We start from the raw sequence: 144,179 nt of genomic DNA, 5'->3' as shown, positions 1-144,179 counted from the left end.
TGTAATGTGAATATGATTTGGACTTAATTGATTATCAGCACATGTTATTTTAAAGGAAAAAATATTTAATATAGACCAAATACACTAACTGTTTCCTAAACAGTGGTTTACAAAATAAGCAGATATTTCCAAGTTCAAATATGCTGTTTTTCTCCAAACTGATTTTGTTGCAGATACAACCTCAATTCCAAGCATAATTGTTCCTATAATTCTAAAAGTAGCAATGAATAAAAATTAGAAGAAGTAATGAACAACGAGTAGTTTGCTATTATTAAATAGACCTGTTTCTATGGAAGATTTGGCGACCTGTTTATGTATCATCCAGGGGAGAAACCATCCTAAGCTCTTTTACCCACTGCAGCCTTTTTTTTTTCGGTACGCAGGCCTCTCCCTGTTGTGGCCTCTCCCGTTGTGGAGCACAGGCTCCGGACGCGCAGGCTCAGCGGCCATGGATCACGGGCCCAGCCGCTCCGCGTCATGTGGGATCTTCGCGGACCGGGGCACGAACCCGTGTCCCCTGCATCGGCAGGCGGACTCTCAACCACTGCGCCACCAGGGAAGCCCCACTGCAGCCTTTTTTAAAGAAATGCTAATACCTGAATAATGTCAGGAAATACAAATGATACACTTCCCTTTTTCATGATTTTAAAACTCTTACTTTTAACCAGTCATGATTCTAGCAGTTAAAAATCAGGACCAGCTAATATTCCGTTTTTATGTTGTGTTTCCTAGGTTATCTGTGATGCTCAATCCTTGACTCAGATACTGGTTTAGCTGTTGATGGGCTCCTCAGGTTCCCAGGGAATACAAGCAGAAAATGTGCACCAGGCAGATGCACAATCTTTATATTCACCTGGGTTTCAGCTCAGAGTCCCTGGCTGGGCCCCTACCCGGCTGAGCTGCATTATTCCATTATTTTGTGGGTGCAGTACAATGGTCCATTTGGCTAAGAGCAGACATGAGAAGCCTAGCTCCTGCCTTCATTTTTCTGAATTCTTCCCTGGTCCCACTCACTTTCTTTTTATTTATTTATTTATTTATATAGAATATAGTTGTTGTGTTAGTTTCAGGTGTAGAGCAAAGTGATTCAGTTATACATACATATCTATCGTTTCAGATTCTTTTCTCTTATAGGTTATTACAAAATATTGAGTATTCCTGTGCTATACAGTAGGTCCTTGTTGATTATCTATTTTGTATATAATAGTGTGCATATGTTAATCCCAAACACCTAATTTCTCCCTCTCCCCACCTTTCCCCTTTGATAACCACAAATTTGTTTTCTACACTCCATTTTTGAAAAGCAGAGAAGACTCTTACGATACCAGCCACGTAGGAGAGAAGGAGAGCAGAGAGCTATGTGAAGGAAGCAGATTTTAAAGGAGTACAGTCCTGTACTCTTTGTAATTCATTTCCCCTCTAAAAGCTACACCCCTTAGTGTGGTAGTTTAATTATGTGTCCTTGGCATACATTCTTCTCTTGGAGTGAGAGGAGTCCTTGATTTATCCTAAGAGATGAAAGATTGTGACCAACTCAAACCTACGTAGAATTGGTGTCAGAAGGGATTTTTTTTAAATTTTTTTTTTTTTCGGTACGCAGGCCTCTCACTGCTGCGGCCTCTCCCGTTGTGGAGCACAGGCTCCAGACGCGTAGGCTCAGCGGCCATGGCTCACGGGCCCAGCCGCCCCGCGGCATGTGGGATCCTCCCGGACCGGGGCACGAACCCGTGTCCCCTGCATCGGCAGGCGGACTCCCAACCACTGCGCCACCAGGGAAGCCCAGAAGGGATTTTTGAGATGGCCCAGACCAGTGGTTCCCAGCCTTGACTTTGCCCCAATGTCCCTGAAGAAAACAACATATCCCATCAGTAACATTGAGTGTGGTGACTAGTGAAGGGATTCTTCAAAAGAGAGCACAGAAGGGACCCTACTGGACTTTGGCAGGGTAATATGGCACTTGTATCATTTTAAACACCACCCTGCCACCAGTGCCAGCCAGGACATTCTGATACATTGCTTGGCACAGAACTGGCTGGTGCAGGGGAGGGGGGACATTAGTTTTAAACAATCTTCTCTATTTAGAGAGGAGAACACAGAGGCTCAGAAAAGTTAAGAGATTTGTTCTCATCCCACAGCTAGTTAGTGACTGACTCAGATACAGAAACTATAAATCTTACCTCCTTAAATGATTCTGTTGCACTCTACTGTGTCCTGTCGTCATTAAATCCGGATTTTGTATAGCACTTTTCTGTGCCTAAGAAAAAGAAAGAAGGATGAAGGAAGAAAGCAAAGAAGGAAGGAAGGAAAGAAGGGAGGGAGCAAACAACAATAAAATACAAGGGAACAAACACAGAGGGCGTGACCCAGAGTAGCCTGGTAGCAGAATTCAAGTCAAATAGTGTATGTGGGGGCTGTCATATGGTGATTGGACTCTGGAAATGGGGACTGGAGGGGATGGTAGATCAACAATTCAGAAAGACTTGGGAAGAACTTAATCTCATACTGACTTCGTGGGCAAGAAGAATGGCTTGTATTTGAGCAGGCTCTTGCTTGTTTCAATGTTTTTTCCCTGGGAAGACCCCAGTCTCCAAGATGGGGACAACCCAATGGAACATCAACAAGACTCTTCAGCTGTTAAATCCTGTCCACTCAGGAGAGTTGTTGGAATTCTATGGTCAGGGTTTTCTTCTTTTTCCTTAAGATTCTTATTTCTGTTCAAATGTAAACAGTCCAGAGGAAGCATCCAAGAGAGGTTTTGATAAGGGTTGGACAATGAGCATAGGAAGATACTGACTATGTGGGTAAAATTATTAGAGTTCCCTCTGACAGTGGAGCGATTCCAGAAGGATTTTGTGCAGCTCATGTGCTGAAGATGAGCAAGACATGGAGTATATTTCTGTCTAACTTTGACCCTGCGCAGAAGGAAGTCCTTGCCTCTCATTTCCAGTTAAGTCAGAAGAAAATGATTGTTTTTTCCAGAATCATAGAGAAACTGAAAAATGAATTAAGGTTGGAAATGTTTAAAAGACTATTTGGGGCAGCACAAAAAAATACACTCTCTAGATTAAATGCATTTTTGAGTTTGTTTAGTTTATTCTAGGCCTCCTAAGAATCCAGAATATGTCCAAATATATCATTAGGATTAATGTTTATGAAGTACTAATTATGCTCTTGTCACTGTGCAGGTAGTTTACTTATATTTTTGATGGGGAGCAGGGTCCAGCCAATATTTCCATCCCTCTGCTAGAGAAAGCTTTCTCCTTTCATTGGAGGAGCAGCCCTGCTTCCTTCCACATGAGCTGGTGGGCATGCCACTCTGGTATACTTCACATCCCTGTCATTTCTCTCTCCGCTCTCTTCCCCATTCCCGCTCCCACTCTTCACCCCCCAAGCTTACCACAGGGACATACTCACATCCCAAGTGAGGGCTATGGGTTCTCTCTCAATAATGTGAATTTGAACAAGAATACCGAAGGGCACAGGAAACTGAAGTTGAATATTCTCATGCTAGGAGTCTACAGGGTGGTCTCTGGTCCCTCCTGCTGAGATCGTCAAAGCTACCCCCAGTACCCAACTTCTCCAAGTCCTGACTGTTCCTTCTTTAGACTGGAGCCCCTGTAGGTTACAATATCCCCTTCCCCCTTTTGACTGAAATTAATCAGTTTTTACTCTATTTAAACAGAAGAACCATTTTGCATATACGTTTGCAGGAATAGAGAGGTTAAAAAAAATCACGCAACCTAAGATTTTTATGGAAAACTACATTTTCAAGAGACAGTTCTATTGTTTGTTGATGTGTTGGCTTATTTTTTTTTTCAAGTCATCTTATTCTTTTATTCCTTTACTTAAACCAACTCCAGTGCCAGAAATGAAAGGATTGCCTGTGGCCACCTTGACAAAACACTCTAATAGTCATTTTAAGTGTATAAATTGAAACCCACTATAAAATTATGATTACCCTTTCTGGTGAACTCTGGAGTGGCAGATATATCTGTAAACTGTGATTGTTTGCACTTGAAAGGATTTTGCTCCATTTCTTTGGTGTCCTCAAAACACAAATTCTTCTTTACCACTCTGCATTAAAAACTCAAGGCTAACTTTTTCATTCCCCAAAGTTTTTCTGAATAATATACTTTGTTTGAGATAGGCTCTTAGAGTAGGACAATGGTTGACTATAGATACTGGAAAGTGTTGGCCAATTCTTCCATTTTTGTTCTTGTGAATCAGCAAATGTATTTCTGCTTATGACGCTTGAATCAAAAGTGAACGCTGGAGAAATTAAACACCATTAATAATTCAGCAAGTAGGATGCATAATTTTATCCTTCTTTACAAGATAACATGCTGACATTGCTGTATTCAGTAAGGCTGATTTAAATAGGTATGATTACAGAGAGTCTGCATTTAAGGAAACATTAATACTTCTCTTCACCTTCACAAAAGATACACTGAATTCATTTTCTCCCCCTAACAAAGAATAATATTTCTGATAATGGAAACACCCAAAGATTCTGATAGACATGAAAATTTAACATGTAACTTTGGAGTCATTTATTGCATTGCATGCTCCTTACCCTGTTCTTAGAACACTAAGGATGTGGAGCCATCGATGTACCTTTGTGACACATCACTGCTGAATGCCAAGCATAGTTGAAAAGAAATTCAAAGAAAATGTGCTGGATAACCATTCTAATTCCTCTCATTTGTCTAGAGAATTTTTGGTAAAGGGAATTGCTAACTGAATAAATAAAACATGATTGCTCAATACCTCCTGTCCAATTTTTCTTTCACTAGGTTCAGTTATTTTCATTCATTCCCCTAAGTCTCTACTATTAAAAAGATGGGTAAACTGAAGATTGAAGCTTGTTAGAGGCATCTAAGCACAAAGAAAAGGAATCATTTCACATTTCTGAGAACTATTGTATTGTCTCTAGAGTGCATTTTACTTTAACATAAATATCATTTCGATTCAATGGAAGTTAGGTAAAATCAAATGACATTATTGTGTTTAGAAATCTAGAGGCAAATAAAACATCCAAAATACAATACTTAGATGCAATTCTCTCCCTTTCGATGGTAGATAATCTTAGTAGTAGTTTTCATTATATCCACTCCGAAATATTATTTTCCTTTCATCCCTTTCTATTACAAAATAAAAGGATTTCAAGATACTTTTAAAAGGAAATTTATTATTTTTTAATTTTTATTAATTTCTGCTTTATAACAAAGTGAATCAGTTATACATATACATCTGTTCCCATATCCCTTCCCTCTTGCGTCTCCCTCCCTCCCACCCTCCCTATCCCACCCCTCCAGGCGGTCACAAAGCACTGATCTGATCTCCCTGTGCTATGCGGCTGCTTCCCACTAGCTATCTACCTTACATTTGGTAGTGTATATATGTCCATGCCTCTCTCTCGCTTTGTCAGCTTACCCTTCCCCCTCCCCATATCCTCAAGTCCATTCTCAAGTAGGTCTGTGTCATTATTCCTGTTTTACCCCTAGGTTCTTCATGACATTTTTTTTTTCTTAAATTCCATATATATGTGTTAGCATACGGTATTTGTCTTTCTCTTTCTGACTTACTTCACTCTGTATGACAGAAAAAGGAAATTTATTATAAAATAAAATTTGTAATATTTGGAAAGTTTCAATTATCTGTGACCCCTATAATTCAAATGTTGTGTTTAATGTTGTCCCAGAGGTCTTTGAGACTGTCCTCAATTCTTTTCATTCTTTTTTCTTTATTCTGCTCTGCAGTAGTTATTTCCACTATTTTATCTTCCAGGTCACTTATCCGTTCTTCTGCCTCAGTTATTCTGCTATTGATTCCTTCTACAGAATTTTTAATTTCATTCATTGTGTTGTTCATCATTGTTTGTTTGCTCTTTAGTTCTTCTAGGTCCTTGTTAAACGCTTCTTGTATTTTCTCCATTCTTTTTCCAAGATTTTGGATCATCTTTACTATCATTACTCTGAATTCTTTTTCAGGTAGACTGCCTATTTCCTCTTCATTTGTTTGGTCTGGTGGGTTTTTACCTTGCCCCTTCATTTGCTGTGTATTTCTCTGTCTTCTCATTTTGCTTAACTTACTGTGTTTGGGGTCCCCTTTTCAAGCCTGCAGGTTCGTAGTTCCTGCTGTTTTTGGTGTCTGCCCCTAGTTGCTAAGGTTGGTTCAGTGGGGTTGTGCAGGCTTCCTTGTGGAGGGGACTAGTGCCTGTGTTCTGGTGGATGAGGCTGGAACTTGTCTTTCTGGTGGGCAGGACCACATCCGGTGGTTTGTTTTGGGGTGTCTGTGACCTTATTATGATTTTAGGCAGCCTCTCTGCTAATGGGTGGGGTTGTGTTCCTGTCTTGCTAGTTGTTTGGCATAGGGTGTCCAGCACTGTAGCTTGCTGGTATTTGCGTGGAGCTGGGTCTTAGCGTTGAGATGGAGATCTCTGGGAGAGCTTTCACTGTTTGATATTACGTGGAGCTGGGAGGTCTCTGGTGGACCAATGTCCTGAACTCGGCTCTGCCACCTCAGAGGCACAGGCCTGAGACCCAGCCAGAGCTCCCAGCCCCGCCCACCCTGGCGGGTGAGCAGACAAGCCTCTCGGGTTGGTGAGTGCCGGTTGGCACCGATCCTCTGTGCAGGAATCTCTCCGCTTTGCCCTCCGCACCCCTGTTGCTGCGCTCTCCTCCACGGCTCCGAAGCTTCCCCCTCCACCACCCGCAGTCTCCGCCCACGAAGGGGCTTCCTAGTGTGTGGAAACCTTTCCTCCTTCAGGGCTCCCTCCCAAAGGTGCAGGTCCCGTCCCTATTCTTTTGTCTCTGTTTTTTCTTTTGCCCTACCCAGGTACGTGGGGAGTTTCCTGCCTTTTGGGAGGTCTGAGGTCTTCTGCCAGCGTTCAGTAGGTGTTCTGTAGGAGTTGTTCCACATGTAGATGTATTTCTGATGTGTTTGTGGGGAGGAGGGTGATCTCCATGTCTTACTCTTCCGCCATCTTGAAGGTCTCCTGGACATATTTTTAGGGACCAATTTATTATTTTGAGTGAAATAATAAATTATTATTATTTATTATTTAATAATGATAATTGAGTGAGTGAATCTTGGATCAACTAAATTTTTTTGTGAGGTTACTTGCTGGACTTTCAGAAATTGTGTGCTGAATCTAAGAAATAGCCTACAAAGTTTAAGGACTGAGCTGTAAGCCTAAGAACTCTTTACAGACAGTGCATTCATAGAGTCATCACTCCTCTTCCTAAGTGAAAAGGGGACATTTCTTCGGCTAAACATTTTCAGGACAATAATATGGTGTTTGGTTTGGTAAATGATCACATTCACTTCTTTGGACTAAACAGAAAGCACACGAGAGTTAAGTGGGGATACAGTGAATTCTTTATTAGCCTGGGGTGGTTAATTTGATAACAGCCACTGGTTGCCAAGGACCTAGATGGTAGTCTCCTCGCTTTATCTCATTTAACCTTTTCAACATCTTGATGAGGAATATTGATTTATGAGCAATCTAAAATGTAAAGCAAAGAATAAAGTTTTATGCCTGATAAGTGGCAGGGCTGTATTTTAATCTGACTCAAGAATCTCTTCTCTTAACCACTATGCCATAGGCTAGTTTTGTGTTTAGCAGTCTGTGCTTCATTTTCTCCCGTTTTTCCTCCACCCTTGATAATTCTACTCTTCATTTCACAGATCCAGAGTATAGTAATAGATGGTCCAAAATAGTATCAGCTGATACTTAACTGAGTCTTTATGGTACTTCCAGCATTGGAAGATAATTACTTCCTTATCTTTATTTTAAAGACAGAGAACAGAGCATTTATGTAATATAGTTAAGGAGGAAGACTAAGAAGGAAGTTGTGATGTACTGAGTTGTGGCCCCTCAAAATCTGTATGTAAAAGTCCTAACCACCAGTACTGTGGAATGTGATTTTATTTGGAGATAGGGCCTTTATAGGAGTAATTAAGGTAGGCTCTAATCCCATATGATTGGTGTCTTTATATGAAGAAATTTAGACACAGACAAGTACGGAAGGAAGACCACGTGAAAACACAGGTAAAGATGCAGCATCTACAAGCCAAAGATCAAGGCTTCAGAGAAACTAACCTTGCCAATAGCTTGAGCTCAGACACCTAGCCTCCAGAATTATGAGAAAATAAATTTCTGTTGTTATGGCAGTCCTAGTAAACTAATACAGAAGCCTAGGATAAGGGTTTAGGGTAACATGGGGAATAAATTTAGTCCACAATCCCTATGACTAACATTGACAGGAGATGTTATCTAAATAAGCAGAATTATTACTATCCAGGTGTATCAAGTCAACTGCTTTCCAATCTCTTGCAACTTAGGCAGGAGAAACAGGTAAACAATAAAATCTAGGACATTTCTTAAATCTGTTGACCGGTAAAGACTGCCAAGTGTTTGGTGCTTAGATCAAAAATGAAAATGGCTATCAGATAAAAATTAATAGATTGATAACAATTGATTACCAAGTAAAATGGCAGAAAACATGTAAACATTGAATAACCAATGAGAATCAATGCCAAAAAGGAAGAATTTAACAAATGAGAAATGCTTAATGAAAAGACATGAGACAAAAACTGTTGTTATTATTTGTTTCAAGAAAGGTCATTGTGGGCCTCCCTGGTGGCGCAAGTGGTTGAGAGTCCGCCTGCCGATGCAGGGGATACGGGTTCGTGCCCCGGTCTGGGAGGATCCCATATGCCGCGGAGCGGCTGGGCCCGTGAGCCATGGCCGCTGAGCCTGCGCGTCTGGAGCCTGCGCGTCCGGAGCCTGTGCTCCGCAACGGGGGAGGCCACAACAGTGAGAGGCCCGCATACCGCAAAAAAAAAAAAAAAAAAAGAAAGGTCATTGCATTTATAGATAGGATTAAACTCTGAGGAAATACTCTCCCTTTCTTTGCCCTGTTCATTATTATAATACATGGCCACTAGCATTCATCAGAGCTGGATTTTGAAAGGGACTTTCCAGCATTACTTGAAAATTTTGCTTCATGGTTGTTTATGTTTTTGATGGTAAGATAATTAACTTTGCCTTTTACCTGTGCAGTTTTTAAAAGAGCAGAGAATATTTCACCTGTGACATTTTCCACTTAGCCATCATCAACTCAGAGTAGTGAATTCCAAAGAGTGTCACCAAACACTAGGTTCAGACTGTTAATAAAAATGGTATCTATTTACTTAGAACTCCCTTTTGAGAAATTTGCGCTGTGTAACTCACTTGCATGGCCATACCAATAAAAGTTCATTTTTTTCTTTTAACATCTAAAATGACAAAATCAAGAGTTTTAGTAACTTCATAAAATTATTTTAAAATTATTGTTTAGTCTATATTAAGATGAAAAGTCAACTGACTGGAAGGATCTGAGAGATAAATCAATTAACTCAATTAACTATAAAGTTACAAGGATCTGAACTGACAGATTTAATTTGTAGCCAGCAAATAATAAGGATGTTGATAAGGATGATGATATGAATACATGAGCATCTGTTGAGTATTTACTAGGTTTTAGGCCATGACCTAAAACTTCTTAGAGGCTTTATGTGCTAATGGACATTGTGGAGCTCCAATTATAGAATGTAGTATGAACCCTTTCTTAAAATTATTTCACCACGGAGATCCCTCTTTTCATAAACACGTAGTAAGACTAATGCTTGGAAGAGAACAATTTGGGAAAGATTATCTTAAGCTCACATTTGCCCTTATAATTAACATCAGCTTTATGTTGACTAACTGCTTATTAATAATTACGGAATTAACTCTTTCTGGAGACTGGAGAGGGTGCTGAATAAGCATCTTTTATCCTCTCAACAACATTTAGAAATACTCATAACAAGTATATGAGTTAGCTGTCTTTGCATAACAAGCCTACCAAACTTCAGTGGCTTAAAAGAGTAACAACCATTTATTTAGCTCATGGGTCTGCAGGTTAATGACTGAGACTGGACTCAACTGGGTGGTTTTTCTGATCTTTGCTGGGCTCACTCCCATGGCTACAGGCAAATGTGTCTGCATAATGGGGTGGCTCTCTCACACGCCTTGGGTCCCGGCAAGGGCAATTGGACTCTCCTCCATGAGGTCTCTCATCTTTCAGGAGGCTAACCCAGGGCTGTTCACATGGTGATTGCAGAGTTCCAAAAGACAACATGGAAGCAGGCAAGGACTCCTGAGGCCTAGGATCAAAACTGGCACACTGTCACATTTTACAAGTCACAAATGCAGCCCAGCTCATGCAGAATAATTTTAGGTTGGTCTTTTAACTTTGTTTATAGTAAATTTTTTCCATGCATAAATATTTAAATAGTAAAGTTTATCAGTTATTAATTTTTGGATTCTGGGTTTGGTGTCATACTTAGACTTGTTTATTTGATAGATTTCCCTTAAAAATTAAAAAAATAATAAAATTTATATATTAAAAAACTTGAAGAAAATATGGGGAAATTTAAAAACTGACCTCAATATGAGAGAGGACTCCTAAACTGAAAAGCAATGGAAGAAATCACCAAAAAACACACAGAAAACAAACAAAAAAACAGCTCAACAGATTTGCCCTTATAAAAAAATAAAGCATGTGTCACTCTCAGCTGATGAAATTGCCTTCTGTTTTACTAGGAAAATGAAAGCCAATCCGTAGGAAACGTTCAAGTTTCCACCACTACGTCTACCCATATACCAGCATCTATGTCCATATCTTTCCCCTCCTCATGTCACTATGAATAAACGATCCATATTTTTATCTAAAGTCAAGTCTTCCATTAATCTAGTAGATCCTGAGGTTTCTTTCCAACTCAATATGTTGCTCCACTAAATCTTCTCTTTTCTGAATCTTTTCCCCAATTATCTTTCTCATCAACATAGAAACCAGTCATATTACTCTCATTTCAAATAAATCTCTCTCTCATCTAGCTTCCTCTCTAGCTACTGCTGCTCCTCTTTGCAGCAAAACTAAACCCAAGTGTTGTATTTACTTGCTGTTTCCAACTCCTTTCCCCCTATTTTTCTCTTAAACCGATTCCAAGAGGTTTTCACTCAAACTCTTCCTGTCAAGGTAATGGACAACTTCCATGTCATTATATTCATGGCACGTCTGAATCTGTTACTGTTCTATCCAGTCAATCAACAGAATTTGCCCCACTGGCTATTCTCTCCTCTTCAAACTATCTCTTTCCCTATATTTCAGGAATCTTCTATCTTTCCTCCTCCTAAATGGCCCTTTCTCAGACTCTTCTGCTCATTGTCATTCCCTGGAGCTCAGACTTTGCTCCTCTTCTTTTTTATACCTACAATCACTCTCTGAGTGACCTCATCTCATCTCATGGACTTTTTTCTTTCACTTGACTATCTTAAGGACCATTCCATCCTTCCAGTTGCCCAGGCCAAAAATCTTACAGTCATCACTGTCTTGTTTTCATCTTCTAAAACCTTGCCTTGAGTAAATCCTGTCAACTCTTTCCTAATGTATATCTAGGGTCTGACCATTCTAAATCAGTATCACCTTATTCTGTCTTTTGTTTGGACTATTGCAGTATCCTCCTAACCGTGGTACCTGCTTCCACATATTTCCAATATGGCACCCGGAATGAGCCTATAAGTCCAATCATGGCACTTATGTATGTAAAATTTTGCAATGATCCATTTTTCATTCAAAGTGCATGCCAAGGTCTAACAGTGGTGCACTAGGTTTTTCACTATCTGGGTCCCTATAACCTCTCTAATGGCATCTCAACATCAACTGATTCTAGCCACACCAGTATTTTTTGTACTTTTCCTTAAACATAACTGGCATATCTCACCTGTTGACTTTGCACTTGCTATTTCTTCTGCCTGGCTAGCCCCACCCCTCCCTTCAAGTTTTTGCTCAAACGTCATCCCCCCTGACCACCCTACTAAAAGTTGCAGTCGTCATCACTAGCATCTTTTATCTCCTCTGTATCACTTTTATTCATAACATTGCCATCTTCTAACATAATATCAGTTAATTTTCTATCTGTTTGTTGTCTTTCTCCCTCAACTAGAATACAAACTTCATGAAGTCCAGGATTTTTGACTGTTTTGTTTTAGCTTCACAAAGGCCAGATTTTTTACTGTTTTGTTCATTTCTGTGTCACAGGGCTCAAAACAGTGTGCAACCCATAGCAAGATTTCAATGATTATTTCATGAATGAATGTCAAAAGGCACTCTGAACAATATTAAAATAGAAATAAAAATTGGGGAAATATTTTAAAATTTATAACTTATTACTATATTTGAGATTTGTTTAGAGATGAATAAAAATACTAAAATCCCTATTAAAAAATAAGCAATCATATATGAAATGAAAATTTACAAAAATAAAGTATATGTACAAGACCATGTAACCTCAGTATATAAAAAAACACAGATTACAATAATAAAATTTTATATTTTCTCATGAATTTGGCAGAGATAAAATTGTTAATATTCAATTATATTAAGTTTGTGAAGAAATGGATCCTTTGATATATTTCTTATGAGAATCAGAAGTCCTGTAAACAATTTTGTAATCCATGTAAAATAGCCTTTACGTGTATTTAAAGGTTTTGACCCATAAAAGTCTACTTTTAGAGATTTATCTTAATAATTAGAGACACCTAGCAATGTATAAGAGAAAAACAAACAAACATATAAACCATCTAACTATCTACAATGGGGAATGGTTTAAAACATAACTATATAATTAAGTACTATATGGTTATTAAAAATATGTCATAAGATATTTACTGCAATAAGATAAAGTTTTCATAGCAATGAGTTTGACCTTGAATCTATCCATAAACTCAATCTTAAATTTAACCCTTATTCACAATCTGAATATATAATATAATCATAATCACAATTTTGCAAGAAAAATTTAAATATCTATATGCATACATAAAATTGGAAGGAAATGCAATAGCATTTTAACAGTGGTTGGTAGTACTGTTATAGCTCTAGGAGTCAATATTATTTCCTATACATTTCCTAATTCTCTGAATATGAAAATGAGCACATATTTTTGATAATCATTTGAAACCAACACAATTTAAATAGTCTCAATAAAAATAATTATAGTTCTGTGTCTGTTTTCCTAGTCAGCCGTAGACCGTCTTCTGTCTTCCTGCAGAGTATCTGCTTACAACACACTTCTGTATTGATGTACTGATTGTACTAAGTGGAATTTAAATTTCCCTCAGTGGGTAGGACAGGTATCTTGTGAAACCAAAGCTGCCAGTATCTACATCTAATTTTTAATTAAGTACAGTAATTCCTAGCCAGTACCATGTTTCTTCAATTCTGTGCCTTGATAAATAGCTCAAGGAATGTTATATAAAAAACATAACATGCAAAAATCTTCTCACTTTTAAAATAAGCTTTGGAAATAAAACTTCTTTGAATTCCCACTTTCTTGAAAAGCTGTGACTGGATGCTTGTTGAGAATAACCAACACACACACACACACATACCACACACACACACACACATACACCACACACCACACACACCTGGAACATTTTTTTCTTCCATAACACATTTTAATATCAGATTAAATACTTTTCAAATATAAATGAAAACTCTTGGGGAAAGTACAATTATTATTACCCCCATTTTATTTCAAAAGAAACATCTCTCAGTAGAGTGACTCATTCTTGGACTTTTAGATACTTCATTTAGTTCATGCCTGATTTGCTGGCTTGGACTCCTGCTGCTATTTGCTTCTAATCTGAAGTTGCCAATCTCATTCCTCTTATTTTAAGGTCTCTTGTTTTCTGAAGGTTATGTAGTGACTCAGGACTGGAGATTGGCAACTAAGATGTTCCAATCTGGGCTGTACATTTCTCATAACCATAAGTGGACCCGAGCACAACTGAGAGATATCGATCCTCCACTACAATTGCATGCTACAATTCTTTTTGAAGGATATTCAAGTAAGCTGAGGAGGGTGAAAAAAAGTGATCGTAAAATTTTGCTCTAAAGTTGCTATAAAACATAAATAGATGGATAGATAAATTTAGTCCATTCAACCAAAATTTACTGAGCACTTAGAGATATTTTTTAAACTCTTCCCATCATGGAAACAAAGGCATTCAGTCTATTTGTAAAACCTGAATACATTTAAGTTAGAATATATAAACAGAATATATAAAAAATTTTGGATTTTATGACTACAAATTTTGGAAGTTGTCTTCAGTGCTATAGGGGTGTTGTAGAGCTTTGTGAGACAGAGGGTCCTCAAGAACAGGGGTTGTGTTTATTTCACCCATGTGTCCTAGCCATGCAGTATATGGGACAAACACTTTGTCCAAAGGATGCTCGGAAGATAAGAAGCAAAGAGGCTACTTTTGGTTTTTAGACCAATTCCCTCTTATAGCTGAAATATAGTAACTTGAGATGTTTACATTTAACCCCTTCCCATCTTTGGCTTGTTGGTCAGATATATAGGGATATTTCTGTTGCTCACTAAAGTTTTTCTGAAGGCCTACCATACATACAGTAAGTCTCCTAAATATGAACCCTCAAGTTGCAAACTTTCAAAGATGCGAACATGCATTCTATCAACGTCAGGCGTGAATTAATTGCAGCTTGCCTCCGTCTCCTACTGCTGACGATCCTTCAGCTCTACCATCTCCCACCTCCTCTCCCTCCTCCAGTCAGTAACTTGTCTCACCTGTTCACTCGATGCCAGCCCGTATGCCAGCTGTTGTACTGTACTACTGTATTTTAAAGGTACTGTAATATAAGATTAAAAATGTTTTCTTTATTTTTTGTGTTTGTTTTTTATGTATTATTTGTGTGAAAAATATTATAAACCTATTACAGTACAGTACTATGTAGTCGATTGTGTTAGTTGGGTACCTAGGCTAACTTTGTTGGACTTACAAATTGGACTTATGAATGTGCTCTCAGAACGGAACTTGTTCATATGTAGGGGACTTACTGTATATCAAGCATTTTATCTTAGCAAATAACATCAATATCTGTCACTTAAAGTAACATCAGGGCAATCCCTAAAATCTGTGTTAGGTAAATAACAAGAACACCATTTTGGCTTTTAGGGGAAAAAACTCAAGAAAGTAAAGAAGCAGAGATAAAATATAATCTATTCTTGGCTTTCATTCATTCATTTATTTAGTGCCCACTTTGTAAGCCGAACTCTGCTGAATGCTGACAATATACTAAGAAAATCTGGGGGACTTCCTTAGTGGTCCAGTGGTTAAGAATCTGCCTTCCAATGCAGGGGTCACAGGTTCGATCCCTGGTCAGGGAACTAAGATCCCACATGCCACGAGGCAACTAAGCCTGCACCACAACTAGTGAGCCCATGCGCCTCAACTAGAGAGAAGCCTGCATGCCACAACTAAGACCTGAGGCAGCCAAAAATAATAAATAAATAAATAAAATAAGTAAATAAATATATATATTTTTTAAAAAAGAAAATCTAATGTAGTCTCTGCTCTAAAAGCTTAAAAGATAGTGGAGAATAAGACATTAATCAAATAAGTACAGAAATACATAAACTGGTGATAAGCATCAGGAAAAAGTTGAGGATGCTGAGTGTGTGCAGTGGTGAATCTGGCCTGTGCTGGAGGGTCAGGAAAGGCTTCCTTGAACTGAGATCCGAATGGTAAGTAGAGTTCACTCAGTGAGGGGTCGTGGAATGTTCAGGCAAAGTATGAGCAGCAGGAGAAAAAGCTGTGATTTGGGGTGGGCTGGGGGAGGTGGGGAGGGGAACGTCATGATAGCTGGGGAAAATGGAAGAAGGCCAATGGGAATGAAGCACCAAGGACAGTGAAAGGATGGTATGAGATGAGCTGAAGGGGTAGGTGGGGCAAGATCAGGGAAGCACTGGGAGGCCATATTAATAGGAGGAAACGAAACTGGGGTGTTTTAAAAGGCAAGGTGTAGGGAAAAGCAGAGGATAGAGGATGAGGCTGTGGTGATTGCAATATAATTCAAATTGTGTTTCGAAAATATCACTCTGACTCCAAAGTGAGGACAGATTGAAGTAAGAAGTAGTTTATGTGAGATGATCCATTAGGAGGCTGTCTGAGATTCAGGGTGGGATGTGATGGTGGCTGGAGTTGGGTGGTGGTAGAGGTAAAATGAATCCTTTGAGGTCTCTTGGGGATTTCGAAATGAGATCTTCAAAATAAAAATTTCAAAATTTAGATAAGCAGTGAAATTCTGGGAGAGAAAATGTCATGTTGATGTGACCAATTGTAGCAGTTTACTTCTACTATGGGGTAATTCTTGTCATCCTTTGGAAAGATTGATTATTAGGAAAGAAACTCAACTACCTATAAAATGTGACAAATTCAATAAGACAATGGAGCCAGATGGGCTTTCAGCTTAATTTTGACAAAGTTATGCCTGATGTGTATAGTTTTTTTTTTTTTCTTATAGTTTTTAATGATACTTTGCAATCTGGGAAGTTACCAGAGTCAATAAGAAAGGCCATAGTGAAGCTTCCCAAGAAGCTAAGCCAAACTGAGTTTTAAATCGTGTGTGTTGCTTGAGTTATTTTATTTCAGTTTAACTACCACAGATAGCATTCTAACATGAAATTATTACTGAAATCATGGGTACTAGGAAAGGCAATTTTCCTTAAAGAACAACACTCCTTATTATATATGCTGTTTTGGTTACACTGCTGAATTTTGGTGACAATCAGGAAGATTTTGACTGAATGAATTGTTTGTTAAAGGTTAGACTGTGGCTTTGTGAGAGAAACATATTAGTATTATCAACTTTCAAATACTGTATAACCATATAATAAAAAAGTAATGGAAAAAGAAAAAAATATCTGTAATCACAATTTTCTAATACCCAAACTATTTTCATTTACTCATGTTTTATTTAATAGTTTTGCATTGATATAGTCACAGTAAAGAGATAATTTATGTTACGTAACATTGTATGATAAATGTATTTCCATATTGCTATATTATGTTACAGAAATATTTTAACAGCATAGTATCCTGTTAAGTCAGTGGTCTAAAATGGATTTAACTATTCTCTTATTGGACATATAAGGTTTTATTTTCCAATTTAATATTAAATCATAACTTGCACTGAATATCATGCTGTACGTTGGTATCATCCTTTCTTTTGTAATTTTTTTTAAATGATACATTCCAACAGCTTGAAAATCTTGGCAAAAATGATAGAAACATTATCAAAAATGTTGAGATATATTCTCTACTTTCTAACTTCAACTGCTACTAGCGAGACATAAGTATATAACAGGGTTGGATATGATTGTTTTTAGGTTCTAATAATTTAATAGAGAGTTAGTGATACACCACTTTAATTGTCATATCTTTGATGAGATGAGATTACTATTCTTCAAATTTTGCCTACAATCTATATCTTCTCTGTGGGATGACCGTAGCCATAGCCTTCTTCACTTTATCTGTTGGTAATGTTATTAATTTGTATGAACTCAGCTTGTAGGATAAGTACTGAGAAGAAAAACAGGAAATAATAAACTTTTTTTTTCTTTAATATTTTTCCCTTTAAAACTTCTCCCATACCCCTCTCAGTTCTGTGGTAAACCAGTGGAAATTACTCCATTCCTATTCCAGCCTGCACTATCCTCTGATCAATGTGACCCCCTTTCAGTCATTCCTGCCCACTAACTTTTCTCAGGGTCCCATAATGAATCTGAAGAAGAGTAAACAAATGTTATTAATACAAAATGAGGGAGGAATAGTTTCGTGCAAATTTGAAAGCAAAAGAAGATGAAGAGTGTATGGAATATAAATGGAGCTTGTGAAGCACCTGGTGTTTTACTCCCAGGAAAGGGTGATACATGCAGGGAATGGAGACCTCTCCCCAAGCAGAGTTGTTCTGCCATCTGCTCTCTGCAGGTGCACCTGGGAACATCTTTCCTGCCAAGATTATGTTAAGAGAATCACAAAATAAATTTTTGACCACCCCAAAGAATGGTTGTGTCAATTATAATGTATATTAAAAATACCAAAAAATCTAGACTCTTCTTGGTAGAGAAAAATAATAAATAAAATGATCATTTGGAAACATTCTGAATTTCTGTTTGAATGTTATAGAGATTGGCCCTGACTAGATCTCTTTAAGAACACTGAATTGCTAATTTTTCTAAGGAATGTACACACACAGTTTTTTTTATGTCTGATTTTGATACACCCATCAATAATTAGCGAGTGAACATAGATATGTTTTCATTGTAAATATGTGTGAATTTAAAAGCCTCTAATATCTAGAGGTTCTTATCACATTAAAAATCATTTGCTGATTAATGCAAAATCACAAATTGTATTTGCATTTTTGAGTTTTCCCCCCCGAAATCACAATCCTTTTTTGGGCATTCAAACCTTCCCTACTGAGGATCACAGACTTCAAGGATCATACTCTGTCAAGAATGTTGTAAAAGACCATTTTGGCTATAGGTGTAATAGTTTTCAAGGGTCAAGAGAATAGTACAACATATTTGGCCTATGAATTTATATGGTTGGAATCACTATTTATGGCCGCTATAGGCTCATGAAATGTATTTCTTAAATAATAAGATTTGAGAGTCAAAATGACTCCTTGATCCATAGGCTACAGAATGGGTGTTGTGTTAGCAGGCATGAAAACAACATGAATCTCATTGTACATCTCGATCAGAGCTCTTGGGTGACCAGGTGCATTGTCAGTGAGCAGTAATATCTTGAAAGAAGTCTTTTCTCTGAGCAGTTGGCCTCAACTGTGGGCTTAAAATATTCAGTAAACCATGTTGTTAACAGCTGTGCTGTCATCCAGGCTTTGTTGTTCCATTTATAGGGCACAGGCAGAGTAGACTGAGCACAATTCTTCAGGGCCCTAGGATTTTCAGAATGGTAAATGGGCACTGGCTTCAACTTCAAGTCACCAGCTGCATTACCTCCTGACAAGAGAGTGGGCCTGTCCTTTGAATCTTTGAAGCCAGGCATTGACTTCTCCTCTCTACCTATGAAAGTCCTAGATGGCATCTTCCTCCAATATAAGACTTTTATTTACATTGAAAATCTGTTGTTTAGTGTAGCCACCTACATTCATTATCTTAGCTAGATCTTCTGGACCACTTGCAGCTTCTACATCAGTACTTGCTGCTTCACCTTGTACTTTGATATTATGGGGATGGCTTCCTTCCTTAAACCTCATGAAGCAACCTCTGCTAGCTTCAAGCTTTTCTTCTGCAGCTTCCTCACCTCTCTCAGCTTTCATAGAATTGAGGAGAATTAGGGCCTTGCTCTGGATTAGGCTTCAACTGAAGGGAATATTATGGCCGGTTTGATCTTCTAGCCAGACCACTCATACTTTCTCCTTATCAGCAATAAGGCCATTTTGCTTTCTTATCATTTGTGTGTTCACTGGAGTAGCACTTTGAATTTCCTTCAAGAACTTTTCCTTTGCGTTCACAACTTAGCTAACTGAATGATGCAAGAGGCCTAACTTTTGCATGCCTTCCACACTCAGCTTAATAATTTCTAGCTTTTAATTTAAAATGAGAGACATGTAACCCTTCTTATCACATGAAGACTTAGAGGCCACTGTAGGATTATTAATTGCCTTAATTTCAATATTATTTTGTCTCAGGGGATAGGGAGGCCTGAGGAGAGGGAGAGAGATGGGGGAATGGCTAGTTGGTGGAACAGTTAGAACACACACAACATTTAGTAATTAATTTCACTATCTTATACGGGCATGGTTAGTGGTACCCCAAAATAATTACTATAGTAACATCAAAGATTACTGATCACAGATTACCATAACAAACATAATACTAGTGTAAAAGTAAGAATTACCAAAATGTAACATAGAGACACAAAGTGAACAAATGCTGTTGGAAAAATGGTGCTGATAGACTTGCTCCACACAGCGTTGCCACAAACCTTCAATTTGTAAAAGAACACAGTATCTGCAAAGTGCAAAAGGATTAGATGACCACTAATGCCTTTTTTAAGTATAAAATTCAATGCTTCGATCATGTATTTATTAAATTATGAAATAACGTGATTGCTTCATAAACAAAAGTGACAATCAGGTAGGACTTTTCTTTTTTACCCTGATTATTTTATTCTTTCAGTTTTTGAGGAATACCTGGAGCTTCCTGGAGCTTTAGGTGAGCTAAATTAAAAATAGATTTACCTGCATTCAGAGATGATGTCATAAATGACTAGATTATATATTGATGCATCACTTATTTTCTTTCTTTATTTTTATTTTTGGCTGCATTGGGTCTTTGTTGCTGCGCGTGGGCTTTCTCTAGTTGCAGCGAGCGGGGGCTTCTCTTGTTGCAGAGCACAGGCTCTAGGCACGTGGGCTTCAGTAGTTGTGGCATGGGGACTCAGTACTTGTGGCTCACAGGCTCTAGAGCACAGGCTCAGTAGTTGTGACACACAGTTGCTCTTCAGCATGTGGGATCTTCCCAGACCGGGGCTCAAATCCATGTCCCCTGCATTGGCAGGCAGATTCTTAACCACTGTGCCATCAGGGAAGCCCCTCAATTATTTTCTTTACACTTTTAACCCACTCATTTTCAGCATTCATAGGCTTTAACACTAAGCATACTAAGTGTGAATCCATATACCCTTTTAAAGAAGATCCTACATGCAGTTTTTACATAGCTATAAATCTTATCTCTGGAAGGGAACATAATACAATAATCTCCTTTCCTAAACGTTAGCTACAGGATTTACTTATTAATCTGTTGGGCTCTACTCTAAAGCTACAATATTTGTAGATTCGAAAGTTACTCCCTGGGCTTCCCTGGTGGCGCAGTGGTTGAGAGTCCGCCTGCCGATGCAGGGGACACGGGTTCGTGCCCTGGTCCAGGAGGATCCCACATGCCGCGGAGCGGCTGGGCCCGTGAGCCATGGCTGCTGAGCCTGCGCGTCCGGAGCATGTGCTCCTCAAAGGGAGAGGCCACAACAGTGAGAGGCCGGCGTACCGCAAAAAAAAAAAAAAAAAAAAAGTTACTCCCTAATTTGTCAAGAACCCAAATTGTTTCTTTCTAACATACTTTCAAGACGTGGTTCTGTAACAGCCATCTTCAGACCAGCAGTCACTGAAGACACTTAGAGGAATTTTCTCTGGTCAGGAACAGTGCCCTTCCTTCAGCTGTGTGCAGAGAAGGGCACTGGGCCCTTGTGCTCATAGAGAAACCAATCAGAGAATTCATGTTCAGAATGCCTCTAGGACCCACGGCTGTAATGAAATGTCTTGGTACTTCATTTCTCATTCAAAAATCAAGTGAATATCAATTCTTTCTGGGTCACTGTAACTTTTCTATCAGAATAGTAAGAACTATTTCCCAACATTAAGGAAAAGTGAACATTCAAAATACACCCAGGTGCTTTGTGACCCCCTGGAGGGGTGGGATGGGGAGGGTGGGAGGGAGGGAGATGCATGAGGGAAGGGATGTGGGAACAGATGTATATGTATGACTGATTCACTTTGTTATAAAGCAGAAACTAATAAAAAAATAAATTAAAAAAAAATACACCCAGATTGTTTATGTCTTTTCCCTACCTAGGTCTTCTTTGAGGTAGACTCTGAACAGAATAAAGATATGTTGATGATTTTGAGTCTGGCTCAGCCTGTATAAAGAAGCCTTAATTGTCTTTTTGAGGAACTTGGGTATACTATCAAATTCCATTTAAAGATATGTTCTTTTAATAATACCAAAAACCTCTCTTAAAATAACATGCTTCAGCACTTCTAGGACAGATACATTTTGAAAGGAGATGAACCAAAGGTCAATTTTAAGTTAATTCCTCCCCAGTGCCTCTATTCAGCTAGGAAAGCATCTCAACCCCTCCCCATCTGACCACACCAACTATTAAAACATCTAGAGTGTATACTCCAATAAAGATGTTAAAAATAAATGAGAATAGCCATTATTAAAACAAACAAACACCTAGAGTGTATATGTATGTTTTAGATACATAATACTTTGCACACACTCAGGTAATAAGTGAAAGTTACAGAAGCTTCTACTGCACTCAGGCTCAGAGTAGAGCAATTAGTTGCACAATGTAAAGCTTAACACCACCACCAGACAGTGTTGGATCACCCACTACTGTGTGCTTTACAAGCCTGCTCTGGTTTCTGGAGCTCAAGAAAAAATGCACACACAATAAAAACATCTAGGAACACGATTCAAGGTTAGTAAAAAAAAAAATGAATTAAATAAAATAAAGTCTCTGGTCTTTTAGAGCAGCAGTGACAGGTTCTGACCTGGGGTATAGGGTTGCAGAGGAAGGCCAGGGCTGCCAGATGTTTAACAGCTGTTCCTGGGACTTCCCTGCTGGTCCAGCAGTTAAGACTCTGTGCTTCCACTGTTAGGGGCACAGGTTCGATCCCTGGTTGGGGAACTAAGATCCTGCATGCCATGTGGTGCAGACAAACAAACACCAAAAAACTGTTCCTGTGCCACCCAAAGGAACAGCTGGGACACAGGCTGGTGAGTGAATCTGCTGGCTACTTTATATGTCTCTAAAGAGAGCGGCAGAAAGCAAAGGCATGACCTGGATAACTTCATGATTACAAGTAATTAATTAATAGAATTTGGTCTCACCCACTCCTCATTTTTGGCTTCCAAAAACAATTGTGAGTTTGTTTTTCTGAATTATTAAGAAAAAAACCCATACAATTTTGGACTTGAGTGGGAATTTAGAGATTTTTACCAATCCAACTGTCATGGGTTGAAATCCATCCCTCCAAATTTTATATATTGAAGTCTTAATCCCCTAGGACTTCAGAATGTGATCTTACTAGAAAATAGGGTCATTACAGATGTAATTAGTTAAGATGAGGTCATTAGGGTGGGCCTTAATCCAATGTGACTTGTGTCCTTATAAAAAGAGAAAATGTGGACACTGAGACAGACATGCATAGAGGGAAGATGATGTGAAGACACAGTGAGAAGACAGCCATTCACAAGCCAAGGAGAGAGTTCTGGAACAGACCCTTCCCTCACAGCCTTCAGAAGGAACCAGCTCTGCTGATATCTTGACTTCAGACTTCTGACTTCCAGAATGAGAGACAATACATTTGTGTTAAGTCCCCCAGTTTGTGGTACTTTGTTATAGCAACCCTAGCAACTCAATATATATTTTTTATACAGTAAGTCCCCTACATATGAACCTTCAACTTGCAAATTTTCAAAGATGTGAATGTGCGATCACACGTCCAACCACGTAAGTTATTTCACGTGTCTGGTGTACATTGTCAAGTGCGTGCATCCTCTACAAGTGGTTGTACTGTACTGTAAGATTAAAAACGTTTTATTTTTTGTTTGTTTTTTATGTACCATTTGTGTGAAAAATATTATAAACCTATTACAGTACAGTACGATATAACTGATTGTGTTAGTGAGGTACCTAGGCTAACTTTGTTGGACTTATGAGCAAATTGGACTTATGAACATGCTCTCTGAATGGAACTCGTTCATATGTAGGGGACTTACTGTAGCTAAAGAAATTCTTACAGAAGTAGAGGCCCTTGCTGAAAGTGGCACGGATAGCTTTGAGGGGAGCTGGTAGTGGTTTGTATCTAGAGATTTAGATCAGGTCCTTCCCACATCACCTTTCCTCACAGACAATCCCCTTCATTTGCTACTTAAGCCTTGTCCAAACATGCTTCTAACAAAATTCCTTAGTAGAATACAGCAACAGAAATGGTCTCCTCTGATGCATTGAATTTCGGAGGATTATTTGAGGGCAATTTACGTCACCATTTGTGTCTTTCTATCTCCTTTTCAAAAACAGATGTTCCTTATAGACCATTATTTAGTATTCACATTTTTCTGGGGCTTTGTAGAGACACTCTTTACTCTGGTTGAGCAATAAAAAACTGTGTTGGGGCCTCCCTGGTGGCGCAAGTGGTTGAGAGTCCGCCTGCCGATGCAGGGGATACGGGTTCGTGCCCCGGTCTGGGAGGATCCCATATGCCGCGGAGCGGCTGGGCCCGTGAGCCATGGCCGCTGAGCCTGCGCGTCCGGAGCCTGCGCGTCCGGAGCCTGTGCTCCGCAACGGGGGAGGCCACAACAGTGAGAGGCCCGCATACCGCAAAAAAAAAAAAAAAAAAAAACAAAAAAAAACAAAAAAAAAACTGTGTTCATCATGCACTTAGCTATATAGCAAAGTTTAAATTTGAATCTAGAGAAATTATAATCATCTGCGCTTGTTACCTAGTTGAAGGAACCAAACTGTACTCGACTCCTGTGGAGATAAGAATAGCTATTCCCTTTGCCTACAGGACACAAACCTTAAGAAATCGGACCGAAGGTAGGAGCAGTAATTGAAAGAACAGTGGTAGGCTGGCAGAAATGGAAACTCGCTTCGATCCCTGACCCACTCAGAGATATCTCACGTTAGTGCATCTTGGTGTTTATAGAAAACCCAGAGGCTATTCATTTTAAAGGTCTTGATGAAAACCAGACGCACCAGAGTGATAACACTGATGAGCACCAGTGTCCTTTCAGTTGAAACTTTGCTGATAAAGATTAACCTTCTCTCATAAGAGAAATATCAAGAAAAACAGCTCACGGAAGAAGGCTAAGTGATCACTTTATCTGGGAAAGCCTCAGTGAGCCTTGTAAGCCTTATAATTACTTAATTAGGAATTACCTGGAGGGAAAGGTATAATTTCTGTAACTGAACCAACATGGCTGGCTTTTGGACCTGTGTATTTTTTTTATATTAAAAATAATCACCGATCTGATAACTGTTTGCTATCAGCATAAGATAAGCCCTAATGGATGATACCAAGAGGTGCCTTTGTAAAAGGAGGAGGGAGTCATTACAGGAAAGGGATGGGCGTGCCTCGCTGAGCAAATTACATTTCCCAGCCAATGCTGGGGCCTATCAAATATCCCCGTGTGAAAGAACAGGCACTTCATGCGACCTGGCCATCCTGGCAAAGAGCAGAATGTTCCCTCCAGGATTTATTTATGGCTAAATCAACTGTACCTTAAGGGGATAGTTTTTCAAACAGTTTTGCTCTTGCAGGAGGGTTCATGCAACAGTGGCCATCCTGAAATCCGAGAAGCAAGGTGTTTTAAGTTCCCTCAAATCCAGGTCATGGATAATGTTATTCTCCTTTCTCCCATTTCCCAACGCTGTGCATTTTATATGGCTTGGGATTTCTAGTCATTGAGGATCCAGTCTGGATCGGGAAGCCGTGGAAATTATTGCTGCTTCAGGTGACAAAGGTCATCTGTTTCTGATCTTTTATTATGTGCCTCGGGGGGATTAATACAATTAATACACTGCTGTTTCCTTTGTTGTTGTTTTAAGAATTTTATTGAGTCAAGGGAGATAACTTGGGAGACAGAAATTGTGTCTTCCAGAAAGGTGCTTGTAAAACAAAACTCACGTTTCTACCTGTGCCTGTTTAACTCACCCTTAGAGGGATAAAAAAGCAAGAAAGCAAAAGAGTTGGGGCTGCTCCTTGATTTTTAGTGAATTGCAGCAAAGCAGCGGCAAGCAGGAAAGATGGATGAACACTGGGCCGGCGCAGGGGAGTCGTGGCCGGCTGAAAGCCACAGTAGCTGCTGGGGCAGCCAGGCAGGCTGTGATCAGAAAGGACATGGCCTCTCGAGAGTGAAAATTCTGGGCTGCCCAGGAATTCCTCAGTCAGAGCCAGACTCTGGAAATAGCAGCTACAGCTGCAGATCAAAGGAGTTTTCCAAGTGCACAGCACAAAAGGCGGCGCTGGTTAGATGCTGGGGGTTTTTGCTGTCATGTCATCATCTTCTGTCAAGGGAGCATATACAAAGAAAAAGGCAAGATGTGTTTTCTTGTTTTTGTTTAGTTTTGTTTGTGTGAAAGTGAAACGGGATGATGATTGCTTCTAGTACCTATTTGGGAATTACAGGAAGTTGTTCGGTCCGTAGGGTTAAGAAGAAAAAAGAAGTTAGCATCACCTAAATAGCTCTACACTGGGGGAGTTTTCCTGAGCCCCACAGACAATGATATTAGCCGGACACACACACACACGTACTTATGCTTGCCTGCTAGCACCCCCCTACCCACAAGCATACCCTATAAAGCCAACAGCAGCAGGAAGACTCCTATGGAGGGGCTGAGAAGGTGGAGTGAGCTTACCCCCAGGGGAAACAACCATATTAGCTTTGTGCCTAACTAGAGGAAAGGAATCGGGCTTCTCAAGCAGAAGCACAGGACAGAAGTGACTGGAGACACCTCTTAATACACTTGTGGTTCAGCCTCCATCTCTCTCCTTGTCAGGAAATGTCCGTGATGGGAATGGCCTCCCTAGACGTCACAGAATACAACCACAGTGTCCTTACATGGTGGGCCTGAAAATGGTCCTCATGAGTCTCTCAGCCATGATTCAGGATAGACATTTTATGGAAGAAGTGTCTTAAGATGAATGTAGAGCCAGGGAAAGAAATGAATAATTCTTTCTTGCATGCTGCTGGTGTACTGTTATCATCTATAAGGTTATTTTCTTTCTTCCCCACTAGAGAGTGATATACTCTTGTACCCATTTATTCTTTTTTATCTCCCTAGACCCAGTGCCAGAGCATAAATCCACTGAATGAAAGAATTCCATGAATCACGGTAGAAAAAAATCAGGTTAAATTAAGTTACTTTGAATGGATACCATGTGCTCTTCCTGACAAAAATGTATTGCTGTGTCTCCCACCTGCCTCTGCCATAACCAGTAAAACACTAAAGCTTTGGTCAGTCTTTCAAGAGAACCTTAAGACGTTAGAAATCACAGAGTTATCACTAAGAGGAAATACCCTCTTCTTAAGTGACCACTTTAGAGGATTCTTAAGTGGGTTCCAGTAATAGAAGACAGTGTTCACAGTTAAATACAAGTCTCCAAAATTGACAGGTTGTTTCCAGGTATATTTGTTTGCCTGGAAGCAGTTTCACTGTAGTGGTTTGCATTTCGAATTTTTTAATGGGGATTGTATCCTTTAGGTCCAAAGAAAAAACTAGAAAATATCCATGTTGTGTTGTTGGGCTTGGTAAATGCATAATTAGGATGTAAATAAATCAACATTTTAGATCTGACGGCAGGTTTTTCTAGACAGGCATGATTAGAAGGCATGAGGAATTTGGAATGCTTCCTTTTAGACAATACAACTATTTTTCTCTGGTTTACCCTGCTGACCTGACCACATCCAAACCTATAACTTCATATATGCAATAAGTAATGACTATTTATAGTACCTGTTTTGTGAAGAGTTTCATAGTAAGCCCTAGGTGCTGTGCTGGTTTTACCTAAGAGACAGTGTCTCTGAATATCACTGTGCTTTATGTATTCCTAAGGGCACTTTTGTGGCTTTTGTGTTTCCTTTAGAAGCTAATCTCATCATAAAATTATACTCCTCTGTAAGAGAGTTTTATCTTAGGGCTGTATTAAGATCCGTGAATGGAGATGTCTAGTAGACTATTGCACATTTGGGTCTGATTCTCAGCGGAAAGTTTGGGAATAAAAGGATGGGTAGAGACCTATTGTATGTTGTTTTTACCGCTGTTCTCTTTTTCAACAAATATATGTTTAGTATTCACTAAATACATGTAAGTACAAGTATTATAAGTACTGAACAAAAATAGTCATGATCTTTGCACTCATAGAGTTCACAATATGGCAGGGAAGGGGGACATCACACAAATAATGTCAAGTGTGAGCAGTGTTACCACAGGGTAAGAATAAAATCCCATAAGCAAGTTACAAGGGAACCTAATTTAGCATTCTGAAGAGAGAGTGTCACAGGAGACCTGGTATGTCTGGGGATAGTAACAATTTAGCAAAGACCTCAATGGGCTTCCAGGGTGAGAAAAACATTATTCTCCACTCGACAACATACATTTTTAAGGGAATTCCACCTCTTTGCTCAGATGGTGGATGGGGATATTTTGAAATCAGGGAAGATAAGGCTGTGCAGGCTTAGTGTAAGTCAGCCACGACCCACGCACTCTGGGTCACATCACCATTTTCCTGAAGCCAGGGATATAGTGAGAATGTTCTGATTGATAAGATAGAAAGGGAAATCTGCCGTGGGGCTAATAAAGAGGAGCGGAAGTGTTGACCTCTGCTTGTCCTTCTTGATTGGGACACTGGTGTCAGGTCTTGTGACTGGACCTGTTCCACGGCCAGTGGCTGGGGGAAGGCCACCACTGGCCTGCTGGGTCATTTAGCTCCAGATTCCAGTCAGGTGAGCTAATTGAATCTATCTATTGTTGAAACCATTGTTGTTATGAATGCCTGAAAGCATTCATAAACCAGGTAAAGGAGAGCTTAGGAAACTAAATAGACATTAACGAAGGCCCAAAGGTGAAAGAGCATGTGGTCTAATGATAGAGATAAATTCAATATAATGCAGGGTTCCTGCAAAGTTTTTGGTACTACAGTGAAAATGGAAAATTCTGTCTGCTACAAAATAACTGGTGCTGGATGATTATATCTCCTCCTCCTTCTCTTGGTCTTCTTCCTTCTTTTTCTCCTTCTTTCTTCCCCTTCCTTCTTCCTACTCCTCTCCTTTATCTCTGTCCCTCATTCTCCTTCTCCTCTCATGTCTCCCCTTCCTCCTCCTCTCTCCCTCTGCCTCTCACTTCTTCCTCTCCTCTTTCCCTTCCACTAAAACTGAGCTCAGGAGAAATTCAGAGAAATTCCAGGACAAAAACTGAATGAGCTATAGACCAGAGTGATGAGCACAATGCTACAGCTGCCCTGAACATATCTGTCTGCATGAGGAACTTAAGGCTATTGGCATTGCCAGCTGATAAGGTTTATCTCCTGGCTGATGAAGCCAGGAGATAAGGTTCTGGATCTTTGCGAGGTAGGGAGTTAGAAGTGAGATCTGGCACAAAGCTAAGACCCTCATAGGGCCACATCCTCAGTGAGGGGTTGGTTAGAAAAAAATTTGCCTCCTGAAAGAAATGACAGAGATACTTGTCTGAACCAAAGGATCTACAATCAGGCATGAGCTCCTCACACAAGTTTGGAGATTAAATAGCCCTCTTTGGGTGTTATGAAAAATCTCAAGACAAGAAAATCATTCCAAGTGGACTTCAATTGTCCTGCCTTAGGGCACTTGGTGGAACCCAAATTCACCCTGGAAGAACAATCTATCAACCCAGTGTCCTCCAAATCCACAGATTCACATCACTCAAATATAAACTCACAGTCCAAAGTCATTGAAAAACACAAGGAAAAGAGCCATGGTGGCACCTGAGGACTTTAGACACTAGAATAATTACACAGAAAATACAGACTTTTAAAAATGGTTTTTAAACTAAAAAGGGAGTGAAAAACAGGACAAAGGAAAATGAGACTATAAATAGGGTCAGGAAAGTTTGAAAAAGAACCAACAGAAGTCTATAAACTAAATAATAAAGTCATTAAAATGATAATATTCATAAATGAGTTAAGCAGCAGGTTAGACACACCTGAAGAAAGAGAATCAGTGAATCAGAGCCATGCTTCTCAACGTTTGATGTACATGGCAGTCTCTCAGGAGGCTTGTTAAAATGAAGATTCTGATTCTGTAGGTCTGGGGTGGGACCCAAAAGATTGCATTTCTAATAAGTGCTCAGGTGAGGCCCATACTTTGAGGAGCAAGTAAATAGAAGATGCATTTGAGAACTGTGGCCCAGTGAGACAAAGATACAGAAAATATCTCTTTGAACAGCAAGAATAAGAACAGAAAGAATAGGGGTAAAGCAATATTTTAAAAGATAATAGCAGAGAATTTTCCAGATCTAATGAAAGACATGAACCTGTAGATTAAGGAAACCATACCCAAGGTAGGAAAGAAGGAGGAAAGGAAGGGAGGAAAGGAGAGAGAGAGAGAGAGAGAGAGAGAGAGAGAGAGAAAAGAAACCCTTACCTTGGAAAATTGCCAATTATCAAAGAAAAGGAAGATCTTAAAATCAGCCAAAGAGGAGAAAAAAGTTTGCCCAGGAAGAAACAACAATTAGTTAGACTTCTCAACAGTACCAACAGATATGGAATAATATTTTGCAGAGCTCAGAGAGAGAGAAAAAAATCCTAACAACCCAGATTTGTGTATTCATCTCAATGATCCTTCAAGAGAAAGGACAAATTAAGTCATTTTTCAGACAAGCAAATACAGGGATTACAACTGACCAACTCCCACTCAAAATCTAGTGATTCTCAAAGTGGTCACCAGCAGCATCAGCATCACCTTGCGAATATATGAGAAATGCAAACATTCGGGCCCCACCGCAAACTTAGGAATCAGAAACTCCATGGCAGGATGTAAGCTGTGTTGTATCAAGCTTTCTAGGTGCTTTGATGTCCTCCAATGGGAGAACCACTGCTCTAGAGGCAGTTCATGAGGCAGAAGAAAGAAGGTCTCTGAGGGAAGGTCTGAGACATAAAATGGAATCTTCATCAAATCATTTGGTGAACCTTAGGTTAACCTAAACCAATATTGACTGAGTCAAACAAATAATATCAAATTTGGGGATAAAAATAAGATAGAACTGAAATATTGAACAACACAGAAAGTAAGATAGGATCGGGATAACTGTAGTTAAAATGTTCCTTTCTTTCAACAGAACAGAAATTGGATATAATTTTTCTGTTACATTATGACAATAATAATTATTCAACGATGTGCTCTAGATATCAGTAGTGTTAATGATATCTGTATGTTTTGTTTAAAAATAGTATAGGGCTTCCCTCGTGGTGCAGTGGTTAAGAATCTGCCTGCCAATGCAGGGGACACAGGTTTGAGCCCTGGTCTGGGAAGATCCCACATGCCACGGAGAACTAAGCCCATGCGCCACAACTACCGAACCTGTGCTTTAGAGTCCACGAGCCAAACTACTGAGCCCATGTGCCACAACTACTGGAGGCTGCACGCCTAGAGCCCGTGCTCTGCAACAAGAGAAGCCACCACAATGAGAAGCCCGCGCGCCACAGTGAAGAGTAGCCCTTGCCTGCCGCAACTAGAGAAAGACCACGCACAGCAACGAAGACCCAATGCAGCTAAAAATAAATAAATAAATTTATAAATAAATAAATTTTAAAAATAAAAATATTATAATTTCCCCTTTCCTAATGCTTTTATTATCACATTATTTTTATTTAAGCTTTATAACAACACTATTAAATTATTAGATCAAGTACATTCTCATTTAAACTGATGAGGAAACTAAGGGACATTATAGCTTGATGAAAATCATATGTTTTGGTGGACGGGGGTTGGTCAGAGAGATGGAATCCAAGGGGACTGGTCAGAGAGATGGAATCCAAGTATTTTGATTCCACGTCTTCATCTGGCTTTTCCTATTATTAACCCACTGTCTTTTATCATTAATAAAAATTTGATGCAAGCATGCTTTTTGTAGAAAAACATATTCTTTGAAAAAAATTTCAAAAACAACTTTTTTTGTATCTTCTTTTATATAATACAGAAGAGAAGCTAATTTTTAAAACTTTTTTTTAATCTTCAGTGTAACAAAGCTATATTCTCGTTTGTACATACGCTTGAATGATTTATGGCTTTATTCTTTCCAGAGAATTAGGCTCAGAAGGAGAGGATAGAATGACAGCATTTTTTCTCCCGATGTGAAGTCTAAGAAGACTTGGAAAACTTTCTCATAACAATCATCTTTTAGAGATAAGATTTGTTTCCATCAGTCAAATAGAGTGGAGAATATAAATGACAGAGTTAATCAAGGCATCTGCTTTGGAGTGTTTTTTGCAGTGTCTTTCATGGATTCTGTAGGATGGCTGGTGATGATTATGCTCTGATGTAAGCACTGGTCCCTTTGTCTGCAAACCATGGCAAAGAATAAGCACGTGATCCCCCTTTCACAGCCATTAGAGATAATATATGTCTGTGTTTAAGGCTGGCCATTACCAGAACCCTTGGCCTTATACAGTGCTGCAGAATTTTCTATAACCTTTATCTATAATTAGATTTACATTTTAAAGCTAAAAGATCTTTTGATTTTAAAATTTACAAAGGGTCAAAACCTGGTGAGTCATTTGTGGAATTTTTTTCCTATAATAATTGAAGGAATTTTCCAATTGAAACAAATGCCAGGATGAATTTCTTGGCCTTCTGGAACACCTTTCATGTAAAGGTCTTCATGTACGTTGCAGACACAAGCTCATTCACTGCCTGACAGCCTTGGGAGACAGGTAAGTGTTATCAAATGTGGAAACTGAGGTTTGCAGAGAGTAAAACGCAGCGAATGCTGGTCCATCTTGGATTCGAATCAGAAGCCCAGGATCTTTCTTTGGAACACAGATTTTTATTTCTACAGAACTTTATGTAATTACATGTTTTAGATTACTCATTATAGTTTGAAGTGACTCCAATATGGACATATTCATTATATCCTTTGGGAGGTAATTTTGATCTTGTGGAAGGCTTTTTCTAACTGGTTATATATATTTTTGAATCAGTAAATTTCATTCCATCTAACAGAGTTATTTTTCCCCTATGGGGAGGGACTTGTTTTTCTTTTTAGTCTCTCTCTTTTAGCTTATTAAGTTTTGAACTATATTTAGTTGTTTCAATAAATATTACAGAACACCTACTACATATTCACTCTTATGGTGCATCTGGGTATACAAAGATGAGTAAGATACAGTCTTTTCTGCATTGGAAAGAGGCGTGAGGTTAAATCTGTAGATGGCCTAGGAATTAAGGGATTGGAAGGGAAGTAACTCTGGCTTGAAGTAGGCTATAGAAGGACTTTTCTCCAGGAAAGCGGGACTGGTAGGGTGAATTTCTTTATGCTTTTGCCACACGGAAAGGGGAAAGCTATCTCCCTGCTCTGGACCTTGCAAATGTTGTTTAGAGTAACAAAAACAAAAAATGTCTCCAAGGCTGTGGCAGAACGGAATGTAGACAAGAACTCAAGACTTGAGTTCTAGCCTTTTATTGCTGGTTAAAGAAAGGAAAAACCAGAGAAACCTTAGAAAGAAGAGGTAGATGAATCTCCTTGCGTCTCAATCCTGGCTGCTGGCATACTGTTTATCTAAGTCTACAAGATGTGTGTACAGCAGAGCTAGTGGAGCCAAACACTTGTTTTTTCATTAAATAGTTATTGTGGACCAGCTCTCTCTCGTGAAGCTTATATTTTCCTAAGGGGGTATAGGAAATAAATACTAAAGACACAAGATAAATTCAGGTAGTGATAATTGCTGCTATGGATTGATTATTTGTTCCCCTCAAAATTTATATGCTGCAATATCATGCCCAGTGTGGTGGTATTAGGAGGCGGAGCCTTTGGGAGGTGCCTAGGTCATGCAGGTGGAGCCCTCATGAATGGGATCAGTGGTCTTATAAAAGAGACCCTAGAGAGCCCTCCTGCCCTCTTCCACTATGTGAGATTACAGTGACAAAACAGCTGTCAATGAGGAAACAGGTCTTATCAGACATGGAATCTGCTAGCACCAGGATCCTGGACTTCTCAGGATCCAGAACTGTAAGACATAAATGTTTGTTGTTTGTAAGCCACTCAGTGTCTGGTATTTTGTTATAGCAACCTGAACAGAGACAATCGATATAAAGAAAATAAAATATGATGTGATAGTGATTGAGGCGGGGGTTGTTTTAAATAGGGTAGGAGGTGGGTTCTTTTGTTGCTGTTGTTTTGTTTTGTTTTTAATCTTAGGCCTAAATAACAAGGAGTTAGCTATATAAGGTCCAGGGAAGCAGTATTCCAGAAAAGACAACAGTCCCTGGAAAGACCTAAAATGGGAGCAAACTTAGTATGTTTAAAGAATAAGAAGAAGTTGCACTATGGCTGGGATGGAGTGAGGGAGGGAATAGTATGATATAGTGGGCTATATAGCCCCAGACAATATAGGGGCTGTCATAAAATGCTTGGATAATATTCTAAGTCTGGTGAAAAGCCACTGAACTAGTTTAGGTAAGGGCATGATATGAGTTTTAAGTAATCTGATTTGAAAAAAAATCATTCCAAATGTTGTGTATAGAGAAAATGATTGTAAAGAGGCAAGCGTGGAAACAGAGACAGCGATTTAGTCAAGGGCTGATGGCATCTGGATCAAAGTTGCAGCAGATGTGACGGAGAGAAGTGAATCTATTTGGGTGGCACTTCTTTATCCCATGTCTTTGTGTGTATTAGAAAAAGGCACCGTTTGCTCAAGTAAAAACAAAATTTAAGTTAGAATATTATTATACAAACAGAACCACTTCTGGGGCTGGGGTCCAGGCTAAATTTTTAATTCTCCAGGTGGGCATCAGCCCTGGCTGGAACATACACATGCCCCTCACACACTCCATGGATGCCAGCCACGTTCACCCCTCATGCACCCCAGCCCCTAAGTAAGGCAGTCATCCAGATTTGGAGTTGTGTGTATGTGTGGGGAGGATCGGGGCGGGGGGGGAATCAAACTTTGCAGAGTTCTATCGGGACTAGATAGAATCAGGCTTAGCTGCCTGAACACATGTTTCAGTGAGTTTGTGTGTGTGCTGTTTTACGTGTGTTGTACATGGTGCTGGATACCTGTGTGTGATTATGAAGGAGGAAGCTTGCCTTTGCTGCTCTAGGACTTGGCTAGCAGATCACAAAGCATAGGAATTTGTTACTGTGAGAGCTTATTCAGAGAAGGACTGCTGCTCTGAGGAAATGATTCTTGAGCTGAGATCTGAAGGATAAATAGGTGTAGGTAGCTGTAATGGGTTAAATTATGGAGTCCCGAAAGTTTACATCGACATGTATGGAGTACGTCAGGCGGGTGGAGGGGCATTCATTTCATGCTGGAGACCTACGTACAGTTTCATTAGATTCTCCTCATGGTTTTATGAAAACAATATTAAAATTCCCATTTTCAGATGAGTAAATTGGAAGCCAAAAAATATCATATACTGTCTACCCAGTGTGAGTCTTACTACTCTGTTTCATAAATTACAGATAGTTATACCCACTGCTTAGTTATACCCACAGATGAAAACTTTCTTGAATGATTTTGCTATGGGCACAATATGTGCTCAGTTCCTCTAGGATAGGGAGAATGATGTAGAAACTTCCAGATTTGTCCAGGAGGGTAAATTAGAAATAAGTTCATAGCACTCCTGGCAGAAGGCTCAGCAAATCCCAAGGTAATCAGCATGCCCAGCCAATTCCTTTCCATGAACCAGAAATAAAGAATGCAATTGATTTTGGGTTGTGTGGGGTCTCTCACAGTTCTGTGCTCCCACCCTGCATCCTGGTTCATGTTTTATGGTGCAGTGTCTGCCCTAAATTGCCAGCGGCAGACTAGTCAGAGTGGGAAACAGAGTTAAACAGTCAATGCCATAGTTCTTGAATTTTTCAAAGTTTTACCTCCAAATGAATCAATGCCATTGTTCTTTTCCTTGAAGGAGGAGAAAATGAGTTGCTTTTTCCACGCCCTTCCTGCCCTTCTTGATTTTTTTTTTCTGTCCTAGCTCTAATTCAAGCATGTAGATATAATATGGTTTTGTCGTTAAAACATTTAGACAGAGAAACAAGGATGTTGAGTTCCTTTCTTGGCTCCTTCCATGACCACTGACATAGGAGGAGGGGAGATTATTTATCTCCTTTTACTAATTAGGATATTGAGGTAAGGAGAGATTTATTGATGGAATCATTGTCAGTGACTTGTTTATGGACTAGAGCAGATCATTTCCTCTTTGTGAGCCTTAATTTTTTTCATATGTTAATTAGAATATAAAAAAAAACTGAGCACCTTCATCACAGAGGTGGGTTGGAGAATAAGTTTGAGTCATGGCAACAGGAACTGTTATTAATGTTTCCATTAACACCACTATCATTATTCTGCCAGTCTTCTTTTTTTTTTAATTTATTTTATTTATTTATTTATTTTTGGCTGCATTGGGTCTTCATTGCTGCACACAGGCTTTCTCTAGTTGCAGCGAGCAGGGGCTACTCTTCGTTGCGGTGCATGGGCTTCTCATTGTGGTGGCTTCTCTTGTTGTGGAGCATGGGCTCTAGGCATTCGGGCTTCAGTAGTTGTGGCACATGGGATCAGTAGTTGTGGCACATGAGATCAGTAGTTGTGGCTCATGGGCTCTAGAGCACAGGCTTAGTAGTTGTGGTGCATGGGCTTAGTTGCTCCACGGCATGTGGGATCTTCCCGGACCAGGGCTCGAACCCATGTCCCCTGCATTGGCAGGCGGATTCTTAACCACTGTGCCACCAGGGAAGCCCATCTGCCAGTCTTCTTTTTCAATTTGTCTTTAAGAGAGAAGCAACAGCTCTTAATGGAAAGATAAATCTTTGGAGGCAGGCAGCTCTGGGTTGGCATCTCAGCTCTGTACCTTCCACCTTATCCACTGGGTGAGATGAACTTTTCTCACCTGGAGATAACAAAAGCTACCCCAACAGGCTTGCTGTGAAAAATAACAGGCGTATTACCCACAATAACCATATTTGTTGGTTGGATCTGAATCAGGTTAGCTAACTTTGTATACTTCTTCTGGATCCTTTGAATCTGGTTTGTATTTAGTTTGAGCAAAGAATCTCATTTATATGGCTTATGCAGATATGACTCCGGTAGGTGTTTATACTACTCTAAAAAAGACCTCAGAGCTGAGACACAAGTTGTTTCTATATCCTTGGGAGCAGGGTAGAGGCCCACAGACCTCCTATGTACACTCAGAAAGCAAATGGGTGGTTACACACAGGGCTGTCTCCTTGCATATGAAGACAGGGGAGAAAGACTTTCCATATATGGGGTCATTTGGGAAGCATCCAGTGTGTGTTAGAGAGTCAGGCTCACATATACTATTTAACACGTTCGCTTGGCCATGTAGTAGATTCATGTCCTGCTCAGGTAGTAAATCAAAATCTCTGCTTTTTCAAGGCCATGCTGTGACCAGTGGAGTGGAATAGCCCAGGCAGGAATAACACTTAACTGTCATTGGTTGCTTCTAAGAATCCTCAAAAGTAGCATTACTGGAATCATTCATATTTAGCTACTCAGTATTGACACTTTCTTTCCAAGGATGCTTAGAGTTTTTTCTTCTGCTCTGGCCTTTGAAACTATTTAATCAGCTTTTTCCCAGGCTTAAGGCAGTTAGCACTGATTTGACACTAGAGGTCTCCAAGCATCTCAGTGCATGATGGAGACACTACCCATGGTACCAGTCATCAACCAGGCAGGCTTTCTAAATCTCATGACTTAGACAAGTGATGCAGTGAGGCATTGGAAAAATAATTCATTTGAGTGACAATTATCAGTCATACTGGTTGGCTGAGGACCCAACAAAATATAAGCCAACTAACTTTCCAATTTGTAGCTAGATATGTCGTCCTAGAGACAAAGTAATAGGCTCTTGTGAGACTGTATCTTGGGTTTCTTGTGTCCTATAAACTCAAACTAAATTACACCAGCATTAGTAGAATCACATCACCTTGGCTCACTCTGCCCTCCAGGGCGTGGACACAGAAAAAGAGAAACCACAAGAAGCTGGGTTGATCATGTCTTTGATGCAAAAAACACATCCAAAGTGTTTGTGTGTCAAGAGAATTAGGAACCCTGCAGTCATATCAGTTTGACTACAATCTCATTGGATCTTATAAATAAAACAAGTGCAGACCAAGTCAGCGCCTGGACAGCTGATGCGAATCTCCTGGGGAGATGCAGTAAGTAGTGCTAGGAAACCAACCAGGACTTCTCTCTTTGCAGTGATAATAAATCAGTACCTAGTAGGAGACAAGAGGTTGCCTTTTAACAGATTCTTCTCTTTCCCAGGCTTCTCTGTATAAGGTCCGCATAAATGACTTCTGCGCCCATATTTTGAGATGAGTTGCTTTTTCCTTCTCCAAATAAAATTCACCTATTTTTTCATCACCTATCATGGAAAGAAATTACTTAGACACATTCTCTTCATGGTTGTGGCTACAAGCATGTGAAATGTATTATGACTTTTTTTGTTTGTTTCTTTGAGGAGTTGGTAGAGTTTAAAGGTGAATGAATCAATCTTCCCTAATATAGGAAATAAAATGCTTTTGATCGTAGGATTTTAGAAATAGGTTTAAAAATGCCAGTGTTTCTCCAGTGGTCCCTCTTGCTTTTTTGCACGCAGAGTTCATGTTGGGGCTAAGACCTCATTCACCTGTCCCTTGTTCCAATCATGAATGTATTATTCTGGTTTGACTTAGGAAAGTTTCTGATATTTTAATTCTTATTTTATTTTCCATGGAAAAAACAGTTAACCATAACTCCTATACCTTTCCTTGTGCTGAGCTATTATTTGAACAGTGTTTCAGTGTATCACTGAATATTTTATGTCATGTCTTCTTAGCTATGTCTCATATAACCAGCTTCTAATTTCAGCCTCTGCTTAGTTAAAACACTTTGTCAAACTTCCCTATCACATTTTTTTTCTCTCACACATCATTTCATCCTCACTCCTGAAAAATCTGTTAGTGGCAATTCCAATATTGGCAATGTAAGAGTGGAAAAAAAAAAAACTTTAACAAGGGAAAGCTGAATCTGAATGTCATTATTGCAAAAATGAAACGTTGATTTAACATTCTCAGTGAAAGGGCATGTTACATCCCAGGTATGTGTGGGTTGTTTAGCAAAGAATCATTACACAAAGGTTAAATAATGTGTCATTCATTAAAACAGAAGGATTCATTTAAATATTTATTTAAATAGCTATTCCTCCAATACTTTTAAGCCTAGTTTGTGTGTAATTAATGAACTGAGAGAAAGATTCAGGAGCAGAGAACCATAAAGTGAAGAACTACTGCCAATTGAGGTTCAATAAAAATGAAAAGAATGTAGTCCTTGAAATGACAATGCTCTTCACTTGGAAAATGTAATTTCATTTTTAGACAATGTTTTGGGAAACTTATCTACTACATAAGGTACTGTGGGTGGTTATATAGTGAAAGAGCTTTAGTTGATGCTGGATATGTTAATAGCATATTTGCACAGGAAGGACTTCAGGAATGTAACAAACCAGGTGTCAAAATGGCCTCCCTGAGGACATCACCTCGGAGTTGAGATCTGAGTATTAAAAAGGTAAAGGGGGTCAATTTCTGGGCAGAGTAAGCATCACCTGTGGAGTCACAAAGACCAACGAGCTTGTGGAGTGTTGGAGGAATTAAAGGCTGGGTCTAAAAAGTGAGAAGGAAATTGGGGAGACGTGAGCTAAAGTGTAGACAGGGGCCAGCTGGGTGTAATCTGGTAGAGAAAAATGGATGCAGTTAGGTGTGTGTCCTCTCCTACTTAATTATGAAATTTATAATTTGGGATGGCAATACCTTTATACAAATATAATTTTTATGTCCAATTAAGTACCATATTTTGATATTTTAACCTCATGTTTTGAGAAGCATCACTCATCGATTTATTGATTTACTTACATAATATTACACAAGTGACAGATCAAAGGTTGGTAAGATGGTCCATTGCCTTCACGGAGATGATTGATGGTGTAGTGTGGTGTGGTGGGTGGAAGGTGGGAGGTGGAGGATGGACTGTGAACCAGTAGGCTAAGGAGGTGGGATGCTGGGAGAAGGACATAAAATATTAGATCACCAATATGGTTAAAACTTCTTATGGGAAAATACAAGCAAAATTGCAGATTCCTATCCTGCCTCTCTCTCACTAGCAGGGAGCTTCTGTTTTTACAAATGTTTATTTGGGGGCATTTCCTGGTTCTTTTGTGGGGGTAGGGGATGTGGGAATGGGGAAGTGGCCCATGAAAGTGACTCCCTATTAATAAGTCGCTTTACACAGCTCCAAGGGGACCATTCACATTATGTTCTGTGTAAATGGCGCTGTTGTGACCGGCATCATTCTCAGAGAATGTGAAGGAAGCCTCAGGAGTTTGCAGGACTGACCTCCATGCCCTTCCCCTTTTTAAGGACACTCTTCAATAGTTAGTCATTAGATTCCATACATTGGCCAAGTTCAATGGTGAAAAGTGTGTTTACAGGGTCCAGCATCATTAATTAGGAAGAATAGTCTTAACATTGATTTCTTACGTTCTGGAATTCCTGCTTAGTACTCTGAGTTTGGTTTCTTCCCACTCAAAGTTGGTCATTTTGAGGAAACAGAGCTCTTCTGTTTAGCTGAGGACACACACACACACACCCTGCCTGTACTCTCTTTTCTCACATCAAGCTTTGCCTAGTTTACTCTGCAGAATAACATGCTTTCCTGGTTTACTGAGACTTTCTTTAGTTGGTACACTTTTCCCTTCCCTAACAAACAAAATCTTCTATTCACTGGTGGGCTTTTTTCCAGTCTTTCTCTTCTGGATCATCACAGGATTTACAACCACACTTTTTAGCATAAATTATGTATAATATTTAAACGGCTTTGTTTACAGCCAAGAGAAGTATGCTATTCAATAGAAAGCAGAGTGTTTATAATACTTCCCCTTTGGTGCTGGCACCCGGGAACAGAGCTTGACCTTACTTTATGAAATTGCCTGCCAAATTTTTGAACTTCATTATATTATTTTCAACCATTGTAGTTTTAATTATGTCTTGAGACTTTTCAGAACTTGTGTATTTTATTAAAATATATCCATATAAACAGGGACTGTTTGGAGTAAGATTAGACCTCTGAAAATGGCATACAAGAGTGGATTCATTGGGGTAGGGGGTAATGGTTAGGCAGCACTACTGTTAATAGTCCAGGCCGGATACAGCTGGAATTGAAACCTAGGTGAAGACTATAAGGATGGAGAGAAGATATAATGGAAAAAATATAGGTTAGGTAAAACTGGAAAGGGACTAGTTGTGTTGAGTTTGGAACCCAGGTGAATCAAAAGATGATCTGATATAAACATAAATATGGTGCCCAGAGAGAAAAATTTAAGGATGGGAGGGAGAATGACAAGTTCACGTCTCCTAGATTAACTTTGAGCTCTTAGTAGGAAACCAAGCTTCGAGGGTTGAGTGGGAGCCGATGACCATATGAGCATTATTCTCTCTCCCTTTCTTTCCCCATCTTTTCTTTCCAACCTCCCTCCTTCATAACTTCCTTTTCTGGAGAATCTTCAAAAAGTGGTGAGGGGGCTTCCCTGGTGGCGCAGTGGTTGAGAGTCCGCCTGCTGATGCAGGGGACACGGGTTCGTGCCCTGGTCTGGGAAGATCCCACATGCTGCGGAGCGGCTAGGCCCGTGAGCCATGGCCGCTGAGCCTGCACGTCCAGAGCCTGTGCTCCACAACGGGAGAGGCCACAACGGTGAGAGGCCTGCGTACCGCAAAAATAAATAAATAAAATAAAATAAAATAAATGCATGCATACTTTACAGAGTGCTTTCTGGCTAAGTGGAAACAACCAAGGGAAAGGAAGAGTTTGAATAGGGGAGAGTAGGAAGTGTTGTAAGACACAGACACAGACACAGACACACACACATACAGAGCACTTCCAGTAGCCTATGTAATGTCTAGACAGAATTACCTCCCCTGGCGGATGTGGGGTGTGACCCCTCACTGGAGTAAATGGCTTGGTGACTAGAAAAGTGAGGGCTAAAAAAAAAGAAAAAGAAAAATGAGGGCTTCCTTTTAGCCCCCACGTGCAACTTACAACCTATACAAAGATACATGGCACAACTCTCCATATACAACCTACTGTCATCACTCAGAAAAAAACGCTCCATGTACACTCACTAGCTTTGTCCTCTGTGCTCAGCCACTTGCCTTACTCTGCTCAGAACAGATTTCTTATTTATAGTCAGAAAATCAGTTAGTCAATGTCCAAGGCCGAGCTCTCTCCAAATACTCCCTCCCCAGGGTCCACAGAAGCATCCATGTAGAAAAGTCCCGGCTGATGCATGTGTCACCCAGTAATCGCATTATGAAGAACACATCCTTTGTTGAGGTACCCAGTCATCTCCTTTCCTGCTGCTGCTCTCTGGGACTTAGGTACAATTTTGTGGTGTTGGCTTTGCTTTGAGAACTTAACACATTTTTAATTTCTCAATTTGAGTAGGTAGCTCATAGTTAGAAACACACAGTTTAATCACAGTTATGCCAGAAATAGGAATAATTGATTTCTTTTTTCTTTCCCACTTGGAAATGAAAGAAAAAAAAAGTAAAGTTAGTTATGGATAGTATTTAATTTCCTTGGGAGGCTGGGAGGCAGTGAGAGAGTGGCATGGACATATATACACTACCAAATGTAAAATAGATGGCTAGTGGGAAGCAGCCGCATAGCACAGGGAGATCAGCTCGGGGCTTTGTGATGACCTAGAGGGGTGGGATAGGGAGGGTGGGAGGGAGGCTCAAGAGGGAGCAGATATGGGGATAATGTATACATATAGCTCGTTCACTTTGCTGTACAGCAGCAACTAACACAACATTGTGAAGCAGTTATACTAAAGATGTGAAAACAAAATTTCCTTGGGAGGACACGAGCCATCAAATGTTAAAATTTTTTTTTTAAATGTTTGTGCTTTCTGACTTGCATGTATATTTTTAGTAATTTCTGCAGGGATTTTAAAGAAAGAATGTTCTATTCCAGTGTATATGGAGGACTTGATCTGGCTATGAACCCACTGGGGAATTTGGCAAAGAATCTGTCAACGAACAGAGGCAGGAAGGAGCCCTCAAGTTCCCTAGCTCTAGCTAAGAAGGCCACTTTCCGGGCCCCTCCACTGTCTCTGTGTCATCATTTGCAAGAATAAAGAAGAGGTTCCAAAACAGTGAACTATACTGCTTGGATTACACCCTTCCCCTCTAGACCTACACCAGCATTTGCCTTGAGAGCATGATTACTCCGACATGTCTCCCATTCCTGTTGGCAGCAGTCACCACGGAAGCCGAGGACCCTACGTCATCCCTCGTTCTTCCATTTCTCATCGCTTTTGTCCCCTTACCCCCACCCTGCACACCTATCCTCTTCACTGTCAAGTACCAGATTGTACTAATCTGTTTGTCTTTTGGCCCCAACTGGAGTGTAAGCCAGAACTTTCGTCTGTTTTGCTCACTGCCATATCCCAGTGTTCTGGAACAGTGCCAGGCACATGGTAAGCACTCAAGTATTTATTGAGTGCATGAATGAAAATAAAGAAAAAAAAAACTGAGGAAAAGAGCATTTGAACTTGACACGGACTTGGATGTGGTCTGTGAAAGACTGAGCACGGACTCCAGGATTGTGGGCCTGAGTCAGCAGTTGGTATCAGTAGGGACTGCGGTAAAGGTAACAGGCAAAAAGACTAGGTCTCTATGCAAAAATTAATTTCATAGAACCAGTGGCCATCTTACTGGTTTGCTGCAGGCAGAATATTGTTTAAAACAAACAAACAAAAAATCTCCAAATCTTTTAACAAGCAGTTGCTATCTACATGATGGTTTTTCCAGAATGAAAGTAGAATGTATCAGTGTTTGTTTAGGTCAACATTTGCCTTCATGGAAGCTGAGGTAGTTTAAACAAAATGCAGAAATAGCGGAAGTTCCCAGCAGAGAGTTAGTGCTCATCAGCTATCTGTAGGGTGAGCAGAGGTATTCAGGCCTGGGCACAATTTGAAGTAGGTAAAGACTAGTCTCTCTTTCAACTCTGTGGAGATGCTTGCCTTCTGCTCTGTCCATCAGGCCGCCCTGCTGTGTTCTCCCCATCCTGAAAGGGCCGTTCAGAGGTGACCTAACTTCTCCCTTCCCTCTTCTCCCTCTGAAATATTACATGACCTTTGGACTCCGTTCCTTCAGAACCATGCTTTCTCTCTGGAAGTAACTGATATGGGCTTCATCAGACAAAACAATCCTATCGACTGATCGATCATAGCTCCCAAGAAGTTACCAATGCCTAAAGCAAGTTAAAATGAGCAGGATTTTTAAAGGCCCCTAAAAAATGATGCGGGTGTCAGAAATTTCAGGCAGTGTGGTGAGACACTGATGTAGGTATTTGAGAGTGACTGGATTCTGGTTTAAGAATTTAAAACCTCACTGAAAAAGCCAAAAGGCTGTGTAGATTCACAGACCATTCTAAGAAGAGGTGACATAATCCTTACATTTCCAGTAAAAGATGTGAGCAGGACAGCTAGGCATCCTTGTATGTAATGTAACACAGTATGATTTTCATGTATTCTATCTGAATATGAGAAATTACCATTTTAATGTCAGATCTCATAGACCAACACATCAGGAATAAACTGCACATGCGCTGGACTTCTTAAGATGAATGTTTTGTGATTTTTCTGTTGCTGAAAGAATCAATGTGTGGAAGACACCCTGAGATAGATAACCACCTGGGAATGTCAGTTTAGATCTCATTTTCCATAGTTTTTGTGATGTGGAGATGCTAGAGTAAATGTCAACGTTCAGAGAAGTTCTGTGGATTCATGATCTGCCCCTGCAGTGTGAAGGAACTGTGGCACAAAAATTATATATTAGAACACTTTGATTACACTCCCGTCTGTGCAGAAGATGGATGAGGAAGTGAAAATATATTTTATTTCATGTTACTGCAGAGTAAATCAGCAAAGGCTTTCTTTTTTTATCAAAATTGGTTTTACTAATGTATCATTTTATAATGTTCCTGAATGCCTATCATATTTTAAATACAAAGGGTATCTCAGATGTCTACATTTCCTAGGTAACAAGTATGGTTCATAAATGGAAACTGCAAGAGAGAAGACTGTGGGTAGAGTGGAGATAGGATGGAGAGAAAATGAGAATAAACCCCTTCTGAGTAACTTTTAAGGGTTAGGTACATTCTCATATATTCTGTAAATCTTCACAATACAAGTATATGAGGGGGGCTGTGGTTAGAACCCAGGGTTTTGATTAGAACTCATATTTCCTACATGACAATCAGGAGGCAGTTTCAGCCCTTAAGCCTCCCACCTTCCTGGTTTTCCTCTGTCTCTTTCCTGATCAGTCCATCACATGACGGTCATGAGATTACAGTTGAACTCCAGGGAAATTTGAATTCCCTCTGTTCAAACACAACTATTTATTGAAAAAAGTGATGATTGCTTTAAAAATGACCTCTATCTTTCAATTGTTCTAAAAACATTTTCAACAGAAAAGAAATCTATTTACCCAGAAACTCTTATGAGAGCTATAAAAGTTAAGACTTCAGGGTCTTAAGTTCCCTGAGCTCTTATTATTTTCACTAAAAACCTGTCACACTGGAGGAGAGGTGGCAACTTACAGCTCAAAGCCCCTATTTATTACATGTCTTTAACTTAATTTAAAAAATATTTATGGTCTTCCCTGGTGGTGCAGTGGTTAAGAATCCGCCTGCCAGTGCAGGGGACACGGGTTCAAGCCCTGGTCCGGGAGGATCCCACATGCTGTGGAGCAACTAAGCCCGTGCGCCACAGCTGCTGAGCCTGTGCTCTAGAGCCCGCGAGCCACAACTACTGAAGCCTGTGTATCTCGAGCCCATGCTCGGCAACAAGAGAAGCCGCCACAATGACAAGCCCACCCACCACAATGAAGAGCAGCCCCTGCTCACCGCAACTAGAGAAAGCCCGCGTGCAGCAACGAAGACCCAACACAGCCAAAAATAAATGTAAATAAAATAAATAAATTTCAAAAAAAAAAAACTGTAGCCGCTCTGTTAAAAAAAAAAAAAAAATATATATATATATATATATAGCCCCCCCAACAATGCAACTGTGAGTGAAATAGGTGACCACAGGTACCCACGTAGTACAGAATTCACTATTTTATAGTTACAAATAGGGAATGAAGAAGGCCTGTAACAGACATTTAATATGGTTTTAGATAGTACTTCCTGGATTTTGTCTAAATTGGTGGGCAAAGTATATTCAAGATGAAAACTGCCACTTTGTTGAATGATCCCCTCTTGTTGTACCTGATGACATTGTAAGGTAGAGCAAATGATACCAACATCCTTATTAAATAGAGGCCGATTATTTGTTACTTGAATTTGTTTTCAACTTTGGGTCTAAATCAGTGATCCTTGGGTCAGTGCCTGGAATTCTAATTGTTATTATTTAAAAAACATCTTCCCAGGTGATTCTGAAGTGAAGTCAAGTTCAGAGAAGAGTAGCAAGGTGACACGTGGGGTGAGGTGTTGAGGGCTAAAGTAAAATCTGGATGAAGGCAGCTAAAGAAAGGAGACCAGACTGTATGAAGCTGGGATGCCTCCCAGGAGGGGAATATCTGAACAAGTAAAGAGGAATTACCAGGGAGAACAGAGTGAATAGCTGCGGGAATGAATACATCCTGGACACTTAAAAGGAAATGAGAAAGCTAATCTTACTGACTTCCAAGAGTAGAAGAAAATATTGTAGAAAAGGGAGGGTACGCTTCACCATGCCTGACACATTGTAGGTGCTCAATAAATATTTGGTGACTGAATAAGCAAGTGGATGAGATTACGGAGGGATTTAAGAGCCAAATAAAGTCATGTGTACTTCTTACTCACTGTATACTACCAGGGGCTAGCGTATACAGTAAGACCCCTACATACGAACGAGTCCCATTCTGAGAGAGTGTTCATAAGTCCAACTTATTTGTAAGTCCAACAAAGTTAGCCTAGGTACCCAACTAACACAATCAGCTATATAGTACTGTACTGTAATAGGTTTGTAATACTTTTCACAAATAATACATAAAAAACAAACACAAAAAATACAGAAAACATTTTTAATCTTACGGTACAGTACCTTGAAAAGTACAGTAGTACCGTACAATAGCTGGCATACAGGGGCTGCCATCAAGGGGACAGACAAGAAGAGTTACTGAGTGGAGGAGGGAGAGGAGGTGGGAGATGGTATAGCTGAAGGATCGTTAGCAATGGGAGATGGAGGGCAAGCTGCAATTTTACTCACGCCTGACATTGATGGCACAGGTTCTGGTTCCTTGCTGGATTCAATGCTATCTACCCTCTTGAAAAAATGATCCAGTGATGTCTGGGTAGTAGCTCTTTTTTTCCCCTCATAGATGACACGGTAGCACTGGACTGCATTCTGAGCAGCTGCTGTAACCTTCGTGAACTGTTCTACATTCGGGTCCTGGCCTCAAAAACTAACAGTGAACTAACTTATGTGATTGGACATGCAAACGCATGTTCACATCTTTGAAAGTCTGCAACATGATTTGTATATAGGGGACTTACTGTATTAGAAACTCCACAAATATCCGTTTAAGTGTTGATTGACCAATCTACCTTGCACATAGTATGCACTGATTAAGTGTTGATATTGTTAGTCAAATTATGATTATCATTAGTTGAACACCTTTATTTTTCAGATGGAAAAATCCAATGATTGGTTTCTATTATAAGACAGTTTCTATTTTAGTCTGATGGACTAGTATGAAGACACCATTTTGTTTAAAGACATTCTGTAATGTTCCAAGGAGAAATTTTATAGAACAGCATTATATGGCCAGTTAGAGAATTAGAGCACCCATGATAAAATCCTCTTAAGAAACATGAGAACAATGAAGCTGTTTATTGAAGAATTCAATTAAGATTACCTACTATGGACCAGGAATTCTTCAAACTGAACAAAGCATAAAGAAGTTTCTGCCCTTATAGGGCTCACATTCATTCTAACTGGGGGAGCAGAAAACAAGCAAAATGTATAGTCATTTAGAATATGGTAAATGGTGAGGAGAAGAAAAGGGCAGGCAAGGGGAACAAGAAATGTTGGGGGAATTGTGAGAAATTCAAGTTTCAAGAATGTTGGCTAATGGGACTTCCCTGCTGGTCCTGTGTTTAGGACTCCATGCTTCCACTGCAGGGGCCATGGGTTTGACCTCTGGTCGGGGGAACTAAGATCCTGCATGCCGCATGGTTGGCCACAAAAAAAACCAAAATAAACAAACAAAAATAAATAAGAAAAAAACCCCAAACAAACAAGCGAAACAACAAAAACAAACATTAAAAAAAAAGCATGGTGGCCCAGCAAGGTCTTGCTGAAAAGGGGAACATTTAAGACCTAAAAGAGTACTTCCTCCTCCCCATCGTCTACCAAGGATGTACTGCACAACACAGGGAATATATCCAATATTTTGTAATAACTGTAAATGGAAAGTAACGTTTCAAGATTGTATAAAAAATAAAAAAAAAGAGTGCAATGTCAACAAAACAAAAAACCTGAAAGAGTGACGTAGGGAGCATTGAGGATGTGGATACCTGGGGCAAGCACATTCCAGGCAGAGGGAACTGCATATGTGAAGGCCCCGAGGCAGCACTGTGCCCATCACTTTCTAGGAGCAGTAAAGAGGCCAGTGTATGTGGAATGAATGAGAAGAAAGGAGTAGGAGATACTCTCGGAGAAGTTAACTAGGACCTTGTAGGTTACAGGATAGACTTTGGCTTTTTACCTTGAATGACATGGGAAGCCATTGGGGGTTTTAAACAGTGTTATGGTCCTGACAGCCATATACCTCTCCATGAAGCTGTCCATGATTTTATTATCTAGAATTTATTGATCCATCCTGGGTCCTCATTGTATTTCTGTCTATTGGATTACCACACTTCCTTTATTTTTGATAAAAAGTAGGTACAGTTTTCCTTCTCTATTCCATGTGCTACAAATATCTTGAGGGTACCTTGTTCATATTTATGTGTCCAGTGACATCTAATGATACCAAATATTTGTTGTCTTTATGTAACTTTTCAACTTTGTTTATGGTGAATGCTATTATGTAATGTCACACGAGTGCAGAACTAGTGATATTGACTATGATTCTCTGATAGACTGAATAAAACTTGTGCATCATTTATTTGAAATATTTTGCCTGTGTGAATGTTTGATTTTTAAGCAGTAAATTGATGTGCCATTCCACTGATGGCCGAAAACACTTAATCAACCATGTCACAATCTGGGTTTCATTTATTGTCATTTGAAACAACCTTGCAGTTCCTTTGGAATTCATTCCAGAAACTGTAGTGCTGGAATTAGTCTTACGAGTGTGATCTGAGGGTACTAAAAGGGCCCACTTGCCCTAAAATATTTCCACTACAAGGATCGCTCCTCCCTAACCCTACCAGATCCTACATCTTTCAGCTTCCTGCTCTGGAGCAATTGTATTCTTATTCAGCAAAGGAAAGGGTGTTGCTCTTACAAAGTTTCTATAGCATGAAGACTAATCTTAAGTAGTTGGAATCACTCGGAGAACAGCCTAATGAAGACCTGGTTAAAATTTTTGCTGTATTTGTACCTCTCTTAACCAGCTGAAGACAGAACCAGTATTTTATCTAGTTAGCTAGATATTTCTCCACACACACACCCCCTCTGAATGAGAGGGCCTCTAACTCTGCAGGCTACTAATGACATAACTAAGCACCCTTCTTCTGCACAAACAGCTATTGGATAAAGTGATTCAGTTTTGATAATTTGGAATCATAGGACTCTGCCAAGGGATTGGCTTCTCTGATTTGAAAGTAAATGTCTTAACCTTCCTCACTGTGGCATTTATTTTCCATAAACGGGGCTGGCTTTGCCCCGCATTCTTGCAGCAGCGGGAGACCATTATCCTGTGAGAATGTCCTCTCTCCTTTCACATTATGGCGTAATTATTGCCCTCTTTTCAATAGACAATGCCTTTAGGAATGTTCATGTAATTTTTCCCCTCCACTCCTCCTCTGACTTGTATTGCCATGGGAGAGGATTTGGGTATTAACCCCAGAAAGTCCAGAATAATGAATTTTATAGACAGTTGGCTCAGTATCCAAGGAATCCTTTGAGAGAGGGCCGAGATGCTGTGAGCAATATACAAGGCAAAGGCTTGGGAACTAAAACATTTGCATTGAAATCTTCAACGGAAAGAGGGAATAACAATGGAAATCTCAAGGCTGGTGGGGAAGGGGGAGAAGATTTAGCTTTTCCCACGTGCTAGTCTCTCAAGACCATCCCTCTTATTTATTTATTTGGAAGAAAAAGTTTCATCCCTCCCACTAACAAAATAGCCTTTGCTATGCAAACCCCATCTCTGCCATTTTGTTGAGCCCACAGCCAGCCAGATGAAAACAATCGCTGCAAAAAAACTGAGAACTCCCCTGATGCATCTTAATGGCTGTTTAACTTCAAAGCCAACCATTTAAATGCTAACACTACGAAGTAAGTAATCCAAAACCTAAGCAACCAGTTTGAAACATTAGCATTTAATTATCTACCATCTTTTGTTGTTAGTTTACAATGAAGGGTAAATTCATATAAATATGTGTATATACACACACTTTAAAAAAAAACTTTAGAATGAAATTGACTTCAATACAAAGGGTGATACTAGAAATAAACAGCAACATTTAGTAATCATAAAAGGTATAATTCATGAGGAAATAACATAAATTATGTGTACGCCTACCAAAATTACATGAAGAATTACATGAAGAATCAAAATAAAAGAATTAAAGGGAGAAATAAACAATTCCACAACCATAACAGAAGACTGCTACACCACTCTTTTAGTAATTGAGAGAAATGCAAAACACCCATTCATTTCAAGGGCATATAGTAAATTCACCAAAAGAGACCAAAAGGAAAACTCTCCAAAATAAAACTTCAGGCCCAGATAGTTACACTGGTTAATTCTACCAAACATTCAAGGGAAAGTTCTATGCAAACATTTGCAGAAAAAAACGTAAAAGGAGGATGGAACATAAACTTAATGCCCAAACCTGTCAGCTATAAAAAAAATATAAAATTTTCAAAATATTATATATGAGGCGAATGGTATAATGAATAATCTGTGTTCCATACTACAAAACATGACTGATCATATATCTGAAAAACAGGCTAAAATGTGAGGGAGATTTGATTCGAGTTGTAGAAAATCAGAAATGAGACTCGAACATTCTCATGAGAATGTTCTCAATAGAAAGAGGGATGTTAAAAAGAAATTGGATGGCAAAAAGCATGACAAATGTCCACTGAAATGGGGAAGTTATTAGGCTTTTTTCAGTTATTTGCAGTTCTGTAATATTTATTCCATATTAGGTGACAAATTACTTCTAATTTATAGTCTGGAATTAACCCATTATTGTATATTATTTCAATAAAGATATATTGTATATATAAAAAAACACTTTAGGCCACAAGTTTATGTTTAGACATAAATGCTTCTTTTGTATTATTCATGAATCCACGGGACCCTAGGTTAAGGTTATCATTTTCTGCAGAGGCAGTACAAAACCTATTAAGATTTCCACCCTTCACCCCCATGCATTTGGATGTTAGCTCAAGGGATCCACAGAGTTCTGTTGAATTTGTCATCAAAATTTATTAACTGCACTTGTGATGTCATATAACCGGGAACATTGGACTCTGATTGCAAATGTTTCTGGCAGTGAAAGAGTGGGCTGAAATCCGCCCCTCCCCGCCAATTCTTTGAAAATACAGGGGGGAAAAAAAAAAAAAGGAAATTCCTGGTGCTTTTTCAACATAATATAAAGGTCACTGACAATAGCCTACCTATAGATGCTGATGTGTGACATTTAAACTGAATACAAGGAAAGCATGTTAAGCATTAAAAAGAACTAGTTACTTTCAAGCTAATGCTGTTTACCAAATCACTGCTCTTTCGGAAAAAAAATAAATGTCCTGTTCCATTTTATTTCCCAGATATTGCTTGAGAAATATACATATATAGTGTCTTTGAGAATGTGAATAAAAAATAGAACGTCTATTACTGATATTTAATCCACCGATTCATAATATTTTAAATGTGTGGCCTGGGCTGTCCAAACTGGCACCTGGGGAAATATTCCCTGGGAGACATTTTCAGTTGTTATGTTTAGGTAAAAAGAACTTGAGGTGTTTATGTTGAAATAGTTGAAAAAAACTAAGTCATGTAGAAAATTGTTCTATTTTTGCCCACATACAGTTCACAACGGGCTGGAATGAGTTGATTTCTTTCTGTGAAATCGAATTGTTTAACTGAATTTATGAAATTAACCCTTGTATTAGCATTATGTTGTCAGAGTTGAACCTGAATCTGGGTGAGAGGTTAGTAAGGGCGGGCGAAGCAGGAAAAACTCCCAATTGAACCCTCGCCCCCATTAGGGCTCATAAGGAACCGCTGAGACCAGGTAAGTGAGTAGAATCTGCAGGATGAGTGAAAGAAAAAGGAAGACGAGCAGAAGGGTTCACTGGTCTGAATGAGGATCTGCTATGTAGTTCTGTTAGGGAATCTCTGACTGAAATTGACCGCCCTGGCCAGGCATGAAAATAACCACTTGCATAAGTTGTCTCACAAGAGGAGGTCCTGATAAAGGAACATGGAACTAACAAGCTGCCTCCAAAACCAACCGGAAAAAAATTAGGGGCGGCGGGGGCAAAGAGGGAGGAGACGCCAGCCTGTATGATGCCCGGCCTACCTCCCAGAAACCCTCGTGCTGGAATCCATCTTGACTGAGAGACGCGCGGGCCCCCAGCAAGGCCTCTGAGTGGAACTAAATTTGCGCCCGAGCAAGATTATTGGCCACAGAGAACCCGGAAACTAACCCCACCTCCATAAACCCCAAGACTGCAAGCCTTGGCGGCAGAGCATTCCTCTTGGGTTCTCTTACCCTGAGGCTCTCCCCTCAAGCACCCGTTTTGCTTTGTCAGTATGTGTGTCTCTTACAATAATTCATTTCCAAGTGTTAGACAAGAGCCCGCTCTCAGGCCCTGGAAGGGGTTCACCACCCCCTTACCTGGACAAGTCCAGAAGTGGAGTCAGGCGCAGGCTCTTTGCCCTCCGAAGCAGCGATTCTCAGTGCTCACCGTGCATCCCATTGCCTTTAAACATGGCCCCACCCAGCCCACATCTGAAGCCAATTAATCAGCCTTGCGGGGGCGTGGATCACGGGTTCAATTAGCGCCTCCGGCTCCCCAGGTGTTTCCAATGTGTAGCTGGGTTTGAGTCTGGGGAGAGCCGTGGGCTAGATAAGGTGAGAGGCAAGCAGAGGCGAGGTTGAATGCCCTTCCGGTTCTCCAAGGACGCAGTGCGGGGAGGAAAGTGAAGACTCTTCTGCGGCTCTCTTCATCCCTGCAGGGAAGGTGAGTACTTACCACACAGGAGTGGGGAGAATGGAGTTTGGAGCAGCCTGTTTCACCTCCTCAGGGGAGGAATGTTTCCATGAGTGGGTTTCCCAAATGCGAGCTAGGCCTCAGGTCTTCCACCATACATTTTACTCTTAATCTAAGTGGCCAGATATGCTGGAAAGTGTCTCAGCACAAGTAACACCCATCCTTCTGAATTACAGAACTAACACCAATCACATTTTTTTTTTTTTTTTTGCGGTACGCGGGCCTCTCACTGTTGTGGCCTCTCCTGTTGCGGAGCACAGGCTCCGGACGCGCAGGCTCAGCGGCCATGGCTCACGGGCCCAGCCGCTCCGCGGCATGTGGGCTCTTCCCGGACCGGGGCACGAACCCCTGTCCCCTACCTCGGCAGGCGGACTCTCAACCACTAAGCCAGCAAGGAAGCCCCCACATTTTTACATTTCTAATGTGGTATCGTGACCTAAATTGATGTATTATAATCCCTTTGCATTTTTTTCCCTTTTTTGGCCTATGGGTTTCAGCTAGTTTAGGCCACAGCCTAGTGAGGGGAAGAAAAATTCCATGGTGAAGTACAATTTCTTTAGGAGGCCCAGCGAGCACGCTAAACAAACATCACTGTCAATTGACTAGGGGGAGGGCAAGGGAGGGGGGGAAAGAAAACTAGCACAGTGTAATGTAGTCTAAGTAGTTTAAATGTATTTTCACTGGGTCCTCACATACAACACTGTAAGACTTCACCCATTTTACACATAAAATCTTTGAGTTTAGAAATTAGACTGGACGATGGCTCAGCTGGGTAAGTTTAAAGGCTATCAGACGATATTAAAACAACTGACATAGATTAAGTGGAAGGAGGTCTTGGTGGTGAACCACTGGGTTTCTCTTTTGCTTTGAGTATTATTCAATTAGAGTTGAAGTCACATTTAATATTTTGGAAAACAGACTAGAGTTAGCTGGAATGATGGTCCAAGACTAGGAAAATTAAATTTAACCATGGTTAAATATATTTGCCTACATGTACATTAAAGAAAATTAACTATTTTAAAGATAGGGCTGAGAGAAAACTGAAAATGGCGATTCATATTAAATTCTAATATTGCTGAGTCCTTTGTTCAACATGGGCTATCAAAGAAAATAATGGCATTTTAGGCTATTTTGAGATGTAATACGTTTTAACATTGGTTAATACACAGAACACTGCAGGGTGACTAGCCCAATGTAAATGCTAAATTATTGTCAGCTGTTGTAACTGAGCCTGCTCTTAACTAGGGAAAGTCCCTGCATTGAATGAGACTCACGTCTTATTTCCATGTGCCAAACATCTACTACATGCTTTACGTGGAGAATCTCTTATCCTAACTATAACCTAGTGATGAGGGACTAATATAATTCCCATTTTACAGGTGAGAAAACGGAGCTGCAGAGATGTTAAGAAACCTGTACCAGGTCATTCAGCTGGTAAGTTGTGGAGTTCAGACTCCAGGGGTCCCTAGGGTTCTAAGACTTGGGTCATTTTGCATGTTTAGAGTCCAGAATTTATTAATTATGTGCTTTAACCAAATATATGGCTTCTATCTTGTTTTTATACATGTTTACTTATACTACTGCAAATTGGCATGCTAATGAAAACCTGTTAATGTTCTAATTTAGTGAGTGGGGCCCTAGTGGACTAAAGACTTAGCTTCCAAACATTCATAAAGGTAAGTTTTATCCAGTAATACTTGATCTGATATTTTCACATCATTTTCTGCATTTCAGAATGAAAAGTGTTTTTTCCCTGTTCAGAAATAGTATACACACACTCACATACCCAAGACCTTTTTAATGATTCCTTCTTCTGTTGGATATATTGTCAATTTGCTCTTGTCATGTCTGAGAGTTTCAGGAAGATTGTTTTCACAACTTTCTAATGAAATGAGGCTCTTGGGAACCCTGAGTCCTTCCCATCTCGCCTAATCCTCCCTCCCTCCCTCCTGTCAATATCTGCCCTTGATGCCTATGTCCCAGGCAATGTTCTAGGCATGGCATTGACAGCATTGAACAGAAGGCAAGCACCCCTGCCCTTGGAGAGCTCAAATTCTGTTTCTGCCTTATAGGGCTTTAGACTTTTGCTCATCTCAAACCACAATTGGTGATTTAAAACAAACAAACAAACAAAAAAACTTTGGTCTACAATTTTTCTACTAGTGAACCTACTTGTGTAATGTAACTTCACCTATTCGGTTACTTAGAGATACTTTGGTCTCTTCTGGTTTAAAACTATCTCTTTAAATTAAATTTGTTTTCATTTTGAAATATTCCACCTTTGGAGGCTTTAAACCCAGTCAAGTTTGGATTCTTAACTTCATCCTTGTGCTGGGTTACTGCTGGCTTCCCAAATAGCTCGGTACATCCAATCTGCTTTGGGAGGAACTGAAACTAAGACCCAGGTGTGGGAAGAGTGAATTACCAGGGGCGAGAAGTTCTAGGTTGAAGCCCATCATAAAATCAGGGCAAATGGAATTAAAATCCTCACGTTGTACACTTTTGTTGAACTTTGTCATTTTGTTGCCAAAAACTTCCTAATAGTGGCTTTTCTGTAGTATGTGATTATACAAAAATCCATGGTAATTTTACGGGTAAACACAGTTAAATAGCACTCCGGGATTTCATGCTCCAAATTATTACAGAGGAATGGCATTCCACAGACTCCTCAACAGACATGAGTCACTGGTATAACAAAATGTCTTACGCTGATAAAATTTAAATTTCTAAATCTCATAGCATAAGATAGTAGGAACTTTAATATTTTACTGTATAATAAAATCTATAATTCTTTTTCAAGCCCTTATGCAAACCTTTCACGTGACCTAAGTGTGATTTGAGAGCAGCCCTTTTTTCAGTTGACACCACTGATGCTGTAAGAGAAAAAACCTGGAGCAGCAGCAGGTTGAATTATTAGTGTAGTGGGGATAAAGGATTATATAATTTGAAATACATAACTACTGTGGCATTTTTTCTTTGATTTTTTTTTTTTCCTTCCCCCTATGCAGTCCTTCTGTTTTAAGACTTGGCTGCGGGATGACAGTAGTCAAAGGCTGCTCAGCTTGGCTGGGGACCATCTGAGAGACACAGGCTGGAAATGTTCAATTAAGAGGGGAGGAATCTGGCCTACCACTCTGGCCCTTTGTTGAATGTGGCCCCAGGAGCATGAACTGTAGCCTGCCCCTCTCCCTTGGCCTCCAGGGGTGAGGGAAGCTCTCAGCATGTATGGGAGCTGTTTGTAGACGATCCCTGAGTAGTAGGTGAGTGCATATGGGCAGGGCACCAATGAGCCAATTAGTCAAATCGGTTATTCAGTAATGAATACTATTAGTAACTTCTGTGCATGGGTGGGTACTATATCAGTTTGCTAGGGCTGCTGTAACAAAATGCTGCAGCCTGAGTGGCTTAAACAAGAGATTTATTTTCAGTTTTAGGGGCTGAAAGCCCAAAATCAAGGTGTTGGCATGACTGGTTTCTCTGAGGCTCCTCTCTTTGGTTTGCAGATGGCTGTTTTCTTGCTGTGTCCTCACATGGCTCCTCATTCTGTGCACAAGAATCCCTGGTGTCTCTTCTATGTCTCTCCTATCCCTAATCGTCTATTAGGGCGATTGGATTAGGGCCCACCCTAAAGGCCTCATCTTACCTTAATTACCTCTTTAAAGGCCCTATTGCTAATTAATGTCACATTCTGAAGTGCTGAGGGTTAGGACTTAAACATATGAATTTTGGGGGAACACAATTCAGTCCATAACAGGTACTATCAGATGCATGAGAGAAACACAATATTATCCAGGTCTTAGAGGAGCTTGTGTAATTGGGTCACTACAGAAAGATGTTAGTCACTTTCTGTTCAATGAGTGATTTTCTTGATTTCTCTTGAGGGTGTTGGAGATTAAGTTTATGTACTGAATGGCAGCTTTTCTAGCTCCCTTCATCTATTTTTGGAACTCATACCCCTGAGTAGAAAATTGGAAGATTTTTCAAATCAGAAACTAAACGCTATAGGAAATAGAATATTGACACTTGGAGTTTCTGCAAAGAAAATTCCAGTTGATATCCTGATAATCTTACAAGTAAAATCTAGTCTCAAAAATTGGCCAAAACCCAGAGCATCAGATTAGATTTGTGCCTCATTCTACAGTGTACACAGATATCAAAGGACCATGAGATATTTGAGGAAAGCTTCTAACAGGAAGACCAACCAAAACAAAAACACAGGAGAAAATTGGAGGTAACAGGCAATGCAGAGACCATTTTAAAAAATGTGTAAAAAATATCAGATAAGAGATTTATAAGCCAATAATGATTTTTAAAAATCCTGAAATAAAAAATAAACTGAAATGATCAAAAAAAGGAAACGCACAATAGAATAAAAACAGTGAGACAGTTAAGATATTAGCCAGGACATCCAAACATCTACAAGTCTATAAAGAGAACAGAAAAAATTGGAGAGAAAATTATCAAAGAAATAAGAACTTCCCAACAGTGAAGGGCCCACAGAGTACCTGCTACAATCAATAAAAAGACTCCTATGAAGGGATATTATTAAATATTAAAACACTGAAAATGAGAACTTACTGAAGAAAAAGAGGGCAAGTACAGTAAACTGGGAGAAAATGTGACACTGAACCCTGGAAGGTAGGAACTACTAGAATGATACCTTCTAATTCAGATGAAAAAATGATTTCTAACTAGGATTCGATTCTAGTCACAAACTGACAATCAGATGGATATGAAAGGGGAGACGTCTGTGAACATGCAAGAACTCGAAACATTTGCCTTCCTTGTATTCTTTGTCAGGAGGCTGCTGAAAGTAAGCCAAGAAAGACGAAAAGGTGGGTCAGGAAAGAGTACCTCCTCCTACACAGTGAAAGAATGTGGTAGAGAAATCTCAGCAGCCAGGAGAAAGTTCTCTAGAAAAAAATGGAACTGATAATTTCTGATATATTTGTGTAGGAAGTATTACTGATACTAATTTTCCTGAGCTGTTGGATAGGTTGAGTTGTTGGAATATTGAGCAATTATTGCCTCCAAAAGAGAAAAAGTACACAAGAAACATTGGCACTATAAATTACTGATTTTTTTTAAAAAGCCTAACTTACAAAGTCATAGTAATATAAAGAATATTGATTTAGTTAAATACTGAGATAACATCTCATTTGGAAGATGAAGCAATAGGAACTGGTAGCTTAAGAGAACTAAATCCTCATCCTCATGAAAGAAATGTCTAAAATTGTTAAATTAAGAAATAGAAGTCTGTGCATCCTATTCAGTAATATGGAGATAAATAACAAAAGTTGGCTAAAATATAGCCAAGTGGTGGTAGTGCAGCCAGGAAACTGCTATTTTTATAAGGAGTTCATACTAATTTCTTTTTTAACTGTGTATATAATAAAAACATAAAATTAATAAGGTATAAAATCAATAAATCAAAATAACAGATGTACATATGTAAAAATATGTGGTTTAATCAGTTCATTTAATACGTTTATACACACTTTGTATATAGATTTTAAGAATTAATATGTAGCTTTATGTTCACAAAGATGCCAACATATGTTTATTTGTGCCAGCACTGTACTAAGTATTTTACATTTTCTTAATTTTTATAATAACACTTTAAGGGATCTTATTACCCCATTTTAAAGACTGACAATCTTAACCTAAGATCTTATTACCCCATTTTAAAGACTGACAATCTGAACCTAAGAGAGAATATGTCTTGCCCAAAGCCACATTAACTAGTATGTAGTGCAGTGGTTCTCAAACTTTAGGGAACGCCTGAAAGACTTGTTAAAACACACATGGCTGGGTCTTACCCTCAGATTGCTAATCTGGGATGGGGTCAAAAAAAAAATTCCCAGGTGATGCTGATGCTGCTGGTTCAGGGACCAAATCTGAGCATGGTTGAACTTGAACGAGTGGTATTGGGAAGTGAAATTAGGTGTCTCAGACTCCAGTCGCTTACACAGTGCTTGCTCCTCATCTAAAGCCACACTGAATGGGGAATATTGGCTGAGTTGACACATAAGCTTAGGAAAGAATTTGCCCCAGAGAACTGTCATGGAATGAACAGAGACATTTGAAAGCAGGCTCTTAGGCCAAATACGTCAAGTGGCACAGGACCTCTGAGCACCATGAAAAGTGGTTTGATCTCATTCCTACATAGGAGTTAGGTATTTTAGCGGACACTACTAATGGGATAAATTCTTGCTGACTCAAGTGAATCATGATTGTGCTATACCAGTTGCCAGTGACTCGTTTAGAACGAGGCATGTGACACAGTTCTAGCTAATGAGATCTGAGAGGAGGTCTGGTTGTTGACTTCTGGGAAAGGTTCTTAACAAGACACATTTCGGAAGAGCTGTTGTCCTGTCTAGTTCTGATGTCTACAGTGGTGGCAATAATTTTGTGCTCAGGAGAGAGCTGTTCTGAGGACAAAGCTGCCATCTTATTCTAAAGGTAGGCAGAAAGAGGACTTCTTGGTGACACCGGGGAACTGTTGAATTAAGCAAACATGGAGCTGTCTACATCTGGATTTTTTTGGTATGTGAGAAGATAAATGGCCTCACTCTTTTAGACAGCCAGTTTTGGTGCTTGCATCTGTAGGCATCCTAAGTGGCAAGTGAGAAGTATATACAGATATTTCTGAAAGAACTGGAACGTTAGTGAAAGCCAGAATAGGGAGCAACTTGGGGGAAAGAAAACAAGGGAGGAGGAAGTTTAGCCCAGTGGATCAGACTGAGCAGCAAGGCCTGGCTGCTGGAAGCAACAGGGTTTCCTGGAATACTGTGAGTCTCCAGGTGTAACGCCCTTCCCCTCCTCCCCCTGCCACTGACACAGCTTTGCCTGGAATACCTGTGCGCTCTGAAAAGGAGGGACAAATAATAGTGTAATTCAAGATAATATGATAGCATAATAACGCTGCAATGCAGTATTGTAATACATTATTTTAATATTCTAACACGTTATAATGGGAAGTTCAAATATCTCTCTGGAGGGAGTGAAGTGATCTAGAGAGTTACCTACTATGTGGACCATTTGTCATGGGTCTGTTAATTACTTATGACTGTGTAAGAAACCGCCCCCAAATTTAATGGCTTAAAATAACCACCAGTTATATAACTCGTGACTCGGTGGGTCAGCAATTTAGGCTGGTCCCAGCTGGGTGGTTCTGATGTTGGCTTGACTGCCTCATGCATCTGTGATGAGCTGCAGGCCAATTAGGTGGCCCTGCCTCCGGGAGTTGGCCGGCTGTCACCTGGACTGAGGGGTAGCTGGCCATGTGGTCCCTCACACCCCCACCAGTGAGCTGGGCTTTTGCTCCTGGTGGTTGCAGAAGGCGGGTAAGGCACATGCCACCTTTGCTACATTCTGGTTGCCAAAGCAAACTGCGAGGTGAGCCTGGATTCAAGGGACAGGAAAATGAATTCCATCTCTTACTGAAAATGTCATGGATGAAGGGAGGGCTGGAGAGATGACCATTGTCGCCAGTGGTCTGCTGCCCATCTCCAGTGGAAAACTGAGCAGAGAACCATCTGGAAAGACGGGCAATGAGCAGAGTTGCTGCATAGGTGTGGGAAACAGCTCCGATTGTATGGGAGGTAAAATAACCACTGGGTTATGGACCACAGTCAGCCTTGACCTTTTGAAGTGTGGGGGTGGTATCTGGGCAAGGACAGCTGTGCCTGGCAGCGGAGCATCCCTAGGGGAGGGCAGGCAGCTAAGGTGGTGGTGAGGTACCTTGTCAGGAAGTCCGGAGAAGGGGAGGAACATGAGCGAACCTCTTTGAGTGCCTGTGCAACACTCCCAGCAGTTTGCAGATAGCAGCAGCAGACTGTGCGAAGGCGGGGACGGTGGGGCTGAGGCTGAGTTGGGATGGCGAGGAGCCATGGTGATTTCAGTATCAGTGCATCACATTTACACCTGTCATTTGTCTCATAGAGGCGTAGTGATTCCTCAAAGAAAATAGGCAACCTTGTTCTGAGGCTAACCTCTAGTCCTCTTCAGATGAGTCAGTCACATGCAGCCCAGGCCTGTGTCTCTGTCTAGGACCTGCCTGGACTCTCCTTGTTGGCCCTCCTGGCTCCAGGTTGCCCCCCTTTTTAGGAGTCTCTGCTCTTCTACATCCATGACATTTGCATGGAAGCAGCAGTTGCCTGGCATCACTCTCTCCCAACTGTATTGATTTCTCAGACCCCTTACGCTGAAGATTCTGAAATTCCTACTTTAAGTACAAAGGTAACATTTTACAGTTCCATTGATCCCTGTTTTCTGATGATGCATATATATGTGGGACCCAAACCGAAGGAGCTGAACTCTCCTGTAATGTGTACTCCCTAGGATGGTATTTCCACGTGAGAATGATGCTGCCGTGCTCTGGGCTCTATCCTGGTTTTTCTTGTATGCGCAGCAGTTACGGGAAGTGTTTCTTATTCTTGGATGTCTAGAGAGAAGCTCCCATTGATAGGCCTTGATGGCCTCCTTCACCGGGAAGAATCACTGATTTTTTTACATCATCTCGTTAAACATTAGTTTACTCTTTCTTCCCTTTATTCTCCTGTTTAACTGTATTGCCCAAGTGGGGGTTATACTTACAGTTTAGCTGGGGTAGCTAACCTGTGAACTGATAAAATAATTACAAGCTGATTACCCCGTGTTGTTGATGGGAAAGCATGTAAGGAGGACTTCACCAGGGGTTGTCCTTGTAGGAGACTTCTACACGAACAGTGTATGGAAGAAGGGACAGGGGAGGAGGGCAGGGAGAACATTCTAGACAAATCTTCAGCTTCAAAGACTGAGAATAATGTCTTTAAAATTTTTTTAATGTGTTAAATGTACATGTATTAAATGTAAAATGTAAATTAAAACCACAGATCTCTTATTCTGTTTCTTAGAGGAAGGGTGAATTGTAACACGTGAAACACAGGTCACTCCTAGATTAATAGAGACGAAAGATTAATAGCTTACTTATAAATTTTTTTCACCATAGTATCAAAAGTTTCTGGGTGCAGAAGTTTTTCAAGTAGTAAATTATTTACTAAGAAACAATAAATATTCCTTGATGTTAAAAAATGATTCAGGCTGTCCTATTTTTCGATAGGATAAGTTTTGAGACAGATGGCGTTTAGGGCCTTTACTAATTGAAGGCTCTCCATTTCTCATCCTTTTATTGTTTTGAATTGAATCAAATCCTGTCTCAGAAGTTCCAAGAATATAGTTCATGAATGTGGATTATGTGCGAAAATTATGCAGAGGGAACATATTTGTGTTAGAATATATACTTAGGTAGACGATGGTTGGGTAGGCAGATGACATACAGATAGATACAAACTCACCTCTGCAGACACCTAGGATGGTGGCAAGAAGAGGGTCAGCAAAGAAAACCTTCCTTCGGGGGCTGAGACAGTCCCCAGAGAAAATTGCCTGTATTAAGGAAGGCTCATATATCAAGACAGGTTGCCCAGAGGATGACAGAGATGAGTGGAGTGGCCCAACTGGCAGAGGCTTCAATACTGAGCTTTGAGCTTTCCTTGATACGGTCCCGGGTCATTCAATATTGCGCGTAAGTCTGCAGGCAACCAAAGGAGGACTGTCTGCACCATGGGGTGTTCATGCAGTCCTTTCATCCGCCTGTGACCCCAGCTCGTCCAGAGCTCCCTATCCATCTTGTTCCCTCTTCTTTCTATATCATTTTGTCTTTCTGTTGAATTGAGGGAGGAGGGGGAAGGGAATAACCATAAATACTGTCTTAAAAAGCCAGAAATCTCTGCCTTTCTCTTCATCCTTTTCTAAAAACAAACGAAAACTTATTGCTTACTAGGATGAAAGTTAAGGAATTTAATTAGTACTTTGAAATTCAAATCAAAGTCATTGATACTCAAAATATTACATAAATGTTGTGAAAAACTTGTATAAGATATAATAGCATATTCTTTGCGGTAAAACTTCCTTTCATCTTTCTCTGTTCCTGGTTTTATAAACTGATCCATGTTTTAACTTAATCTCTGGTTTTTACCCTCAATGTAGAGATCATCTTTACTCATTGAAGAGTATATTTCACATGACTTGACATAGCCCTTTTCAATCTTGCCATCAGTAAATTCTGTTTCTCTGGATGTGTCATTTTTAAGTATTTCACTTATTGAAAGATTGCAAAAGGTTTGTTATATTATGCAGAACTTTATATTTATCATGAAGTATTACTATAGGAAAAGTTATCTTCTAAACTTCAGAAAGTTGTTTATACAAGTTTCTTTTTTTCAGTTTTGTTTGCTGTTTTTTATTTGCTTACTAGGGTGCTTGATTATGAAGTCTTTTAAAGCCTGGGTCATGAAGCTTTAGTCATTACTTTGAGAATGTTACATTTTCCAACTCTACTACTCTCCTCAAAGAAATGACTCACATTGGATTACATTCTGGGGTATTAAATTATGAATGGTTTCTGAGGCTTCACACTTTCTCCTTCTCTTACTATCTTTGACATGAATCTCCTGTAACTGAGCAACTGTAGTTTGAGATGGTAATAGAAATTTTAGGTTCATAGTCCCTTAAGTGCCTACCAAAATCCAACAAGTGCTGAAAACTGACACACTTTTCATAACTCATTTGGTAGCATCTCAATGTGTTCTGGACTCATTCAGTGGTAAAACCAAACCTGAAATGACATGAAGCTATTTTACAATCTTGTCTTTAATCCCACTGAGTATAAATATTTATGTGCTTCACTGAAGAAACATCAAGATGTTTGCTTATGGGGTGCTCTCCCAGATGTTGCTGGGAGTTGTGTATTTCTATAAAATAAAAATATATAAAATCCCTGCACCTTCTAGAATCTGCTTCTGAATTCCAAAGTATCTGGTTCCAAGTATCAAAGCAGAATTTTCAAAAAAGTAAAAACAAAACAAAAAACCTCAAGTGTAAAATGAACACACGTTAAAGATTTTATTCAACTCATTACTTGATGAGGAAACCAGTAAGATGGTAAGCCTAGTTCAAAGGAGAATTTGGGAAATAAAGATTTATGCAGACAGTCAAAGGAAAGCTGAAATAAATGTGTGTGACTAGATTAAAAAATGGTGAATGGCTAACAAATTAAGAGCTTTATTCAGGAGGAACCTACAAATTATCATGTGATTTAAAAGTATCAGTGCTTTGATTTAATATTAAATAACGAAGTCAAATACATAGGGACATTCTCTAAAATATTTATACAATGCTTAATTAAACAATGACATTGAAAGGACATGCAGTTATCCTTAAGCTTTATTTCCAATTTTTGGATATTTTTCTCTCAGCTTCTCCCTCAACCCCCACTATGACCATAAATAATTTCTGAAGCTTATTCTTGAGAGCAACAAAAGTTAGCCTTATTTAATTTTGGCCTGATTATTTACATAGGTGCAGCAAGAGGTGTAAATTAACACATATAAGCCTCTTCTGGCATACAGTCTTTTGCAAACTAAGATGGAGAAGGTATAAGAAACTGGGCTAATAAAATCTTCTGAATATCTAACTAACTGAAGTCCTATTCTGCTCGTATTTCCCCCAGAGCACAGAGTGCCTCATTCCTGGTCTTTGTCCTGAACTCCTTTCAGGGTGTGTTGAAGGTCAGTGACTGCAGCAGTTAGTGACTTCATTATAGTAGAACCAGATGGCAAGTGACAATTTTTAGCTGGCACTTCTTTTTAAATTTTATTTTACTATTATTTTTTTGACTTGAATAATATATATATATACATTTTCTATACAGCAGGTTCCTATTAGTCATCAATTTTATACACATCAGTGTATACATGTCAATCCCAATTGCCCAATTTATCACACCCCCCCACCCCCGCCGCTCTCCACCCTTGGTGTCCATGTTTGTTCTCCACATCTTTGTCTCAATTTCTGCCCTGCAAACCAGTTCATCTGTACCATTTTTCTAGGTACCACATATATGCATTAATATATGATATTTGTTTTTCTCTTTCTGACTTACTTCACTCTCTATGACAGTCTCTAGATCCATCCACGTCTCAACAAATGACCCAATTTCGTTCCTTTTTTTGGCTGAGTAATATTCCATTGTATACATGTACCACATCTTCTTTATCCATTCATCTGTTGATGGGCACTTAGGTTTCTTCCATGACTTGGCTATTGTAAATAGTGCTGCAATGAACATTGGGGTGCATGTGTCTTTTTGAATTATGGTTTTCTCAGGGTATATGCCCAGTAGTGGGATTGCTGGGTCATATGGTAATTATATTTTTAGATTTTTAAGGAACCTCCATACTGTTCTCCATAGTGGCTGTATCAATTTACATTCCTACCAGCAGTGCAGGAGGGTTCCCTTTTCTCCACACCCTCTCCAGCATTTGTTGTTTGTAGATTTTCTGATGATGCCCATTCTAACTGGTGTGAGGTGATACCTCATTGTAGTTTTGATTTGCATTTCTCTGATAATTAGTGATGTTGAGCAGCTTTTCATGTGCTTCTTGGCCATCTGTATATCTTCTTTGGAGAATGTCTATTTAGGTCTTCTGCCCATTTTGGGATTGGGTTGGTTGTTTTTTTAATATTCAGCTGCACGAGCTGTTTATATATTTTGGAGATGAATCCTTTGTCCGTTGGTTCGTTTGCAGATATTTTCTCCCATTCTGAGGGTTGTCTTTTCATCTTGTTTATGGTTTCCTTTGCTGTGCAAAAGCTTTGAAGTTTCATTAGGTCCCATTTGTTTATTTGTGTTTTTATTTCCATTACTCTAGGAGGTGGATCAGAAAAGATCTTGCTGTGATTTATGTCAAAGAGTGTTCTTCCTATGTTTTCCTCTAAGAGTCTTATAGTGTCTGGTCTTATATTTAGGTCTCGAATCCATTTTGAGTTTACTTTTGTGTATGGTGTTAGGGAGTGTTCTAATTTCATTCTTTTACATGTAGCTGTCCAGTTTTCCCAGCACCACTTATTGAAGAGACTGTCTTTTCTCCATTGTATATCCTTGCCTCCTTTGTCATAGATTAGTTGACCATAGGTGCGTGGGTTTATCTCTGGGCTTTCTATCTTGTTCCATTGATCTATGTTTCTGTTTTTGTGCCAGTACCATATTGTCTTGATTACTATAGCTTTATAGTATAGCCTGAAGTCAGGGAGTCTGATTCCTCCAGCTCCATTTTTTCCCCACAACACTGCTTTGGCTATTCGGGGTCTTTTGTGTCTCCATACAGGTTTTAAGACTTTTTGTTCTAGTTCTGTAAAAAATGCCATTGGTAATTTGATAGGGATTGCATTGAATCTGTAGATTGCTTTGGGTAGTATAGTCATTTTCTCAATATTGATTCTTCCAATCCAAGACCATGGTATATCTCTCCATTGGTTGGTATCATCTTTAATTTCTTTCATCAGTGTCTTATAGTTTTCTGCATACAGGTCTTTTGTCTCCCTAGGTAGGTTTATTCCTAGGTATTTTATTCTTTTTGTTGCAGTGGTAAATGGGAGTGTTTCCTTAATTTCTCTTTCAGATTTTTCATCATTAGTATATAGGAATGCAAGAGATTTCTGTGCATTAATTTTGTATCCTGCAAGTTTACCAAATTCATTGATTAGCTCTAGTAGTTTTCTGGTGGCATCTTTAGGATTTTCTATGTATAGTATCCTGTCATCTGCAAACAGTGACAGTTTTACTACTTCTTTTCCAATTGTATTCCTTTTATTTCTTTTTCTTCTCTGATTGACATGGCTAGGACTTCCAAAACCATGTTGAATAATAGTGGCAAGATTGGACATCCTTGTCTTGTTCCTGATCTTAGAGGAAGTGCTTTCAGTTTTTCACCATTGAGAATGATGTTTGCTGTGGGTTTGTCATATATGGCCTTTATTATGTTGAGGTAGGTTCCCTCTATGCTCACTTTCTGGAGAGTTTTTATCATAAATGGGTGTTGAATTTTGTAAGAAGCTTTTTCTGCATCTATTGAGATGATCATATGGGTTTTATTCTTCAGTTTGTTAATATGGTGTATCACATTGATTCATTTGCATATATTGAAGAATCTTTGCATCCCTGGGATAAATCTCACTTGGTCATGATCCTTTTAATGTGTTGTTGGATTCTGTTTGCTAGTATTTTGTTGAGGATTTTTGCATCTATATTCATCAGTGATATTGGTCTGTAATTTTCTTCTTTTGTAGTATCTTTGTCTGGTTTTGGTATCAGGGTGATGGTGGCCTCATAGAATGAGTTTGGGAGTGTTCCTTCCTCTGCAATTTTTTGGAAGAGTTTGAGAAGGATGGCTGTTAGTTCTTCTCTAAATGTTTGATAGAATTCACCTGTGAAGCCATCTGGTGCTGGATTTTTGTTTGTTGGAAGATTTTTAATCACAGTTTCAATTTCATTGCTTGTGATTGGTCTGTTCATATTTTCTATTTCTTCCTGGTTCAGTCTTGGAAAGTTATACCTTTCTAAGAATTTGTCCGTTTCTTCCAGGTTGTCCATTTTACTGGCATACAGTTGCTTGTAGCAGTCTCTTAGGATGCTTTGTATTTCTGTGGTGTCTGTTGTAACTTCTTTTTCATTTCTAATTTTATTGATTTGAGTCCTCTCTCTCTTTTTCTTGATGAGTCTGGCTAATGGTTTATCAATTTTGTTTATCTTCTCAAAGAATCAGCTTTTAGTTTTACTGATCTTTGCTATTGTTTTCTTTGTTTCTATTTCATTTATTTTTGCTCTGATCTTTATGATTTCGTTTCTTCTGCTAACTTTGGGTTTTGTTTGTTCTTCTTTCTCTAGTTCCTTTAGGTGTAAGTTTAGATTGTTTTGAGATTTTTCTTGATTCTTGAGGCAGGCTTGTATAGGTATAAAATTCCCTCTTAGAGCTGCTTTTGCTGTATCCCATAGGTTTTGGATCATTGTGTTTTCATTGTCATTTGTCTCTAGGTATTTTTTGATTTCCTCTTTGACTTCTTCAGTGATCTCTTGGTTATTTAGTAACGTATTGTTTAGCCTCCATGTGTTTGTGTTTTTTATGTTTTTTCCCCTGTAATTCATTTCTAATCTCATAGCATTGTGGTCAGAAAAGATGCTTGATATGATTTCAATTTTCTTAAATCTACTGAGGCTTGATTTGTGACCCAAAATGGGATCTATCCTGGAGAATGTTCTGTGCGCACTTGAGAAGAAAGTGTAATCTGCTGTTTTTGGATAGACTGTCCTATAAATATCAATTAAATCTATCTGGTCTATTGTGTCATTTAAAGCTTCTGTTTCCTTATATATTTTCATTTTGGATGCTCTGTCCATTGGTGTAAGTGAGGTGTTAAGTCCCCCACTAATACTGTGTTACTGTCAATTTCCTCTTTTATAGCTGTTAGCAGTTGCCTTATGTATTGAGGTGCTCCTATGTTGGGTGGATATATATTTATAATTGTTATATCTTCTTCTTGGATTGATCCCCTGATCATTATGTACTGTCCTTCCTTGTCTCTTGTAACATTCTTTATATTAAAGTGTATTTTATCTGATATGAGTATTGCTACTCCAGCTTTCTTTTGATTTCCATTTGCATGGAATATCTTTTTCCATCCCCTCCCTTTCAGTCTGAATGTGTCCCTACATCTGAAGTGGGTCTCTTGTAGATAGCATATATATATGGGTCTTGTTTTTGTATGCATTCAGCAAGCCTGTGTCCTTTGGTTGGAGCATTTAATCCATTCACGTTTGGGGTAATTATTGGTATGTATGTTCCTATTACCGTTTTCTTAATTGTTTGGGTTTGTTTTTGTAGGTCCTTTTCTTCTCTTGTGTTTCCCACTTAGAGAAGTTCCTTTAGCATTTGTTGTAGAGCTGGTTTGGTGGTGCTGAATTCTCTTAGCTTTTGCTTGTCTGTAAAGCTTTTGATTTCTCCATTGAATCTGAATGAGATCCTTGTTGGGTAGAGAAATCTTGGTTGTAGGTTCTTCCCTTTCATCACTTTAAGTATATCATGCCACTCCATTCTGGCTTGTAGAGTTTCTGCTGAGAAATCAACTGTTAACCTTATGGGAGTTCCCTTGTATGTTATTTGTCATTTTTCCCTTGCTGCTTTCAATAATTTTTCTTTGTCTTTAATTTTTGCCAATTTGATTCTATGTGTCTTGGTGTGTTTCTCCCTGGGTTTATCCTGCGTGGGACTCTCTGCGCTTCCTGGACTTGGGTGGCTTTTTCCTTTCCCATGTTAGGGAAGTTTTTGACTATAATCTTTTCAAATATTTTCTCTGGTCCTGTCTCTCTCTCTCTCTTCTCCTTCTGGGATCCCTACAATGCGAATGTTGTTGCATTTATTGTTGTCCCACAGGTCTCTTAGGCTGTTTTCATTCCTTTTCATTGTTTTTTCTTTATTCTGTTCTGCATCAGTAAATTCCACCATTCTGTCTTCCAGGTCACTTATCCATTCTGCCTCAGTTATTCTGCTATTGATTCCTTCTAGTGCAGTTTTCATTTCAGTTATTGTATTTTTCATCTCTGTTTGTTTGTTCTTTAATTCTTCTAGTTCTTTTTTAAACATTTCTTGCATCTTCTCAATCTTTGCCTCCATTCTTTTTCTGAGGTCCTGGATCATCTTCACTATCATTATTCTGAATTCTTTTTCTGGAAGGTTGCCTATCTCCACTTCATTTAGTTGTTTTTCTGGGGTTTTATCTTGTTCCTTCATCTGGTACATAGCCCTCTGCCTTTTCATCTTGTCTGTCTTTCTGTGAATGTGGTTTTTGTTCCACAGGCTGCAGGACTGTAGTTCTTTTTGCTTCTGCTGTCTGCCCTTTGGTGGATGAGGCTATCTAAGAGGGTTGTGCAAATTTCCTGATGGGAGGGACTCGTGGTGGGTGGAGCTGGGTGTTGCGCTGGTGGGCAGAGCTCAGTAAAACTTTAGTCCACTTGACTGCTGATGGGTGGGGCTGGATTCCCTCCCTGTTGGTTGTTTGGCCTGAGGCAACCCTACACTGGAGCCTACCTGGGCTCTTTGTTGGGGATAGTGGTGGACTCTGGGAGGGCTCACTCCAAGGACTACTTCCCAGAACTTCCGCTACCAGTGTCCTTGTCCCCATGGTGAGCCACAGCCACCCCTCGCCTCCGCAGGGGACCCTCCCACACTAACAGGTAGGTCTGGTTCAGTCTCCCCTGGGATCACTGCTCCTTCCCCTGTGTCCTGATGTGCATACCACTTTGTGAGTGCCCTCCAAGAGTGGAGTCTCTCTTTCCCCCAGTTCTGTTGAAGTCCTGCAGTCAAATCCCAGTAGCCTTCAAAGTCTGATTCTCTAAGAATTCCTTCTCCCATTGCCAGACACCCAGATTGGGAAGCCTGACGTGGGGCTCAGAACCTTCACTCCAGTGGGTGGAGTTCTGTGGTATAAGTGTTCTCCAGCCTGTGAGTCACCCACCCAGCATTTATGGGACTTGATTTTACTGTGATTGCACCCCTCCTACCGTCTCACTGTGGCTTTTCCGTTGTCCTTGGATGTGGGGTATCTTTTTTGGAGAGTTCCAGTGTCTTCCTGTCGATGATTTTCCAGCAGCTAGTTGTGATTCTGGTGTTCTCGCAAGAGGGAGTGAGAGCACATCCTTCTACTCCGCCATCTTGGTTCCAATCCTAGCTGGCACTTCTATTACTTTTCTATCTTGAGTCTAGGAAGCCAAGGCTAAGAATCTCCCATCATGAAATTTTACTTGCAGTACCTGTAAGTTGGGGTGAAGTTCCATCTCATAGATATTCCCAACATTTTATAAGGTTCTGACTACTAGGAAGTGACCTTCCTTAACACTCTAAGGCTGGATCCTTCTAAGCATTAGAATAGATTCTGGGCCAGCTTTCCTGGGAAGGATTGGTAACCATTGTCTCCATGCATCAAGAATTATTTTTATTCTTTAATTTGTATTCTTTTTTGCTTGTTATACAGTATCAAATAAGAAGCATTCTTACATGACACTCTAGGTATGGTTGTTGTTGCCCAGTCTGTATAATTATACCTTACTAGGGAGAACTGACTCTCCTTACTAGGAGAGAATATATGCAAATAACCATGTTTTCATTAAAAGTAAAGAGAGCAAATAAACATTTTCATTACAAATAAGGAGACTCTCTAAAAATCATTTGAATTCTGAGGGTCAGTAAGAATTGGATATCATTTGTCAAATGATTCAGTCTTTAGAAGCATAGTCTACTAATTTGAGAGAGGTTTTCTCATATACTGATTAGAAAATAGAACACTAAAAATAATACTGAATACATTCCAAAATAAATAACTACAATTAAATTTCTGTTGTTGGTTCATTTAGTCTGCTGTAATTTTTATTTAACTCTCATGAAGTTGTCTATTTCTGGGGCAAAAAGTGTTTTGCAGATCCTGACTGTCTTCAGGAATAATTAGCTGTCTTAAGTGATGTTATCTTTAAGCTCCAAAGCCTGATCTGTGAGTCTTGGCCTGGAAATCTCTGGTGTAGACCTTTCTAGGAGTTGCTGAGACCATCTTTTTTTGTTGTTGAAGATACAAACTCTGCCTGTAGCTTACAGCAGAGTCTTCAGGCAAGCATCCTGGTAGGACAGAAACCGGTTTGATTATGAGGGTAGGGGCTGTGATTAATTTATTACAGTAGCCAATAGTATAAAAATACAAGAGGGTAAGGTTCTCTATTGCAATAAAAAACATAAATCATTTGAATTTGGCCAATGTTACTCTTGAGGGTAAGGATATATAAAGCAGAGTGAGGGTATTAACACATTTCTAGGGCATTTCTATCAGTTCTGTGAGGCAATGGTTTTCAAGCTTTGTCAGGAACTAGTATCACATGGAGGGCTTGTGTAAAATCCAGATTGATGGGCCCCACCCAGAGAATTTCTCATTCTGGTAGGTAGGTCTGAGGTGGGTCTCTAGAATTGGTATTTCTAGCGTGTGGGGAAAAGAACTTTCCTCTATCCTCTAGGTTCTTCTGGCTGGTCTAAGAATTAAATTGACACAAGACATTAACAGGAGAAAGTCAAATTTAATTATGTATTTATGGGAGTGGAGGGGGTTCCGTTGAAGCTTATGTACCATCTGAGACAAGAAGGGGATAGGGATCTGGAACTTCAAAGGGAAGGAAGGTAATTCACAGAGATGGAGAAACAAATGTTTGATAACCAAACATCTGCTAATGCTGTACAGAGACAGTGGGACACACACTAGTCTCCTGTTCCCCCTACCACACCTCGCCTGTAATCTTTGTAGATGTCTCTGGCGACAGGGCTCTTCCTGGACCAGGCCCTTAATATAAATTATTTTAGGCAGTTTAAATGAGAGGTTAAAAAAAAAAAGACTTCCCGAGTTGCCTGTTTCTTAAAAGTAATAAGCCTAAAATAACCCTCATGCCAAAGAGACACATATTGGGGTGGCAAATTTTGTTCCCTTAAGTGAACAAGATTCCCAGTAATGCTGCTGGTGGTGGTCTGGGGACCACACTTTGAGAAACACTGTGAAGAGTGTCCTCTCAAACATTTTATTAATATATATCCTGTACACATTCATCCTTTTTTTTTTAAATTGGGGTATAGTTGCTTTACAATGTCGTGTTAGTTTCTGCTGTACAATGAAGTGAATCAGCCATATGCATACATATATCCTCTTCCTCCCACCAACATCCCCTGCCCCATCCCATCCATCTAGGTCACCACAGGGGCCTGAGCTGATCTCCCTGGGCTATACAGCAGGGTCCTACTAGCTATCTCTTTTACACATGGCAGTGCACATAGGTCAATCCCAATCTCCCAGTTTATCCCCCTTCCCCCACCCGTGTCCACACATCCGTTCCCTGCGTCTGTCTATTCCTGCCCTGCAAATAGGTTCATCTGTACCATTCATCCTTTGATTTGACAACTTACAAGAGTGTCCCTATAATAGTGTTGAGCTAATGGAGAAAAATCGAAAAATCCCAACTGTGCCCTATCATTTCTAGGGTCCTTCTTTTTTTTAAGGCAGGAAGACACATTTGTGGTTATCCAGAGGCTGAATGGGAAACTGCAAAGTTAGTTTTAAATGATAAAAAGAAATCTGGAAATTTGCCTTCTCTAAATGTGAGTTCTGATCTTGAAGGCAAAACCAAGAGTTGTTAGAAGAGATGTCTCACCTGATTAAGATAGAATCAATGGATTTTTTTTTTTAAATTATTTTTGGCTGCATTGGGTCCTTCATTTCTGCGCGTGGGCTTTCTCTAGTTGTGGTGAGTGGGGACTACTCTTTGTTGTGGTGTGTGGGCTTCTCATTGCAGTGGCTTCTCTTGTTGTGGAGCGCGGGCTCTAGAGCATAGGCTCAGTAGTTATGGCGCCCGGGCTTAGTTGCTCTGCAGCATGTGGGAGCTTCCCGGACCAGGGATCGAACCCTGGTGTCCACTGCACTGGCAGGCGGATTCTTAACGACTCTGCCACCAGGGAGGTCCCAGGATCGATGGATCCTTAAGATAAAATACTTGGCTATCTGTTTAATCAAGGTAACATTACAATATTTCAAAATGGACGCAGTAGAAGATAACATGACCATAGGGGATTGTGCACATAGCGTTCCTGTTCATGGAAGGACTTGCTGCCCAGCCATCAGCAGGCAGCCTCAAGCGTTCAGCTCCCAAGGGCTTTTCTCAGCTGTCCAGAGCTGCCTTGTTTAAGTGCTCTCCTTTCAGGGTGGCTGATATCCATTAATCTCAGGTGGACAGGCCTTGCCATTTTGGTCCAGCTCTGGACACTCTGAGCCATATACATTCCAGGGTTCCCCAGGGGGTTGGCTGAAGCATTGTGGGGCCTGTACACTGTGTAACTCCTGCCAGTTCTCTACTCTGCTTCCATCCTGCCCCTGTCTGTCTGCTCATGCAGAACCCAGCCTCTGACCTTAGCACCTTCAGAACTGAGTACACTTTGTCCTCTATTATTTTTGTTAAATCAAGGACACGAAGCAACGCAAAGCACAGAAGATTATCCTGGTGAGTGTGGAATCCTATTTGGACAGGTTACAATAAAGAGTAGCCATTTACTGTGCATTGTTAAGACTAAATATTTCAAGACTCGTCATTTTAATAGAGAGACAAGTTCTGGTTCAAATATTAATACAATATTTGGCAGTAAGTGTTTTCAAGTTAACTTAATAAGCCCATCAAAACTAAGCAAACTGTCAATTTTAACATATTTCATTATTTTTCAGACTCAGGTATTTTTTTTTTTTTTTTTTTTTTTTGCGGTATGCGGGCCTCTCACTGTTGTGGCCTCCCCCGTTGCGGAGCACAGGCTCCGGACGTGCAGGCTCCGGACGCGCAGGCTCAGCGGCCATGGCTCACGGGCCCAGCCGCTCCGCGGCATATGGGATCCTCCCAGACCGGGGCATGAACCCGTATCCCCTGCATCGGCAGGCGGACTCTCAACCACTTGCGCCACCAGGGAGACCCCAGACTCAGGTATTTTATTTCATTTTATTTTATTTATTTTTTTGTGTGTGGTATGCGGGCCTCTCACTGTTGTGGCCTCTCCCGTTGCGGAGCACAGGCTCCGGATGCGCAGGCTCAGTGGCCATTGCTCACGGGCCCAGCCACTCCGTGGCATGTGGGATCTTCCCAGACCGGGGCACGAACCCACGTCCCCTGCATCGGCAGGCAGACTCTCAACCACTGCACCACCAGGGAAGCCCCAGACTCAGGTATTTTAAACCAAGGTAAATAAAATGCAGTTCCCTCTAAATCTCCAACTTGTTATACAAACTCAAATTTTGTTCTCCACTATGCTCTTTCATATTCAGGAACAAACAGACACTTTCCTTTTGAACAATACTACTCTGATTTTCTTGAGAAAACAAAATTACATCCCCACTACCTTGCATATTCAGTTGTATTTCTCTGCTGCTCAGTGCTCCAAATAAACTAACTACTATTTTGCTGAGAGGCAGGTAATTGCTAATTGCTTATCTTACAGTTTAGCAAACAAACAAGAAAAACTCAGTCCTTATAGCCACACATATGAGCTTTATACATTCTTAAAGTGGCAAGCATGAGCACATCTAATAATATACAAAATTATAACCACTCTATGGTAAAGAAAGTAAAGGTACATATGTTAAATCTGTGCTTGGGTTTTAGTATTGTTTTACTTAGAAATTATCCAGGTATCTGAAGATTTCCAGTAATTAACTCTACAGTTAGTCCAAGACTTTTTACTTAATGAAGGACCTAGGGAATTACGTTTAAGTTGAAGTGATACAGAACATAATTACTGTTTATATCAAAAAGCTTGTCAGAATTATAATTTATTTTAGCTGAATGTATTTTTACATTTTTCATAATCTTAAAAATAATGTAGGAGTAGTGTGATTTATTTAATCAATAAGCAAGTGTAAGAAGTTTGGGAAATTCATGAAAACAAAATCAAACCTTTAAAATGTATTATATAATACTGAACTCTGATATAATGGCGGGAAAGATATATCACTGTTTCCATAACCAAGACTATCAAGGTAGTCTTATTTTTCCAGTGGTTCATCTTGATTATATGAACTTGGATTCTTATATAAACATGCATTTGGGCCAGTGATTTGTTTTATCTTTAAAAACTGTCACATTTAAAATTCGGTTTATTTTCTGGAATAATTTTAGGAATGGTTCACTCATGTAGGTATTAATGTCTGTAAACCCACACAAAAATGAGCCCCTTTATTTTGAGTCTTTGCCATTAATTTATTAATAACTTCCAGAGGTAGGACAATATTTCAGATTTACAGTGAGAGGTTAAGGCTTTTTCTCAATCTTAGACACACAGATACATACATAATCTCGCTGAGCCACAGGTCAAAACAGAAACAGCCTCACCAGTTTCTCTCTCCAAAAGCTGTTTTCCTTTTTAATATGTACAAAGTATTTTCTTAATTGATGTGAGCACATAAAGAGACAAAGAATTTTCCCCCTCTCCCTGACAGAAGGCACATGCCCATCTCGATGCAGATGACCACACTGTCAAACTGCAAAACCGAACCCCCATTGCTGCCATCAGTAGGAAATAATACATTGGTCGTGTACAAACTAGACTCAGAACTGAATGTGGTCAAGAACCAGAAACAAAACAAGAACACAGGCAGAAGGAGTAAGCAAAAGTCTCCTGCTGCCTGAGATGGACTGTGGGAGCCAAGAGAAGGTGTGCCTGGGCTCAAACAACACAAGAAATTGTACCTCTTGATCAGTGCGGTTTAATTGGCTTTGGCCCGTAAGTGTGTTTGAGCATCTCAGTAGAACCTCCAACACTGCCAAAGCAGAATCATCAAAAAAATTAAACATGACTCATACATAAAATAAGTGCACTTTAATGCTTTTATTCAACGCTTAATGAAGAAATAATGAAGCATTTTATTCAATGCTTAGTGAAGAAACCATTAAGATGGTTAGATGGGCTCAAGGGAACTTGAGAAATAGAGTCATATAAAAGGATATCAGAATAAATTTTTTCGTAGATGCAAACCTGGTTAATGCGTTACAGGGCACACAACTCTGACTTTGGGATTACCTTTCCTATGAATAGAAATCTACAAGTTTACATGTAGCTTCACAATGTTTCTAGTTAAACATTAAAAAGCAGATAGGGCTTCCCTGGTGGCGTAGTGGTTGAGAGTCTGCCTGCCGATGCAGGGCACACAGGTTCGTGCCCCGGTCCAGGAAGATCCCACATGCTGCGGAGCGGCTGGGCCCATGAGTCATGTCTGCTGAGCCTGCGCGTCTGGAGCCTGTGCTCCGCAATGGGAGAGGCCACAACAGTGAGAAGCCCGCATACTGCAAAAAAAAAAAAAAAAAAAAAAAAGGCAGATACTTCCCTTTATATACTTAAATATCCCTAGGGTGAACCAGTTAAACAATAAGATTGAAATGACATTCTCTTTATTTCTAAATTTTGGTAACTTTAATTAACAAAGTTTCTTATAAGAGACTATGGGGGCTTCCCTGGTGGTGCAGTGGTTGAGAGTCCGCCTGCCGATGCAGGGGACACTGGTTCGTGCCCCGGTCTGGGAAGATCCCATGTGCCACAGAGCAGCTGGGCCCGTGAGCCATGGCCGCTGGGCCTGCGCGTCCGGAGCCTGTGCTCCGCAACGGGAGAGGCCACAACAGTGAGAGGTCCGTGTACCACAAAAAAAAAAAAAAAGAGAGAGACAATGGATCTGAATTTACTTTGGTAACGTTGCCTCTATCATCATTCGGTCAACTCATATGACATGTATTGGTTTGTGTCTCAGTCTGAACTGTTACTTTTTCCCACCCTGATACTTCTGTCATCAAAATAAAATGAGCTCAAGTCACAAGTAAGCACTAGTTGACCCGTTCAGTACTTAAAAACACTCAAGATTCCACTACAGTGTTTGTCAAAGGCTGTTCCATGGAGCAACTTCACTGGAATCACCTGGGATACTTGTTAAAAACAGACTCCTGGCAAGATGTCAGGGCCAGTGAAGCTAAATCTCTAGGGAGGTGGCCTGGGAATATGCCTTCTAAAAATTATCCTGAATGATTCTCATGCTCACTAATAATCACTTGTCTAGGGGGAAAGAAAGACCCCTGCTTAAAATAAGTTAATACCAAGAAAAGCTCCGGGAAACAGAACTAAGTCATCTTGTGCCTCCAGGGATCAAGTCACAGAGGAAAAAGCGTAGTTGTTGACAGACTGTTCCAGGGTTAAAATGGTGTATGTACTTAAGGGGCCTTGTATTCAGTAGGTATTGGAGCTACTGAACAGTATTTATGTGATTGTAGGTGTGACACCGAAAGCTCTTGTCGGTTCACAACCTTTAACTTAACCTCCCTGTTAAGTTGATAGTGATCTTAGCTGTTGCACAAAACCTTGGCCTCAAAGAAAATGGGGGGGGGGAATTTGTCATGAAATGTGTGTGTGCTTTGGGGGAGAGTAAGAGAGGGACGCTCTTTAACAAAGGTATTGGTAGTCCTCTCCTTTCACTGTACCTTGTCTGCTGCCTGTGTACATAAATCTGAACCTTCAAAGTTTGTGTTTTAATATGACATTTCTGAAAGCCTTCCTAGAATCATGAGCTGGATATTTTTATAAAAATAAGTTATTTGTAGCTAGCAATGTATTGCTTTAAAAAAAACAATCTCTTCTTACATGGTCTTTATCAGAAATAGGCCTTTGCTAAATTAACAGTTAACTATGGAACTACTGCAGTTCTCATCAGCTGTTGGCTTATTGGGGTGAGTGTGTATATGCATCTGTTGAGGGGATGCCAAAAGGGAGGGGGTAGGCAAAGAGGGAAGAGTACGGGTTAAAGGCTGAACTGGTAGAATTATGAAGTGCAAAAAAAAATGGTAGTGGCAAATCTTATTACTTATCCCATGTCATTTTAAAAACACTTTTTTCCCGGCCAAAACCTTTAGGCAATAATATCAAAAGGATCGCAAATAGTGTTTGGGGGTATATTTGTTTTACTCTTTGGAAAATTCATTTAATTTGAAACATCTCAAAGTCCTTTATCACCAGGCACAGAGACAAACACAAATGGCTAGGAAATGTGTCTTCAGCAGGAATTGAGGTTTGACGCAAGAAAAAAAGTTACAGGAGATCTAAAATCTTGCCGTTGAGCTATCAAACTAGTCCTGAATTTATAGGAGCTGAATTTTATTGGCTTTGACCTGCTTTTCCTGCTGGAGCTGGTCAGTAGAACGCTGGCAGCAGGAGTTCTCGGGGCTTAGTGGTTCCCTCTTAGCCACTTGTTGACTCTGCATCTGCTTACGGTCACGTGGGAGCCCCAAAGCCCACGTACTTGACAGCAGAGCTGCTTTCATGGTTCTAGCAGCTTCTTCAGAGCACAAGCCCCCAGAGATGGTAGATCTTTTTTTTTTTATTAATTTATTTTATTATTAATTTTTGCTGTGTTGGGTCTTCATTTCTGTGGGAGGGCTTTCTCTAGTTGTGGCAAGCGGGGGCCACCCTTCATCACGGTGCGCGGGCCTCTCACTATCGTGGCCTCTTGTTGCGGAGCACAGGCTCCAGACGCGCAGGCTCAGTAGTTGTGGCTCACAGGCCCAGTTGCTCCGTGGCATGTGGGATCCTCCCAGACCAGGGCTCGAACCCGTGTCCCCTGCATTAGCAGGCAGATTCTCAACCACTGCGCCACCAGGGAAGCCCGAGATGGCAGATCTTTAAAGCACAATTGAAAAAGCGGAAAAGGCATTGTGACTGTCACAGCTGCCCTTAGACCTGGGTGAGAGAAGCCTCATTTTAGAAGCCCATGCTTTAGACGGCCTTGCTCAGACTGTTCCCCTGCCCAGTCCCCTGTGGGCCAACGGGATGTGGCCACCAGCTCCTCCACCACTTCCCTGTTCTAGACATTTGTGGGTAAGAACCCCTCCCCCCTTAAAAGTGTTTCCCCCTCCATTTGTGGCTGACCAGTACTTCTGTAAAATACAGAATTCTACACCGGGATGTTGCAGCAATATCATATTGCTATGGGAGGCTCTAAATGCTTCCTTTCCCTGTCTGTACTTGATGCAGAGTATAATAGGTCAAGGACCAGGTTCAAAGACTACTTTGAATAGTACCTTCTAGATCATGTGTAGGGCCCCAGAGTCCTCTGCCCAAGGGGACCTGAGCTTGCCTCCAGGATCTGTGTAGAACTTTTCCCTCAGTCCATCCTCTGGAGGCAGATCACACTGCCAGTGGCCAAGGGACAGCTGTTGGGGTGTTGAGGCTGGAGCTTGGGTGTGTGGGAGAGGGTGACCACACATGTGCGTGTCAGGGCCCCCCACAGTGTGGGAAAGAGCCAGGGCTTGCAAAAGGGTGTGTGGAGGGGGCAGGCGGAGGAGAGGCAGGGTGCCACGCTATGAGCTGAGCTGAGGAATTCTAAATTTGAACCTGGCCTTGAAGTCATTATAAAGTATGCTTAGCAAGGTGGAAGTGGAGAACATATTTAACAGCTTCTAAGACTGATGTATTACTTTTAACATTTAGACATATGGTATGTGGATTTTTCACTTGTATTCATGTCCAGAGCCCAACAAATGCTGAAGGGCAGGCCTGGTTATGGTCCAGAAGCCTACTTGAGAGATAACAAAAGCCCCTTTTATAAACTCAGATGCTATTTAATAAATGTCATCATTTAAAAGTCCTTGGGGGAGCTCCATTTTTCTCTAGAGGGTACATTTTTTTTTTTTTTTTTTTTTTTTTTTTTTGTGGTACGTGAGCCTCTCACCGTTGTGGCCTCTCCTGTTGCGGAGCACAGGCTCTGGACGCGCAGGCCCAGTGGCCATGGCTCACGGGCCCAGCCACTCCGCGGCATGTGGGATCCTCCCAGACCAGAGCACGAACCCGTGTCCCCTGCATCGGCAGGCGGACTCTCAACCACTGCGCCACCAGGGAAGCCCTAGAGGGTCCATATTTTTAAGACCATGGGCTTTAGAATTGATGTGGTTTAGAATCTGAGCTTCTGTACTTAATTTTTCATATAACGTAGAAAACTTCAGGCAAGTTACTTAATCTCCCTGATTCTTAGTTTATTTATCTGTAAAATGAGCATGATAATTAACTGCTATCACAAAGAGTTGGGTTGAGATTAAACTAGTAATGTTTTAAAATGTGCCTGGTACAGAGTGAATAAATGGTAGCTGCTGTTTTTATGAAGAATTCTTCACTGTTGAAAGCATCTGGCAGCTCTGGTTATAATCTCATTTTTCCAGATGTGATTTTAAAGTTAGGATAAACTGGTGGCATGTGCCAGGAAGTGGCATGTAGACTAATAACTCTTTTCACCAAGACTGATGACAATCTAGTCCTCTGTGAATGTGGCAACCAATCACAAGAAGATATAGCTTTCTGTCAGTTTAAGAATTTACCAACTCTGGGAAATGGTAATTTTAGTTTTTTGAGTTTGAGGGTCTTTTCTTTTACTTGGATAATATGCTCCTGATGAAAATCCCTTGCCTATTCTGGTCTTGGCCCTCTCTGCCTAGCTTTTAAATTGGGATTAAATTTTAACAAACTGTCAATTGTATGTGCCTTATGTTATCACAGAATGTTATATCAGGCATTATAAATAATTCCTAGGCAATATTTAGAATGGCTGCAAGCCAGTTTTAGAATAGGTTGAGAATTATTTACAATACCCTACTCACCCACTTTGCCTGTCGTGTGTTCACTATTTTTCTTAAAATCCTTAAAGCAGGGAGGCTACCATTGCTTCCCAGGGGTTTATCCTGTGCCAGGTCAAGGATGGTGGTAAACCATTTTTTTTCCCTGTAGAAAGCCTAAATGAACTTATAGTTTCTTGAACTCTCCATGGTCTAATTCGCCTCCAGGTTACGACTCCTGCCATTTCTCCTGTATGGAGCCTCTTTCTTTTCTTTTTCCCTTCATGTGCACACTCCCCCATCTCTTTGCTAATTCCTACAGTTCTGGTTTAAGTGCCTCCTCTAAGCCCCTGGTGCATATCTCTGCTCTGTTTATTGGTGAGTCTTTATCACTGGACTAAGAGCCCCTCAAGGACAGAAAACTGTCTTTCTCTGTGTACAGGAGTGATAGTAAACCTATTTAACATGTGATAATATGTATTAACAAGCCTGACCAGCTGTTGGGCCCTGGAGGCCCCCTGATGGGACAGGGTGAAGGAGAAATTGTGAAAGACTTTCAAATGGACCAAAGATTAGCAGGTGTCTTCAGTGGAATATGCATGGTGTGGAGAACATTCTTCCAGGCCATCTACGAAGTTTGGACTGTTCATTGTCTGTTCATTGTCTTTGCGCTAAGCTACAGCTCTGCAGAGAGAGAAAAGTTAGCTTGCCAAAAGTTAATCTGCATGTTCGTAACATGAAAATAATTCTTGTCTATAGACATGCAAAAAATGTTTGGTGGATGTTCAATTGACTTCTGTTCCCCGCTGTGGAAGCAGCCAGTGTTGCACCTATTAAGCAAATTTTCACAGACCTTATGGGCTTATATATTTACCTGGTCTTTGAATTTTCCTTTGAAATGGTTGTAACACTTTTCGGGTTCCCTTGTTAATTAGAGTTAAAATCTCTGCAGGTGTTTATTCTAAGTCTGTATTCTAAGTCTGTATGAGAGTCATTTTATCTTTTTAAAAGATTGTCCTTAAATAGTTGTGGAGTTCTTCCACTGAGGTTATTTAAAGAAAAAACACATAACAGAAAACAAAACTTCCTCTCTCAGGGAAGAACAAAGGTTCTTTTTTAAAAATTAATTATTTTTGGTTGCATTGGGTCTTCATTGCTGCGCGCGGGCTTTCTCTACGTGTGGTGAGCCGGGGGCTACTCCTTGTTGCAGTGTGCGGGCTTCTCATCGCGGTGGCTTCTCTTGTTGTGGAGCATGGGCTCTAGGTGCACGGTCTTTAGTAGTTGTGGCACGTGGGCTCAGTAGTTGTGGCTTGCAGACTCTAGCGCGCAGGCTCAGTAGTTGTGGCGCACGGGCTTAGTTGTGGCGCACTTGCTCCGCGGCATGTGGGATCTTCCTGGACCAGGGCTAAAACCCGTGTCCCCTGCATTGGCAGGCGGGTTCTTAACCACTGCGCCACCAGGGAAGCCCCCGAAGGTTCTTTTTAGTTGTGTTATCTTCGCTTTCATTTAAATGCTTTATTGTCACTTTGATTAAATGGGTAATCAAGTATTCCTCTCAGGCACCCATATGAGGTCCAATATTAATCAGATGTGTATAAATTTTCTCTAATGACTTTTTTTGTTGTTTTTTGCCTTCAAAAAAATCAAATTCTAAATATAGGAAAAGAAAACCTTCAGGATATCTTTTATGCCTGAAACTATCTCTGAGATTTCCCAGAAGGTCTCTGGAAAGTTAGTGATTTGTTCTTATAAAATGATGCTAGAAATAATCAGGTTTGTTTAATGAGTTACTAAATCAGAAGACGTGCTCAGATTTCCCTAGGTTACATTTGAATACATAAAATGTGTATAAACATTTTAGGAATTGTTTGTTTTCATGGAGAATTCCTAGAGATTGGTCACTGCCCTCATTGCTCGTAATACAGAGGGTGATCAGAACCTTGGTGATAGTTTGCTTGATACTAGGTAACAACTGGTGCAGTGTTACCAGTCAGTTATTATTTAAATGCTTACTTGGAACAAGCTTATATCTTTTTTCCCTAACTTTATTGATATACAGCTGACATAACATTATGTAAATTTAAGGTGTACAGTGTGATGATTTGATATATATTTACCACAATAAAGTTAGCTAACACATCCATCACCTCAAATAACTATTTTTTTTGTAGTGAGATTATTTAAGATCTACTTTGACAACTCTCCAGCACATGACACAGTATTGTTAACTACAGTCACTGTGCTATATATTAGATCCCCCAGTACTTATTCATCTTATTACTGGAAGTTTATACCCATTGACCAGCAAGTATCTCCTTATTTTCCCCATCCCCCGGGACCTGGCAACATCTGTTCTACTGTTTCTCTGTGTTCGCCTTTTTTAGATACCACATATAAGTGAGATGATACAGTATTTATCCTTTGGACTAACTTATTTCACTTAGCACAATACCCTCAAGGTCCATCCATTTTGTCCCAAATGGTAGGAATTTTTTTGTTATGGCTAGATAATATTCCATTTTACACATATACCACATTTTCTTTATCTGTCCATCAGTGGACACATAGGTTGTTTCCATGTCTTGGCTACTGTGAATAACGCTGCAGTGAACATGGGGGTGCAGATATCTTTTCAAAATAGTGATTTAATTTCCTTCAATCATGTGGTAGTTCTATTTTTAGTATTTTGAGGAAGCTCCATACTGTTTCCCATAGTGACTGCACCAATTTATATTACCACTAACAGGACTCAGGGGTTCTCTTTTTTCCTACATTCTTGCTAATACTTAATCTCTTGTCTGTTTGATAAGCTTTAATTTGAATCTGATATCTTCTAGGCCAGTGATTCTAAATTGGAGATGCACATTAGACTTACCTGTAGAGTTGTATAAAATACAGGCCCTTCTCCAGAGTTACTGAATTTCTTGATATTCTTGATATGTATGTCTTAGGATTACTGTGTATCAAGATTTTTCCTCTATAAAAATCATATTCATGCATTTATTTATATTAAAATATTTATTATTTGGTTGCACCGGGTCTTAGTTGCGGCAGGCGGGCTCCTTAGTTGTGGCATGGGGGCTCTTAGTTGCGGCATGCATGTGAGATCTAGTTCCCTGACAAGGGGTTGAACCCCAGCTCCCTGCGCTGGGAGCATGGAGTCTTAACCACTGTGCCACCAGGGAAGTCCCCATATTCGTGCATTTATAAATCAGATGTAACACTTGAAAACTGACTTAATCATTACACAGAAACATTTCATCTACATTTTTTGACATGGCTTTATTATCTTGTTTTGTATGCCACAGAAATGACCACACTTCCTTGTCACTTTATTCTGAACTCTCATCAGATCTTTCATGTTTGAAAATTATCAGTAATAAATAACCACACCTATTTCACATTTGTTTCCTCTATGGATGGGTATTATTTTACTCTAATTTTCACCTGAGTGAGCAGAGTTTGTCAGTTTGTGTCTTCAAACAAGGATTGTCCTGGCCCCATGCTGTACCAGCTACTTTACACTATTGCCTCTTTTAAGGATAGACTCTTGGGTGCAGAAGGCATTGCTTGCCAGTGGGCTGAGTCAGAATCTTCAAAATCTTTAGTCCAGAAGCAGCGGGCTTCCCGAGTCTGCTAACCCAAGACCTAGCAGAACACTACTTAATTACACAGGACTCAATGAACTGATGAGGAAATTTTTATTATGGATATTTGTTTAGAATACTGTTGATGTTCTTTTAATGTTCTGTCTTCTAGATATGCAAGCAACCTCCTTTTTAAAAAAGTTCTTAAGCTATCTGTAACCAGTAGTTTTTAGTAGATGCTATTTTAAACAAAAATGTAGCATTTTCAAATAATACCTGATTCTCACTAACTACTTCCCCCCTCGCTTCTATTGGAAATCAAACTCTCACTAAATCTTCTTCTGTTCTTGGCACTATAGTTATTTGTGTAGGTTCAATAAGAACCTGTCCTCCTTGGTACCAGGAGTTAATTGAAAAAATTGGGTAAACAAACAAAGCCTTGCCTGGAATGTCTTATTTGAGAATGGTTCTCAATCAGGTATGACAGTCACTTTTAAGAAAATAAGATTGACTTGTTTATACTTCACTTAGGGCCTTTTTAATGGATCCAATGCCTTTTGGAAGCTTCTCAGGAAGACTGTCCCGGAAGCCGGCTTACCGGGGGCCCAGTCTTACCGTGGTGGTGAGGAAGCCACCTCCAGGGAGGCCCGAGGCCTTGTGAGGGGGATTCACCCATACTTACAGGCACTGCCGGTGAAATTTGGTGGAGTGTTTTTTTGGGCTTGTTTTCCTAGCCTTGGGATAGCAAATACTAGAAACTTGAAAAAGTCCAATCTGAAATTCCTTGTGAGACAGTTTCCCAACAGAAGTTTATTTTGTGATTGTTCCATACTGTAGAGCTCTGGATTTCCAAAGCCAACTTGATGAAGCCTCTTGCTGTGTGGGGGAGGGGAAATTTCCCCTCTTAGTTCTTTTGGCAGGGGATTAAAATGACATAAGGCAGATTAACAGGAGGAAATGCAATTTATTACATGTGCACGGAAATTCACATAGGATGAACTGCAAACACAAAGCAAGATGCAATATACCTACATAACAGTATTTGCACATTTCCTGAGTTGTTTTACAGATGTGAAAGCCCCCCACCAAATGGAAGATGTTAACTACTTGAGGACCATGAGCACATAGCCCCAGGCCCCCTGGAGCCTAAGGACTGATAATCTTAACCCCTGTGACACCACCCTTCACCATCAGCCAATCAGAATTGTGCATGAGCTGATCATGTACCCTGCGATCCGCCTCTCTCACCTGGCTTTTAAAAATGTTTTAGCCGAAACCCTTATGGGAACGCAGGGCTTTTAGGGCATGAGCCACCCATCTCCTTACATGGCCCTGCGATAAACCTTTCTTTGCTCCAAACTCCAGTGTTTCCGTTTGTTTGGCCTCACTGTGCCTCAGGCACACGAACATGGGCTAATATATATATATTCTGGACTAAGGAGAAAGAGGTGGGGGGCTGAGGCTTCAAGGGGGAAGTAAGGTAATCCACAGGAAGAAGAGTTCATGGGCCATCTAGAGACAATGAGACACAGAGAGAACTTTGATCAAATGGGCTCTGCTAGGTTCCTCTCTGTCCACCGCACCTAATACTTGACATGGTTATCTATGGGGATAGCTTCTTCCTGGGACAGGCCTCCTATTTTAAATTCTTTTAGGCAGCAAGGGGGAAGTTCAAAGGTTCTTCCTGAGTCTTTGGGCCTTGATCTCAGCTCAAAATAATCCATGTGCCAGAGTGGCACACCTTGGGGTAGCCTGCCCTGGGGCCCATCTATGCAAATGATGAGGCCAAATCTAATGCGATCAGCCCTACAAGGGTGACTTTTCCTTGGGATTATTGATCAAGGAGGGAAGATCATAGCCAAAAAGTTGTGAGAGATTTTTAATTAGGCCAGAAGATTTTCAGGTGTCTTTGGTGGAAACCTATGCGTTGTTTAGAGCATACCTTTCAGAGTTATCTGATTCTATAGGGTTTGGGTTTGTGCTTTTAATTGAGTTATTTTACAACCCTAGAGATAACATCTGTAGAGTTAACATATCTAGTTAACTTTTACAATACTGATATAATGCAAATAATTCTTATCTGTAGACATACAATAGTTTTTTTGTGCTAGTCAATGTTCATTGACTTCCTTTGCCATTGTAGAAGAAGCCAGTTTTGCATCCTTTAAGCAGATTTGTTTCAACATTCCTAATGGGCTTATGTATTGGCCCAGTCTGGTCTTTGGATTCTCCTTTGAGGTATTTATGATGGCTTTTCCAGTTCCCTCATTAATGAGTTAAATCTGTGACACAGTTAGTGTTATATCTGTATGAGAGTCATGATTGTACCTTACTCTGAAAAATTATCCTCCAACTGTGAGTAAACCTTCCTGCTGCTAGATAACGAGGCATCCCCCGGTGTTCAAGGGAGGGAGTCAGTGGGGAGCTTAAGGGAGTTGCTATTAATCAGCTGGTGAAATACTTCAGCATCTTAAGAACTGGTGTGTCCATATCTGGGCACCTGCCTGAGTGTCAGTCCTGATTACATCCCAGTTTCTACCCTGAGTAGGCGCTGCAAACACTGTTTCTCCTCCTCCTCCCCCAGTTGAATTCAACTGTAGATAGAAAAAAAAGACCATGTAGGTGGTTGGATGACTTGAAATTTATGTTCAAATTTGCTGATGATTCTATGATTCTACGATTCTACATGACAACTAGAAAAAACCCCACAAGAATAACAAAGAAGTTTTTTCATGAGGCAGAATCAGTAGCTTAGGCAGCTAAGGAAGTTTTAGGAACTTCTGCTTCTGATGAAAAGTGACAATTAACCTTTAATGAGCATGTACTGTGTGCCTGGCACTATTGTAAGATCTTACTCGTATTCTCTAATCCTAAATAGACCTAAGAACAAGGTACTCTAAATCCTTTTTTTAAGCTGAGGAAAGGGAGGCACAGAACTGTTAACTTGCTCAGGTGATACAGCCAGTTACAGTTTAAATACATCAGTTCTCCTTTTAACATTAGATTCCATTTATTCAATTGGTTTTCTGACCAGAATCTTATCTTCATGCAGTTCTCATGACAGCCCTATAAGAGAGACATTGTTATTCCCGATTTGCAGATAAGAAAACTGAAGCTAAATGGTCATAGAGTCGAGATTTATCATTTGTTGCACAGTGTTTTCTGCCGTTAGCCCCTGTTTTTGTCTACTTGCCTTGCGTGCTTTGCCTGCTTTCAGTCTGTGTAAAGGCTGGAACCTGCTCTTCCTTCCGGGGAGCGTGTGGTTTCAGGCGCTGTGCATCCCCACCTCTCAGCGCTGGGAGTGCTCTCACCCCCGGCCTGGTGGAGAAGGGGCCCCTTCCCCTCAGAGATACTGGTACATGCTTCTCGGGGCACTTGGGAAACTGCTGGGTTAGGAGGTTACTGCCCCGGTTCATGGAAGATGCAGAGAACATAGCTGACCAAATAGAACTATCACGAAGTTAAGTGCACAGACAAAAGTGGTTTTTTTCTTTTTTTTTTCTTCGGGGGGTGGGGTGTGAGCACCTCTTTGTCTTAATGAGTCCTTGCTTTCCGCCCCCCCCCCCCCGCCCCCGGCTCATTACCAGTTTCCAGCACACTCCATAAGTGCCCCCCACCCCTTCTGGTGGAATGAAACTCACAGCTCTGCTGTCCCTGAGCCAATCCTGGTAGTGCTCTCTGATGACTCCAGCAGCGTGTTCTTGGCTGCCTCTAGCTTGATTTCAGCTGGTTTTTGTTCACTCGGTGGCTGATTGTTAAATAACATGTGTTTCTCATGCACCGAGTTCCTCATCCATGTGGCATCCGACATTTTTGTTTCTGCTTTGTCACAAACTCCACAGCGTCTACAGTTGGGGTCCTTGGCTATTAGTTCAGCATTGATGTAGGCTGGGTCTTTGTTTCCTAACACCTGGAGACATTGCCAACCCTCGGAGTCACATCAATCAATGTGCAGAATAGGTTTTTTTGTTTCTTGTAGCTGCTTTGTGCGCTGCAGCAGGGGCTTGGTCCCTCTTTCAGGCGCAGAAACACAGAAACTCCAGCCCCGCCGCTGGAGGGGGTGTGTGGGGAGGGGACAACCCCTTCCCCTCTTGTGCCCCAGTCTCTTACTTCTAGTATCTGTGAATATATTGCAGGCCCTCTCGTTCCAGCATGTGGGGGAACTGGTGAAAGTGATCAAAGGGTACACACTTTCAGTTAAAAGGTAAATGAGTACTGGAGGTGTAATATACAACATGATGACCATAGTTTAAAAAGCTGTATGGTGTATTTGAAAGTTGCTGTAAAAGTAAACACTAAAAGTTCTCATCACAAAGAAAAAATAACTCTGTGAGGTGATGTATGTTAACTTCCTGTGGTGGTCATTTTGCAGTATGTGTGCATGTCCTGTCATGATGCTGCGCACCTTAAACTTACACAGTATGTTAACCATATCTCAAAACTGGAAGGAAAAAATAGAGAAAAAAATTTAAGAAAGGATTGAACTTACCGCTTCTCTCTGAATCTTCTCTCACCCTCTCTGCTTCTATTAATTAATAGCCATTGCCCCATTCATTCCTGCTCAAAACCTGCAACTGTTTTCTCTCCCTACATACTTGATACCTAATGGAGTGTAAGCCCTACCCACTTCTTCCAGCCTATCTCTTTTTTTTTTTTTTTTTTTTTGCGGTGCGGGCCTCTCACTGTTGTGGCCTCTCCCGCTGTGGAGCACAGGCTCCGGACATGCAGACTCAGCAGCCATGGCTCACGGGCCCAGCCGCTCCACGGCATGTGGGATCCTCCCGGACCAGGGCACGAACCCGTGTCCCCTGCATCGGCAGGTGGACTCTCAACCACTGTGCCACCAGGGAAGCCCCCAGCCTATCTCTTGAACCTACTCTCACTTTACCATTCCTCTTCAAATGTTCCATGTTCAGTTCCTCAGTACAAATAGCTGTTTCTTCAAGAATTACGTACAGGCAGGACCCCACCTCCCTATATTTTCATGCAGTTGCCCGCGGCCATGGTAGGTTCTAGAGCTATCTGCAGGAGGGTGGGTGGTGGCCCAGGCAGAGTGTCTTCTTTATGACGAATTAGGGCTTGAGTTTCAAAACGCTGGCAGCTCTCTTCCCGTGAAGAGCTGAGCTATACTGTGTTTGAGTTTCAAAGACTATTTTCTCCCAAACTCTCTTGTGGCCTAGACAATATATGGCTTAAGCCACATATTCCACCTTTTTCTTACCTGAACTTTACTCAGTCTGTTTTGCTTTTCAAGGGAAGTTTGCTCTCGAAGCAGGAGGAATTTTACACATTGTTCTACTAATCAGATGAATTGAAGTCTGAGTCAAATTTTTTAAAAAGCACCTTTAAACCCTCTATGTATCCCTACTAAGGCAACTCCATCCTTTGTCCTTCTGGGTTCCATTTTGCCCTTGACCTCCCTCTGCAGAGGTTAGATCTGGGTATTGACGAAGGACTATATGACTCAAACTGGATCCAGTCTTCCTGTCTCATTCTCATCCCTGCCTGTGTTCCCTCCTCCACGCTCTAGGCCACTGTCAGAACTGGCTTCTTAAAATGTCAAGTCACTGCACCTACTTCAGTGGCATCGGAGGCTGCTCATTACTTCAGAATAATGGCAGCATTTCCCAGTCTTTCCTCTGAGCCTCTGCCCGCCCAGCTTCCACCAGTTACCTTGACTCACCCGGCCCCGCTGGACTCGGTCCCAGAGGAGGTTGGCCACTGCATTAGTCAGCAGTTCCTCTCTCTGGATCCGTTCCCGTGTGTTCAGTGAAGTGGCTTTGCACTCTGGAGGGGCAAGCACGAAAAGGTTCTATTTTGATTCAGTCATCACTTTAAGCCATGTTCTGCTGACTTGCTCTTTCATCCCCTGATATCTGCAACAGCGGTCCATTCACTTGCCTCTATTAAAATCCAGACGCCTCTGTTTAGGACTCATGTCATGCCTCCCCTTGCCGGTTCAGGATTGATGCTTGGCTCTAAGGATCCCCATGTGCTGTGGGAAGGGGTGTGGTCTGCTCAATCCCTCCCCCTCCTCTCCCTCCTGGAGCTCCCCTGGGGTTGTGCCCTAGGTGAGAGAACAGGGGAGGTGGCAGGGGGAGTTTCTGCAGCTGACCCACATGTGGCTCATCCTCTCTTGGCTGTCCTGTGTGATCTTTGTGACGTGTCATACATGTGCTGTCCTCCTCAGGAGGGGCCTCCATGCTGTGTAATTCCCTCCTTGGGAGGACAGGGTTACATCCACCTCCAGATGTCGCATGAAGTGTGAAGGAGGATTCACTTCTTAGGTGGACCTCTACAGCCTCTTCAAAGCCCCGGAAACCATGCCCCACAGGTGGTCATTAACCTCGGAACTGGCAGGCAGAAGTCCACCTGTGTTCTTGGAATTATTGACTACTCTTAGGGTTGTCTTTCTATTCAGAGTAGTAACTGAGAAAAGAGTTCTCTTAGAAATCAATCCCTGAGACGTGCTTTGGGTGCGTACTTAACGATGCTGCCTTTGCTCTCATCTGTGGCTAAGTTGACTGAGAGGACTTAGGGAAGGGAGTGACGTGGTGCAGAGTAAGTCTTCCTTTGTGTAGGGGGAAAATGGTCATTCTGCGTTAAAGCTCTCAAACAGGGAGAACTGACTGGGTTCCTGATGATTGCCTCCTTGGGTTTCAGAAGGATTTGCTCAGATTCCTGGATTTTTTCACTTCTGTTCTCTCACTTCCCAAAGGTTAGTCTTGCCTTTGTATCATGTGGAAATAATCTTTTTTTCCCTTTCCATCTTGTGGATTGCTGAAGCTTACTCAAGGTGAGCTGAGGTTCCTGTAGAGTAGAATCAATCAGGCTTTGGGCCTTCTGAGGCCCCTCCAAGTCCTGGTGCTGTATGTGTGTGTGTGTATAGTTTTTTTTTCTTGTTGTTGTTAAACTTTATGCTAAAAATTAGCATACAGTATACTTCTCCTTTTCTTGATGTACAGTTCTAGAATTTTCTCACATGGATCTATTCATATATCCACCACCACAATTAGGATACGGTATAAGTTCCACCACTCCAAAAACTCCCTTGTCCTATCCCTTTCTGATCATATTTTCCCTCACCCTTAACCCTTGGCAACCACTGATCTGTCATCAGTCACTATAACTTTATCTTTTCAAGACTGTCATACTATTGCAGTCATACAGTATGTGACCTCTTGAGACTGGCATTTTTCACTCAGAATGTTGCCTTTGAGAATCACCCAACTTGTATGTATTAATAGTTTTTAAAATTGAAATAACTGACATAACATTAGTTTCAAGTGAATAATGTAATGATTCAATCTATGTATACATTGGCATATGATCACCACAGTAAGTTTACTTAACATCCATCACCACACATAGTTACAAATTTTTGTTCTTGTGTTGAGAACTTTTAAGATTTACTGAAATTAAGGTGTTGGCAGGACCTCTCCCTCTGAAATCTGTAGTGGAACCCTTCCATTTCTCTTCCCAGCTTCTGGTGGTTTGCTGGCAGTCTTTGGTATTTGTTTGGCAGCTGCCTGACTCCAGTCTCTGCTCTTGTCATCAGGTGGCCTTCTCCCTGTGTCCCTCCATCCTCACACAGCCATCCTGTGAGGGCACCAATCCAGTTGGATCAGGGGCCCACTCTACCCCAGTATGACCACATCTTAACCACGTACATCGGCACTATTTCCAAATATGGTCACATTCTGAGATACTGGGGGTTAGAACTTAAACATATTTTTGTGGGGTGGGGGGATACAACTCACACATAATAGTACCTATTGTGTATCAGGGCTCTACTAGGCCCAAGGACAAAAACATAATGGAAATAACTATTCTTATCCAAAAAGATACTTTATCCTCTCAAATTTGGGTCACACACTGTAGAGCACTTCATTAGAGTGAAATCTTCATTAGCAGAAATCATAATTTCATATGTAGATGCTTTTCTGTAAGAGGCCTACTAGGAGTTGTAATGTTCAGTCTAGTACAAACTCCGTAGTTGAGGAAACAGTTGACTTGAAAAGTCCATTTCCCCTTGGGAACAATCACATGCATGGCAGAATAAAAGTTAGCTTAAATTTTGTTTTTCTCAGATTTTATTGTCTAGACCTCTGCACTGCTTTCACTGCTTTGTCTAACTTGTTTTTTCTTTCTTTCTTTTTTTCTTCTTTACTTTTTTGGAGAAGACGTCTTTTCTGAGCACATGCTTTGTGATTCTTGATCAGTAAGATGGCAATCAGTACATTGTGTTATTATGTCTGCTATTCTTTTGCTTTATTTTTTCCTACAATATCCATATTGAAGCAATTTAGTATTTTCTGAATTTTCTGTAAGCGAGAACAGAGTGGAGAAGTCTCACACAGGGACTTCCTATCACACATCTCAATGATTGTCTGAGGTTTTAAAAATCCATTTTAATTTTCAATGACAATACTATTTTAAAAACCATTTTTCATAAATCATATTATGGACAGTCTCTGTATAATGGAAAGTTAATTGGTTATTGCCTTTTAAAATTCCACTTTCCTCTAAACACATTTTTGTAAACTATCCCATGTGACCTCTTGCCATGCTGAATTTGAAATTCCAGCTCACTAGACAAGGATCATGTCTAATATGCTTGGTTTACCTGTCAGTCTCAATGAATATTTAAAAATCGCACACAACTATAAATTTTGTTCTTACAGTGCCTAAGTACTTATTCCCATTTCTCTGCAGAACCAACCACAAATCCTTTTTTAACAATATCGGTAAAGAATATGCTTGAATGCATTAAGAGCTCTGATATTTTTTTTTCTTTTCTTTTTTTATTTTTGAGCTCTGATATTTTTGACAGAAAATTCAAGATTCGAATATGAGGAGAAAAGCAGTGCATGAAATCAAGTTTTTTTAAATTGATGAGACTACTTTTAAACTGATTACCTAGTCCTTTCTATTTTAACATGTATACTGCTTGTTTTACCTCTTATAGCCAAATCATTGGAAGCAGATATAGGATATTTTACATCAAACCAATTTTATGACCCTTCTCTATCTCTTGGTTTTGACAAAACACTATGAGGTAATGGAATGATAGTATTTACATTACAGTGTTTTCTTTTGGAATTTCTTGGAGATGAGGATATTGCCATTTCTGAAATATTTTTTAGGTGGTTTGAAGCAAGAAAGCTATTTTTTGAGGATGAATTCAAGAGAATGACATAGAAATGAGAATTTTAGCATCTTAAGGTTTTATTTGGGAATTGAATCTTTTAACTAAATTTACTCTATTTGTACACTATTTGGCTAATTGTACTACATAACGCTAAGCTAGAATCCCAGAACATTAGGCCTCAGTATTTCTTTGATTCTTCCAGAAGCTCCTAGAGACAGTAGAGGAAGCACTAGGGGATGGTGAGAGCACAGACCCTGGAGCCCCACTGACAACACTGCTCATATGACCTTGGACCTCAGTGTCCCCTCCTAAGGATTCAATTAAATGAGTCATGTCCTCAGAGCAATGACTGGTAAATAGTAAGTGCTATACAAGTTTTACTATTATTCTTCCAGGCTTACTTTGGTATTATATTAGCTATATGATCTAGGGCAAGTCCTTTAACCTTTCTTCGGTTTTATTACTCACATTTCACATAACTTGCAAGCTTTTCATGAGGATTAAATTAGATATTTTATGAAGAAATCCAGTGTACATCTAGCTTATTGCTTTTAACTGTTCCAGGCCATCTATATACTCTTGAGTGTTTTACTCAAGCCATTCTGGTGACTAAAAATGATAAACATGTCCTAAGCTCTTAACACCCACCATTTCCTGGGAGTTGTTTAGACCGTGGAAACAATCTAGATCATTACTACTCATTTAACACGTTGCTTGATGTTATTGCATATGTGATACTGAAGTATATCCAGCTACTTTTTTGTTGTAATTCAAGCCACAATCATTGAGTAGTTGTTCATCAAACCATAAAGTACCAAATCTCTTAGAGGAAAAGTAAACCATGTCAGAGAAAACATAATTCGTTGCCTGCCATATCATCATTCTAAGACTCTTGTCTCAGTGAAACCAGTTGCTGTTAGCAAAATAACAATCTGGTTATATAAATCTCAGCCATGACTGTGACTATCTGTTTACAGCTTCTAACTTAAAAATAATATTGCACATCATTATGCTTTTCCTGTGGGTGGGAAAGTAATAAAGTGAGTCAAAAGCGTAACCTCAAGTTTTATTGAAAAGAAAGGGTTAAATATTTTGTGTTTTTTTTTTTTTTTTTTTTTTTTTTTTAAGTTCATGAGAACTGCCTACATCCTCAGGACTGATCTGGGGACATGACATGACTTGCTGATCTGAGGTGGTCGTAGCAAGTTTGGAAGGTAATGTTCTTTACCATAGGTGAGGGTAGCAATTTCCAGAGCACTATAACTTTGTTTTGTGTTTCTAAGCAGCCTGACTCATTTTGTTTTGGGTTTCCTGGTTTATTATGTGATCATCATTCCATATGGTGCTGTTATCTTCCAGCTCATATTTTCATCAGCTAGCGCTAGCTTGTTGCCCATTTAATGATGCAGAAATTCAAATTCATGGATCACAGTTTCGGATGTTAAAACACCGTTGCAAATTTACCTAAGGAAAATGAGTAAAAGAGTGTTTTTTGCATTCAGAGCAAAATGAGTCTTTATGCTAAGGAGGAATTCTTGGTCTCCTCAGTGCCCATACTGTATAAAAACATCACCTAATTATAGACTGTCTGAAATGAGAACTTTAGGCTTCTAAGCCTACTATGGATTAAATTAAAATACGGAGGAATGTATTTTAACTCCAGTCGTGCGTTCGGTTTACCAAACTGCCATAAACCTCTCATTTGTCAAAATGATTCATTTCAGAAGGAACAAACACGTGTTTTCTCAGGTATCCGAGGGCCTCCCCCATCCCCCCGCCCAATTTTTAAACCTCAAACTAAGGTCTCTTACATCCATCCGTAATCTTCATGCTTTAAACATCTGACATGGGCTAGATGACCTCCCATCTGTTGGATAGCAGAATCCAACACATGAATTTAGTTATTTCTGTGGCTTGATGACAATCCAGAACCATATCAAGCTGAGGCGCTAGGTCACTGAGCGGAATTCTAAACCATGCTAAGAAATCCATGAATCTCGAGGTAAACAGCCTAGATGGCCTCCTGGAGCAATGTAACTGCTGCTCATTGCCTTTGAAAGAATTCCCAAGTAATGCTGCTGTTAGCGTCCTTCCCAGATACAGGAACATTGCCCGATTTTTTTTGGCAGGCTGGTGAGATGTTCTGATGATTGCCAAGTGGGTGCCTTTTTCAGAAACAGGTGAATATGGTTTCTGTAAATTGGCTTCCTAGCTTAGCTTTCTCATTACTTCTATCCAGGAATTAGTCTTTTTCACACTGTAGGTTGCATTACTTGCATGTGGTAACGTTTGCTGTGGTTCCTTTGTGGCACTGAAAACAGATTCTTAGTACTCGGTTGCATCTCTGCCTCAACTGTTTGCTATGGCCAGGCAGTGTCCAAGACTGCCAGAAAGAGGGGCCCATAACTGATGGAGTGGAGTAGCCGTAAAGTAAATATTTTGTTAAGCTGACCACCACCCTTATTTACTTAAATAATTAGGTCCAGATGTTTTACAAATGACTGTTTTCAAGAGGAAGTTAATGGTAAAAAACAGAGGCTCATATATCTTAATTTGAATTGGTATTCTTGATTCTTTTTCTGTTTTTGTAGTGTTGTTAACAGCTTGGATCCCGTAATAAGAATTCATATTTTTTATTTATGATTCAAAGCCATGCTTCTAGATATTTCCAGATGCTTAAATGATTTGCAACATATAAAATAATATATGCTTATTTGTCAATAATGTAAAAAATCCATATATTTGTCTCTGGGAGATACATTGTACATGAGTAGGAAAGATATCATTGCTCCTCATTGGTCAGCTGCTATGTCATCTGAAGGCTGAAGTTAAATCTAGTGGCAGGGAGAAGGAGCCGGGTATACTAGTTCCTCATTTCTGCCTCCAGCCCTGACTTGCTGGAGTATCTGATATTGATCACAAGTCTTCTGTGCCTCCTTTCTTTTCCTTCGGATGGCAAGCACCGTCCCGTTGCTTGCAGGTCAGCCGCAGATTTAATTAGGCCTGGGAAAGTAGCTGGATGCTTGGCCTGGAGTCACTGGGCAAATAAGGACTTCAGTTTACCCATCAGATACACCAACCAGAAAGCCAGGCGGCATTACTTTGCTCTCTCTCATCTTTGCTTCATTCTTCTACCATCTAAATTTCAAAAGCTGTTATTGAAAGGGGTGGGGGGGGGAGAAAAAGAGAAAAATGCTTCTTTATGAAATCTACGAGACTACTATTTGTGGATACAGATAAAATCTTCTCCCCAAGTCATAGTCCAATGTCTTGGAGTGACTGTCTACGGAATGAGAGGAATAGATAATAGATTGGTTTTGAATATAAACAGGTGATTTGCTGGGGGAGGATGCAGTAGTGGGTGTGGGTTTTTCACAGCTCTGTGTGAGCTGAATGCACCACGACAAAGATCACCTGGCAGTCCATGACGATGTTCTGTGCACTGGTCAAGTTCTGTGCACCGGTCAAGAACATTTCATTCATGTATCATTTATAAACTCTGTGCTGTGATGTCACAATGTCATTCCCATAACACAAAATGAAGAAACGCAAGGAGACAGGCTCACTTTCTCTTCTCAGGGACTGCTGATCCTGGGTCACATAACTTCTGGGTGGAATGAGCTGGGGCCCCTCACGACAAAGGAGTGACTCAGCAGTTGCGTTCTGAACGTTCCATTGTGCAGCTGATGCATTTCACAGTTCTAACCCAAGCCCCACTCAGAATCATTTCTCCTTCCACTCTTCTGAAAGAAAAAGGCAAGCAGGAGTTTTTGTCTTTCCAGAAATGTGCACGGGTGAATACTGCTTCGTTGTCATCTTTCTCATTAAATGTGTGGACCTGATTCAGCAGCCTTTTATTCCATTGTCTCTTTGTGTCATTTGGGGTTTTCATCTGAAGATCTCTCTCCACTGACATCTCTGACTAGACTTATTTCAGGTCTGCGGATCATTGCATAGGTTTCCTCTAAATACCAGCTTCGTATTCACCTTCCTGTCCAGTCACGGTCATTTCTCTGCGACAGTCATACTTTGTTGCTTACTTCCAAGATTTAAAATAACCAATTGCTAATTTTTCCTTTTCTTTGCTCTCTGAACCTTTTCTTTCCAGATCGTCTCATGTGCTCCCTAGCACTCTGAATTACTCTCTAACCTGTAAGCTTCTTAATGATCCTTATGTTCAGCGGATGTTGTTCATACCCAGATATCAAAATCTCTTTATATTAATTCTGCCAGAGTAAATAGCTTATGTTAAAACATGTAGTCAATATGGAATGAGGTAGGTTTGAAAGGGAGTAACACTGCGGTCAGATGAAGGCTACATGGCTCTCTACCAAGGAGCCATCCAAGATGCTATTATACTGTGGTATTACTGTAGCCCACACTCTACCTCACTATTATGTTAGTCCATGTTTTACAGAATTGGAAGGGCTGACTCATGCGAATCAATTACATGATAATAAAGTATATAAGCCATAATGAGCATTTAGAATGGGGATATGAGTACAATGTATCAGAATCCCCAAGAAGTTGGCTTACCCAGAGTTGCTTAGTGAAGAGGGCAGCACTGAGGCATATTTCGCCATGGCTGTTTTGAACCTGTTTAATCATCCATCATTACAGATTATATCACTATAGGAACCAAAAAGTGTATGTCATTTATTGGACTTGATAAACGAGGTCAACTTCAGGCCCCTGGTCTTTCTGCCCTGTTCTTGAGGCTGACTGTCCTCCTTCTGTTCAGTTTTTCTCCAAAATGATAGTTATGTTCCTGCTTTAAAAATTATAAACATCTTCCAAGTCTGCTTTCCTTCTATTATATTTCAGTCTTTCTAGCTTCTAGAGATACAGATTTAGAGAGAATCTCCTGGGTTGACTCCTACAAAGGCTAATCCTATGCACTGTGTATGGAGTTTTCTACTTTAGTACCCAATATTCCATACCTGGATATGTGGGTAGGCCGCTGATCATTTCTTTATGCCTCTGTGGCCCATCAACATATAATAAAATACTTACTATAGTAATTCTTTTATTCTCAGATTGACAAAACATGTATACCTTTCAACCAATTTCTCTATAAATAGTTTATTTTTAACAAATATGCAAGTATTTTATGCAAATACTTGACAGCAGTAAAATTGGGGAGTATAGAAGCTCAGCTATAAGTATATAAATCAATCATCAATCATTAGTCACATAACTTTGCATTGTGTGGGAATTCCCTCCACTGTATCCCGACTGCTGACTGTTTAGTGGAAATCTATACTGACAAGGAATTTGCTGTTTCATGGAATAATCTAACATATTTTGGGGTGACTGGAGACCATTAGAAAATCCTTCCGTCTTACTGAAGTTATTGGTAAACATTTGATTCTTATGAGTAGTTTTCCATGCCTTGCATAATCATTATCTTCCTCTCAACCACTTTTAGTTTTTCCAGTGTTCTTAAATGTTAGTGTAGAATTGAACAAATATGTAATTTGGTCTGGAGGTACTGTATTTGCTTTCAAGACTCCAGCACTTTTTAATGCTCACATCACAATATTGGCTTATAACAAGATTGGGATGAACAGAAACCCAAGGAAGTTTTTACAAATCCCAATGACAAACCAAGTCTCCCTATCCTGTGATAGCACCAAAAAATCCTTTGATTCTAAGTGCAGAACTTTCCATGTATCCTGGTTATGTCATTTTGTTGTGTGGGTTTGGCCTTTCACTCCCTTAAGGCCCTTTTGAATTCTTATTTCATTGTGCAGTGTACTTATCCAGGATATGGTAATGAGAAAAAAAAAAAAACAAAACAAAACCCAGAACCCAACCAAGAAATCCCCAGACAGGCCTTGTATATCTCCATATAAGACATTGATAGAAAATATATCTAAAAGGCCAAATAGAAGATATGATATCGCAACATAGGCTTGTATTTCATTAATACATTCAGATGTTCATGGAAGCCTAATCTATGGCAGACATTGTGTTAGGCCTTGCGAATGGTGAATAAACAAAGCCTTAGCTTTTGTGAAGCTGATATTTTAGTGGAAGAGATGGAGTATAAACAGAATGTGGTAGGAAATAAACAGGGATAGGATAGAGAAAGATAGGGTTGGGTAGGTGGCCATCTAATGTAGAGTTTCTGAATAGGTGGCATTTATACTAATGACTTCAGTTTCAGAAGGATTCAGCTATTCAAAGAGCTGAGAGAACATTCCAGGCAGAAGGGAACAGCAAATGCAAGCCAGGAAGGAATGAGCTTGGTTAAGAATAGGAAGTCTCCAGCATGGAGCTTAGTTTTCTTTTTTCTTTCTGGATTACCAATTGCTTTTGAATACGCTTGTTTAATTAGTATGGTTAGATGAATTATTTACTATTATCTAATCCACACTTCTCCGTGGTGTTCATGAGAATATCATGAGAAACTGTCAGTTGTATTGGAAGAATCCTGGTTTATTCTATATATAGAGTTTTTTCCTGATGTATGATTCAAAATGAACAAAATTCCTTTGGGATTTGTTCTTACTGAACTGCGTTGGCTTGTTTGTTCAGGTCTTCTAAAGCACTTGTTCTTGGATCCTTTATAGAATTCATCAGGGATTTGAGTCAAGTTGAACAGTCTATAATTTCTAGAATTTGTTTTTGAAATTTGGGTCAAGATGTTTTGCATCTTCAGCCTATTCAGATTTCTTCTATTCCCCCTGATTGTGCAAAGATGACCACAAATGGTTCTTGATCAAACTTACAAGATGGTTCAATACTTGGAAATATAATTCACTCTGTTTCGAGTAACTAGATTTTCTTTCTCACTAGAAATATATCAGGATTTTGTTCTGGTTCATTATACTTTAAGTTTAGAGGCACTTTTCTTAATAAAGAAAAAAGAATCAGAACAGTATTTAACTTCTTTGTCCCCTCTCACCTGGAAACTTCATGTGTCTTGATGGTTCACTTCATGGCTGCCATGCTTGGGCCAATGCTCTCTGTCTTGTTTAAGCATAGCTAACCTATGATATCAAACATAAGTCCTTTTACTTATTTAATTTTTTTTTAAAACCACAGATAAGGACATTTATACAGAGCAGACTGGAATGCATAGCAAAGCAGTGGTCACCATGGTGTGATTGCTTGACATCATGCCCATACCTCCCAGGGCGTGGAGAGAACAGTGTGGAACAGGATCCAGAGGCTTTTTAGCTTCCCAAATGTTTCCTTTCTTCACTCTTTCAAAGTCTTCCTAGGTGTGTAGACTGAACAGAGCTCTATGCAGGCATCCCCAACCCCCGGGCTGCGGACCGGTACCAGTCCATGGCCTGTTAAGAACCAGGCCGCACAGCAGGAGGTGAGTGGTGGGTGGGTGAGCGAAGCTTCATCTGCCGCTCCCCACCGCTCCCCATCGCTCGCATTACCGCCTGAACCATCGCCCCACTCCCCCGGTCTGTGGAAAAATTTCTTCCACGAAACCGGTCCCTGGTGCCAAAAAAGTTTGGGACCGTTGCTCCATAGGAAGGAAAATCCACATGCCAGGGTATTCCAACACTCAGAAGTATCTCAAGGACTCTTAGAATTGAGGAGTGGCTGTTGTGGACACTCTTCCACGCCAAGCTATCCCAGGCAGTAGGGCAACATTTGAAATTGGTGAGAAAAAAACCAGGAAATTCACAAAAACAAAAGTCACCACCAAACTTACGTCCTCTTAAAGATAGCAGTTTAGCATTTTTTGGACAGAATTATTTTATTTGAGCAAACAGGATTCCTAAATTAATTCCCAGATTATTTGTCTTCAGAAGAACACAGGGAAAATACATATTCACTTTCTTTGCCTGCTTCTGCTGACAAGGGCAGCCCGTAATATGGAGAAAGTACAAGGAGAGAAAGGGCATTGTACTTGCTTTTCAAAGCAGAGGAAAGGGCAGGCGGTGACTTAAGTGTGTGGAATTCACCTTGTAGGAGCCATAGGAGCCAGCACTTACTCAGCTGACTGTTCACTGTCAGTTGTAGGTTCTACGCAGGAGTGCTTTGTGTTTCTTACCTTTGTGGTTTACATCTGAATGAAGCAAATCTACAATACAAATCTTAGAAGATTAAAATGTCTAAGGTATCTCATTAAAAGCTAAGAATGAAGGTGGCCCTGAGTCACTTAAGTTGTCTGGACTCCAATTTTCTCATCTGTAAAATGACAAGGCTGGAGAGGTCGTCCCTGAGACTCCTTCCAGCTACAATACGCTGTGATTGTAAGAAAACTGTCTTACTCCTGAATAGAAAGTTTGATCTTCTTTGTGGAGATTGAAGCCGATCTATGATCTTTCTTTTTCATTCTTTAGCAATTTTATATGCAAATTTACATAAGGCACTAGAAAACTGAATCAGTTTTCCTTGGAATTTTTGAAGAACTTTAAAAATACATTTCACTTACCAGTTAATATCCCCTCTATGTCAAATGAGGCAACATTGTGCTGGATGTTAAAAATGACAGAAACATAAGTGATGATTTCTGGGTCACGTTCCCCCATTGAGCGATTTTTATGAGGCCGCATTGAGTTTCTTGCTGCCAACTACTGTGAGAAGATGTTCATTAAATCTTCAGAGTCTTCTGTGTTGCCCAGTTTGAATAACAACTCTTTCTATTGCAGCATCTTATCTGCATATAACTTGGTAAACAATAAGTAATTTTAAGCCTGATAAAATTTTAGGATCATTTTTGAATAAATAGAGAGTGCTAACTCCTTTTCAGATGTTGGTTTTTTCTTTAAGTTGAAATACTCTCATTTTATCCAGAGGGAAAACAAATTGCCTCTAACATCAATCCAGTGGAATTTCATATACCTTTTCTTAATCCAGAGGCTTAGAAACAAATACAGTCATAGAATGTGTATCAGATAAGCCAGACATTAAAGGTGAATGTATTTTTCTCAATCTTTTTTTCAACCTCCTCAATTTTTATGGGATATTTGGTTAAATACCATCACTCAGGGTATTCATGATATGGAATAAGCATTAAGATTAAATTTCTAAAAGAAAATATTCAGTCTTCATAATTTGTACCAGACGAAAAAAAAAAAGTATGGGAGAGAATAATTAAAGGCTGCATCAAGCTATATTCTGGTTTGAGAAAGAAGGAGGAGGGAAGAAAAATGACAATGAAGAAATTTTTTCCCCTGTTTTCTTAATTGTTTATCAAATACTATATCTCTTTATTTATTTTATTTATTTATTTTTTTTCTGGTACGTGGGCCTCTCACTGTTGTGGCCTCTCCCGTTGCGGAGCACAGGCTCCGGACGCGCAGGCTCAGCGGCCATGGCTCACGGGCCCAGCCGCTCTGCAGCATGTGGGATCTTCCCGGACCGGGGCACGAACCCATGTCCCCTGCATCGGCAGGCGGACTCTTAACCACTGTGCCACCAGGGAAGCCCCACTATATCTCATTTTTATGGATACGTGTTTCTTCTGAATCTCAGCCAATCATTCTGTTGTAATATATCTGAATCCTGAGGAGTAATTTGCAGGTTTTCATAAATCTTGATAATAGAACCTAATTCTTGGTAGTTGGGTAATACTAAAACAGGTTAGAACAGTTATTTCAATACATTTGATTAGATAAATTGATTGCATTAACTCTATTAATTGTTCTAGATTGCAAATGGAAGTCTGGACTTGGATGAATTCGGAGACTCTGATCTGTGCTGTCACTCCAAGGGATAGAAGGATGTTTCTTTTGTCTATTTTTTTTATCCCTTTATTAAAAATTTTTTTGGTAATATTTTGCAAAAGCAGTACTGCAAACATGGAAGTCTGTTTTGGGTATGAGATAAAAAAAAACATGTACCACCCACCAAGTGTGTGTGCACATGCACATCATGTGTGTATGTATGTGTGCGTGTGCATCGTTACCACCAGCACCACTCTGAAACTCTATGACTGCGGTTCCTCTGAGGCAGATAGGAAGGCTGGAAAAATGAGAGAAGAACTTGTGTCCTAACATGAAGCCTACAGCACTTCCTATTGCAATACAGGCACATGTTGTTGAACTCTCTCCTCCTTAGCTGGTTATGAATACAATGTATTGTTTGTTATTCTCCTTAATTCTCCAAGAACTAAAAGAGATGCCCTTGGCCAATTTAATGGGGAACAATCTCTGTCTGTTGAGGAAAAGCAGTCAGGGGTTTTTCTTGCATGCCACCAGTCTCTGTATTGTGCCAGAATGTAACATCCCTGGAACAATCCCTCAATGGACTGAGTCCACAGAGCTCTGAAGGGTGGCCCACAGGCCTTGTGTGGCTTCAGGCTGTAATCCTAAGAGGAAAGTGATTCTTTTCTTATAACTAAACTGTTTTGTACTCCTGTTCAATGTGAACTGACACTGTTTCTTTACCTTCTCACATTTAATTGTTGTGAAAACTTATCTCAAGGATTCTCCATATCTAATTTTCACATTTTCTCCCAGAAAGCATCTGTTTCATGCAGGTGCTTTTGAACATGTTATGTTATTTTTTTTTCTCTTTCTATCTGGAAACAGTTGGCGTTACGTTTATTGGGGGCATCAGTGTTACATTATTTGTGGTGTGACAAGTGCGGTGCGTTGCTTGAGAAGCTTGAGGGTCGGGTATTCTAGCTGGGTAGCACTTCCTGGTGTTTGTGCTGGTGCCTGTGAAGTTTCAAAGGGAGTTGTAATGAAGGCACACCCAGGCTTAAGGGTAGAATGTGTTCCCTGAAAGGGCTTTAGAACCATGACGTATCTCACATGATTTTCTATAATTACAAAAAGCCCAGTTCTGGTCAATAATACAATGTATACTGAAAAGAATAGTTGTAAGGGGCATAAAAATAAATGTGGTACAATGCTTGCTTTCTTTTCTCTCTGTTGTATAGTACAGAAGGAAACAGGGAATCTGAGGCATCTTTTAAATGTTATCAAATAATGCGTAAGACTAAACTGAAACAGTTTAGACTGGGAAGCAAGCATCACCTTGTAGGGGAAGAAAGAAGAAATTTTTTCTCAGATCATACATTACTTAGGTAAAAGAGAGATTCCATTGTCTAATGGGCAGTTCATTGCTCCATTTACTTTTGAATATTTAGAGAATGATAACTTCTGGTGTTTTGAATTGTCGCTCAAAAGTTGAACATTTTAGAAATTAATTCTACCCGGATGTCAAGTGGTTACAACTGCTGTTGGATTTTGCCTGGTTTATTTTTAATGAGTGATAAAAGACAATTTCCCATTAATGTAGTCTGACACTGGTCCTCTGACATTTTGTTTTCTGAGCTATAAAATAATTCCATCCCAAATTAATCATCTGGGTAGGAATGTAAATATAGAATAAAAGTAAAAAAATTCCTGTTCCATTTGCAAATCCAGGGATGGATTGTTACACAGTTCCTTAACTTGTATCATGTGTGTATACCACCATCTCACAGTCTTAACTAGTGCCTCTGCTCAGAATAAATGGTAATGGAACGAACCACTGAATTAAGATTGTTGGGGGCCTGGGTTACTTCAGAGACATAAAAACCAGTTACGCAAGAGAGGCAGAGAACAGGAAGCAGCCCGACCAGCTGCCAAAAAAGCCTGGGTGGTGGAGGCATCTATCTAGAGCTGGGATCCAAAGCAGAACCCCTGCGGGGGGATGATCGATTTTCAGGATGTCTTCTCCTCTGTGGGCAGACACAACTATCTCTGCTTAAAAGGGAAGGCTCCCTTTTCCTGCGCAGATAGAGAGCAGGCAAGCTGTGGCGGTCCAGGCATGCCTGCCCGCCTCTCCTAGCTCTTGCCTCCTTGACTCCCCTTTTGGTGGTCGTCATCACTGCTGGAGGGTGCTCCTGCTGGCTCGCCCTGCTGCCCACTGCCTCAGCCACTGGCATAGCAGTGGTAGCCCTGGGCCTCAAAGACCTTCCTCTCCTCATGGTGAAACGGGAGGCGATGCCAGGTCTGAAACTAGAATTGCAAAGAAGGTGACACTGACTCATGAAAGAGTCAAGGGACGCCCCACTCTCCCCACCCCTTGGAGTGCCAGGCACTGTGTTAGGCACTGGGAATACAGTGTGAACCTGGCAGGGACAGTCCCTGCGTGCGCAGAGCTTACAGATTGACCTTGTGCGGCAGCGTTAGCTCAGGTCTCAGCTTGAGCAACAACAAAAATTCTTTCATTCCCTATGAAACCTTTTTCTTTCCTCTCTGATCAAAACCTTGCCTCAGCTCCTTATGTTTACTGAAGCCAGTGCAGCTCTAGCATGTTTGTGAGGCTGAGCACTTGCTGCCCTGCCTGTTTAAAACCAGCTACTTGCTTGTGGATAAAGTTGCCATTAACTGCTAGGTCAGAATCTCACTGGACTGTGCTTACTAAAATCTAAAGCCTTAAGCTACCAGTCCAACCCCACTAGTCAAAAGAAAATCACATAGCTATAAAAACCAGCCATGTGTCACAACAAAGCCCTACAAACCCGCAAAGCAAAAAAAAAAAAAATGAGGTTGAGTGACCTCATCTGTATACAATTGGCACAATAAGGATGCCGCCACATGGTGGTGTGAACGTGTGTGTATAAAGCACCTAGTCCAGTGTCTGGCTCTTAGCAGACAGTCAGTAGATGCTTTTCTCCTTGCCCCGCCCCTACTCAGCCTGAAACTTAATCATCTGTATAGAAACTTTTGAAAAACAGTGGACAGATGGTCATTCCTCGTCCATATAATCAGCCCCCCAACACCTCCTTTATCATCTAGCAACTCCCCCTTTATTCCACTGCATGTTTCCTTTGGGCAGTGATTTCATGTCTCCTCCAAGGTTGTCCTTGATGTTCTTTTTAACCTCATTCCACCCACAGACCACATGCTGGAGGGGGGTGGGATACAGGAGAGGCTCTGAGATTTGTTCTGCATTCTGCACCTGCCCAGTGCTGGACCTGCCTATATATAGATAAACATGAGCAGCAGGCATCTCAGACATGTCACCCCAAGGGAACTGGCAGGGCCCTTTGCTCTTTGGGGAGAATGCAGAGGGGTATTGATAGCCGGGCATGGCCGTGCTCTCAAAACCCTATGCCGTGACTCTAACCCTGGACTTTCCGTTGATGCTGATTCTGAGCTGCTTGAGATTCTAGGGCTATGTTCAAAGCTAGCCTGGGGGCGATGGTGGTATGAGGGGTCTTAGAGCTGCCTTTGACTGTGTAGCCTTCCGAGTCCGCCTGACTTGCTTCAGGCCCCCCTCCACCATGTACAGGCTGTGTTACTGAGGCAAGCCCACAAGAAAGCAGAGCCCACCTTTCCTAATCCTTAAAACAGAATGCAAGCAACAGCCCTGACTCACAGTAACCCCAGCTCAATAAGTGGGGACTTCATTCTTTTGCTCCAAAGTTTTGGACTCATCCTTAATTTTTTCTTTCTTTCGTGCTCCACTCTCTAGCTATCGGCACATCCTGTTAGCTCTGTGTTCAAAATAAATCAATAATCCAAATCCAAACAGATCTCTCACTTCCTACCCTTCCTAGGGCATCTTATCGGAGAGTCCTGTCCTGATCCCTCTGTATCATATCCATTTATTTCCCCTCGTCCAGAGTTAGCTTGTCCATGGGACTTCTTTCCGTCTAATGTACTATGTATGGGGTGGACCAAAAGGTTCGTGCGTTTTTTTCCATAAGATGGCTCTAGTAGCATTCAGTTGTCTTTAGCTTCATTCGAAACAATTTTGTTAGATTGTTTGTGACAGCTGTCATATCAATGTGCATTTAAAAAAAGAATTATCAAAGTTGGTGAATTTTTGTGTAGCCATTTTAATATTGAATATAGAAGAAAAACAACATTTTTGGCATATTATGCTTTATTATTTCAAGAAAGGTAAAAACACAGCTGAAACACACAAAAAGAATTGTGCAGTGTATGGAGAAGGTGCTGTGACTGACCAAACATGTCAAAAGTGGTTTGCAGGGCTTCTCTGGTGGTGCAGTGGTTGAGAGTCCGCCTGCCGATGCAGGGGACATGGGTTCATGTCCCGGTCCGGGAAGATCCCACATGCCGCGGAGCGGCTAGGCCAGTGAGCCGTGGCCGCTGAGCCTGCGGGTCCAGAGCCTGTGCTCCGCAATGGGAGAGGCCACAACAGTGAGAGGCCTGCGTACTGCAAAAAAAAAAAAAAAAAAAAAAAAGTGGTTTGCAAAGTTTCATGCTAGAGATTTTTCGCTGGACGGTGCTCCACAGTCGGGTAGACCAGTTGAAGTTGATAGCGATCAAATTGAAAGAATAATTGAGAACAATCAATGTTATACCATGCAGGAGATAACCAACATACTCAAAATATGCAAATCAAGCACTGAAAGTCATTTGCACCAGCTTGGTTTTGTGAATCATTTTGATGTTTGGGTTCCACATAAGTTAAGCAAAGAAAAAAAAACCTTCTTGACCATATTTCCACAAGTGATTCTCTACTGAAATGTTTTAAAACAGATTGTGACGGGCGATGAAAAGTGGATACTGTACAACAATGTGGAACAGAAGAGATTGTGGGGCAAGCGAAATGAACCACCACCAACCACACCACAGGCCGGTCTTCATCCAAAGAAGGTGATGTTGTGTATGTGGTGGGATTGGAAGGCAGCCCTCTATTATGAGCTCCTCCCAGAAAACCAACTGATTAATTCCAACAGGTACTGCTCCCAGTTAGACCAACTGAAAAAGGCACTCGAAGAAAAGCGTCCAGAATTAGTCAACAGAAAACGCATAATCTTCCATCAGGTTAACACAAGACCACATTCTTTGATGACCAGGCAAAAACTGTTACAGCTTGGCTGGGAAGTTCTGATCCATCTGCCGTGTTCACCAGACATTGCACCTTTGGATTTCCATTTATTTCGGTCTTTACAAAATTCTCTTAATGGAAAAAATTTCACTTCCCTGGAAGACTGTCAAAGGTACCTGGACCAGTTCTTTGCTCAAAAAGATAAAAAGTTTTGGGAAGGTGGAATTATGAAGTTGCCTGAAAAATGGCAGAAGGTAGTGGAAAAAAAGGGTTTATACGTTGTTCAATAAAGTTCTTGGAGAAAATGAAAAATACGTATTTCATTTTTACTTAAAAAACCAAAGGCACTTTTTGGCCCACCCAAAATGACTATTTTCTGTTTCCCCCACTAACTAGACGATAAGCTCCATGATGACAGAGTTTGTGTGTTCTGTTGATTGCTGTATCCTCATCAGTCAATGCATTGTCTGGCACAAAATTGTTCTTGTAAGGATCCGTGTCAAAGAAAGCACTGAGCCCTCTGATTAGACTGGAAAATACATGTAAATCATCTAGCAGAGCACCTCGGGGTCGTGCATTTGAACCACAAGGAGCTTTTCTTTGATGCTCTTCTGCAGTAACACAAACTAACTTCAAATTCTAGGCCACCGCTTGGTGAGAATCTCCCAAAGGACAAATTGCTGAATCTTTTAGAAGAGAAAAAAAAAATGATATCAAGCTGCTTTTGACTGTGTCAAAAGCAATGTACAAGGCTTGCATAGAAAGCTGTGACACTGACACTTGGCTGTGACTGCTGGATAGTGATGTTTCTGAACACCTGGTTGCCAGCGACCAACATCAGAATCACCTGGGGTGCATGTTAAATACAGATTCCCAGGACCCATGCCTGATTCTCTGAGAACTGTTTTACAGCCGTGCTTTGTACATTGCTCTTGTAGGAACGTTGACGTTGGCAGCAGCCTCCCATTTCACCAGGTGTCGGAATGTACTCAGTGTCCAGTAAGTGGCCCTGGGAGCCAGGTGCTGAATGGAGAAAAATGGTACCATGCTCGCCCCAGTTACCTAAGATACACTGATTGCTTGAATGTACCAGTACTGGAGAGATCAGAATGAAACTACTAAACCTACACCTGAACTTGAAGTCAGGTATTTTTATACACTGAGCAGATTAAGATGTTTGGGGGAATGAGTAAGGATTGTGGTTCACTGTGTGAAGAAAGACACGAGACAATAGTTGTCTAGCAAGATGTGTCAGAACTGTCTAATCTGGGAGGGGCAGAGGGTCATGATGGAAGATTTGAAACTCTGTTTTTGAAAAGTTCAGCTCGATATGCGTCTATTTTTATGAATCTTATAAGCATAGATCTACATAGGAAAATCTTTTTCAAAGGCAAATGTAGAGCAGTATGGTGCTAATGTAAGAATTACCCAAATGCCCAGAATCTGTATTTAATTCACATAATATATTACAATATTGACTTCTGTTACACTGAAACCAAACACGATTGATGTGTGTAATTAATGTCATTTTAGGAATAGTAAAAGAGAATTAGTGTTACTAATTTCTAGTTTTTCCCAAGACTTAAATTCTGAAACTTTTCATCGCTTGAATGAAATATAGGAAAGGAAGAGTGTTATCAATGCGTAAATTGATACTTTTATTAGAACATAACAGGATTTACCTAGGTGGCTGGAAACTTCATCCAGAGTCACTAAAATCCATAGGCCCAAGGAAGACTTGTAGTCAAAACTACCGTGGATTCCATTATTTGGTGATGGAATGAGATACAATGTGACTCTTGAAAGAAGCAAGTTACTTTTCTGAGAATATTTTAAAATTAATATGACTTATTTGAATAACATGATAAAACCCTACTATTCTTCTGAGAAGAGAAACACTGAATGACTTTTACGTTTTTACTAAATACTAAGCTTGGCTGATCTCTCTTCACAGTCTTCTCTACTTCATTGTGTTTTTCATGTTTCCAGCATAGACCCTAGACCATGCACTTAAAACCTTCTTATCACTTGAAATTCATAAAATGTAGTCCACCAATTCCTTTTTCATCACCAGTTCAAACTCAGCTGCATATGATAGTGACAGTCTTTCATTAGTCATTTGGGCTGTCTCCACCTGATTTCATAGGGTCTTTGGAACCCTGAAAGTGAATTCCAGTCATTTGGTCAGGCTGGAATGGGTATCTGTATGCAGTTTTGGCACCTGAACAGAAGACTGAACTGTAGCCTTATGCGGGTCTCTTTTCTTTATTACTACATGATTAAAACAAAAAATACAACCTACAAATTAGAGAGGCTGCCGTATTTCTCTCTGGGAGGGGCTGAGGGGCTAAGGGACGGTATTGGAATGGGGAGAGACTTGTCTTAGAGCTGCAGTTGAATAGCAAGTACTATACTGGCAGAATGTTTGGCTCACATCTGAACAGCTCTGATTCTGAGACCAAAGTAAATGTATAAATCACAAAATTCTGTCTGAATACCTCTTCCCTTTCAAACATATAAAGGTCCATTAGTGAGAAGTTTGTGAGAATATATTGTGAGAATATCTGATTTATAGTACACCCTGTTTAAATTTGGTTATAACATGGTTTCTTGGCTACTGTGACTGACTGAGAACACTCACCGGTTTCCATTGCCATTGTAAGCGGTGCAGAATGTGGGAATGGACCACACAAGCATGCTGTGCCTGAAAACCTGAAATTGAATGTTAGAATATAAGGAAGTACCTAAATTGTTAGAGTTGAATCACAGTCTATATGAGTTAGTGGGTCAGTCCTCTAAATTAATACCATTTTAGGATTTAGCCTCCTATAAATTAGAAACTTGAGAAACCTGATTCATTGTTAGTGATTTCCATTAATGTCTTCATGGGTAGAATAGTGTGGCTTATATACATGTAGAAAAATGAAGAAGAAAGGAAATCCTTTAGCCTAAGTTCTATTTGATGGCCCTTGGGGTCCTACCTAATGAGTCTGTAGTTTTGATACATTCTCTGGCAGGAAAGTTATAACACAGTAAGTGCCAGTGTTGACAGTATCAGTGAAGCAATGGGTGAATTGCTTCAGACTCCCTGAAGCAACATGTTTATGCCCCAAGCTTACTCCCAACTAAAATGGGGCTTCTTGTAGTCAAAGTTGTTTTTATCCATCACAAATCCATCATATTTTGTGAGTGGTATATTTTAGTGCACATTTTATTTTTCGGTGCTATTAGATCATTTTGGCTTACTGAGTAAGATAGCATTTATTTAAAAAATAATATATATATTTTTGTTTCTCACCATATTGTGACCCTGTAATACTGTTTTTAATATTGGGAAATTAAGATTGTGTGTTGATCCAACTGTTGAAGATACGTGTCAGCAAAAGAGTATCCTATAAACCATGAAGAAAGATGTCAAAATTCACACCATGGCCTAATTAAGCATTTTCTCCAAACATATTCCTCAAAGTTCTACAGTGTTTGTAAATCGTCTGTTACTTAGTAATAGAATTACTCATAGAAATTATCTCTTTAACGTAATTATAAGTAAGTATTCTGGAGGATATTATCATGAAAATACCATTATTTTGATCTCAATGAAGTCACGTTCTTAATATTGACATTAACAGCTATAGAGTAGAAATATACCCTGATAAGGATGCTTGATAAAGGCTTAAGGAAGATGTAGTTTCATTATTATACTGTGTATAAATAAGTTTTAAAAATCATTTTAAATGCCATAGGTTAGCTTATAATTTGGAGAAACCGGAGGCTGACGAAATAATGAAGTATTTTCTCTGTAATGAGTAATATTTTTATTCTAAAATATCTGATTTTTTTTGTATTTTTATCTTATGTCTTATATTTGATTTTTTTTCAAAGCCAGGCAGACCTGTGAACATTTGTTTTAAAATAAAATATATTATTTAGTTTAATAGGGTGGAAAATACACTTGGGTGTATCTGTACTGTTCCTATAGTGTTTAAGTCTTAAAAAAAATAGTAATTTCTTGGAGTTAATTATCCTTTACATGGATAATCACAATACGGAAAAAAAGCTATTAGGTTTATATTAGAAAAACAATGGACTCTCAAAAGCTTGTGAGTTTAAGTCCAGAAAAGTATTTCGAGGACCCTAAGGCAAAAGAAACTCAAGAAAAAAGGGCAAAGGTTCGAGCTGCAGATTAACCCTCAGATGACTCCATTTACACAAAGGGAATTTTATGGAGATCTCTAGGAGCATGGTGGTTGCTTTCTAAGCTATGAAGATATACCTGAAATTCTCCTATAACTTTCTTCTTCCCTTGAAGCTCTTGAAAAGAATGTCAGTACAGTAGAGAAAGGCAATGAGCTGACTTTAATTCTCTTTCAAATCAGAATAGACTGCTTTTGTAAGCTTGTAATTGACCTTTTTAATTTTTTTTTACTAATCAAGAGGCTTCATGAATTTCTTGTTTTCCTTAGAAAATTTAGCCTTTTATTTGTTACGCTGTTTAATTACTGTATATTATTGTTCCTGGAGTAAATAAATATGTGCAGTCACATAATTAAATTAGAATCAGTAATTATGATGTGATTGTGACGTAAAGTTTTCTACTGAGTTTTGTCGAATGAAATGTCTTAAGCATACACATCACATTTAAATCTCAGTGGAGGACTTTTCTAATTTGTTCTTTTTCAGAACCACTGAGTGATTGCTGTACTTTCTGTGTTTAAAAAAAAAAATTACCTTTCAATGTAATTTGTAACCTGAATACATGTGTTCTCATTAGCTCCCTCTGGAATATTGCTTATTTAATGTTCAGCTTTGGCTATTTGTGGAATAGAAGGGTCAAGAGAATGCAGTAGATGATGTTACAGGGGACTGCTTAGCTGCATGGCAAATCTCCCGGGGAACAGTAAGAGGTGGATTGACCTGAAGACTAATGAAGATAGGCTTAAGGTGTGCAAACACCTTCCAAAGCCAGGAAAGGGGCCCTTACTCGGGTCTTAGCATGGTTACAGAGTTGTAAAATCTGTTGTCTTCTCCAGTCTCTTTCCCTTCCATTACCCCTTGCCCTAAGGTTGAGTGGTATCGCGCTGGCTACAGACATTTTGATATCTGGCTAAGGCATAACTGAGTTGGAAATACATCGTGTTGCGTCTGATGCGACATGTTGGTGTGGTTTTCATTTCTGTTTGGTACAGTTGCATGAGTGCTGACTGTCCTGGCATGACAGTGGCTTCCTGGAATACTCCTACTGCCCACTGTGCCACCTAACCTGGCATCTTGACACAAAAAGTACTAGGCAATTTGAAAAGATGTTTTGGGATGTTTTAATAAAACATGAGAAATTAGACCTCATTTAGGTGTATATGATGAATCCCTTTTGCCATCTTTAAAGTTATTTACTAAAGAACTGAGAGAAATTTCAGATTTAAAAAACGCATGAATATGAGCCAAAGTGATGAAGCTGAGTGATGAAGTCAATAGAAATTATGCTAACGTTGAGCATATAATTACAAGCAAAATTTTTTCAGAGCATAGCAAATCAATAACTAAGAGGAAGTTATAAATTTCTAATAGAAGTGGTGAATACGTTCTCACGTTAAATCATATGAGTGAATGACAGTATGAACCCTTCGGGGAAATATTAAAATTTCTTAATTTAATGTAAAATACTAATAATGTAACAAAGATAACAAAACTGATATGATGTCTTTGCACTGAGGTTATCAATGACAAACTGGTTAAGTTAAAGTTAAGATTAGTCACAGCAGAAAAAACTCAAAATGCTATATGTAAAGGAGTTTTTTTTTAAGTTGACAGCTGCCATAAAATATATGTATTATTAACAATGATTTGAGAAGCTGAAAATAGCTTTCAAAAACTATCAATAATAAGTAAATTTCTATCAACTGGGGTAGAATGAAGGTTGGCAAACTATGGTCTGTTTTCTATGGCCCATGACCTAATAATAATACTTATATTTTTAGGTGACTGGGGGAAAATTTTTCATGACGTGAAAATTACATAAAATTCAAAATCCAGGGTCCAAAACTGTTTTATTGGAACACAGCCATGTTCATTCCTTTATGTGTCATCTTTTACTGATGTTGTTCTATGACAGAGTTGAATCCTGTGATGGAGACTGCATGGTGTGAAGCCTAAAATATTTACTATCTGGCCTTTTATAGAAAGTTTGCTAACTTCTGATGGTAGAGGGAAAGACTGACTAAATTCTCTTCATAATACATGATAATATAAAATCTTTGTCACATGAAGAGGTGATCAAAGAGTATGCGGCCAAAATATGTAAGAAATATTGTATTATGTGAGTGAAACAGATAATTTATAAGCATATCTTGTGATCCTTCTGGATTTTATGATATTGTGGTATTTGTCAGCCTTTCTTTCAGCTTATGATAACTTTTCTCATTCTAAATATTCACTTTCATTTCTAACTTATTTTTTTTAATTTTATTGAACTGTAGTTGATTTACAATCTTTTAGTTTTAATTTTGTCTTTTTCTTAAACATCACCCTCTCCAATTATTTAAACTCTGGGTCTAACAAAAGTGGATACAACAGTATATAATAAACTAAATTTTCTCATCTGGAGCCTGAGTGCATTTCTCATGCTATGTCTCTGTCCTATTTATAAACATCACACATTAGACTGGAATTAGTTTGTAGGGGCAAACAAGCATCTGGGGTGAAATAAATTAAAAAAATTCTGCTAAATGTTTTACCTTATTAGAACTTGGCCCCCTGCTAAAACTTTCTCAAATATTGTTCCTAAACAGTGGAAACTGCTGAGTAGAGTCTTGGAATGGCAAATTATTGCCCAGAGGGATTTTTTTTATGACTAGGTTTAAAATGGAAATGCCAACAGGTTTAATTATGGTCCCGCTGCCTCTAGAGGGCACAGCATATTAACATTATTGCATGAAAAATATATCAATCTGTTCCGTGAATGTATTGAGTACCCTTAATATTTTCATTTGCATTTACAAAAACTCACATTTAAATCTTTCATGAAAGCTAAATAAGACTTCAGAGAAATGCCCTCTCAGGATCTTTCAGTTTGAAATCCCTATTTTAGAAAACGTGATAAGAGAATATGAAGAACTATGATTATTGATAAAAATCAGTGTGCTTGTCATTCTCCACTATGGCGCTTCTGATGATCATATTTGACCCATTTTTCTGGGGGTGAATAGTATTTTTTTGTGTGTGTGTGGTACGCGGGCCTGTCACTGTTGTGGCCTCTCCCGTTGCGGAGCACAGGCTCTGGACGCGCAGGCTCAGCGGCCATGGCTCACGGGCCCAGCCGCTCCGCGGCATGTGGGATCTTCCCAGACCTGGGCACGAACCCGTGTGCCCTGCAACGGCAGGCGGACTCTCAACCACTGCGCCACCAGGGAAGCCCATGAATAGTATTAAAATAGGCTAAACGTTCTGCTGTTAGGCATTTAAGAGAAATGCAGTTATACATATTTAAATGACTCAAGACAGTGCTATAATAAAACTAGATGGAGCCACTGGCTAAGATATTTGGAGCCAACATTTTTCCTTTTTTGAGCCCATGTGTGTGGCAGAATCAAAAACTGTTATATAAATAGACTTTTTTGTACCTTCTAAAAATTTGGTTCAGTGCTGCAGTAGAAAGTATTCTCATCTGAGCTTTAGTCTCTTTCAAGACACCAGATGGTTATGAATGTCCTGAACTGGTCCATTGCTCCTGACAAAGACTTTCACTTTGTCCAAACTCTAGCATGGCTTCTGGCTGCTTAAGGCCATGTCACTAGGATGACTCCAGGACCCACTTAAAATGACTTCCTGAGAAAGCTTGCAATTAGAAATCCTTTCTCTGACTTTTGAGATGGAACTCTTCTGCCACCTAAAATTGACTCCTCAAGGATCTGGGGGCAGTCTCTGTGAAACGAAAACATCCAGAGAACTGCCACTCTCACTTCCCAGGCTCTGAAGGAAGATAAGGGCCAGACTTTGGGAACCTTTTTCCATCTTGTACCATTATACCTCCTGGCATGAAGATATATTTGATTCTCTACTGTATAAATGACAGTTAGCCTAGTCCATGGACCTCCACCTTTACCCCTTAATGCCCTCTGGGTCTTTCCTTTAGCACACTCCAGCATTGAAAAAGTCTCCTGCATTTTGTGTTTCAGTGGAGTTGAGCTCAGGTTACACCGTGTTCTCTCCTCTCTTGGCAATAGTCATTACTGAATAAAATCTGTCTTTATTATTTTCAGCTAGTGTCCAGCCTTATCACTGACACTACATTCATTCCAAACAGACTAATGATGATGCCTTATAGCTTTTTATTTCTTAATCTTAGAGTCAGAAGGGACTTAGACTGCATTTTATTTCTATCCCCTCTTTTACAATGAAGACATTATTGAAGCTTAGAAAGACGAAGTGTGAAGCATGGGTCAGTAACTGTGAAGCTGAGATCAGAAGCCAGTGTCCTTGACCATCCCCTCTGCTCTTTGCATTGCCAGGTCCCTGGTTTGGGGGCAGAATTTAACTTTCTATGAAATTATTTTTATGGTAGAAGCTTCTGAGATAAAAGGCCTCATTTTTCAGATTTAAGTGCAAAGTTTTACAGATGTTATGATAAAGAAGACATACTTGTGTCAAACAAAAATAATATGAGACTTCCTAAATTAAGCACAAAATCCAATAATTTGATCAGTTTAATCTCCACTGAGTTAGATATTCCTTCCCCCACCCCCTCATATTGAGATTAGGATGAAGTGAAGATTTAGTACAAGATTATAGCCACTGTTGGTATATTCATATATATACATATATATGAATATATATATACATACATATATATATATATATATATATATATAATGCATAGCTGTAAAATTCCAAGGCTCAAACACAAAGGCTCTATACGTTTTCTTTATGTAACTTTTTTCTCCTGGGTTTCATATCCCTTAAGAACAAAACTTAGTTTGATGTATTTAGCATCAGCAGTGGGGCAGATCTAAAGTTCTTTGATTCTCTTATCTCTGTTACAAATATGGGTAAGCAAACTACATTACTATAAAAGATGCTTTGGACAAAAAGAAAAAAGTGGGAAAATGAGCTTTAAAAATGGAGATGTCTGCACTTGTATCCTTACTTTAAATGTGTGAAAATAGCAAATAATAGTCTACTAGGCCGGGTATTCATTCACAACATCTAGCTGGGCTTTAAACAGCTCTTTCTTGGTTACACTGTGCATATCTGCAGGCACTGGAGTGATTAGGAGGAAAATGGTGCAATCGCAGTAAGAGACAGAAACCAACTCTTCTAATGGTTTAGAATTGAGATCAATGATGACACAGTTCAATTACAGCATTAGTTCTTGATGTCAGAGAGGGGTTAAAAATGGGTCATAATGACTCTTTAGCAGATAAATTTGGAGCAATTAGAGGCCTGAAAATGTCTCTTTATGTAACTAAAAAAAGAAATTGCTCTTAAATTATCTGGGCTGTAGAGCCTGTTTCTTCTGCATCTTAGAAGCTGTTTTAAAATTCTATTGCTTCTCAGTTTGGATTTAATCAACTGAGTTTCTAAACACCACATTGCAAGTAAAGGCAGATTAGATTTTAAGTTAGTCTGAACTACAAGCATTTTAAGAGGTTAGTAGGTGTAAACATATAATGGAAAAATAAAAAAATAAATTTATTAAACCTAGCACAATGCCTTGCATACAGCAGGCATTAAATGCTTGTTGAATTAAGCTTTATATTCCTTTTATAGATGTGACTGAAGAGTACAAACTGGCTAAATATCAGTCATTCCAAACAATCCAGACAAACTGCACTGTCCCCTTTATCTTTTGTTTGGTGCATATAGAAGCTGAATAAACGTATGGTCTAAGCCAACATGATTCTTTTATGGTGGATTTGGTGGGCTGAGACTGTCATTTTCCAATTTGTTGTCCTCTGAGTTCCCAGCCTAGCCCTTAGAAGGCTGTAGTCACACTGAAGCCAGAAACTGTCATTACCTTTTTGTTTTTCCTGTTGTTAGGATTATTGAGCTGTGACATATTTATTGTTTTATCTCAATCTATAGATGTGCTTTAGGGAGAAAATTTAAACTAAATTGGTTGTTTTCTGAGATGCACAAATGGACAAAAAGAGGCTTTGGTTCATAGACATTCTGTCCAAATTAACAAAGCTTTGACTTAGCTTCTGTGAAATATGTCTAGACATTTCATATACAAAGAGAAAAATGTTATTGTCTCCTCCTTCCCTTTGTGTTAACCTGGTTATTGAGTTCTGTTTCCTACCCTCTTCTTTCAGAACCCTATTTTCTGGAAGTTCTCTCTTCTGCCAGTATGTTGTGGCATTTAAATTAACATCGATGTGGAACAGACATAAAGGAAGACCATTGATTTCTTGTAAATTAATTGTTCATTGATGCTGTATATTATGGAAGATTCTTCATATTTTATTTAACAGATATAGGAGTTTTCTTTTGCTCTTAAAAGTTTTAAAATCATATAAATCACTATTTCAATGACAGGTGAGTAAGTAGAACTTATATATAATAAAGACTTTAATATTTCTGACATGTTGATAATCCTGTTTGTCACATACAAGTTCTTTCAGGTAGTTATCATTTTTATTACAGGTGGGGAAACTGAGGTTCAGAAAATTAACTTGCTTATGTTTGCTCAGTTGGCATTTTGCACAGCTAACTAGCCAACTTTAAAAAAAATAGAGTTATTGTTCATAAATTTTAACCACTAATAATATGTTAATAATATGATATAGATTACTCATGCTTTGATGTTTACAAATTATTTTCAAGGGCAATAGCTTATTCCAATGGAAATTTTTTGTTCCATAAATTTTATTGTTGAAGGGTTTTAGAGAGCTCCTTATTGCCTATCTCACTGTATTCACAACAAACACGTATATCTAGCCTGTTTTTCAAGACTTTATATTTTAATTTCTTCAGATGTCCTGATGCTGAGTTTATATACATTGATAATCTCAGTTCTTCCTAAGGGCCTGTCACTCACTCTTGGTAGGTAATGTAGAGATCTTGTGAATTTCAGAGCTAAGGTTTGTTGCAACTACACGTTGTGGAACCAAGGACTAATTCAAAATTTCCTTTTTTTTCAGAATGATATTTTTGCAAAGTGTAGATCTTCCTTTTTCACTTAGGAAAAAAAACTGTAAAAATATCTTCTCCTGGACTCTTAGTGTATTATCTTTAAGATTGCTAATTCAATGGTATAAATATCAGGCAACATAAAAATTAAGGTCTGATTATTTATCATGTGGGGCTTAATCTTTTACTTGAGGGTTTAAAGCTACTTTCTAACAGAACTGAAACTGGTCGTTTTGCTTTATTTTAGTTCATGTGTCTATATTTATGCATGAAAATGTCTCTTGTTAGACCAACAATACTTGGAGTATTTCATTGTTTTTCAGTTAAGAGTAAAGGAGCAAATCTTGTAGATTATGTTGACTAGCATAAACCTATGATTTGGTGCAGGCATCTAATATAAGAAATTTGGCATTAGTTCAATTCAGTAAGCACTTAAAAGCTACTGTGTTCCAGGTATTTTACAAGGTGCTGGATGTATAAAAATTGATAAGACGTATTTCCTGTTCTCAAAGATCTCACAGGGTAGTGAAAAGTCAGACAAATTAAAAAAAAAAAGTCAATGTCAGATGAGTGGGAAGGGAATTTAAGAGAGACATTGGCACCTGATTTGATGGCACATGGCTCATTAGCCTTTCCGGAGTTGTTGTCCAGGTGTTCACCCATCATTTCCTCACAACCTGTGGCCATGTTCAAAGGGACACGGAGATTTGCAGGCGTCGCATGAGAACGCTTCAGTGACATTTCAGTTGCTCAGCTCCCTGAGACTAGACTGATCATCCTTTACCTGGGAATTCTTCCCCCTTCAACCATGCATGTAGTTTCATATACAGAGAGAAGGAAGGAGGAGGACTGGTCCTACTGATTAAATCAGCAGGGTGGTATTTTATAGTTTAATCATCTTCATACCGTTGTGCTACAGGGCATTCCCTTGACTGACCTATGAGAGTCCATGAACCTAGATGATACTGTATCTCTCCAAGTTTTTCATTCTCAAATCTGGCTCCGTTTTCTTTAAGAGGTCATCATTCGAGTCAAGGTACAAGAACAGAAGGGAGGGGTTGGGTTGATGGGGGGGTAGCTGAATCCGGGTACTAATGCACATGACTCTGCCCCACCCCTCTGGCAGCAATTCCACGAAAATCATCTTGCTGTGATAAGTTGTGATCTCTACAGCATTGAAAGATACAGATGCGAGATTCATAAAAGATCTCAGAGCAAGGTTCCAGGAGTAAGGGATGAAATAAATGAGAATGGCTAGAAAACATCTTAATAGAGGATCCCAGGGGCAGCAACATTCAGGATGAATGGAGGAAATAAATGAAGCAGTAGATAGAAAGTACTTTATTGTCTGGCTTTTGCTGCCCATCATTTTCCAGGTCTTTCTCTCTCCCCCTTGCCAACACCCTTGACAGATATAACATCTAAGTTCAGAACAGCTGCCTGTGAGGATATAACACCCTCACCTCCCACGTTATGGCACCAAAGATGCAGCTCATATTCCTAAGGGAAGCTGAATTTGAAAGCAGAGAGAGCCGGTGTGCCACCCCCATGGTTTTTCACTGGACACAGGAATGTGCAGAAACCTAGAAACGTATCAGCTAAGCAGTCTGGCTGCACGCGCTGACTGAGAGGCTGGGTAGCACAAATGTTTAGCTCAGTAACTGAGTGCAGCTGAAGGTAAGCATGTGAGCTGATGATGCAAATGAGATTTGCTTCAATTATGGCAGCTGTCTCAGCACCAGCCTATTTTAGTAGTTTCAGGTAATACAGCCTTTTGAATATACCAGAAACGTACCTTGACTGTCCTTCTCATTCTCAGTTATCTTTGGTCCTAGTCCAGTGAGAAGTCTCTCCTTTGACAGCCTGGGCTCTGGAGGTTAAATGGAACAATTGAACTCTATCTCCTCCTTCTCAGATTTTTTTGCTATTCTGAGAAACTATAGATGGTCTTTCCAAGTTGATCAAATATAATTTTTAGTGTAAACCGGCTGGAGTTGTGAGTTAAGCTTTTGTCATTGGTGGTTTCTCTCTCTTCGTAGGAATATCTTATAGCGAAAGTCTCTATTGTATTTCCTGTATTTATGATTCAATAGGAATTCAGTAGACTCTATAGGGGAGAGTTGTCTAGAAATCTCTTGAATTAGATATCCAAAAAATCAGTCTAGGAACATGGATTTATTGTGCTGGGACATCTCTGTATGCTACAAGTCCTTTGGGGGCAAAGACTGCTTCACAAATTTTTGAACCCTCCTCACCGCCTTACCTAGCACCGTACTTTAAACGGGGAAGGTTCTCAGTAAATAATTGCTGGTAAAACGTGTGTGCTTTTGATGCAGTATTTCCTTACTTTGAAGAATGAGCTATCTCGGGAAATTTTAGAAGAGTGAAATGTAATACTTAATTAAAAAAAAATCTCTTGTACCAAACTCTTCAAATTAGTTTCATCCTCCTCTTTAAAAAATATTTGTAAGGAGCTATTTGTTAATAAGTTGACTCAAATTTCCCTTCAGAATTAGTGTAATCTGTTTGGGAGAGATAAGAGTGAGGATATTTTGCAATTTGTAAAATGAAAGCTCACTCCATCTGGATTTGGCACTCATCAACCATATACAGACTGGTTCTTCTTGCATCCTAGACTAAAATTATTAAAGGAAAAAACTACATAAAGAAAGTCTATTAAGAAGTTTTCCATGCCGATTCTCCCTACTCTCCACACCACCTTGAAACCATTATATCTAGAATGATAACACTTTTCTTCCCCCTCCTGCTATCTACACAGTTTTCCCTCCTTTTATCTCTTAGAATAATGTTACTGAGAATCCTGTGTGTGTGAGCTGAATTTTTCTTGAACTGTTTGAAACAGACTTCTGTGATGCCTTGGTAGCAGTGCTATCACACCCTGACATTTTGCTTTTCTCATTCTCAGTTTCGTTTTCTTCTACTACAGTCCAGTTTTTCCAGCTAGAGAAGTCAGGAGCTTTGGGCTAAAGCTGTGCTTTGACCTAGACATTCACTTGGAGCAGATGAAGGAACAATTTAAGCCACATTCTTCTCTCTCTTTCCATTACGGGAGATTGCTGATGTGCTGATTGCTGGCGTGTGTGCACGTGTACGTACACACACACACACACACACACACACACACACACACACACACACACACACACACACACACACACACACACACACACACACACACACACACACACACACACACACACACACACACACACACCCCTGGTGATAGCACCTGCCCCATTTTCTTCAACCTAACACTAATTTGGGATTCCCCATCTGACGGGCACTGGCACAATGATCTCTTTCAGTTACAGAGTAGTAATTTCACACTAAATACTTCAATTATTTACAAATGGATCTCAGAGGCAGCAACTAGCAGCTGGGCTATAGAAGCTGCTCTGACTGAGGCGTGGCCAGATAGAACCACATGCCACTTTAGACAGTGTTATTAATATTTATGTGACTTGATCAGCTAGTTTGGATGCAGGTCTTCTCTGGGCTGAGTGGAAGAAGCCTTCCTCTTCTCCCTCATTTGTAATTATAGGCTGATTGTTTTCTTGGTCAAACTTCAGGGGTGATGGAAGGTTGGGTCCCGGCTCAAGAGTGTGCCAGACACATCCAAGCCATCATGCTTTCTGTACTTTTCCTTCAGGGCTGAAACATAGGCCTGAAAGTAGGAAATCTGGAAGCTCAAGCTGTGAACCTTGGCTAAATATTCTGGTTTGAACTTTTGACAATAAGTAAATGGCAATAAGTAATCTGACATAAGGGGAATTAAAACAGATCAAGAGACTCAGGTTAATTTATACCTTTTTTATTTGTAAATATGTTTGTTAGAAAAAAATTATACCTTTTAAAAGAGACATACATATATACAGACAGATATAAATGTGACAGATAATCAGTACACTTAAAGGTCACTGCCACAAACTCCAGGTCTTGCTTACTTCCCGATAAACATCTTTGTTTTCAATGAGAATATGTTGTACTACAGTCTAGAGTAGAATCCTAATATTCCATGATCTATTAACGAAAGGGTGTATGGTATTGGCTTCTGAGAGCTCCATAATTTCTCAAGTCAAACACAGATGCAGGAAAGTGATGATTCTAGTGCTGATTCAACGATGGTGAATCTTTTGGAAAAGATGATGTGGGTTTGGTTTAGAATCTAACTTCTGCATTGTTTATCCGATGACATCCCTTGCACAGTGGTGGTTCTACGGCTCAATTCTGGTAACCTTAAACCTGCAAGGTGATACCCATTAGAGGGCAGTACAGTTACATTTTCTTAGCAGGAAACCGGAGGGGAAGCAATATACAAACATTCCTTGCAGGGGTCTTCGTGACTAAGGCGGTAGTCTCAGCCACAAGAGTGGGTTCCCCCCACCCCCGTAATGGGGACAGACTGATACTCAGAAGCTCATAGTAACAAATGAAGCTCTATCAGTAATGTCAATACAGGAATACTTTTACTTTTGTGTAGTTATAATTATATTAAAAATACTCTGTCTTAGTTTCTGTCTTGACCAAACAACAGTTGACCTTTCTGATTTAGCTTTTTCATTATCATTTGTCCCTTTGAGATTTGTGTGTGTGTATGTGTTGTATTGTGTTTTGGGAACCTGTAAGTAAACAGATGACTACCCTCCTATTAGTCCAAATTCCTAAGTCTTCCATGACCCAGCATTATAACAAAGATAGTTATTGTGGAAAGCCGGGGTTGAAACACATACAGAACTAATGACCTGCGATAATGAGAAATCTCCTTGCTGTGTGATCTCATTTGTTAGCTATGGCCATCTTAGCTACAGGCTGCCAGGGAGATGAAATCTGGGTAAATAATCCATAATTACAGTAGACTAGATGAAGATTGATTGGTGAAAGGAAGTTTGATCCTTTGGGATCGAAGAACTTTTCCTTTGACTTGACTACTGAATTAGTTGTTGGAGGATAGGTAAATACAGTGTGGCTTGTTGTGCTTAAAAATACTCCCTACCCTGGGCATCTTTCTCAGTAGATGAAGGAATGTCTCAGGAGTATGCGTGTGCTCAACAGAAGGGGTAGAGCGTGGAGACCAGCCAGTGGCCCAGACTCCGGAGCTCACTCATTGCACAGGCCAGTGGGCCAGAAACGGGTAATGAGATCATCGGCTCAGTCTTTGAACAACCACAAACCAATATCCTTCTCAATTCCTTGCTCTCTTCTCTGATCTCCCAAGGATCTGCTTTCTGCTCAGGCAAGACTCAACAGAAACAATTCCGAGATGCTGAGTTTGAAAATAGAAACAAAATTTAAATGCTAGAAGGATGAAAAGAATCAAGTTAAACCTGAGGGTGGTTGCAGCTAATTAGCATGTAGGATGCTTCCTCACACCCAACATAGTGAGATATTCACTTTCCTTTTTATAGAGTGGGAATAAGAGGTAAAAGATGGGGAGATTTGATTGGGTGCTGGAGGCTTGAATATACATCACCAAGGAAAATATAAAAGCTCAAAAAATTTGGTGCACATTCTAGAGATTGAAAGCTTGTATCACTGAATTAACTTTTCAATCAGCCAACCTGACTGTTAGTCAAGACCAATGTTTTCAGTTTTTCCTATGTCCTTTGACATAATTTTTGAGTCTTTCAAGTACTAACAGCTTTGGCTGAACTGGGCTTTAGGGGGCTTGACAAGCACTGGAAAACAGAAGACACAGCTACATGTGCACACATGTGCGTACATACAGCATGATTCCCTGTAATCTCTGCCATTCTCAGTCATCACCATTATTTTTAACCATTAAGTTGCATAGACCGTGAGTTTAAAGCTGATTGTACCTTTGCGTTACTCTGTATTAACATACTGCCGTCGTCTGTTCAGCTGGAGCTGCCTCATCTGGTAGGGGAGCCTTTGAACACAGGTCAGCTGCATTTTAGGGAGCACGATTCTCAGGGGTGAGAAGTGTGGCTCTGAAGTAGCATGGTGACGGGTGACTTTAGAGGATGAGAGAGGAAGGGGTTGATGTGCACCTTGGGCATCATATTTCTGTCCCCAGACTCTTTGTATCAACAAAGCTACAGGTTGGTGCCCACCTGAGAATGGTCCTAGGCATCTTACCCTGGTGTCTCATTTATAAAGCTGGGTGTACTTACCTGTTGACTCCTCTTGCCCATTAAGCTAAAAATCTCTTTGTAGCCAGAGGCAAGGCATATGCTGGGGCTGCCATTATAATGTATCCCAAACTGAGGGGCTTAAACGTAGTCATTTATGGTCTGTTTTGGTGTCTGTTTTGGCGGCTAGATGCTGGCAATCAGGTATCAACAGGGTCGGTTCCTTCTGAGGGCAGTGCAGATGAATCTCTTCCCCACCTCTCCCCTACCTTCTGGTGGTTTGGTGGCCATCTTTGGAGGTCATTGGCTTGTAGAAGCATCATCCCAACCTCTGCTTTCATCTTCACGTGGTGTGCTCCCTGTGTGTTCACACTCTTCTTTCTGTACTTGTCTGTCACCAGATTTCCCTTTTTTCTAAGGATATGGGTCACATTGGAGTCGGGGCCCAGCCTACTCCAATCTGACCTCATCCTCACATCTACAATGACCCTATTTCCAAATAAGGTCACATTCTGAGATACTGGAGTTAGGACTTCAACATATTAATATGGGGTGGGGCTGGGGGAAGCAGTTCAACACATAGCAGGCGGAAACTTGATTAATAATGTGAATTGAATTTTTAAATTATAGCCTTGAAGTTGGTCCTGTATACTTTATCTGTTCAGAGTAAAACCATACATAACATTATTCAAAGAGGTATAATGGAAATACTTTTATGATGGTTTATCTATTTCTTGAATTTTTAATTGAAACAGTGTATTTGTCTGAGTAGTGTAGCTCTGTTTCTTGGAATTAATACAACCGAGTTGATCAGAACATTATTTTGCTCCCATTCCTTCAGCAGAAGAGTTTGTCAGTTCATCCAAACCTTCATGGCATCCCTAACAAGCCCATTATAATGCTTAGTAACCCTCAACACCACCAAGTTCACTTTGCCTCCAAACCCCCAGGCTTCAGGTTATGTTGTCTCCTCTTGTTCCTGCCTCCACGAATACAAAGAGCAGGTGGCCAGCGAGCTTCGTAGAACTCTTTATAGGACAAGCATTAGGTTTCCTCTTCTTGAGTTAGTTATGTCAGAACCAGAGAGAAATCGAGGCAGATCCGAAGTCAGCAGGGGGGATTGGACAGACAATTATGGATTCAGGTGTGTCTGTTTTCTTGAAGAGCCCTGTGGTGAGGTGGCAGATCTTCTTCTGAATTTCACTCCTTCTTCCCCACTGAGCAGTGACCCATCTGTATTTCATTTCTTTGAAATAGATTTATTTAATGCTTTCTTTGAGCTCGATATGAGTCAACATAATGAGTCTCTGTGACAAAGAGATTGTGGTCTAGAGGAACAGATCTCAAATTGACTCAGGATTTGACCTCTGAAAAATTATTGAGGACCCCAAATAACTTTTTATGTTGATATATTGATATCTCTCATATTAGAAAGTAAAACTGAGAAATTTTAAAATACTTAACATGAGTTATTAGTGTTATTTGTAACATGAATAATAATGTATTAATGAAAAAATAGGGTTTCTGACTAAAAATAAATTCTGTGAGAAGAATGACATTGTTTACCATTTTTGCAGATACATTTTTAATGCCTGGCTTAATAGAAGATAGCTGAATTCTCTTACCTGTTTTTGCATTCAGTCTGTTGTGAGATGTTATTTTGGTTTGAGTATAAGAAGATAAGTAGCTGGAAAAAGGATGAAGATTTTAATTGCTTTTCAGATAATTGTAGATATTCTTCTTTGATGCTATACCAAAATGCAACAAATGATAGGTCCCTAAATGTTAGTTGCAAAGTGGATTTTGAAACCACATAAATGAACTTTTCATATGCTGTTAACGTTAAAGTCCATTGGTCCATCTTATACTTTGAATGGATATTTTATCCATGCATTGGTCATTTGGAAAATATTGGCTTAGTTATGCAGATTTTCTAAATGTTAATCTAACATTTCATCATATCTTATCAAAAGGTCATATTTGTCAATATCACTGATCTTATCAGAAAAATTTTGAAGTATTGGGAAGCTCTAAAGATCATGAAGATATGTTTTTCGAATTCTAATTTTCATTGAAAGCTTAAATCTTATTAATAATAAATATTGTCAGTTTTTTCCTTGAACTGAGAGACCCACTTTGTTCATTTTCCATAAAATGTCTGCTAAATACCCAGGTCTCAATAATTAGTTTTTCAATCATTCTTTCACGTGAGAGTGGAATTCTATGAAAAAAGTGAGTTCCGCAGTTAAACTATTGTACAAGTGCTTTTCCTTGGGACAGCGATCATCTGTTGGTATATAGCAGAAGGGCTTTATGCTTGCTTCTCGTTTCATCACAGAGACTGAAAAAGACGTGCACTTAATGGCTGAGATTTAATTGAAATAATTGTTACTCTTCCATCAGGGAATTAAGTGAAATGGCCATTGCTTTTACAGTGAGTATGTGGCAGTGAAGAATCTATGGTTTCTAGTTAAGTTGGGAGCCATTGCTTTGATTTGAGATAAGGTACCACCATTTTTAACCTACCAGTGCATTTGCACCGTTAGTGCACATGTCAGCACCATGAGAAAGGCAAACAAAGTCTAAGTATTTCTACTATTTGGAAATAGTTTTGATGTTGTGGACACTATGAGTCTCGGGGACCCCCAGGGGTGTGCAAATCACACTTAGAGACCCACTGGTCTAGTTTGGTCAGTAAACAGGCAAGGACAATACAGTGTTTTCGATGATAAACTGGGGTAGGCGTAATAAAATTAAGAGCTACGAGAGTCAGGATATGATGCTCTGAAGAGGTGACATCTAAAGTATTCTATTTAATATGTTTCACTTGATTCTAGATTTAAAGATAATTAAAATTAAAAAGCATTTCTGAATAATGACAAGTTTTGAATGCTACAAAAAGGGGCATAACAAGTATTCGGATACATTCTAATGAGCATTTAAAATAATTTATTTTTGTTTAATTTCATAACTTTCTGAAAAGGAAGTGCTCAAGCATTTTAATTCCATTTGAAAATATAGTAAGGATAGCAAATAAACACACTACTTGTGAAAGCTACATTACATTAAGAAGAGAATCACTTTTAAATTATTGGGAAAATGCCACTGCTTTAAGAAAAAACTATGAAAACCCTTTCATGTATATTTGAGTACCTTTTAATGATCGTTCAATCTGAACTTTTTTCAACAAAATACTACTGAACTAGGTATCTCAAGTAAATCCAGAATTAGTTGGTTATTTTGTGCTTTCCTAGGGTTTGAGTTTCTAGTATATTTAATATTTCTCAATTTTTATAAACCAGATATGGCAGACATGTTTTATTCATTATTGTAGGGATAGGTATATATCCTAAAATAATAGCATTTCACATTTTTATGTTTCTAACCCAGAAAATTAGTTACGGCAAGCTCACTCATTTTTGTAATTCCCACAACCAATATCTATATCTCACTGGTAAAAGCATAGCCTGCTGGAAAATTCCTTATGGTAAACCAGAGTATGTAATGGAATGCATCCATTTTTATCCTATCCAAGGAGGTTTATCTAGTGGCCTGTCAGGAAGACTTCATAATGTGAGCTTTACTTGAGGTGGCCCACAGCATGGGCTCCCCAAAAGATCGGTGTGAGGACAGGGCTTAATGTATATGCTCTTCATCTGGGGCTTATGTTGCCGAATTTGGTTGTATGGCTAGATTCTAAAAACAAAGTCATTGCTGGGAAACAAAACAAAGAGTTACTTTAAAAAAAAAAAAAACACCACAGGCCTTTAGGAAAATTTTGCTTTTCAATACAGAAAAAGAATTTACTTATGTGAGTCCAGTAGAATGTACTGTTTTCTATACAAGTAAGCATGTCCGCATTTTTACCAAAGTCTGTCTGTCATAAAATTTCTCATGTTACTAAGAACCTAGGAACTAAATAAGCATAATTTTAGTCTAGATCGCCTCCATGGAATAAAGAGCTTCTCAAATTAGAATTTAAAATCTCAATTTCAGTTTTCTTTTCAAAGTATGTATTTCTCCCACTTTTCCTCTAGAGGGAGGCTATTTGTTGTGTTAATCTGTTTTTCACCTTTGAGGATTTCCTAAGATCTGTCAGATGGTGCTGGAAAAACAAGAAACGTAGCTGAAAAGGAAGTACGTTCTGATTATTGCAAGAAAAACCTGCATTTGATCGATCTTACCATGAAAATTAAGTTTAAAGCCTTTCTTTGGTGATATTTTAGCAGATACTCAAGGTTATTGCCATCTTTCAGAGCTTCGTGGAATAAGAAACTACTCCAGTACAAACTGAAGATTAAATATTTCTGGGCAGTGCAGAGATAGTGAATAGATTATGTATCCGTGGACTTCACATCAGTCCAGCAGAGCAGGAGCTCTGCACACTAGAAATGGAATGGGATCAGCCTAACATTGTTTGGGGTCGGTTTTCTTTTGCTGTATTTTTTTGAATGGGGATTGGGGGCCCAAGTGTCCTTATGAAGCTGTGGTTGACAAGAGCTTGTGAGGGGAGCACCAGTGTTCTGCTGCGTTCCTGCATCTGGCAACGCAACAGCAAGCACCAGTTTTTAATAGAGTAGCCCTCACATTAAATAAAACCATCAGACTATATTGTACAGTTATGTTGCTAATATTCCTTTGAAATATAAAATATTTTAAGCTTTTTTTTTTGGTCAAAAGTGGTAACATCTTAATACAAATAAAAACCTTTTTGTGGTTGGAAGATTTAGCTTATAAATCATTCAAACTGAAGTGAAAGATAACCAGGTCGTTGTTAATGACTTAGCCTGTTAAGAATATATGTATTTTTGTAAAGGAAAAGCACTTGTAGATATTTAATCAGTACCATATGTCTGTTTTGCAGAAATAAAATGCTGCTTAGAGATCCTCTTTAAATATTTTTTATTTTTGTGCTCAAATGTATTTTCTGTTGATCTATGGAATGTTCTGTACAAAGCTGTATGGTTCTACTGTTGGGCTAGATATTTTTTAACGTCTGGACTTAGCCAAATATATTTGACCATGTTAAAAATAGTATCTTTGTTATTAAAAATTTGATTGCATAAAAAATTATTCTCTAGAAGGCAAAAATTAGAAGGTGTTAGGAAAATGAAAAAAGGGTGGTTAGAGGCAAAAAAAAAAAAAAAAAAAAAAAACCTGCACAAGAAATGACTTGAAGGTGAGAAAGCATGGCACTTCATGGTTCTGCCAGAGGTTCAAAGGGTCTGCAGAATATAATGTGAGGGTGATGGCATAATTAAAGGAGGTAAGCAGGGGCCAGTTAGGTAAAGCCACATGTGCTGTGTAATGATATTAAGAACTGAAGACTTCTTAGACAGCTGTTGAAATATTCTAAGGAAGAAAGCATAGTGGCCTAAATTAAGGCAGTGCTATTAGGGATGGAGGGAGTGTATGGATTTGAGAAAGTAAGTTGAAGAAGTAAGAATGAAAGGTCTGAATAGTTAATTGGATGTCAAGGATAAGGGAGATAGGAGTCAGAGATGATGCCCCAGTTACTAGTTTGGAATATAGTGATATAGAGCACACGGGAGGAGACATGAGTTTGGAAGTGAGGAAGATAATGAGTTTAATTTGACATATTGCTTTTCTCCAAGGCAGCCATCAACAGTGACTTTCAAGAAAGGATCTGAGACTCCTTCCTACAGTGATGTAACAATACTGTCCTTGCAAATAAAGTTGGAACAAAACTTGTATTTTTCAAAGCCTCTTGGAACCTCAATGCATTTATGAGCCGATATTCCAAAGACCATGTTCCAGAAAGAAATCCTTAGCATTTTTCCTCAAAGTCTGGGATAATTTGAGTTGGTCATGTTAGCTGTAACCTGTCGATACTAGCAATATCTTAAATTCTACAGGAGCGTTGGAGATCACGAAATGATCACATTAAATCATGAAATACCTGTGAAGTGGGTACTCTTGTTATGCAGTTACATGTATATCATGTTTAACTGGGACTTGCTCTACCCAATAACGTACTAGCTCTATGTAAAGTTCCCCCACCATGGTGTTCCTAGGAGCCTCCAGAGTTTTCTAATATATGACCGTGAACAAGTTTGGTCAGAGGACATGGGATCAGCCGTGCTCTTTCTCTTCTTGGCCTCAGCTGCCTGCCCCAAATGTTGCTACACTCACGAAGTTTGTCAGCTACTACAGTTGAATCTTCCAAAAGCAGCCTCCTCTGTTGAGTTCTGTGTATTCTGACTTCCCATTCCCTGGGAGAGTTGGTACGGCTGTTGGGGTTCCCTCACTGATGTAGTGGAGGCTTCGTGTTGGCAGAGCTGCGGTGGCATCTTTTGGGAATGGTGCTGAGCATCTCTTTCCCACTTGTACACTCTTAGAAGTGTTACCTGTGTCCCAAATATCAGTAAAACATCTCTCATAGGTTCTATTATGGCCTAGACCCTCTGATGCTGCATTCAGTTAAATCCTGACCTCCTTTTCTGCAACTCCAGCCCCTTATAAGTGGCGGTCTCTCTAAAGTATTTCCTCTTGACCTTCCTAAAAACTCGTCACCATTCTTTTCAGTGCTCCTTGACTATCGACAGAGCCGGCTGGAAGTGCTGCCGCCTTCCTGTCTGTTTGCAGGGTTGCTAGTTGGCTCAACATATGCCAGTAGAAAAGAGCAGTGGTGGATATGGAAACCTCAGCAGCACTTCATGCTACTTTTTTCTTCACATGCTTTCTTGTGTTCCTCATTCATTCAGCCTGCTTTACTTTTTGTTTACCTTGAGCACTGATTTTCTTCCCTGCTGGGGTGCTGTAGTGAGCTCTGGCCCAAGTTATGGGATCCTTTTATTGTTTTTCAGACTTTCCTGTGGGGGCAAAGGGAGCTGGAAAACCTGTTTACACCTCTGATGCCAAGAATGGTTCATTGTGATGCATTCTGCTCATATCGGTTTTATTTTCTGTTTCTTGTTTTATCAAATAGATGTGAGAAAGTTAAGATGGTTAGAGCAGGAGAAGCAAGACGAAGTAAGAGAAAGTCAGGTAATTACTTCTGTTTGGGACTCTTGTAGCTGGTTTTCCTTTTAACATTTGCCCAAGCAAAAAAAAAAAAAAAAAAAAGAAAAAGAAAAAGTACAGTTGATTATAAAGTGTTTACGGAGGCTGGACTCACCAGAGCTGTGCGTTACCTTTTCCGGAGATACCCTGCTGGCTGCTTGCACCCTCCACCCCTCATCCCCGTCTCTGTCCAGCTCTGTTTCCCTCACTTACCATAGTCTCATCACTTGCTAACTTAACCTCCACTGTAACTGGATAATCAGAAAGGAAAAAAATATCTCCTTCCAGTATCTCAGTCCCCACACCACACACGTGGGATGAGAAAGACCAGCGTGTCTGAAGGGCCATGGGGTGGGATTTTGAGAGATTGGGTGGGACGATGGAAGCTGATAAGTTTCCGAAAGATTTAGGGTATTCTCTCAGACACTGGGAGGAGTAAAGGGGTTTGTTGGTTCCAGGAGTAGCTGAAACCAGCACCCAGTCACTCAACTTCCACATGAAGTGTCCTGAGAAGCAGGGGTGGACACTGTAATAAGGACCGCGGTGGTGATGGTGAGAACTCATCACTAACATCTGCACCCTGGGAGGGTGAGAGAAATTTGCACGGATGTCATGGACCTCAGGCTTATTTTATACATTTCCAAGATTTGGAATAAGAAATTTTCCCAAGAAGCCCTGCTTCTTTGTCATGGCAAATGGACCGTAGAGGCCTGGGTGATGTCTGTACTGATTGCTACTGGGATGTTATTGCTTCTTGGCTTTTCCAATAGACAAAACATGGAAAGTTTTTTGGTTTTTGTGTTTTTTTTTGAAGGAAAAAAATAATGGTTTTTTTTGAAGAAAAAAATAATGTTTTATACTGCTATTGCTAATTTTTTATAGAAGACTTTTTAAAACTAGGAATTGGTTACAGATAATATTGTATAAAACAAGATGCTGAGTTTACCCAAAGTTAGTAACAGTAGGCCCAGGAAACAAAAGGGAAGAGACAGAGGCTTAAGAATTTATGAGTTTAGAAGAGAGGCCTCAGGGACTGCAGGTACCCATATAAGGACCATGATGAAGCCAACTACAGCCTCCGAGGTGACACACTTGTCCTTGTGTCAGTGTCTTTCCAATCTGCTGAAAGCTCGTGGTCTAAGAGATTTCTCCAGAAGGGCTCATGAGAAGAATATTATCAGATTTCTTGTAGGTTGATAAGTATGTGTGGCCTTTACACTTAAAATTCAGCTTGGCTGTATGTTAAATTCTGAAATCACATTGTCTTTCCTTTAAATTCTTAAATTTGTTACTCCTTTATTTTCTTTTTAAAATTAAAAAATTTTTAATTTAACTTTTTTATTGAAGTATAGTTGATTTACAATGTTGTTAGTTTCAGGTGTACAGCAAAGTGATTTATACATATATATATATATGTCTGTTCTTCAGATTCTTTTCCCTTACAGGTTATTACAATATATTAAGTATAGTTCCCTGTGCTACACAGTAAGTCCTTATTGGTTATCTGTTTTATGTATAGCAGTGTGTATATGTTACTCCATTATTTTCTGGCATAAAAATTAACCCAAAAATTAACAACAAAAATCCACTTTTTGCCTGTCTGATTTTTCCCTCTAATAAGCCCCTTGGTTTGTTGCCTGTGGGCCCAAAAACTTTGTCTTTAAAGTCCAGTTATTTTATTAGGTAATATTTCAGAGTGTGTCATTCTGGGTTGTTGTTCTCACATACTCATTGTTCCCTTTCACAAAAATAATTGGGGGGGGGATTAGTAAATTTTCTTAATTTTATTGTTTTGTTCCATTGGATTTCCTTTTTAGTAAGCCCTTTATGTACATGTTGGCTCTTTTTCTGTCACCTATTTCCCCCCACCGCCCCAAATACTTTTTATCCCTTTGCTTTCTTTTGATTGTAAATTTTCTTTGCTCTTACCTTCTACCTCTCATGAAGAATTATCTGTTTATTTCCTCTTGCGTGCATTATAGTTCAGGCTTCATATCTGAAATAATGTTTTCTTTTATTTCTAATTCTTTGCTTAGTTCTTACCCCATATCTGAGTTTTTCAATCTTAACCTGGGTTATTCTGTAGGTTTTAAAATATGTATGTGAAAGTTTCTTTTAGTTTTTGAAATAGTTGGTTATAACTTTCATCTGTTTGGTGATTTTATCTTTCTGGAATTCTTTCGACATCTGGAGGGATATTTTTTCTGCTCCTGGTGTTCGTTGTGTGTATGTGGCAATTGACACAGTTCTGCTTATTGCTCATTTTTGTGTGCTATTAGATTTACTGAACTTTTAGGAGGCCAGGGTGGGTCAGGTTAGCATTTTTAGCTTCACAGATCTAAACCTGCCTTTTCTTATTTTTTATCTTTGTCAGATGTTTACAAATTCAGAATTCAATAAATAACGGCCTAGTGTTCTCTACCTCTTTCCCTTCTCCTACTTTATCTGTGTCTTCCTTTATCCTTTACTTCTATGGATTCTGACTTGCAAAATTTGGCACTCTCCCCAGCTGTCTTTCCTCAGGATGAGGCTCTTCATGAAAGGAGGCTTTATCTATTTAGTTATGTGAGGTTGTATTCCCAAAGCTCCAGCATCTTCAGATGCACACCTTTTAATTACCTGTGAGTGTTCAGAATCCTCTCAATTTTATTTTGGCATGTCAAACTCTGCAGTAAATATCTATTGATTATTTAGCATTTCTTTTCTTTTCAGGTCTAGCAGGTAGCGCATTGCTTTCCTCTGCTGTCTCCTACACAGATGCTCATAGCATATTTTATCCATATACCTTTCTATTTGGGGGATACTTTGTCACATAGTTTTGTGGTAAATGTTGCTTGTGTATTTTTAGTTTTGCATTCCTAGCTGCTCTGTCCATTTTTCTGAGGGTGTTTGAAGAGATTTTAAAAAGACCGCATCACTGCCTCAGTATTCCCCCAAATTCTTTCCAATTCACATTTACTTGTTTCTTGTTATTACTTCAGTTTTGTATATTACTAGCACTTTTCTCTTATGCTGATATCTTGGTTCATGACAATATTAATATAATTACTCTATCTTGACATATATTTATAATAACTTCAAAATAGTGATAAAATGACTGCATTCAGTTTAAGATTTCTTTGCCTTTATTATTTGTCTTAAAATAAGGTGATGTAGTTGTCCTGGTTTGCCTAGGACTTTCCTGGTTTTAGCACTGAAAGTCTTGGGTGCCAGGAAACCCCTCAGTCCTGGGTAAAACCTGGGTGGTTGGTTATCTTATATATGCTACTAAATATAAATGGCCAAGATCTCTGTCGAAAATTTATTGGAAACTATTTGGTTTTAAGTGTGGTATGCCAATAATTTGATAAACAGTTAGGCTCACTTTCTCCAGTATTTTTCTTTTTTACTTTAATTAGAAACATTTACGTGGTCTATAAGTCAAATGTACAGAACAAGATACAGTTAAAATCCTCATTTCCAACTCTTTCTTTCATGCTGCTCATGTCCAGGTGGCCATCTTTATTGGGTTTTTGATTTATCCTTCCACTGTTTCTGTTGAGAATATAAACATATCTTTGTATATTTACATATTTCCACTTTATAAAACAGAAGTTGATATTATACTCAGCATTCTGTACTTGATATTGTCTCTGCCAAATATGTGCTGGAAATAATTTTATATCAGTATTATAGATTTTATTCATTACCTTTTAAAGATAAACATACTCCATAGGATGGATGAACCATAGTTTATTCAGCCAGTCCTTTGTTGATGGCTATTAGGTTGTGTTTAGTCTTTTGCTATTGTGAATGATAGCACAACAACCAGCTTGCTTCAGATATCATTTATTCTTTTTGTCAGTGTATCATTGGGATAGAATTCTGAAAGTGGAATGGACTACTGGGTCAGAAGGGGTGTGCGCGTGTGTGTGTGTATGTGTGAGTGAGTGTATATGTATAATATTACTAAATTCCTTTTTATAAGAGTTGTGCCATTTTGAATTCCCATTATCAAGGTATGAAAGTCATACCTTGCATAAGAGAAAAGTGCTAGTAACACAACAGAATTGTCAACAATATGTTGCTGTGCTTTTGAATATTTGACAATATATGAAGAATAGTACCTCCTAATTTTAATTATTGGAATATGAGTGAATTTGAGCATATTTTTCTGTGACTAAGGGTCATTCACATTTCGTTTAGGACCTTTTCCTATTTTTTTGTATTGGCTTGTTGGTGGTTTTTTCTTCTCATTGTTTAGAAGCTCTTTATAGAGAAGGAATATTAACCCTTTGTGGTATAAGTTGCACCAGCTTAAACATGGTTCTTGTAAGGCTTAAACATTTTCTTACCCCATGGTACCCAGGCAGAGTGTTTGAGAAAGGACTCACCCCCATCACTACTTTGCAGGGGTTTGTTCATTACACACCCAGTCCTGAAGTCCTAAGGCGTTTCTTCAAGCAGGAATTTGCTGATCTGGGCATTTAGTGTCACTTCTCCCTGAGGAGAGGCTGATTTCCCTGTTCCCCCTTTTGTGGCACCTCACCCTCTCCCCCATGTCTGTCATCCTCCTGCCCTGGCTGCCACCTTCCCTTACCACCCTGGCTTTGGCAGGGTCATGGCTTTGAGCTATCCATGTCCATGTTGATTAGCTGCCCAGGAAAATGAAGAAACTGAGCACAGAATTGGCGTGGGAACTTTGTTGAACTCAGTGAAAGCGCTTTACCCTTTCTTGGACCTCCCCGCTGCTCCCAGGACAGCTCTCCTGACCTTCGAGCCGGCCTTTTTGTCATCACGGCCTTGGGATGTGTTCCTAACTCCCTTTTCGCAGCCTCTGTATTGGATGCGTTTGTTAGCGTGGGCCCTGGTGGCAGTGCCTTTCTCTAATAACTTGGTTTTTGCCTGAGGCATAATTACCACCTGTCTGCATTTCTGCTAGTTACCTGCTTTACTGTCTCTGGGCTCATTTTTTTGCGTAAAAAAGATGATCATGGCTGTCCCCAAAACTCATATTTTGGGATAATCTGTTTTGTCTCTATAAATCAGATTTTGAAGAGATGAGGGAAGATCATCTTGGAAAGTTGTACGTACCTAAAACTTTGTCTAAATCAGATTCCTCCAAGTCCATAGAATGAAGGAAGAAATTTTAAGTTAATTAACCTTTTATCCTCTGTGGCCTTCATTTATCTCAGCATTCTTGGCTCCTTCATTTTTTTTTTTTTTTAAACTTTTGGCCGTACTCTGCAGCATGTGGAACCTTAGTTCCCCGACCAGGGATCGAACCTGCATCCCCTGCATTGGAAGGCAGTCTTAACCGCTGGACTGCCAGGGAAGTCCCTTGGCTCCTTCATATTTTGAAGCCCATTTCTTTTTTTTTTTGCAGTACGTGTGCCTCTCTCTGTTGTGGCCTCTCCTGTTGCAGAGCACGGGCCCAGCCGCTCTACGGCATGTGGGATCTTCCCGGACCGGGGCACAAACCCGTGTCCCCTGCATCGGCAGGCAGACTCCCAACCACTCCCAAAGTCAGGGAAGCCAAGCCCGGACTTTTTACTCACCAAAAAACTCAGTTCCTAGGTCTGCAGGAAACTCCATGTGCCTCTGTGGGTAAATGCTTCTTGCAATTCTTAGGGAAGAGTTTGGGGGAGGCAGGGCTTGGGGAGTTTGGGGATAGCTGAGTGATGATACCCAGGTGATCTCTGATTAAAACAAGCTTCTCTTAGCTGTCAAGATTACCTTGGGAAATATTCACATAAGTCCTCTCACTCTGGGATAGAGTGCTGCTTTTTGAAGCAACAGAGCCCTCCTTTACTCTGTGGGTCAACAAAGAGAATGGAAGGTTCTGTAAGGCTGGATACGTCCTACCATGAGTGACCTGAAGCTTGAGTAAATGAGAGCAGCTGATGGATTCCAACACCACTGCAAATGGAAAAGAACATTCTGAGCCCAGTTGTTTTCGAAGTTATGCAGTTTTGCTTTACAAGAACACTTCCTTATGATTAGAAATGAAGCCTTGACCTATCCGAGGACACCCCTAATATTTGCAGACCTGGGCCATGGCAGAGGGTGAGATGAATTTTCAGAGCCGTCTCACAGCTATCATCCTCTGAGATGGGACACTAGGGCCAGTTGACTATTAGAGCCACACAACTTGTCATCTTTGCCATCTTACTCTTCATCTCAGGCTAAAAAACAGCCATGGTGATTGGAATGCCCGAGCTGAGTGAAGATGGGCAAAATTGCCCATTTCTCATATTTAAATTTCAACATACTTGTATATCTCTATAGATATCAGCAAGAGAAATTTTCTCACTGAACAAGGTGTGGAGGTAGTTCTTGCAAGGCTTAAACTTTTCTTACCCCATGGTATCCAGGTAGAGTGCTGAGAAAGGACTCACTCCCATCACTACTTTGCAGGGGTTTGTTCATTACACACCCAGTTCCTGAGGTTCAAGGAGCAAAGTATTTGCAAATTGCTACCCATAATGCTCAGCTAACCCCTAAGAAGCTAATTTTTTTCCAGTCTGTCTATTTATGATATAGGATGATGCTGATGTAATGAAAATTTAAAAAGGAAAATTCTTGCCTGTGAAGTAACAGTGCTCAAGATAAACCTGCGAAAGTTGAGACTTCCTCATTAGACATTCAGATGAATAAAATCCAGGCACAGCAGAAAAAAGTTGAAAAGAAAAAAAAAAGTTTCTAGGGCTTCCCTGGTGGCGCAGTGGTTGAGAGTCCGCCTGCCGATGCAGGGGACACGGGTTCGTGCCCCAATCCAGGAGGATCCCACATGCCGCGGAGCGGCTGGGCCCGTGAGCCATGGCTGCTGAGCCTGTGCATCCGGAGCCTGTGCTCCGCAACGGGAGAGGCCACAACAGTGAGAGGCCCACATACCGCAAAAAAAAAAAAAAAAAAAAAAAAAAAGTTTCTAAACAGGTATATATCTGTTTAGAAACAGATTATAATCCTCCTAAGATTTAAAAAAAAAGAAGTTGCTACTGATTCTTTTCTTCCTCTTTTCTGTTGGAGCACATTGAAATACACATGTAAATGGAATTGCCACTTTCTGTATCAGAAGAAAGAAAAGTGCCCCATGAGGTAGAGTTTCTCTTTCAATGGAAGTGCTCAAACAGAAGCTGAATAACATATTATCAGAGATATTGTGATGGGGTGGAATAAATAACCTCTAAAACCTCCAAAATTCTATAGAACTACATCTTTATTAACATTTTCTTACTTTCAAGAGAGTAAAGAAAGGGGAACTAATATTTTGGAGGCATCTACTAAGTGGCAGTTGCCTTCCTTACAATGTGAAGAATTTGGTTATCCACAATTAGTGTTGGAGATTTTAATATTATTTTAAAGGAATACAAGAAAATACCTTAAATTTACTATGTGGAAAGTTTCCACCTGTACTATGTTGTTTGATTCTCTTATAACCCTGTGAAATGGGGAGGGAAGATGTCTCCATTCCCATTTGTAGATGGGATACACACCAGAGAGGCTATGTAACTGGCCTCTGAGCACACTGCTAGTTCAATGTAGAAGTTACGTAGTCTTGAGCAAGGACAACAGGTGACCAATGAGCACAATCCACGAGGTTGCCGGTGTCTGTAATAGCTCCATAATTAAGAAGCTGAGTGTGCCTGTTCCCAACTCTTTCTTACCTGTCAAATGGAAAGAACTAATAACCACACAATCTGCTACAAAGGTTTATCGAAAATGTCTTCAAGATAAGCAATGATTTAGATGCTATTTTAATTGTGATTATGATATATGTGGGGGGGATAAGATACAATTGTTGTGTATCATTACAGTTCCAATTGGTAGTTTATAACAGTTCAATATGCTAATGTAATTTCATTCACAATTTAAAAATTTCTACTTATTGAATTTGTTCATTTGGTCTCTACTGATGAAATTAAAATATGTCCAAAATATAGAAAAGTAGAAAAGATAATCTTGAAAAGGCCATAGTTCCACATAGTTTATTAATAATTTGGTAGATTTTCACTAGATACAGTTTTTTGTTTTTTGTGGTTTTTTTTTTGCGGTATGCGGACCTCTCACTGCTGTGGCCTCTCCCGTTGTGGAGCACAGGCTCCGGACGTTCAGGCTCAGCGGCCATGGCTCACGGGCCTAGCTGCTCTGTGGCATGTGGGATCCTCCCGGACCGGGGCACGAACCCGTGTCCCCTGCATCGGCAGGCGGACTCTCAACCACTGCGCCCCCAGGGAAGCCCCACTAGATACAGTTTTTAAAATAGTTTACTTATTTATAATTTAATAGTTTTATATTTTAAATATAACATTACATAGTTTTACAAAAAACTTTTTAATGACCACATATAATTCCACCAAAGTGATAAACCATTTTCTGATTTATAGGCATTTAGGTTAAAAAAAGAGATCATAGCTAAGATTTATTGGGCATCTTTTATGAGCCGGACACTAGGTAGGTAATGTTTTCCTCTTTTAATGAGAAAACAGGCTTAGGCAAGGCCAGGCCAGAATTTGAAGCATCTCATTATACAATCTGTTTTTCTAGCTCATGTCTCCTGTAATAACACAACACAACTTTTAACATGGAGCATTTGCTAAAACTAGTTGCATGAACTACAGTGTCTTGAGGTCCAAAGGAAATTGACCATAGATTTTTTTTTGGACAGCTTTCTGTAAATTTTCAGTTAATATTGGATCTAAAAACAATGATTCCCAGATAATAAGAGATTGCTTTGCAACCCAAATAAAACATGCCTAAATTCTTAAGGATGCCATAGGGTATATCTGGCCTTAACCAATGATTGACATTCAGCATTCAATAGAGTTGGGTTTCAAAGTGGGTGTGGAATTCAGTGGAAATCTAGGACCTTAACTAACTTTATTTCTTCCTTGCACTGGAGGGTAGCTTTAGGTGCTTCCATTGTGTTTTTATTTATGATATAGTAATACTTTTAGGTCTAAAAGAAAAATGAGGGACAACAGTTCTAACCTGAAAAATGAACCAAGGACATTATTCCCTGAAGGTTGATAAATGTCCCTTTTTAAAAACATAGAATACTTTGTTAATTTAAATGATCACATCTGTGAGTCAAAATACATCTGGCCTTACAGAAAACAGCTGGGTCCAGAAGCCAAGCTGGTGAAGGCTGAATACATTGTAGCAGGGAGATAATTGGTCTCCGAAGTAAAGGCTTCCAAAAGCTCAGCTATTCAACATTATTTCAAGGAGTGTCTCTGGAGGAAGATTGATCTTGACATGCCATTCTTCTTTCCGTGGTGTCCTCTGACAGTGCATGAAGACAATGACGGTTAGCAGGGGAGAAGAGAGAAAAGCTCCCAGAGCGTTTGCAGGAGATTCATTCCTGTGGCAGGCGAAGTCGATCAAGATGTGGACTCTTTGTTCAGTCCACTGGCTTCAAAGCAAGCCCCGACTCTCTGAGCAGAGGAGTAAGGCCATTTGAAGAGGCATCAAATGGTTTAGGAAAAGGGTGAACATTTAGTTAGTGCTTTATGCCAAAGGTTCCCAATCCATGGGCTTGGAAGCTCTGGGAAATGAAGTGACTACTGTCAACGCTGGATTTTTTATGTCCTTGAGAGTGAGTCTAGTGCACAAAAAAGATTATTCAGAGGTGACTTCGATTTTAAATATTAATATTTAGTTGAATCAAGTTACTCAAGTAAACCCTGAGTTTTTCCTTAAGCTTATAAATCTTATTCAATATATAATGGGTACATTTTTGTGGGACTCTTTATTAATGTTTGGTGTCACTTACACTTAGATCATTAACCTTTAAAGAGTTTAAGCTGTGCTTATAGATTTAATATTATTGACTTTCTTTTTAAGTAATCTGATTTAACTTAAATTCTTAAGCAATTCTTTTCAGTCTAATAAATTTACCTTATGAATAAAGTGAATCTTAAGAACCTGTAAATTAGTGTTTCTCAAAGTGTGGTTCCTGGGCTAGCAGCTGCAGCATCACCTGCGAATTTGTTAGAAATGCAAATTCCCAGACTCCACTCTAGATCTACTGAATAAGAAACTAGGATAGTGGGCTTCCCTGGTGGCGCAGCGGTTGGGAGTCCTCCTGCCGATGCAGGGGACATGGGTTCGTGCCCCGGTCCGGGAGGATCCCACATGCCAGCGGAGTGGCTGGGCCCGTGAGCCATGGCCGCTGAGCCTGCGCGTCCGGAGCCTGTGCTCTGCAATGGGAGAGGCCACAGCAGTGAGAGGCCCGCGTACCGCAAAAAAAAAAAAAAAAAAAAAAAAGAAACTAGGATAGCGAGCTGTGTTTTAGCAAGCTCTCCAGGTGATTCTGAAGGATGGGAAGATTTGAGAACCAGTGCCTTAAATGTCCCAATGTTATAAGCAAATTTATAAGATTTCTGGTTAATGTCACAAGTCTAAATTGATCGTTTAATTACAGATTTCCCAACAAAATCATGACTTATTTTGCATTAGAACAGCCTAATATGTCAAATCCTCTCACACATTATCAATACCTAAAATATCTCATATATAGGTTAGTTCTAAATGTAACATAAATCATACCTCTTAGGATACTTCCTAACTTCTTCCTAAAGAATTTACCCTCTAACGAAACAACTGCGGTTTTGCCTACCAAGGGAATTAAGTTTTAAATTACGTTATTAGCTCTTGGAGGTTGCTAATTGACGAACGGTTTTGGTTGGCTGTGAGGTCTGGAACTGGTGACATTTAAGGTAAGCTTCCTTTTATAGTCCTTATGACGTAGAACCCACAATTTAATGAGGATCATTAAATTGATCCTCATTAAAGGATCACCTTCACCCACCACCTTGGCGATGAGATAGCTCATTCCTTGATTTTCAAGGGAAATTATAGTCCACAGCCTCCACCCATGTTAATCCATGGTGCTTAGCTTTGGTTAATCAATGTATTACTTATTTCTATTCTGAATTCTTGCTTTTCCTGTCTGTCCCCTCTGACAGCTGACCTCCATATTTAAATGGCTCCTGACTGAATTCAGTGTATCACAAAGCTGTCTGACTTGGATTTCACTTTTCTACAGAGGTCATTTCCATGACAATGACACAGGGTCTGGGAAACCTTATGCACCTTACTTGTGGTCAGTGAATTATAAATATTTGGTTTTCTGCACCTGCGATTACTTTTCAGTTGAGTGGAGATGGTGTTGTACTAATAAAATATGGCATTTTCAAGCATTACTGATTTTACTGTAGCTTTTTGTCATATGTACTATTTTCATCTGTGGGTGCTCAACATACAGCTGAATGGAAATAGTCACAGGCATTTTCTGTTAAAAAGTGTCCGCCTTTGGAAAATGCACTGTAAGCAAATAAAAGGAGAGGTGCTCAATGTGAAAGGCATTTAGTTATTTGTCCTATTAATTATGATCCAAGAGCAACACATTTTCTGCAGTAGTTGGGGCCTAGAGGCTGAATATATACAGTGAATTT

The sequence above is a fragment of the Mesoplodon densirostris genome, chromosome 15, assembly GCF_025265405.1.
Source record: "Mesoplodon densirostris isolate mMesDen1 chromosome 15, mMesDen1 primary haplotype, whole genome shotgun sequence".
Taxonomy (NCBI): Eukaryota; Metazoa; Chordata; class Mammalia; order Artiodactyla; family Ziphiidae; genus Mesoplodon; species Mesoplodon densirostris.
This window is presented reverse-complemented; position numbering follows the sequence as displayed.